Here is a 139,982-nt window from a genome sequence, read left to right as displayed (position 1 = left end):
TCACCGCAGATAAGCAAGAAAGCAGGACCCAGACTGAAACATCAGTACACAGGAAAGGCGCCCGTGAGCCCTGGGCATGTCTCGGCATCCGAGCAGCAGCTGGGGGAAGTTCCTGCTTTGGCTATGGCAGGTTCCATCTACAGAGCCATCCCGGAGGCAAGAACAGCCCCAAGTGTGGGCTTCCGGGCAGGCCGACTGGCCGAGGTAGTGTAAGGACATCTGAATGTGTGGGGTGCCCAGCGACAGTGTCAGGTGCTTTAGTGGCTGGGAGCTGCCTGGGTCCTGGGACAACAGAATGAAAGGCGGGAAGGGTTTGAGTCAGGACTCTAAGGTTGGCAGTTCCTAATCTAGACCTGGAGGGTGGTCCTCAGAAGTGAGGGACGTTGCAGAGAAAGGCAGGGAGAAACGGGGCAAGAGGGCTCTAGGATAGAGAAGAACAGAGACAAAGAAGGGGACGGGGGAAATGGAGAAGAGTGAAGGACAGAGAGGTTTGGGAGGAGCCTGTCAGCCTTTCTTCCCTTCTCCCACTGCCCCTGAACTCTGGAGCAAGGACCCACACTCTCACCCCATCTCATCTACTCACCTGAGACCACTACCAGCCAGCCCGGAAAGGATGCTAAGTCAAAGGAGCCAGGGGACTCGTGAGCCTTGCCCACTCCTCCTTTATCCTCAGGTTAAGTATGGCCCTCAGTTCATCCTTCCCTTTCCCTGGGTGCCCTGCCCCAGCCTGCCCAGCCTAGTCTCCCAGCACCTAACCCAGGGAGACTCTTCCTTGGGAATTCCTGAATTACACACTAGTAGCAACTCCAGATCCCAGGCAGGGTGGGGAGGGAGAATGGGAGAGAACAGGAGGGAAGGAAGAACGGGATCTTCGAGAACTCATCCCTAGTCAGGTCCAAGGCCAGCAATTTGGAATCTGCCCTTCAACTCTGGGACCCAAGTACAGAGAAAAACGTTTATAAAAGATGTTTAATAATGTAAATATATTTTTAAATGATTGTGCAAGTGTGCACATTATATCTTTTTTGCTTTGCTTTCAGCGTTAACTCATCATTTATAAACATAGTTAAAATTTTAAAATTGTATTAAACAGCCTACAGCAGCACCACTTAGCTAACCAGAACTGAAAGTGCTGCATTCACCTAAAAAAAATAAAAAATAAAAATGCCATTGGGAAGGGGGAGGAAGCCATTCATCAGTACTAAAAGGAGGAAGAGGAGGAAAAAGCAGGCTCTAGAAGTAGCTGTGATCTTAACATCCTAGGCTTAATGTCTACAGATGCCAGGCAGCAGTGCTCTCAAAATAAAGCTTGGTGTTTGCAGTTAGTGGGGAGTAGTGAGGACTAGAGGGCAATGCCCTGGATTAAAGTGGCTGCAGCCAAGGGGGCAATGCAAGCCCCATGTGGTGCTTTTCCTGTTCAGGAGACGGGGGAGTCTGGTAGAGTCGGCCCTTTGTATTTTCCCATGCCACGTCCACAGATTCAACTCTGAACCAAAATCCCTGAACTTATCTTCCTGTGACCAGGAAACTCCGAGAAGGAGTGTGTGTCCGCAGAGACTGACGGATGGATTGGAATTCACTACTGTGGAGAGAATGGAATTTTGTAGGTGCAGAGGTGAATTACTTTATCTTGAGCTACTTCCAGTCTCTGGAACAGCCATTCCTTGCCCCGCTCTGTATCCGAACTAACCTTGTGGTAATAAATAAAAACTTCCTAGAAACTGTAAATTTAGCAGAGTGCTAGCTTCCACCAATCCAAGAGCCAAGAATGCCGTGAAGTAGCATCTTGGGCACATAGACTAGCTCCTCCTACCTCACTCACCGCCAATGTGTTTTAGAGTCGCCTTGATTTATGATTCTCTCTCCATTCTGTAAAAAGCCTAAGGAACTGCTTCTATGTTGGAGCATGGAATTTGGGGTAACTGAAATCTGTGTTCCGAGGCCACGGTCACTCAGAAGGGCCCCACAATAGCTCTCTCTTACTCCCTTTATGACGAGAGCTGTGGTTTTTTGTCGGCACCACCACCATGGATATGTGCTGTGCAGGGAGGCCTAGGAAGGTATCTGCAATGAACATGTACTATTTTTTCCTGTCATTATTCTCTACCATGTGTAGTACAGATCATCTAGAAATTACTTAAAGTACACAGGTACTATATAAAAAGTTATGTCTTAGACAAGGGACTTGAGAGTCAAGGACTTTGGTGTCCACCAGAGTCCTTGAATTGGTACCTTATAAATACTCAGGTGTAACTATGTGGGTCTTTTTTATTTTTTTAAAGAAAGTTAAAAATGTTTAGATTTATTTTAAAAGTTATTTTATGTGTGTGGGTGTTTTGCCTGCATGTGTGTCTGAGCACCATATACATTACCAGTCCCTGCAGAGGCCAGAAGAGGGTGTCAGATCCCCTAGAACTGGAGTTACAGACCTTTATTAGCCTCTCTGTAGGTCTTGGGAATCCAACCTGGATCCTCTGGAAGATCAACAAGTGCTCTTAACTACTGAGCTATCTCTGTAGCCCTAGCTTATCTATTCCATATATAACTATACATAGTTGTGTTATTCTCATATTTTTTTGTTTGTTTTTCGAGACAGGGTTTCTCTGTGGTTTTGGAGCCTGTCCTGGAACTAGCTCTTGTAGACCAGGCTGGTCTCGAACTCACAGAGATCCGCCTGCCTCTGCCTCCTGAGTGCTGGGATTAAAGGCGTGCGCCACCACCGCCCCATAGTTGAGTTATTGAGACAGGTTCTTACAGGCAGCCCTGGCTAGCCTGGAGCTCACTATGTATACTGAGCTGCCTTCAAATTCTGAGAGATCCACCTGCCTCTGCCTGTCCAGTGCTAGCACTGAAGGTGTATGTGCTACCTCACCTGCCCCTCACGCCCCAGCATGCACGTGCACACTCCACACACACACATGCATGCACACACTCACGCATGCATGCACACAGGGTTTGCACACCACCAGGTCCTGGGCACTCACTACCTACCGGGTGTCTACTGCCAAATCTTTCAGAATCTGTGCCAATGACAGAGACAGCAAGAGTCTAACATGCCAAAACCCAGGCACTGGCACCCCAGGGTTCTACAAAGGAAACTTCAGCTGGGGTTTTGCCAGGACTCGGTGTGAATGTTTGTGGCAAAGATCTCAGGAGAAATGATTTTTTTCGACTATCAATTCATCAACACCTGAACAGATAATAAACTATTCATCTGCCATTCTGGTTAGCAAAGTTTGGGTGCAGCTGGTTTTCCTCCCCCACAGCATCAAAACAAGTTTTCTCTGCACTTGGGCAAGTGATTTGCTTCTGCCTATTGGAGAAGGACCCCGTCTCTGACCAGTGGGTGATGGAGAGGGGATAGGATGAAGGCTAAAGGAGCCCCGGTCTTTCCAGGCCACATGGTGACTCCTGCCCTGGTAGAACATGAGGCCTCCAGGTCCCCCGGTGTTTCTGACCCCAGATCCTTACTTCTGGGGTCTCCCAGGACCTAGAGAGTGGAGCAACCCTCAATGAGCTCAGGGTCCTTGGAGCTGGGGGTCGTATGCCACAGTGTCCTGAATCCCAAGGCCAGCCACTCTAAAGCCTCACTGTAAGGGCCACATGGTGGTAGAAACCGTTTAGCCCCCCTCATTCTATCCCTGAGGGGGGTCTGGAGAGCACTTCAGATCTTCCCAAGGTCACTAGCTGGTTTGCAGCAGACTCCGGGCTCAAAACCCTTGCAGGCGGAACTGGACAGAAGCCAACATTTAAGCCGATGTCAGGTGTCAGTTCGATGTACAGCAGCAACTTCAGGAAGGGTTGTGCAGAATAATCCTGAGGGAAGCAGCTGTCTCAGAGGGGAAGAAGAGTGCACATAAGGAGGACCAGGGCTTAGGGATTCTTGCATGAAGACCATGGAGAGACCTTTCAATCTGACAGATCTGCAAATACAACTGCACACCGGCCTCTGGCAAATGCTGTCTCCAAAATTCTGTCATGGTGTAGTATACAGCCCGAGGGGTCTCTCTGAGAAGCCTGGTTTATGTTCAGGGGAAGGGAAAAATTCCTAAATCTGGATTCTTGGATCACCCCAGACCCACAAAACCAGTGTGCCTAATGTTGATGCTTCCCCTGGCATAAATCCCTTTTCTGCCCCCTAAATCAGAGAGGAATAGGGACATTTGGCTTGGCTGGGACATCCTGCAGGCAGCTCCTACCTAGTCTTGACCAGACCCCTAGGAAGTACTCCCCTAGAAGTGAGTGGCCTCTGAGGATGAGGGAAGACACAGTACCTGTCTCCGGGGAACTTCACTTCCCAGTGAACTGGCCTGGTCTGGCTTTCTCTAGCTTCTTGCGCCTCTCTGGGGGAATCTCCTGCAGGCTGATGCCATGGTTGCTGGCCCTACAGGGAGGAGACTGCAGCCTCAGCAAAGAGAAATAGGGGTGAGGGATGTCAGGACTTGTTATTGCTGCTTGGGATGAGGACCAGACTTGGTGTGGGAGGCAGGAAGAGAGGGCAAAGGCACAAAGCCCCCCCCCCCCCCCCCCCCATGGCTGGCGCCACTGAGTCTCCAGCCATCCAGCTGTGACCCAGCAGGTTCAAGTCAGCCACTCACCCTGGCTGCAGATCCGGTGGTTTGGGGATGGGCTTGTTGAAACCCAGTCTGCCCACAAGCCAGTACGTGTCCTCAGCACCCTTGCCCTGGGAAAACACAAAAGAGGGGGGGCTTAGGCAGACCAGGGTGAGGGATGGAGAATCTTTAGGTCTAGGTGAAACGGGGAGACCCGATATCTGTAGGGTCCCCTACAAAGCAGCAGCGTGTGGGCCACGCACCTTCAGCTCTGTGCGGCCTCGACACTCCATCTGGAAGCCCTGGTCCAGGGCACAAAGAATCCGAACAGTGCTCATGTTCACGTGGATGCGGTAAGCTGAGGCAGTGAGGGACACCATGATCTCAAAATTCACCTCCCATTTCCCCATCCTGGGCCATTTCCCCTGTCCGGGCTTTCTCCACCTCCCCCAGCTCTCCTGGTCTGTTACACTCACGCAGACCGGTGGACTCCATTCGTGAGGCTGTGTTGACTGTGTCCCCAAACAGGCAGTACCGAGGCATGGTGAGGCCCACCACACCAGCCACGCACGGGCCTGGGGAGATACGCCAGGTCAGAGGACAGGCGGGCAGAGAATGGGTCAAAGCTGGCGGTGCCCTGCAGCTAGGCTGCACAAAGGGCCTGGAGAGACCTTATCACCCACCCTCTCTATTAGCTCCCCCAATAAAAACACCCTTGTGTATTTACTTCAAGGCAAGCCCCCTCCCCAGCCCACCCCCCGGCAAGCGTTGCCTCCTATCGCTGAAATCTGGCACCCAGAAGCTGGGAGGGGCTGAGTATTTACCTGAGTGCAGACCAATGCGAATGCGCACTGGTACCTCAGGCATATGGCGCATGCGGAAAGAGCCTACGGCGCTGAGGATGTCTAGCGACATATTGGCAATCTCTGCAGCATGCCGCTGCCCATTCCTTTGTGGCAGCCCGGAGGCCACCATATAGGCATCTCCAATTGTTTCCACCTGGGGGAAAGGGTTGTGTCTGCTCAGTTCTGAGCACCCCTCCCCTAATACTTAAATCAGTGTCACTTGTCTGGAGGTCTAAACGGGTCAGGGCAGACATCCTGGAAAGCCACGCTGTGAGCTAGGAGTTGCACTGGGGCCTGAAGGAAGAGATTCGTGATAGGAGGGCTGAGGAAAACTAGCTGGTGTCTGGAGGCAGGTGGAACTGCTTCATTTAAACTGATAGAGCCAGGCAATGCCTTAAAACCAGCAGTCGGGAGGCAGAGGCAGGAGGGTTGCTACAAGTCTGAAGCCAGCCTGCTCTAAACAGCAAGTTCTAACCCACAGAGGTATACACAGAAAACAAGACTGAAGGGCAGGAGGTTTTGTCTCTGCGCACTCCACCTTGTAGACATCGTGGGCACCAATGATGGCATCGAAGAGGGTATAGAGGTCATTAAGCAAGTCCACCACCTCGATGGGCTCACTCATGGCCGAAATGGTGGTGAAGCCCACAATGTCACTGAAGTAGAGTGTCACCTCCTCAAAGTACTCAGGCTCCACAGGTGTCCCCATCTTCAGGGCCTCAGCCACAGATCTAGGAATGGCAAGCAGCAAGGTCACCTGAAGGCTGCCCCCATCTTCCCACCCTCTCCCCACACTCCACATGGGCACCCACGGAGGCAGCATCTGTGTGAGCAGCCTGTCTGTCTTCTGCTTCTCCTGTTCTAACTCCTCTGTGCGCTCTCGAATCAGGTCCTCCAGGTTACTGGAGTATTGCTCCAGCATCCGGAGCATCGAGTCGATGATGTTCATCTTCCGGCCCTTGTTGATGCTCTTGAACTAGGAGAGGAGAAAGCTAGTAAGTCGTTGGCTGCCATGGCCCTCTCTGTACTCTCTCATGGGGCTATATATACACCTGAGATCCTGCCCACTCCTACGTTTTTGGATATTACTAGCAGGTATGTGGAAAATGAGGGCTCCCTCAGACAGTTGCTCTGAGCTGGAATTGACAAGGCACTGAACTCAGGCTAAAGGTTTTCCTGTCTCAATAAACAAAGCACATAATCTGACTCTTATTCAATGTTATTGATTTGAATTAAGTATTTCTCCCACCCAGAGTTCTCTTTCCCACTCCAAAGGCCTCCACAAACCCTCGTTGACCTTCTAAACCTTCCCTACCAAATTTGTAGTCCTTAGGTTAACCCTAAGGAAAGAGCCTAAAAGGTCAAGCTCCTGCCAGCCTGCTTGTCCATCTGGGACCCCAGGACCCAGCCCAGTCCCCGTGCAGTCCCAGCTCCTGACCAGGTCAAAGGTGTGGTCCATGGAGGGCCGAAGCTCTGGCTGCTCTGCCCAGCACTGTGCCATCAGCCGGATGCACTCCATGGGTGCCTGGTCCATTGACACCAAGGGCCGACACAGTGGAGGAGGGTTCTGCACCCTCTGTATCACCTCTAGAGGCAAGAAGAGACTGTGAGAAGTGGGTGACCCCAGAGAAAACCCACCTCTGACTCTAGCCTAAGATGGGGGCACTCATGATTCCATGCTGGTCTCCAGCTCGCTGTGTAGCAGAGGACCACAGGCTTGTACCACCATGCCCAGTTTATAAGATGCTGGGGATTGAGCTCGGGACTTCGTGCACACGAGGCAAGTCTCGGCCAACTGAGCTTCTTCCCAGAGGGAGAGGATTGTTTGTCTGTTTGTTTGTTTATTTGTTTTATCGAGACAAGGTTTTTCTGTGTAGCTTTGGTTGTCCTGGAATTCACTCTGTAGATCAGGCTGGTCTCGAACTCACAGAGATCCACCTCCCCAGTGCTGGGATTAAAGGCCCTCCTGGATAGGATTTTTTTTTTTTTAATTAACACTTCCAAGCCTTAGGAGATGGCCCAGTCAGTAAGTGAGGCTGGACAACAGTGCAAGCACAAGCAAGCGCATGCAAACTCACGGTGAGTAAGCACAATTGGCCAAGACAACCTGTCAGGGGATCAAAAGCACAGTCACTAATAACACGCGCTGCTAGCTAATCGCAACACACCAGCAGTGACCGCCAGAGCCAGTTTTCAAAGGCCCAACCAGAACCGTTCCTGTGGCAGCTTAATTTTCCTAACCCCATAAAACCCCTAACCTGTTTACAGGAAAGAGCTTCTGTATGGGAATCTCCTGGAGTCTGTGCGTTGACTTCTCATCTCCCCGCCCCCCCCCTCCCCGGGAAACAGGGACTGCACACAGGCAGCAGCCACAAGCCAGCAAAAACTACAGGTAAGTGCCTGGCATGCAAGACCCAACCTCAGCGTGGGTCTCCGGCAGCCACATTCAGATAACTTTTAAAAAGCCAGGAAGAGTGGAGTACACCTGTAACCCTAGAGCCAGGAAGGCAGACACAGAGGCCTCCCAGCACTTGCTGGCTACCCAGCATAGTTAACTGGTGAGTTCTGGGTTCAGTGAGAGACTCTGTCTCAAAGAACAAAGGAGAGAACCACCAAGGAAGACATCTGACATTGACCTTTGGCCTGCGTTTGCGCGCACACACAACTGTCTGCACACGTAAACACACACATACTCTATACACCAATAAGTAAGTAAATAAAGGCTTTAGTTGGTGGGGGAGTGTGATGTGGGATCTCTAGGCGTAACCAGAGGGCCCTGAAATCTGAGTGGGAGGTGATGGAGACAAACAAACATTTCTGAGCATAAGACAAGTAAGGGCTGGGGTGAAAATCCTACAGATGATGAGTGGTTTGGATTTGGATCCTCTCACCCCTCTGTTTCTCCCCCTCAGCTTTCCTAGGATCTCTGAGAATCTGTCTGTGTGGTGGAAGAGCAGGGTGGGTTCAGGGTCAGGACAGAAGCTGTTAAGGTCTGTGCCCTGGAACACCACCTCATGCTTTGCTTTCCCACTACTGTCTTCAGACCCCAGCTTTAAGAAAAGAGCTTCACCTTATTAAAGAGCCACGCTGGGTCTGGCCTGGCTGTTTTAAGTGCAGGGTGCCTACCCGGCCCCAAGGCACCTTACCCTCGGGTGTTAGCTCCAGCATGGCATAGGGGGTGCTGCGGCACACGACCTCCTGCATGATGATGCCCAGGCTAAAGACATCGCCAGCTAGTGTTCCCCGTCGCTCCAGGGCAGGGTCCCGAAGCAGCTCTGGGGCTGTCCAAAGTTGATCTAGGAGCGAGAAAGAGGGGCGTGGCTGCGAGAGAGGCTGCGGTGACGTCGAGGTCCAGACCCTCATTCTCACTGGTACTAATTAACCCTATAGCCTCTCAAATATCTCAGAGCAGAGACTATTTGAGATTCAAAGCCTTTCAGGAAAAAAAAAACCTCCTGCCCTCACGAAGGCGGTGCCTAAGGAAGACTCTACCTCCGGAGCCAGCCTTCAGCAAAGCCCCGCTTATCCGCATCCCCAGAGCTCAGGCTCTCCCTAGCAAACTCCACGTCCCCAGCTAGATGAACAGTGCAAGGAGGGGATGGAGGGAAAAGCACTTGCAGCTATGCGGATCCTAGGGATGCTCCGGGGCCAGGGAGGCAGCTGGGGACGCCTACCCTCCGCACTGGGAGGCTCAGGCAACACCCTTTGCGCTTCCAGCAGTCGCCCGTGGCCATGATCTGTCACCTTGAGCACGAACCTCCCGTCCACCACGCAGTTCCGAGACTTAAGCCTCCCGTGGGCCACACCGCGATGGTGCAGGTATCTCATTCCCTTGGAAGGAGTAGAGGAAGAGGCAACCTCAGTTCTCTTGACTCCTCCTCCGCCAGCACATCTCTACGTCCTGCAAACACACACACACACACACACACACACACACACACACACACACACACACACACACCTTGATGAGGTCCAGCAGGAGGGAAGACTTGAACATCCAGTCCAGCTTTATTTCTCTCTGGGCCAAGAGGTCATGGAGGGAGCCCCGAGTACAGTGCTCTGAGACCACAGCCAAGATGCCCTCCCCAGGGGTGGCAGGGCTGTCTGCTGTCCCTGCCAGGAAGAGCCCCAGGTAGAGGGCCACATTCTCATGCCGGAGCTCCCGCAGCTGAAAGGCAGAAACCGACTGGCATTTTTTCCCCCCCAGGAAGCAATGCACGGAACACCAGTTATCCCCCCCCATATTCAGTGCCTGTTTGGGGGCATCCCAACTGGGAATGTAGGACTGAATATGGTAAGTAAAATAGGGTGGAGGTGGGAGGACGTCCTTCTCCACATAGTTCTGCTCAGATTATGAATGGCTAAACGAACGAATGAAAAGACAAACACACACTGGGGATTAGGGCCCAGCCAGGTCCCACTTTGCTGAGGGACTGAATTAACTGCAGAGTTAAGTGAAGCCACAGGGGAAAGAGCAGGCGAAAGAGCCACCACCTGCTCTTCCTAACGTGGCAGTCTTTAATGAAGGACCAGAGAGACCAAATGCCATTGCTTTCCGGTTTTCCCTGGGGCCACATGCCCATTTAAGGGGCTGTTTTCATTCTAAAGACCTGGTGACTTTGCCCACACCCCAAAGGCAATCCACTCAAGTCACTGGCAGCTGTGATCACAAGCTCCCGTGGCTGCCTCCTGGAAAGAGGTCAAACCAAGGATGCTCAGCGCCGGGGGAAGAGGGACATGGAAGCTGAAGGCACCGAAATGAGTTCTTCTACTGCCAGCTGCCCACTTTGTTCTCTATGTCGGCACAGCGGGGGCATTGCGCACAGTTGTGTGTCCTCACGGAAGCGGAAACCCATTTAAATTTGTTTCCTTGAAAAAAAGGTTTGTTTGTGTGTGCGCATATCTGCATAGGTGCATTGTGTGGGCACAAATGTGCCATGGCACCCATGTGGATATCGGAGGGCAGCTTGCAGGAGTCGGCTTTTTCCTTCCATTGATGTGGGTGCTGGGGAACAAATCCAGGTGGTCAGGCTTGATCAGACACCTTGGTCCGCTGAACCATCTCGCTGCCTCCTCATTTTTACTGTTTTTTTTTTTTTTAAATCATTTCACTCAACACAAATCCACTGGCCTCCGGTATTCCAGACCTGTGCTGGGTCCTGGGAATACAGTAGCACCCTCATTCAGCAGACAGTTCACAGTGGAGACAGATAAGCCAGACTGTGGTTGAACGCACAACTTTTGTGATAAATTAGCATGTCACTTGTCACACATAAGTTGTGATAAGAACATCAAAGAGAAAAGCTAATGTCATGAGAGAGGATGGCGGGAGGGCCTCTCTGGCATGGAAGGAAAACCTGAGGATTTCCCCCATAGCCTGCTACAAAAAGAAGCCAAGAATGGGCACACTAATAGCCATCTACTCCCCATCATGGGTTACCTTGGAGAAGGCTGTCTTGGTGGCTGGGCGGATAGCCATATGGCGATCCCCTGGAAATTTCTTCAGCCAAACCCAGTCTCCCTGTAGCAGAAGGTCAAGGGATTCAGTCCTTAAAGCCTCAAGATGCAAGGTGCTCTAGGGAGCTCCCATTTCCACTGACCCAGAACACATCTGTCGTAAGACAGAATATCAGATACAAGCAGCTCAACGTATGCCCGTATGTTCCGCAGGTAGCTGGGTCAGAGCAGTGAGGAAGGTGTGAAGCCATGCGTGGTGCTCCTCACTCCCCAGATACAGCCATCAACACTCACACATATGCAGCCCACGTCACTACCCCTTGTCAGGAGAGAGCACTGTGCTAGAGCCGGCAGGGATTATTGGGAACTAGTTATGCAGGGAGCTGTCGTCCCCCTGGTCCTGGCCTCACTGTCTCTGCCTGCTTGCAGGCTCAGTCCATGCTATGCCACGGTGTGGCCACTTGCTGCTGCTGTCATCTGGAACAAGGAGCCCTTTGTTCTTAATTTGCCCTGGGCCTTGCTAAGAGATGTGAACTACAAGAGAGTCATGAGGACTTGGTGCCGATTCCTGATCGGCATTTGGATATAATGTGAAGATACTTTATAATGGTCATTAAAGACTGGGAGTTGCATTTAGTGGGCATGGCCAGAGAGAAGAAAGGCTTAGTTAGCATAGGCAGAGGGTGGGCCCATGCAAAGAACAACCTGCTTAAAATAACAGTAACGTGTCTGAGAAGCAGTCACCGTGGTCTCAGGTGACACAGTAAGAACTTTTGCTTTCTCTCCAGGAGCTTGGGCCTCTCCACACTCCTCTTGCTGAGTTGAGTTCTCCGGTCCTCCTCTCAGTATCCCGAGACACACACGCACGTCCTGTGCCACACTTGCATGACCTGCGCCACATTTGCATGCCCCATGGCACACTCACAAGTCCCGTGGCTCACAAGTCTCGTGGCTCACAAGTCCCGTGGCTCACAAGTCCCGTGGCACTAGCACATGTTGTTAGTGTTCTCTGACATTCCTTCCCTGAAGTAAGTTTGTGAAGCTGACCAGAACTGGTTGGAAATGTTGAGGGGGTGGGGCAAGGGACTCTCAGTAGAGAAGGAATTGGCCTCACTGGCTGCACCAGCTTGCAGGCTGATCCCAGCAAACTCCACAGCACCCCCAGCCTCCAGCTTTTGGGTTTTGGGAAGTCCTCACCTGGACTTGTGACAGAGAGGATTTCCAGACTGGGTTGCTAAGTCCGTGCCCAGCTTCATCTCCCTGCCTGGAGCCTGCGAGATGTGACCTGACTCCCCCCACCCCACTCCAGCTGGAGTACTTTTCCTCTGACTCTGGTCCCAGCATCTTCCTTTTCTTCCCCTCCTGAAGTACGGGTCAGGCTAACTGGGGATCAGCTCACCTCATAGAGGCCAATGTTGGTGTTCTCTGGGGCCTGGCTGGGGACACTGCGAATGTCTGATGTGCTCCAGGTAACCAGACTGGATCTACTGCCCTGGGCCATCTGAGGACAGAGGTCAAAGCAAATATCAGAATCTATTCTGGGGCTAGAGTCCTAGGGTGAGGCTGAGTTCTGTGGGTGACAGAGAAGAGAAAAAGAAATCTACAGGCCAGGTGGAAAGGGCACCCAGTGCACCACACTCTACAGTTTACAAAACAGATATGCAGTTTCTAGCTGGACCTTCACACCAGCCCAAGACCGACTGTCACCCCTATTGTCTAGAAGAGGTCTCTGATTCCCAAGGACAAAGCTGGGGCAGGAGCTAAGTTTCTCACGCGGGAGCTGGTGGGCGGGGGGAGGGGGGGGGTTGGGGATGGGGAGAGGCTCAGGGAAGGGTCCTATGGATCCTAGCTCCCTGCTTTCCTGACCTTCCGAGAGCTGCCCCCCTGTGGGTGGAGCAAGGTAACATCTTCCAGAGTCAGGATGATCTTGTTGGGGCCCGAGACCATTTGTATATGTAGGAGTCGGTGTCTGGTGCGGGGAGGTGGGCATCCCCATGAGGTCCATAAGAGGCCAGCAGGGGATAGAGCAGAGGGGTGACATTAGTTCAGGGAGGTGGACTGGGATGTAGCTATTCCCCAAATATGCCCTGGAACTCTGCCAACTCCCTGGATCTTTGTGTCCCTCCCCAAGACAACTCTCCCTGTCTTGTGGACCTCACCTGGTGTCTTTGTGGCACAGTTTTACTTCCCCTTCTCACCTCAAGTAATGAGCCAGGAGAGCTCCAGTCAGTCCCATCCCTATCACCAGGAGGAAGCCAACAAAGACCAGGCCTGGCTCCACTCCTGAAGGGACAAAGAGAGGACACTTGAGTGCCTTAAGAGAAGGAGGCGTTCAATCAGTCATGCCAAATCTAAGAAATGGGCTTGGGAGCTGGGTGAAAGATCACAGATTCCTCAAAGGGGGAGTCTGGAGATGCCACAAGGGTCCTCAGGGGTTCTGGAAATCCTTGAGAGGGGTCCTGAGTAAGCCGTGGGCTAAAGGAGAACCTGAGAGAAAAACGGGAATTCCCTCTGTCCCACAGCTTTGTGACTTGTCCATGCTGACTCTTAGTAGGAGCCTGAGGGTGCTCCCAGAGGGTGCTCCTCTCACCTCCATTGCAGATCACATCTGGATTGAACCAGCAGGAAGGATCTGGCCCGGGTGCAGGTCCACCTCTCGGGAAGTGCACCGGGGGCCCAGCAGAGCGCAGGGAGCCTCGGATGGGATCCAGCAGGTGTGTGGTGAAGAGCCGGTCTCCTGATGCATCGGTGTCCAGCAGCACAAAGGAGGGCTCCTCTGTTCTTCCCAGGTCCCCGCAAAAGCCAGAGACTTGGACTTCCTGAACTTGGCGGGCCACAGATGTGCCTGACACCCAGCCACCACCCACAGCTGCTCTGGCTCTTGTCACTCCTCCAGCCAATAGGAAGACAGCGTCGTAGATGGTTCCGAACAGTGGAGAGACCTAGAGGAGAGCAGAGAGTGAGGACTTAGAGCCCATAAATGGGTGAGAATTCACTGGCCTGCCTGTCCCTTTATTAGCTCCACTGATTCTGAGGGTTCCTATCTCCATCCACCCCAGTGTCTGTTGGTGTAGACTGCAGCTCCTTTTAGGAACTGAGTTCTCCTCTCATCACGACTGTGACTCGCCATAGCCTAGACCTTCCCATCTAGGTTTTTGCCTGGCTTATACTTTTAACGCCGTCACCTGCCATTCATCTAAAGCCCCCCCCATTCTTTCTTATACTTTTAACGCCGTCACCTGCCATTCATCTAAAGCCCCCCCCATTCTTTCTTATACTTTTAACGCCGTCACCTGCCATTCATCTAAAGCCCCCCCCATTCTTTCTTATACTTTTAACGCCGTCACCTGCCATTCATCTAAAGCCCCCCCATTCTTTGCTTATGCTCATGTCTTCCTGTTGTTGTGTATCTAATTTATTGAGTCATGGTCTTTCTACATTGCTGAGATTGACCTTAACCTCATTCTGTAGCCTAGGCAGATGTTGGATCTACCCTTATTCCCGCCTTCCTTCTTTCCTCCTCTCTCTCTCTCTCTCTCTCTCTCTCTCTCTCTCTCTCACACACACACACACACACACACAGAGGCCTGGAACTTCTGATCCTCCTGTTTCTAGGTGGGAACTCGGCAGACAGTGGTACATCCCCAGATGTTGAAGTTTTGATCCTCCTGCTTCAGCCTTTTAAGTAGCAAGGATTATTTGCCCACATCACCAGGCCTGGCTTGGTTATCGGTGTTTCTTCCATGCCAACCCCAAAGAGGCGCTCCCATTGGTACCTCTCCTCACCACTATTCCCAATTCTTATTTCTTGGGATGGTGGACACCATGGAACACCAGTGACACCGCACTGTGTGTGAGAGTCCTCTGCCATGAGCGAAGTTTCCTTCCATTTAGGGGGAGAGACAAGAAGGTTAAGGAAGTGCAATAGTGAAGGGGTGGGAAGTGGGAGGGACAAGAAGGAGGGAGGAAGAGGTGGAAGGTTCCGGGAGTAGTGACCCTCCCCCAGGTCACGAATCAGAATTATCTAGGGGAGAATGGAGCAGAAGAAAAACTGAGAGGACGCATTCAGGGAACCTAAAGTGGCTTAGTCTGGCCAAAGCTCAAGGAAGGTGTGAGAGAAATGGAGACTCAAGTCCTGCTAGGCCATGTGAGGAGCCCTCCGTCTAGACAGGACAATGGAGGAACCCAACTCAGGGTGCAGGAAGCCATCCAGAAACAATCAGGAGGCTCTGAAGCACGGCTGGAAAATGTAGAGCGCACCCCATTTCTGAAGCCGGATCTCGCTGGTGATGGGGAGAAGCTGGGTCACACGAGAGATGGGAGATCCCAGATTTGGGCTCAGAAATGCTGCAGCCGGAGTCTGGGCAGTATCAGCGAGGGAGGAGAGTATGAAGGGACTCTAAAGACCTTCAGGAAGAAAAAGTAACCGGGCTTCATGCCTGGGCTTGTGGGGAACAAGGGGGAGACTGGGTCTCCAGCGTGGACAGCTGGCAGCACTGCGTACTGACAACTTATGAAAGCATCTTTGCCCTCATCTTTCCCTCTCCTTCCACTGACGGACAGATTCCCCCATCCCATCTCACTCTTTATCGATTATTTCCGTTCTTTCTTCCTTTCTATCCCAAATGTCTCCGTGGAGAAGTCTAGAGGCATTGGTGGGGAAGAGTTCAGCATGCTTGCCTCTGCACCCCACTCCCCACCTTAGCCTTCTTTCAGGGGGGTCCCTTTTGAGAATGGTTATGGATGTTTATTCATTTGGGAAAAATTGATCCTAAGGTCACACACTATTCCGGCAAGCATCCTTCACTGTGCTGTCTGATCGTCTCTTGTTTTTGAGACAGGCCCCTCAGTGGACCGGACCCACCTTGAATTTACTCCACAGCTCAGAAAGGCCCTGCTCTTTCTGTCCTCCTTCCTCAATCTTCCGAGTGTCTGAGACTGCAAACCCACGTCACGATGCCCGGCTGAGTACAACCTTCTTGATTGCTAATTTTCTTCCTACTGATATCTAGCTTCCCTTCAGCCTCACCAGTTTCTAGATTTCCTGTGTGACTGGGGCGGAATTAGATGATCTGAATTGGGATCCGGGAGACCAAGGAATTCTGATTACTTGGGTGTTGGAAACTGCCTTTGGATCTGATTCTAGAGTCCCAACCCCATGTAGTTAAGAGCACCGGTGCGACCAGAGAACAAAGTCAAGACCCCAGAACTCTGGGGTCAAGCCCAGTCTCTGGGCTAGGGTGAATCTGTATCTCCTGCCGTTCCCAGAACACCAGCTGCTTGTTATGGAAGTTTTTGAGGTACTGGGTTAAGCCTGCTGTGAAGAAAACTAAAAATGACGTGGCCGTTTAGGATTTACTCCTTGGAGGTGGATTTGAGAGGTCTCATTACCTACTCTCGGGGGTAATCATAGTAATGAATGCCCTAAGCAAGACCAGAACTTCTACAGCACCCAGACAACTCCAGATCAGCGTGGCTACTGACTATTGGCTCCACCCCCACTTTCCCACTGGTTCCACCCTCCCCTTTCCCACCGTCTTCACCTCCCCTTTCCCATTGACTCCAACCTCCTTATTCCCACAGTCTCCTCCCTTCCCTTTCCCATTGGCTCCACTCTCCTCCCTTTCCCACTGTCTTCACCTCCCCTTTCCCATTGGCTCCACCCTCCTTATTCCCACAGTCTCCTCCCTTCCCTTTCCCATTGGCTCCACTCTCCTCCCTTTCCCACTGTCTTCACCTCCCCTTTCCCATTGACTCCAACCTCCTTATTCCCACAGTCTCCTCCCTTCCCTTTCCCATTGGCTCCACTCTCCTCCCTTTCCCACTGTCTTCACCTCCCCTTTCCCATTGGCTCCACCCTCCTTATTCCCACAGTCTCCTCCCTTCCCTTTCCCATTGGCTCCACTCTCCTCCCTTTCCCACTGTCTTCACCTCCCCTTTCCCATTGGCTCCACCCTCCTTATTCCCACAGTCTCCACCCTTCCCTTTCCCATTGGCTCCACCCTCCTTATTCCCACAGTCTCCACCCTTCCCTTTCCCATTGGCTCTACCGTCCTCCCCTTTCCCACTGGTGACTACACCTCTCCTTTCCTGTGGTCTCCACCCTCCCCTTTCCCATTTCCCACTCTCCTCTTCCGGCTGGTTCCATCCTTCTCTCCTTGTCCGTTTTCGCTCACTTCCCTGGCTCTCCTCCCACATCTCTATTCATTAGTCCATCTACCTGCTGCAGGTTGAGGTCAGCGGGCAGCTCCTGGTGCTCTTGGGCCCTGCGCAGGCTGTCCTGCACGCTGCCTCCCGGAGGACAGTGGCGCGTGAGTGTGAGCACAGCATCGTGTGCCCTGCGAAGCTGGGAGCTGTTGACAAGTGGAGCCAGAGTCTCCGGGCCTGGAGACAACGCGTAGTGAAGAGTGTCGAAGGGCAGGAAGACCAAAGAGCCATCAGCTAGGCCCAGCTCTTCTGCGGCTTCCAGTAGGTAGCGCTGCTCCTCGCCGCCCAGCAGCACCGAGTGCATCACCATGATCACTACTGCAGACACAGAGACTAAGTTCCCCCGCTACACGCAGGACCCGCCCATCTCCCCTCACTCTACGTGGGAGCCTACCTCTAACTCTAGGCCCATCCCGGATCCTCCTGAGAGCCTCCCGAGCTCCAGACAGGTCTGAGGGCTCCATGGAGGTCACTAGGGCAACTGGCAAGCCCCGGGCCCTGAGTGCTGTGGACAGAGCACGTCCAGCCTCCACCCACAGGTCCTGGGGCGCAGTGATGAGGGCCACGCGCGCCCAGCGGAATGCTCGAAGGAGGACATAGAGAGCATCTGCAGCTGGGGTCACTGCCGGGGCTGTAGTACCCGCTGCCCGCGTGCCTGGGCAGCCCCAGGGCACCAGCGCTACTCCAGCCTCCTGGGCTAGTAGTTCGGCTGGCCGGCAGGCTGCGGGGTTCACTGGACCCACCAGACCAGAGACTCGAGACAGCGCAGAGGACACAGCCCCTAGAGAGCCCGGGGTCAGGCAGGGCTCTGGCAGCAACGCAACCTCGAACCGGGGGCCGCCGTCTAGGGCAAGGTCACGATTCAGGCGGTCAGCGGCCAGACGCGCAGCCAGATCGGGGCGGGCCCGGGCAAAGATGGGGTCACAAACCCAGGGGCCCAGGACCCCCACTTTGAACACGGCCGAGAGGGCAGCAGGCGGCGGGAGCAGTAACAGGAGCAGGAGTCCGGGCAGCCGAGAACCTGACCAGCACAGGACCCGAGAAAGACTGGACGAGGACTGCCACACAGGGACGCAGGACCCGGCCTCGGGAAGCCCACTCGCTGGCAGGAGCCACTCGGTCATTGCCTTCTTCTGTGAAGAAGGGGAGAGTTGAGATTCCCCAGCGCTCCCTTAGGGTTCTCCGCTCCAGCCGGTTTTTCAAATCCCTCCCAACCCTAAGGATGTCTAGGCTTCCACACACTTGGACCCTAGCTGGGGGCAGGGCACCGTCCCAAGGTCTCTTTGGCTTGGCCTGGCCTGCTCGTCCCGGCTTGTTTATCTTCCCTCCCCAGTCACTATCCTCAGGTTTGGAGAGGATACTCCCACGCCCTCACACAGGACCCGAGTCCACCTAGTGGGTCATTTCCTACTTACCGGGTAGTCCCGGGCTGGGGCCTGGCTAAGGGGTCACAGGGTCGATGCCCCTTCGGTCTCCCCTGGCAGCCCAGCCCAGGGCGGGGGTGTGGGAACAGCCTGTTGAAGCCCTTAATCTCCTCAAGCCGATTTGGATCTTTTAATCAAGCATAGAGGGGCGGGCTGATGGAGGCTGAGAGTCCCTTCTGTGCCTCTCTCGTGTGGGATCTGCGCTGCTTCCAGACAGCCAGGGCTGCTTAGCTAAACACTCAGGGAGGAAAAGTAACAGAATCAGGTCTGTACCGCGTGCAAACTTATTATCAAGTTTTAGACTTACCCGTGAAAATCAGAAGTTTATATTTTTTCAGTTGTCTCTGCAAAAATTGTATCAGCTAAGAATCATCCCTGGAACCTGGAGTGTTGGAGCACACCTTGAATCCCAGCACTCTGGAGGCAGAGGCAGTCGGATCTTGGAATTCAAGGCCTGCCTGGTCTAAAGAGCGAGTTCCAGGACAGCTAGGGCTACACAGAGAAACCCTGTCTCGAAAAACCAAAAAGAATAAAAAATTAAAAAAGAATCATCCGTGGATACTAAAACTAGGTGGGAAATATGAAGACCGTCAGGATGTTTTGTTTCCCATGGTTATAAACTCCATTGGAAGACAGCAGGCAAAAAATTGTTGCAATTTTAATTGTAAAAAAAAAACTATCTATAGTGGGTGTTGTGGCCTTTAATCCCAGCACAAGGGAAGCAGAGGCAGGTGGATCTCTGTGAGTTTGAAGTCAGTCTGGTCTACCTAAAAAGTTCCAGGACAACCAGGACTACTACAGATCCTGTCTCAAAAGTTACTTTATTTCATATGTATGTATGTATGTATGTATGTATGCCTGAGTACATGTATGTGTTCCACATGTGTGCAGGAGCTGATGGGGGTCAGAAGAGGCATCAGAACCCCTGGGACCAGAATTACACATGGTTGTGAGCCACCATGTGGGTGCTGGGGACGGACCAATGTAAGGGTTTGCACTGCTGAATGGTCTTTCCAGGCTTGTAACTGCTGCAACCCTCCCCGCCCCACCCCTGGGCTGGTGGTTTCCAGTCTACAGGGACAGGACAGTTATCTGCCCCTTCACTGGCTAGTGTAGATTAGAATGTCCTATTTAATCCCTTACATGATTACTTTCTCTCCCTGCTGCCCTCACTCCTTCCAGCTCATACACCACCTTTGGGGAAAAACTTTAAACCAGTAAAGATATAAAAATGCTACAAGGAGCCAGACTGTGGTGGTGCATGCCTTTAATCCCAACACCTGGGAGGCAGAGGCAGGCGGAGTTTCAGGCCAGCCTGGTTTACAGAGTGAGTTCCAGGATAGCCAGGGCTGTTACACAGAGAAACACAGACATACACATACTTTAGAAAATAAAATCTTTAGCTGGGCATGATGGTACATGTCTTTAGTCCCAGCAGCCAGGAGGCAGAGGCAGGTGGATCTCTATGAGTTCGATGCCAGCCTGGTCTAGAGAGTGAGTTCCAGGCCAGCCAGAGCTACATAGAGAAACCCTGTCTCAAAAATAAATAAATAAATAAATAAATAAATAAATAAACAAATAAATAAACAAATAAACAAAAAGTTATTGGATTTCTTCTGTGTGTTAAGCACTATTTTAGGCTCTGGAAACACAGCAGTGAATTAAGACTTTAAAGTTTCTGTCTTACATTCTACTGAGAGCAGAAGACAATGTTTATTACACTATTATTTACAAGTTCAAAGGGTGGAAAACATAGCACGCCCAGAAAAACATGAAAATCTGTTATATTTCGGTTGGAGATAATTATTTCTTATTTGCTGCACCCTGCAGGAGTTGGTCCAAGGAACCTGAGTGAGGTGACATGGGATACAGAAACCACAGACACACGTACAGCAAGCCTGCAGTTGGGGAGCCCAGGCTCTCTGGGATAACAGGGCACCTAGTACTAACCCAGGAAACCGAACTGGGGCAGGAGTTCTTTGTATACAGCTGAATAAGGAGGCGGGTTTTCGATCCGCAGCCAGAAAAGGATGCAAGGTCCAGCTCATCTTGGTATGAAGTCTCAGTAGGGATCATGCTAGGCTGTAAACAACGGGAGGAGGAAGCTGGGGTGAACACTTTCTCTACACTCTGTCAACATTAGGGTACCTACCAGAGGACATCTTCACTATTCCCCCCCCCCCCATGCAGTTGAAATATCTCATATAGGTAAAATCCTATTGGTGTGGGACCGTGGTCTGTATTCTGTCTGTTATATTTTAAATAAATGCTTATTGGCAGGAAGTATAGGCAGGACAACCAGATAGGAAGTAGAGGAGGGTCAAGGAGAATAGGAGAATTCTGGGAAGAGGACAGAGTCCGGGCCCAGACGCAGAAGAAGCAAGATGTGACTGCCTCGCTGAAAAAGGTACCAAGCCATGTGGCTAACATATACTAGAATAATGGGCTAATATAAGTTATAAGAGTTAATAAGAAGCCTGAGCTAATGGGCCAATCAGTTTATTACTAATGTAGACCTCTGTGTGATCTCTTTGAGACTTAATGATTGTGGGAACCAGGCAGGACAGAAACCCCGACAACACCCTATAATATTTGTCCCTTTTAACTTGTTTATTTGTGTGTGTGTGCACACAAGAGTGTGATGCACCCACGCCACGGCACACTTGCAGTAGTCAGAGGACAGCTTGTTGGAGCCGGTTCTCACCTTCTACCCTGGGGGACCCAGGGTCAAGCTCAGGTCACTATGCTTGGGAACAGTTGTCTTTACCGGCTGAGCCCTCTAGCGGAGCCTGTCCTTTTTTATATGGCTTATTTCACCCGTTGTAATGTTTATATGACCGTCCCACATAGCAGCATGCGTGTTTCATTTCGATGAAAAGTATTTCATTGAAAATATTTCCGTTAATTCTTTGAGAATGCCATGCAGGCACACAGTATATTTTGATTGTGTTCAATCCTCCCACGAAATCCTTTCAGATCCAATCCTACCTCATCTCCCCCCCCCCAACTTCATACTTCTTTTATTTATTTTTAACCCGCAGAGTCTAATTTGTGCTGCTCACATACTCCTGGGTGTGGCACCATCACTGGAGTGTGGTGGACCTAGCGGGACCACATCCTTGGAGAAAACTCCCCACACCCAGAAGCCGTCAACTGTCACTAGTTCCTCAGCTTCGGGGAGCAGGTTCTTTTTAAGGCTGAAAAGCGTTCCCCTGGGCACACGTACCACACTTTGTAGATCTGTCCATTTGTCCATCCACTCTTAAGTTGCTTCCACCTTGTCTGCTCCAAAGCACAAAGACCTGAGCTTGGCCCTGGGTCCCCCAAGGTGGAAGGTGAGAACCGGCTCCAACAAGCTGACCACTCCATGTGTGTCGTGGCGTGAATGCTTCACACTCGTGTAGAGAGCAAAGCCACTGTGCTCTTAACAACAAATCCATTCTCTGGAGCTTAGAACCAGAGGCAAAATTTGTGGGTTGTACAGGGATTCTATTTTTAATTGATTGAAGAGATGGTGTGGTGAGTTTTAATTTCATTTAATTTCTACTCACTGCACTATTTTATAATCAGGTGGTAGAATATTTAAACCTGTCCTCGTCCTCATTCCAAGATGACATAGGCAGCTGTGTAGCCGCCACACTGACCCACCTTGTTTAGGTTCCTTTTCTGTAGTCTGCTGATTTGTGTTCAATCTGTAAAACACAGAGACAAAACCGCTTCTTCTATAGGAAGGGTGGGGCCGAAGCTTAAAGCAGCAGCCAGCCAAGTTACCAGAGGGCAGAATTATAATTAAATCCAAAGCCTATAAATAACCTTCACTGCCCCAGGAGGCGCAGAGGGGCTGGGGTTTTCTTTCTATAGGAGGAAAGGGAAAAGGTCTTTCTTCCTGCTTCTGAGCCCCTCTCTGGCTCCCTCCGAGACATGGAGGAGTTCACAGGAGGAATTCTTTTCTATTTGTGGAATCACTGTGGCAGCAGATAAGAAAAAAAAATAGTCTTTGAAAGAGGCAAAACAATGTGTGTGTGTGTGTGTGTGTGTTGGGGATTAAGCCCAGGGCTTTGCATACAAACACTCTAGTACTGAGCTACAACCCCCAAGCCCCAAACAACTTTTGAAAGAAAGAAACAAACTTATCTTGAATTTCAGAGTAGCAGACCTGAGATGGAGGCAATAAGACCTGATATTAAATACTAAATGAAGGGTTCAGCCTGAGTCAGAAAAACCACTGAACAGAGGAGAGTAGAAGCAGGACTCCATTACACTACAGTTTATAGTGGCTACAAAACAGCAAAGGAGGAACAAAGAAATAGATATCATGTCCTTTTCAATGAAACACGCAAGCGAACCACACACACACATAAAAACAGAGGCATGGGCACAGCGCAATAGTAGAAAACATGAGGCCCTGGGTTCTGCTATGTCCTGGAAACCTGAGAGGGACAACGAGGGAATGAGGACGTGACAGACGCTCTTACAGAATAGCTGTGCTCTCTGATGGAGGGCACCTACTACAATACAGCCTGGGTGAGTTCACTACACAGGGCACAGGGAGGAGTTAGCCAGCTGGCCTGGGGAGGAGTCTCTGTAGAGGAGCAGCAGTCTCAGGCCACACACATCTGGGAGGGCGAAGCTGCAGTCTTTGCTTTCTGTGCGCTCTGTCAGCTGTCTAACATGGATCAGAGGAAGGCCTTGCCAATTCCCGTGAGTCTGGGGTCCTTATCAATAATACACACACAGCAATAATACACATTACTCAGGGTTTCCAACCCTCGGCCTCTATCAATCAATCAGTAAGTAATTTAAAATTATCTGTGCTCTCTGATTACAGAAACAATGTGTATTTCTCATACAAATCAAAGTATGCAAAAATTAAAAACAAAAAAGCCTTTTCCGGGTGGCTACCATCAACAGCTTGTGTGTGTGTGTTCAGTGGTGTCTATGTGCATGTGTTTGGGTATGTGTGTATTTAGGGGTACCTGTGTGTGTATTTGTGTGTTTGTTCAGGGATGCCTTGTGTGTATGTTTGCATTCAGTCATACTTGTGTGTGTGTGTATGTTTAGGGGTGCCTAAGTGTGTGTGTTCAGGGGTTCCTATGTGTATTTGTGTGTTTGTTCAGGGGTGCCTGTCTGTGTGTTTGTGTGTGTGTGTTCAGGGTTGCCTGTGTGTGTACTTGTGTGTTTGTTCAGGGGTGCCTTGTGTGTGCGTTCAGTCATACTTGTGTGTGTGTGTATGTTCAGGGGTGCCTGAGTGTGTGTGTTCAGGGGTTCCTATGTGTTTTTGTGTATATGTTCAGGGGTGCCTGTCTGTGTGTTTGTGTGTGTGTTCAGGGGTACCTGTGTGTGTGTTCAGGGGTACGTGTGTGTGTGTGTGTGTGTGTGTGTGTGTTCAGGCATGCTTGTGTGGAAGTTGGAAGTTAATCTCAAGTTTCATTCATCAGATGCAGTATATCTTATTTAATTTTTTTTCTTAACAATTAAGACTTTTGTATTAATTCTTAGGGATTTTTCTTTAGAATATTTGAGGTGGGAAGACCCATTCCAATGGATACTGAAGATCGGCTGAGACATCCAGTGATGGAGGAAGGTCATTGGCTAATAAAGGAACTGCCCTGGCCCATTTTATTGGTTAGAGGATAGGTGGGAGGAGTAAACAGAACAGAACGCTGGGAGGAAGAGGAAGTGAGCGCAGAGACTCCACAGCTCTCTCGGGAGCGGACGCCTGAGAGAGACGCCATGCCCCGCTCCAGCATGAAGCTCCGACCCAGGATGGTCTAGGCTAGAATCTTCCCGGTAAGACCGGTTCTCACAGATTATTAGAGATGGGTTGATCGGGATGTGAGAATTAGCCTGTAAGTGCTAGAGCTAAAGGGCCAAGCAGTGCTTAAGAGAATACAGTGTCTGTGTAATTATTTTGGGGCATAAGCTAGCTGAGCAGGCGGCCGGGGTGCTGGGAACGCAGCCCCGCCGCCTCCCTTATTACTTCAATCCAGCCTTGTGCACCAAACCATGGACTATTGGGTTCTTGGGCTGTTGGACTGTTGGACTAGCTGAACCACAGCCTGTAAGTTACTCTAATAAATCCTACATGCATTTATTTATTCTACCAGCTTTGGTTCTCTAGAGAACACTGACTAATGCGGGGTGTGGTATAGAAGCCCGTTTAGTGTTATAAGCTCAGCAGTCTCTACTGAGCTATCTCCCCAACAGGTCAATGTCTATTACAATTCATACACAAGGAAATAGATAATTTTTATGTTCTGCCTTTGTATGCAATGCTGGGAATTAAAACCAGGGCTAGAACACAGCTTATCAACACAGTTCTTGTTTGCATATATAAAATTTAGATAGTTCGATGCCCAGGACTAGGTGTGTGTACAGAGGTGTGTGTTTGGATGGAAGCCTCACCCCAGCCCCTGGCATCCATACCCAAAGAGTCTGGATGGTTTGGATTAAAGCTTCATCCCAAACCCTGGCATCCATATATCCAAAGAATCTGGGATGTTCAGGCGGAAGTTCCATCCAAGCCTCCTCCCCTGGGAGTTGCCTGAGAGCAGTCCAGACCCCACTACTGAAAAAGTCCACCAAACGACTCCTCCCCAGAGATACTCAAGACCACTCCCAAAGGGCATTTAAACTGCCCCCCCCAAGAGAACAAACACATGATTTTCTGGTCTTCCTTCCCTATCTCCTCTCTGGGGAGCTGAAAAGCCATTTGGGAGTGTTGGTACCCATTAAACCTGGGCTTTTTCTAATTCCTTTTGATTTGGTGTGATTAGGATTAGTGCACTGGTAGAGAAGCTTATTGGCAGACAGAAACTTTCCGTATGTTTTATGAAAAACAAAATAAACAAATTAATATACAGTGCAAAGTTTCCCTCCCTGACCCATTCCCTGTCATCTCAACTGGGCCAAGAGGGTCTATATAACCTCTGCAGGCCTTTCTAAAGAAAAGATTTTCAACATTTTATTCATTCATTTGTTCATTTATATGCATATCTCTGTGAGTGTGTGTGCACACGTGTACAGGTGCGCATACCTCTATGCACAGAGACCAGAAGAAGGTGTGAGATTGTTCCAGGTGGAATTGCAAGCATTTTCCTACATGTCTGCCTTATTATATGGTGCTGACATTTAAAGACCGTCTCTCCTGGCTCTGCACTGCAAGCATTGTAGGCCACTATGCATTGTAGGCCACAGAGCACTGTATGCCATGGAGCACTTTAGGTCATGGAGCACTGTATGCCACTGAGCACTGTAGGCCAGGGAGCACTGTAGGCCATGGAGCACTATACACCACCGAGCACTGTATGCCATGTAGCACTGTAGGCCAGGGAGCACTGTAGACCACTGATCACTGTAGGCCACTGATCACTATAGGCCAGGGAGCACTGTAGACCACTGATCACTGGAGGCCAGGGAGCACTGTAGACCACTGATCACTGTAGGCCAGGGAGCACTGTAGACCACTGATCACTGTAGGCCAGGGAGCACTGTAGACCAGGGAGCATTGTAGACCACTGATCACTAGAGGCCAGGGAGCACTGTAGACCAATGATCACTGTAGGCCATGGAGCACTGTTACTGTCTCTTTAACTGGCACTCTGGAGACGGTGGCTGAGCATAGCTTGTTGGGATGTCAAAGATCATATCTTGACCCTAAGAAGTCGTATAAAAATGGGATTTAGGAAAAATCAGTTTAATGTGCTTTCTGTTTGCTCTAATGTGTGCATGTTTGTTAATCATGTTAACAGATATTGTGGGACAATGTCTTTTATCCTGTTATTTGTATTATTTTTAATAAAACGCTGATTGGTCAGTAGCCAGGCAGGCAGTATAGGCAGGGCAACCAGGCAGGAAGTAGAGGCCGGGGAACAGGAGAATTCTGGGAAGAAGAAAGCTCAGTCTGCTGTCATGACCCAGCCACAGAGGAAGCAAGATGTGACTGCCTCACTGAAAAAGGTACCAAGCCACATGGCTAACACAGACAAGAAATATGGGCTAATATAAGTTATAAGAGTTAATAAGAAGCCTGAGCTAATAGGCCAATTGGTTTATAATTAATGTAGACCTCTGTGTGTTTATTTGGGACTGAATGACTGCAGGACAGGGTGGGACAGATAGATGCACACTTTTTTGGGGGGCGGGTAGGGTGAATTTTTGAAACAAGGTCTTGCTATGTAACTCTGTCCTGAAGCTCACTATGTAGACCCGGCTGGCCTTGAGCTCACAGAGATCTGCCTGCCTCTGTCTCCCGGGTGTGTGCCACCATGGCCCTTTATCTTGGTGTGAGGCATCAAGTGAGCTTCCGGCTTTGCTTCCCTCTGGCTGGTGCCTGATCACCCTATTGAATAATTCACTTTCCCCCTCGTTTTCATCATAAGAACATCCCTGAGTGCGTCTGCATGTATTCCTGGATTTTTTTCTTCTGTTCTGTTGGTTTTTCCATCTAATCTGGCAGATCTCTGAATTTGAGGTCAGAATGGTCTACAGAGTGAGTTCTAGGACAGCCAGGGCTACACAGGTAAACCCTGTCTTGAAAAACCAAAAGCAAAAAACAGAGAAACAAACAAAAGCCAGTAACACACTGTTTTCATTAGAACAAAGAATGTTCCTAGCTAGCTAGTACAATTACCCTCTCCCTCTGTCTCATTGGATCTCTTCTCCAAAAATTTCCTTTTTGAAAATAGAAAATTACTATTTTAAAAGCTAAATATTAAAAATATTTTAAATTAATTTTTATTTATCGATAACTTCATACTTACATACTATGTGTCTTAATCAAGTCCACTCACACTTCCCCTCTCTCCCCAACCTCGAAACACATTCCCTTCCCCCTCCTTCATGTCTTTTTAATAATTCACTGATTCAATCTCATGCATGGGTGTGGGGCTATCCAGCGGAGGAGCGTGACAGGGGCCACAACCCCAAAGAAATTGAATCTCCCTTCCTCAGCAGCCACCAGCTGCCACCAGCTCCTCAGTTAGGGGCAGGACCTTGAAAGTCCCCCCACTCCGAGCTGGAATTTTGACTGATTTGATTTTGTTTTGGAAACTGTATAAATGGCCATGTCATATCTAGACGGGAGCATTTGGAAGCACTCCCCCACATCCTCTGACTCCTGCGCTCTTTCTATTTCTTCTTTGGGGATGTTCCCTGAGCCCTGGGGGTGGGAGGTGGATACGGCTGTCCCATCTAGGGACCTCTGAGTGTCTCATGAGCACCCTGTTCGCTTATTAGCAGCCCTCTGACTGCCATGAGTAAGTGCTGTCCACGCAGACAGACCCTGCTGCAACAAGACAGAGAACCGCACAGGTCTGTGGGTACAAACGCAAATATCTGAAAGGCAATTTGACAACATGAGCATCAGCCAACAGCATTAGTAAATCTTCTCCCTAAGGACTGTGGCCTCTTTAGTCTTGGGCTTTTGACCATGTGTTCACTACCTAGTATGAATTCCCTCCTGGGAGGAGACCTCAAATCCAACGGAAAACAGCTGGATCACCTGAAAAAGGAGACTTAATTGAGTAATTATGGTTTTGTTGTTGTTTTTTGATTTTGTTTGTTTGTTTGTTGAGACAAGGTTTCTTTGTATAGCTCACACTGTCCTGGAACTCAGAGATCCACCCGCCTCTGTCTCCTGAGTGCTGGGATTAAAAGGGTATGCTACCACCACCCCAAGAGGGAGAGATTATCTTGATTTTTTTGGTTGACTTAGTTAATGTAGAAGGTCCAGTCCACCATGGACAGTGCCGTGTCCTGGGTAAGCGGTCCTGGGCTGCTAAGAGCTAGCTAAGCATCACCCAGAGTCAGCAAGCATGGAGTCAGAAAGCTACTAAGCAGCCTGCTACCACAGCTCCTGCCTGGCTTCCCTCAATGACAGTCTGTGGCTAGGAAATGGAAGCCAAATAAGCCTTGTCTCCTCCCTAAGTTGGCACAGTTGGAGTGTTTGTGCCGAAGCAACAGAATGCAATTCAAACAGTTTGTCTGTGGGCATGTATATATGATGTGAATCTGTGGTGTGTATATACAATGTGTGTCTGTGGGTGTGTATATAATGTGTGTCTGTGGGTGTGTGTATACAATGTGTGTCTGTGGTGTGTATATAATGTGTGTCTGTGGGTGTGTATATACAATGTGTGTCTGTGGGTGTGTATATATGATGTGAATCTGTGGTGTGTATATACAATGTGTGTCTGTGGGTGTGTGTATACAATGTGTGTCTGTGGGTGTGTATATATGATGTGAATCTGTGGTGTGTATATACAATGTGTGTCTGTGGGTGTGTGTATACAATGTGTGTCTGTGGGTGTGTATATAATGTGTGTCTGTGGGTGTGTGTATACAATGTGTGTCTGTGGGTGTGTATATAATGTGTGTCTGTGGGTGTGTATATACGATGTGTGTCTGTGTATGTATATATGTACGATGTGTGTCTGTGGGTGTGTATATGCGATTTGTGTCTGTGGGTGTGTATATACGATGTGTGTCTGTGGTGTGTATATACAATGTGTGTCTGTGGGTGTGTATATAATGTGTGTCTGTGGGTGTGTGTATACAATGTGTATCTGTGGGTGTGTATATAATGTGTGTCTGTGGGTGTGTGTATAATGTGTGTCTGTGGGTGTGTATATACAATGTGTCTGTGGGTGTGTATATACGATTTGTGTCTGTGGGTGTATATATATAATGTGTGTCTGTGGTGTGTATATACAATGTGTATCTGTGGTGTGTATATACAATGTGTGTCTGTGGGTGTGTATATACAATGTGTGTCTGTGGGTGTGTATATAATGTGTGTCTGTGGGTGTGTGTATACAATGTGTGTCTGTGTGTGTGTATATAATGTGTGTCTGTGGGTGTGTATATACAATATGTGTCTGTGGGTGTGTGTATACGATGTATGTCTGTAAGTGTGTTTAAGAGAGTTTTTTCTCAACACTTCAATGTCCTATGTCATAAATAGTTTAAGTAATGGCAAAGATAAGCATTGCTGTACGCTTTCTAAGATGGCAAGTTGGTTGGTTCTCTGAAAGGGCCAGTGAGTAAGCCCTCCACGTAATTGGAGGGGGTGGCTGATACTGAAAACTCGAAAGTTGCCAGGCATGGTCAAGCACTCAGGAGGCAGAGGCAGGAGGATGTCTGTGAGTTTGAGGCCAGCCTGGTTTACATAGGACAGCCAGGGCTACACAGAGAAACCCTATCTCAAAAAAAAAAAAAAAACCTTTAAAGTCAGCTTGGAATTTGGCTCTGGGGTTTGGAAGTTGGCTGTTCTAAAGCTAAGAAGCCTGAAGAGGGAGGCTGCACCTTTGGGGATGACGTCCAAGTCCTTGGAAGCAGCTCGTACCGCGGCAGCCGGAGGACCAGGCTACACTCAGTTTATGTTGACAGAGCCTGTCTTTCTCAGTTGGGCAGATTCTCCACACCCATGTAGTCCCAGGAATGCAGAAGCTATTCCAGGTATGTTGTCAGGCTGTAAAGATGCTACCCAAATTTCAGGGCGAGCTCTTGACCACCCCACAAGCTGGGCAGATCTCACTTAGAAGTATTTTATTGTATTTATCTGTTTATCTGGAGAGGCAGCAGCCTGGCATGCTTGTGGAAGTCAGAGGACAACTGGCAGGAGCTGGCTCTCTCCTACTGGTGATGGTGGTTGCTGGCTGCTCTTTTCGCCCACCGGGTCATCTTGCCAGCCCTAGAGCTCATTTCTAAGTGGGAGCAGGCGCTCCGGGGTTTTGAAAGGTTGGTGAACCGCACGTGTGAAACCTCATCTTCTCTGGGCCTGATTTGGTTGCTGAAATCCTAGACTCCAAGTCGAAGCCGGGGTGGCCTAAATTTTGCATTTTCCTGTGGGAGGGATGTGGCCAGAGGGTGGATTTTTCTATAGATGGTCCCAACCGCACTCCTCACGTCCCACAGTGTGATTCTGACGCTTCTCCATGAGTATCTGCATCCCCTGCTTTTGGATCTGGGTGGGCTTGTGGTAATGACAGAAGCCATGTTTTGTGGTTTCACAGGCTAGACCGTAAATCTCAACAGACATGAGGTACCCATGCTGAGAGGAAGCCCAAGCAGGCCGCTCATGCAGAACTGAGGGAGTGACGGGGAGAGAGAGTGCACTCCACAACTACAGGATTTTTTCTTTAAAATAAATTATTAAGGTATAATTTATAAGCTATAAATATACACAGATTAATCAAAAGAGTCTCCGTTCTAGTATTTTAGCCAGAACATCTTGTTTTATTCTTTTAATATTTATTTTAGTTTTAAAATTTGAGGCTAGGTCTTACTCTGTAGTCCTAGCTGGACTAGGATTCACTATATAGCCCAGGCTAGTCTCAAACTTTCAATTCTCCTGCCTCAGCTGCCTAAGTGTTGAGGATTATAGGCATACGTCACTGGTTACACACCGTGGAAGAGAGAGGTTAAGTCAGGTCTCTCCTTCCACCATGTGTGGGTCCTGGGGATCAAACTCAGGTCCCAGGCTTTGCAGCAAATATCTTCACCCTCTGAGCCACCACGCTGGCTCCTGCGCTCCAGAAATTAAGCTCTCTTATTTAAATTTTCACACATGCAGTTAGGACTCAACCACGTGACTCACTGGCTCCTTTCCCAGCGCGGTTCCTTGTTTTCCCTCTCTGCTGTGCCCTTCACGTAGTGGGGCTATAAATGTGCGCAGTGTACCCAGATATCCCTGCTGGGGAGACTCTATGCCTGTGACCAATCTCTTTTTTCCTTCCATTGGCAGAGAGAGAAAGGACATTATCTTGAGAGTTATTGGAAGTTCTGTCTCCTTCAGAGATGTTGTCTTTGGAGTAAATAGACCCTCATTTTAAAGTTTGTCTTCTCCACGGGACCTCCCTTATTTTCCCATCGGTTTTCTGAGTAGCATCTGAGCCAGGTAAAGGCGGTGACTGCGCTAGCCCCTCCCCCTTCTCTGTCCTGGTCCTAAACCCTGTTGGGTACAGCTCCCCAGGCTTCTCCTGGTTTGAAGCCCACCTTTGCTTACATCCACAAGCTCTGACATCTGACCACTCCCACCGTTACAGAAATACCCAAGCACATACTACTCTTGCAGAGAATCTGAGATTGGTTCCCAGCACCCAGGTCTGGCAGCTCACCACCACCTTTAACTCCACCTTCAGGAAGTAAATCTTAAGAAAAAGGAGTAGCGCTCCTGGAGACTCTTTGAGAAACCCACACCCATACTCTCAGGCAGGCGTGGCTTTCTTTCCCCTCATTTTAGTTTACAGAATTTAATTTGTTTCACGATTTATTTTTTGTATGCATGCTTGTCAATGTACCATGTGTGTAGTACCCACAGGGGCCAGAAGAGGGCATCAGACCCTTTGGAACTGGAGCTAATTGCGAACTGACTTGCCAGAGCTAGCAATTGAACCCCGGGGTCTCTGGAAGAGCAGCCAGCGCTCTTAACTGCTCAGTCATCTCTCCAGCCCCCCTTTTCCCTTAACCTTCAAGCTTACGCCCGTTATTGTGAGTGACTGTCCTCAGAGCCAAGCAGCTACTATACTGAGTAGCTCAGCTGTGCCCTCTTGCAAAAGGAAGGGGCGAGTGTATGTGGGAGGGGAGTGAAGAGACACTGCATCTCTGAAGCCACGGGGGAGGTCCTCATCCATGCAGGGGGAAAGTTGTTCAGGTTCAGAATGTTGGGGGAGGAGCAGCCACACCCCTGTGTTCTGTAGAGCAGCACAGAAAGCTCACTGGTCCCCCGGGGTGAACATTAGTGGGACTGTGCCTCAGTTTGTCTCCGGGACTTTGGGAGGAGGGGTAGGTGTTGTTTACTTTCCCTTCTTAGAGGGAATTTTAGCAACATCTATATTAAATATTTTTAATAACCTCCAATTCTGCTCATTAAAAAAAAATAAGCCATGCTCTTAAGAGGTATGGCGACTCGTGACTGTAATCCTAGAATTTGGGAAGCTGAGGCAGAAGGATTGCAGTGAGTTGCAGGCCAGCCTGGGCTACAGAGTGAGCTCACATCTAAGATAAATGGGGGGTGCAAAGGAACACTAGAGAGAAGACTCAGCACTTACTCTTTTGCCTGGGACAGGGATGATCCCAGGACCTGTGTGAGGAGGTCCGCAGCCACCTGTCACCCAGCCCCAAGGGACCTGACCTCTGGTTCCCACAGCCAGCGGCACCCATGGCTCTACCCCCACCTCCTAGTTAAAAAAAATGTCAGGCTCTTCCTCTGTCTCATCTCCCTAGGTCTCACCTTTATTCCTGTTAAGGCTCCCATGCTTGCCCTCACCTTGTTATATCGTTGTTATTATGAATTTGATATATTAATATGTGTGCGCACACATGTGAGGTCAGGGGACAGCGTGTGGAGCCAGGTCTCTTGCCTGATGAGCATTCTCGGGATTGGTCTCAGAGCAACAGCCTGTGTGACAAGTGCCTGTACCCACCGAACATCTCGACGGCCCACGGACTCTTTTAACATTGTGGATTAAACACTGTACTTCAGAGTTTGTGCCTGATCTCCTCCTCTTCTTTTTCTTCTTCCTCCTCCTCCTCCTTCTTCTTCAGACCACAGACTTGTTTGAAAATAGAACTGACTAAAGATGGAAATAATTATAAATCCAAATAGAGTTCTCAGGTTTTTTTCTAAGCTGGCTCCTTGGCTGTCTTTCTGAGTCATGCTGATTTTTAAAGCAGCCCATCCCATGATTCCCTGCTCCCATTTAGTTTTCCATTTTTGCCATTATGTTCTAAACTTCCAAGAATTCTTTGTTCTCTGGTTGCTCCTTTTAATCCAACAAATAGTTTTTGTTAGCTTTTAACTATATAATACACGTAAACATTTCCATTTGAACCGTTTGTAAGTGTATACAGCTTGGTGGCAGGTAAGCAAGTGACATGTGTGTGACCACTACCACTGTAGATACCATCTATAGCTATTATCTATCATCTATCTATCTATCTATCTATCTATCATCTATCTATCCTATCTACACTATCCGCCGCTCCATTTTCTAGGAGTCTGTTCCAGGTATCTCACGCACTACAGCGCACAGTCCTCTTTGGTCTGTTTCCCCAGGTTATTCTCAGGGCTCCTCCGCGTCGCTGCATACACTGAACCCCCTTCCTCTTGCTGCATTGTGTGGATACATATTTAGTACCAAGCTGTTTGTTACAATTCAGGTTTCCGCCTTTAATGGGGGTGGGGGTCATTTTGCATATCTCCCAATGGAGAACTGGGATTGTTCTCCCTTACCCACTTCCAGGACACTGTCACTGATGGGTCTTTAGCTTGGGAGCGGAGGTGTGGGCAGATGCGATGGAGACAACGAGGGGACTATGTGGATTCCTCCAACACGTGCACAGATCATCTTTAACTTCCTCCGATGGGCCATCGCCTCCCCTCAGTACCACCCGAGTACAGAGTAGGGCACCCGGCACTGGATGAGAGCGGGAGCCCCAGGCCCTTTCATATCAGGCCCAGGACTGGATCACTCACTAAGGGCATCCCCAAGAGTAAGGCGAGGGCACCTCGGGCTTGAGCGGTCAGGGAGACCGTGTGCCTGGGGCTCCTTTGCCCACTGCTCTGTGTAGGACATGATGATGAGTCGCTCTCTCCGGGGCTCAGCCCCTCTGATGGGAGCAGACAGCAGAGAGGTGCGTGGCAGCGACTGGGTTGCGGTGGCAGTTGGGATTTGCTGAGGGCTGCACCTGCCTCTTGAGGCTTCTCAGCAAGCTTCCTTCCTTCTCTTGATCTGCCTCCTAGGCTGCAGCAGAGCTCGGATACTCCGGATATCCCGCTCTCACTGTAAACCCACTGCTCGACCAAGCTTCCTGGAGCCTCCTTTGAGATCAGCCTAGGATAGCTCGGCTCTCTACGGAAAAACAACCCTTCTTCCTGTTTTCTCCGGATGTATTTTCTCCGGTTTTGAATTTGCTTGAAGTGATCATCTTTGTTGCTGCTGAATTATTGCCTGTCTCTCTTTGCTCATTTCCGTGAGATCTGGGGAGTGAAACCTGAGCTCAGTGAACTCATGGGGTTGGACAGTTCGACTGCCTTACACTTTTCGGTGCCGTTTCTCTTCCGCCACATTTTTTTTTCTCTCTCTCTCTCTCTCTTTTTTTTTTTTTTTTTTTTTTTTTTTTATGGTTATGGCAGTTGATTCCTGATGTTCTGGCCCATTCTAAACTAACTGCACACTTTAGAGATATGCCTTCTTTGGGATCGTGCTTTCGAGCTCCGAAGGACTGTGGGAATGCTCTGTGATCAGGACTATGAGTAGCAGCAATTACATGCTTTTCGAATTAGGAGAAATGTTTTAAATTGACCTAGATGCACTATAGGCAGACTACTGGGCCATGGGGTGGATGGAGTGAAATAAAGGCCTAAGAGCTAAAAACAGTTATCCACCAGGGGGCGCTGTAGACCACGTTTGAAGTTTTTTTTTTTTTCCTTTTCTGGTTTTGGTTTTGTGAGGTGGTTTTGTTTTCAGAGAATTGCTGCTTTGTGTCTCTCTTGAGCCACTTTAGAGCATGGCTCTCTGGGCAGCGGGTTAGTGAGGCCACAAGAACATCCTGGGTAAGGCAGGGGGCCAAGCTACAGTCGTCTGGTTCCAGGGAGACAACTCCGGGGTTATGAGGTTTCCCCTGTGACTGGCTTTGTTGACCACGAGGCTTTCCTTTCTTTTTAAAATTTACTTTTTTGACAACTTCATACACGAATATAATACATTCTGGCCCCACACACCCAGTTTCTCTTAGCCCCTCCCGCACAAGCCCCCTCCCATCATCGTCTTTTACTTGAATTTTGTTCTGTGACCCACTGGGTTTAACCAGCACCACCTGCGTGAGCACGGACACCTCACTAGTGGCTTCGTCACTCAGGACAATGACTCCCTTTCCCCCAGCAGCCATGAGCTGCCCATAGCCTCTTCCCCATCCATGTCTGGATGCTGGCCGGGAGGTCTTGTGCAGCTGGTGTGAGTGCCGCGTGCTGTGAGTGCAATAACCATCCCAGGCCCAGAACACGGCCCTTCCCAGCTCTCTCTGGCTCTCACCTTCTTCCGTGGGGATGGTCTGAGGTCCTGTTGAGAATCAAGCACTTGAATGGCAATTGCTTACACTCAGCACTTTGACCAGCCATGAGAGTCTCTGCGTTAGTCAGCAGTCACTGAAACAAGAACCTTCTCTGACAGGGCAAAGAGCAGCACCGGTCTAGGAGTATAAACATATATATTTAGGAGCTAGTCTGACAATATGTCCATTCAGAAAACAGAAGCAGTGTGTTCACCCCTCGACTTCAGACCTCCCCAGCTATGGGCCTTGAACCAGGTACACAGTATGAATGCCCTCCAGTGGTACAGCAAGCTTTCTTGTTGGACTATCTTTGGGCCACCAGCCTGCAAATAATGACATGGAGACTTATTACTAATTATGAAAGCTCAGCCTCAGCTTAGGCTTGTCTCACTAGCTCTTATAACTTAAACTTACCCATCTTTTCATGAATCTATATCTACCATGTGGCTTTTACCCCTCTCCCATTTTGTGTGTCTGACTTGTTCTGCATCTCAGTGGTGTCTCTTCTTCCTCTCTCTGCCAGGAAGTCCCACCTATCCTGCCTAGCTATTGGCTATACAACTCTTTATCACACCAATCACAGCAGCGCATCCTCACAGTGTACAAATACCCCACAGCACTGTGGGGCAGGCCTATTAGACCCACTTGATCACCCCGTAACAGTTACACCGCTATTGCTTCAGCGGGCACGTCTTGCCTGGCAGGTTGGCATGGCAACATGCAAAGGAGGCTCTTCTTTCATAGCGGCAGAAGTGAAGGCCTCCCAGCCTTCCAAGCTTAAAACAGCTCTGCTTGCCTAACAGCCTCAACAAAAGCCTAAAAATTCAGCTTTTGATGCAGAATGTATCCCTAGAAATCTAATCTCCATCAGCTTCCCACCTATGCACCGGAATTGCTTGCATGAGCCACCACAATAGAAATCCATCTAGCTTTGGTCACGCGTCCACCTGGAACCTATCTCTGTCACCAGGTGATGTGATGGATCATCCTGGGTTTCCTGGGGCTAAGGATGGAGCTAACATGACCGAGGTGACAAGAACTCAGAGCTCCACAGAAAAACCCAGCTCTGTCCACTGGGGCTGAGTGGGAGGGAGCTCACACTACGCTGTCCTCAGACAGCAGGCTGGAAGGGGAGGGTGGACAAGACACAAAACACATAGAGGGGTTTCCTGTCTTGGAGAATGTCTTAGTTTGCTTTTTAGTGCTTTGATAAACACTATCCCCAAAATTAACCGGGGGAGGGAAGGGTTTATTTCCGGCTTTCAGTTGTCCGTAGTGAAGCGAAGTCAGGACAGTAGCCTGGAGGCAGGAATTGAAGCAGAGGGCATGAAGGAACTCTGTGTTCTGGCTTCCTCTCGTGACTAACTCAGCCAGCTTTCTTACACCACCCGGGGCCACTTGTCCAGGGATGGCACCGCCCATAGTGGGCTCCGCCTACCCCGCTGCAATCATTAATGTCCTACGGCCTTGTCTATAGGCCATCTGATGGAGACATCTTCCCAACTAAGGTTCTTCTACCCAGGTGACTGGCTTGTGTCATGTTGGTAAAATTAGCCAGGACAGGTGAGCAGGCAGGGGTTTATCAGCTGTTTTATCTTTCGTCTTCCCAAACCACATGTTTGGGTAAATTAGCATCACTTGCCTGACTATAGAATTAATCTTAAAAGTCTGTATACTTTGGATCTGAAAGTCCCCTTCAGGCTCACACTTTGGAGCATTGGTTCCTCCCTGGTGGAGTCGTTTCTCAGGCTGTAGGACCAGTTTTAGGAGGTAGGGCCCAGATGGCAGAAGTAGGTCAAAGAAGGTGGTTTTCTTTTGTGGGGTGGGTGTTGAGATAGGGTCTCTCTACATAGCTCTGGCTGTCCTGGAACTCACAGAGATCCCCCTGCCTCTGTCTCCCCGGTGCTGAGATTAAAGCCCTACACCACCATGCCTGGTGAGGGTGGGCTTTTGAAATCCACAACAAATCCTCAAAAAGTGGTTTAGATTCTGTAAAATGTGGAATTTGCCATCATGCAGCCAGTCGGGGTCTCTTGCCTTACACCCCTGGCTCCATGAACCTTCTCAGGCTGACTAGGACCGAGAGGATGGATCTTGTCACCTAGGCATACAGCCAGCTAATAAGGGCTATCCTCTGTCCATACCGGTACTGAACGACCAAGATGATGGAGCTAAGTCCGGTTCAGAGCCAGTTCCCCTGTAGCTGTGGGGCGATCAGCTGTCTAGAGAAGCCGCCGCTCTGATTGGCCGTTACCCATCCAGAAAAGAGGTCACTCTCCTTGTGCAATGGCCTCGATGACTGTTTTCACACTGTGACCCATGGGTCCTTGGGTAAGTGGATTCGTGGATTCTCCCTTCATGTCTCACTCTCTGGAACTGTGTGGAAAGTAAACAATTCTAATAACCACAGAACTGGGCTGGAGAGATGGCTTAGTGGTTAAAAGCATGGACTATTCATCCAGAAGACCAGGGTTCTGTTACTAACACCCACCCACAACCGTCTGTAACTACAGTCCCAGGGGATCTGATGCCATCTTCTGGTCTCCCTGAGCACCAGACACATGTGTGGTGCACGGATATACATACAAAGAACACATGCATAACTTTAAACACTTAAATACAGAACAGTGGGCTTGTGTTGTCAGTGGCCGAGCACGACCTAGCATGTGAGCCAGCCCAGGCTCAGCCTAGCTCCCATAAAACAAACCGAGGTACTGCTAACTGGTTGTTACGGTGGCTTCCCTGACGCTGCTGAGTTCTGGGCTCCCAGCTCTGAGAGGGGCTTTCTGGAAATGCCTGCTGCCTTGGGACTTCCTTGTTCTCCCACTTCCCAAAGGACAAGTTCAACTCCACTCTGCTCTGCCGACCATCTCTCTGTCTCAGGAAAATTAAAAATAAAAATAGATGTATATCTTTAAAAATCGCAGTGCCTTGGGAGGCAGAGGCAGGTGGATGTCTGTGAGTTCGAGGCCAGCCTGGTCTACAGAGTGAGTTCCAGGACAGCCACGGCTACACAGAGAAACCCTGTCTCGAAGAAACAAAAACAAACAGAAAGAACCACAGTAGTATAAAAAGCCGTTGTGGAAAAACAGTTCTTTCCTTGCCTCCTTCTCTCCCCTCTTCCAGTAAAGGTGACATTTCCCGCAAATGTGTGTTCCTGTCCCTCCTTTCTTTCAAAGAGGCAGCAAGCACTCTCTCTGTTTGGACCTGCTTCAGTTAGTGGTGGCAGATCAGGAACTCAAATCAGTACCCAGAACTCTCCCTTCTCCCTCCCCGCAGTTCCTGTTATGTTTAGCACATCACGTGACTCGCACGTACGCGGTCTCCCAGTATCGGGCATTTGGGTTACTTCCACACTGCGGCTGTGACTGTCTCTTCTGCAGAGACGCCTGCATTCCTTACAGCGTGTCCTTGTGCTGTTGTGGTGGTGGTGGTGGGGGGGGGGGGGGGCGAGGCTATCGGCTTCTCGAAAACTTGCCGGCAGAGTCTGTTGTCCAGCTTTGGGCTTGTGGAGCCCCACCAGTCTGTAAAGGAGCCGAAAAATGGCTTACTTTTAGCTTACATTTCTCTTTGGGTTTGTATTTCACTTCTGTTCATGTGTTTAATTAACCTTTTAATATTTACTTATTTATTTATTCCGCTGAGCGCCCCCCCCCCCCCCGTGTGAGTGTGTGTTTCAGAGGGGAACTTTCATGTGTTAGTGTTTTCTCCCACGGTGTGGGTCCTAGAGATTGAACTCAGGTCATCAGGCATGTCCTTACTCACTGAACCATCCCACTGGCCTTCATTATTATTATTATTATTATTATTAATTACTATTGATAGGGTCTCTCTATGTAGCCCAGGCTGGCCTTGAACTCACAGAGCTTCACCTGCCTCTGCTTCCTGAATACTATGATTAAAGTCATGCGCCACCACACTGTGCAAAAACTTGTTTTTTCTAAATATTTATTTATTATGCATACAATATTCTGTCTGTGTATATGCCTGCAGGCCAGAAGAGGGGACCAGACCTCATTACAGTTGGTTGTGAGCCACCATGTGGTTGCTGGGAATTGAACTCAGGACCTTTGGAACAGCAGGCAATGCTCTTAACCTCTGAGCCATCACTCCAGCCCCAAAAACTTGTTTTTTATGTAATGGATTTAGTCATTTTATTTATGGTTTCTGGATTTCTTTCTTTTTTTTTTTTTTCTAACTTACAAACATGCCTTTGCAAACATCTATGTGACCACTAGAGGGGGAACGACTCCGAGTTTAACAGAGTAAAACATCTCCCAACCGCGCCCTTTTCCTTTGGAAGAGTTTAGACTTCTCTTCAGCGCACTGTCTGTGTCTGGTATGGTTTCTCCCACACAGACTGCACACACTGGGGCTGACGGTCCCTCCTGGGCCCTGATGGTCTTTCCCATGAGCCCCCGGGAGTAAGCCATCATAAGTGGCAACTAAGCTACTAGAGGTGGTAGGTTTCTTTGCAGTTCCCTGTCTGGACTCTTGGCTTGGACTCTCGGGGGTCAGCTCTAGCCTCTAGGAGCCTCTTCCTGCGACCACGTCTATCTTTTCTCACGGCGGATTCAGGGGCTTTGAAGTCAAACTCATCCCCAGGCAGCTATCGACCGCCTGTCATGTCTGCTGCTTAAGCCACAGTTAGCCAGCTTCCTACACTTGACCCTGTAATTGAATTTCCTTGGGAACTCAGTGACAAGATTGATTCCTCCTAATTGAGTCAGAGATGGACTCCGGGCGCCATTCATACTGTCCTTGTTTGCCTGGGGCTCTCTGGGCTGAGGCCCCAGACTTTCACAGAGTTTACTTCAGCTGTCAAGACCCTTTAACTTTAAATGATGCTGCAGACGTTTTGGGGGGAGGCAGGCCTTAGTGAGCAGAGGACAAGGGAAATGCCTGTAAGTTTGCTTTGCGTTCTCATTCAAGTGCAATTCTAAGAAAAGAAACGAACCAGAACAGAACGAAAGTCCAGCCTTGTTCAACAGCGAGTTTGGAAATGAGTGCAAAGTCGGCCGGCTTCTCGCGAGTCAGCAACTTAACCGTTTCTCCTTCTGCCGGGCCCCCGATATGACTCAGTAAGAAAGCACCGGCCAGGGGAGAGGTGGGGCTGGCTGATCCTTGGAGACTAAGTTCCAGTAAGGCGGCTGTGAGCCACTCTGGCTGTGTGGTGGGTGCTTAGACAATAACAACACAGGAATATTCCAATAGGCTAGAAGAAAGGAGCTGGGGTGTTTCCAGCTTCAGTAAGGTTATTTGGCTTAAGGTTAAAAATTATTAGAAAAAAAATTGCTGAAAAAAAGTCTTGAACTGTGTGTCAAATCTTTGTCATAAGCGCCCCTTACACACTTCTTTCAAAAGATAGGTGGGAGACCTGATTGACAGCGGCTGGGCCTTCCCAAGGCCCAGCTGAAGCTACAGTTAACAAGGACAAACCAAGCACCGACCCAGAACTGCAGAGAGGTAGGCTGAATCAGGGTCTCCAGCTGTTGCCGCCACAGTTCCCAAGTCCGCCATATTGCCCCTGCGACTGAAGGGCTTGCGGCCATTCCCACAGAGGCTGTGGGAGCTGCCAATCCAGTAGCCTCGGTTATTTATTTATCCAGCCTTTATCAGGACCATCACTGACAGTTTTTAGACCCTCGCAGCTACCTGCAGGAGCCAGTTGCTGAACTGACGCAGCTGTCTTGACCACAACCCTAAAGCTGAGCTGTGTGGGAGCCTCTGCCAAGGCCGTGGCAACTTCAGGTGATGCTCAGAGGACAACGTCCACTGAGTCTTCCCATGTCCCTGCCCACACGCGCTTCAGCCTTCATGATGACAAACTTAAGTGAATGAGGAAGACGTTGACAGTGAGTGCAAAGGACTGGCTGAGTGAAGGGGGCTTGGCTGGCATTCTGGGGACTTGGCTAGCATTCTGGGGGCTTGGCTAGCATTCTGGGGCCCCGCTGGCATTCTGGGGACTCAGTTGGGATTCTAGGGGTTCCGCTGGCATTCTGGGGACTTGGCTAGCATTCTGGGGGCTCTGCTAGCATTCTGGGGGCTTGGCTAGCATTCTGAGGGCTCCACTGGCATTCTGGGGGCTCAGCTGGGATCCTAGGGGTTCCGCTGGCATTCTGGGGACTTGGCTAGCGTTCTGGGGGCTCCGCTGGCATTCTGGGGACTTGGCTAGCATTCTAGGGGCTCCGCTGGCATTCTGGGGGCTCAGTTGGGATTCTAGGGGTTCCGCTGGCATTCTGAGGACTTGGCTAGCATTCTGGGGGCTCTGCTGGCATTCTGGGGACTTGGCTAGCATTCTGAGGGCTCCGCTGGCATTCTGGGGGCTCAGTTGGGATTCTAGGGGTTCCGCTGGCATTCTGGGGACTTGGCTAGCATTCTGGGGGCTCTGCTGGCATTCTAGGGCTCCTCTAGCATTCTAGGGGCTCCTCTAGCATTCTGGGCGCTCCGCTGGCATTCTGGGGCCCTCCTTGCTATAAACTGTCTCTGTATTTTTTTTAAATCACAGATGGAGTTTTATCTAGCTGTCTTTTGTCTTTTATCACAGGTAGAGTAGACTAAACTAGTTGTGTGCAGGAGCTGCTAATCCCAGACACACAAGCCACCCATAGTGGGGGACAAAGGAGTCCAGTGAACAACTGTGAGCAGAGACTTTGGGCAGCTGAAGCTGGGAAGAACTGCTGGGGTGCAGCAAAGGAGAGCGATGTCGGTGATTAGAGACTTCAGAAGACAGAAGGCTGTAAAGGGCCGAGAATAAAGTTGAGAGACTACTGATGGCCAGCGGTAAACCTTCAAAGGTCCTGACAGCTGCCCAGAGCTGTAACACCAGGGTGTCCTAACAAAACTAGAGCTATGTCGCTGGCTGCTGGGTCACTGACACCCCCAGCTTAGAGCTGCCTGCTTACTGCTCCACAATTTGAATGAAAGCCATTGTCTCCAAAGGTGACACTTCCAGCCCTGAACACCAGGGGGCGTGCGAGATGCTGGTTTCCTTTACCGGATAAACCAATTCTCCAAAGGACCAGTTGGGTGTCGTCTAATCCAGTCTTCTAATTCAGCTTGTAGATAGCATCAGATTCCACAGGCTAAGCCTCAGTCCCCAAAACTGACCCACCATTCAGCACAGCCGAGGCTCCAGAAGAAACTGGGTGGGATGGCGCATGCTCAAAACTCTAATACTGAAGACATTCACACAAGCATCCAAATATGACGTCAGCATGAGTTTCCTGAGAAGATTCTATCAAAGAAAGAGGTGGGGGAGACAGAGAGGAGGGAGGAGGAGACAGAGAGAGAGAGAGAGAGAGAGAGAGAGAGAGAGAGAGAAATGGGACTAGCCATGCAGATCGAAAAATACGTTCCTACCTGTCTTAAACAGGACTTTAATGCTATGTTCACGTGACACACGTCTGATCTCTGTAGATAGTGACTGACTGTAAATAGCTGGTGTTTATAAGTGATTGAAAACAAAAACAATTGTAAATAGTGTTTTTATGCTATGTTATATGTTAATAAGGATATATGGGCAACAGAGGAAGGGGGAACAACATCCCAAGTCAACACCACATGCTAGCCAACAAAGTCTCCATTACCAGGAATATTTACCTTTTTGAGTTGTTGGTCAATGGGATCCAACAGACCCCCACGAATTATAAACTATTGCCAATACACTCATTAACCCTCCAAAACATGGCAGTAAGACCCCATTGAACAAATACATTGTATGAAATCTTCAAAAAAAAATATGGGGCTGGGGGGATGTCTTAGTGGTTAAGAGGACTTGTAGCTCTTGCAGAAGACCTGGGTTCAATTCCCAGCATCTACATGGTGGCTCACAACCTTCTGGAACTTCAGTTCCAGGGGACCTGACACCCCCTTTGGTCCTCCACAGGCACCAGGTGCACATGGTACACCTGTGTGTGCAGGGGAACACGTTTTTTTTTTTTTTTAAAAAAAAGACATGTAAAGGACTTAGCAGTAAAATCATGGCGGCTCCCTAAAGGCAGCAGAGGGGAGGGTGGTGAGCTGCTGGGGAGATGAACCTGGGGTCATTTGAGCCGCACCCTGGGTCTCTCAGGCTTCGACTGTCTCTGGAAATTGTGGGGCGTGAAAGCTTGCTTTCTCCCTTTTCTTTGATTGTCTCGTTCTTCCTCCCTCCCCACTCCAGAAGCTTTGTTAGAATTTTTAGACCCAAGTTAAATAGGAGTGATTGTCCTTGTCTTGGCCCTGTTTTAAGGAGGAATAATTCATGTTTCCCCATTAAGTGTAATTTTGACTTTTGGTTTTAAATAGTCTTTTTGTCATGTTAAAGAGACAACCTTTTATTGCTTGGAGGGAGCATGTCAATGGAGAACCCCCCTTGGGTATTTATAGAAATAACCATATGTATTTTTACAATGCTTCCCAGGAGTATCATTGGTTATGCTAACGCTTGCGCTTTTAGGAGTGGAAAAAGTTAGAAATAGTAATAAGTATGCTCCTTTTAAAGTTATATCAAAGGGAGCTGAACTAGGATGCAGTGGTATAAGGGGCTGAAGGGGAGTAATGGAACAGGAAGGGTTAAATGGGGTGGGAGGACAGGGGAGAGGGGGACAGGGGAGGGAGCTAACACTACAGGCCTTTTGAAAAGCAGCAGGAAAAGCCTAGTACTGCAGAAAAACCCTAAAGTGGATACAGATGCAGAAGTAAAGGAGTCTAAAGGCAGCTGCCCTGTAACAGGGTGGCTGCCCTGTTAGACACCGCAGACTAAAAGCCAAATGACAGGAGTGGGTTTCTTCTTTTGGAGTTGTTGGCTAGTAAGGTCCCAAGAATTACAAGCTATTGCCAATGCTTTTGGTTACCCAACAGTAATCCCCATTGCTGACAATACCATGTACCAGAGTCATAGAACACAGGCAAACGGACCTGATTCTCACCTGGAAATGTTATCCCTTCTAGTTAGCTTTCTTAGTGCCAGAAGGTTCTACATCCACGACCAGAGGAATTGCCAGTCTTATCCAACTGGGGACCCTCCAAGCGAAAGCAATGAGTAGCCCTGGCAAGACATGACATCGAGGACAATAGTGGCACAAAGGTCAAGGGAGTAAGCAACCACTTTCTGATTTGCTTTGTGTTCTGTGCCTCACATATGGCATTGATACCAGGGCCCCAAACCTGCGGCTAGACAGACCCCAGGCCCTAAAGGAGAAGCCGCTACTGTTACTTGATAAATGAACATAGTATTAAACTGACTCCTAAAAACCTGTCATTATACCCGCAGGTAAGCGCATCGCTCAGCCCTCATCAGAGAAGCTTCATGCAGGGGATGGAAATTAACACAGAGACCCACAACTGCTCAAGGTGCAGAGAACAAGAGGCTACAGAATGCTCGACCCTAAGGGGACATCTCTATCACACATCTTCCCACCCAAGGCGTGGGGATTATTGTGGGAGAAGGGCCGGAAAGGGGATAGGTGGTGGATGGACCTAAAGAAATGGCGTTTCCCCCACAGCAAGGCATCAGCGCATGTGAATTCACGGCAGTGTGGGCAGTGTGACGGTGTTGTCTAAGCTCAAACCAGACCGAATCCAGGAGCGGGAGGGAGGTGCGCACAAAAGCTCACCCCTAGCTAAGGAACTGCTGGCTGCTGGGAGACAGGGAGTCCGTGTTCTTTAAGGGCGAGGCCCCTGGTAGGTTGACCATGTTCCATTGGAAGCCACACATCCAAGAGTCCATGGCAGCCCCAACCGTATTTGACAGGTTAAAAAGGAAAAAAAAAGGAAGGTACAAAGTCGGGTGGGTAGGGAAGTAGGGTGGATGAGGAAGAGTGGCAGGGGGTGAATATGACCAAAATACACTATGAACTTCTCAAAGAACTAACAGAAAAGAAGAAAAGAATTACAGCATATTGTGACTGCTAAAACTTCGTATAAACCTCATTTTGCGTATCTATCCATTCATGAGAAGACCACACACACATCTTTGTCTATTTTGGCTTTTTTTGAGAAAGAGCTAAACATAGTCCTGGTTAACCCGAGTTTATTGTGTGCACCAGGCTGGCCTTGAGTTTAACGTAATCCTCCTGCCTCTGCCTCTTGCGTCCTGAGTGCTAGGATTACAGACTTGTACTACCACAGCTAAACTAATTTTTAATATTATCTTGTGAAATGTGATTGGCAATCAAAATGCACTTCTCGTTATGTGCTGGGGATGAGCTCAGCTGGTCAACTGCTTGCCCAGTGTGCACGAAGCCCTGAGTCCACCCTCAGCACCGCACAAGCCAAGCATCCTGGCTGTCCTAGCACCCAGGAGGTAGAGGCTGGAGGATCAGGAGTTCAGGGTCATCCTTGGCTACAAATTCAAAGCCAGCCTGGGCTATAGGAGTCATTTTCTCCAAAAAGAAAAAAAAACCTGATTTATAAAAGGAAATGGAACAACCTGTCTAAAGTTGATATAAAGAGTAGAAAGATCAGGCTGGAGAGATGGCTCAGCGGTTGAGAGCACTGCCTGCTCTTCCAAAGGTCCTGAGTTCAGTTCCCAGCAACCACATGGTGGCTCACAACCATCTGTGATGAGATCTGGTGCCTTCTTCTGGCCTGTAGACAGAATACTGAGAATACTGTATACATAATAAATAAATAAATTTAAAAAAAAGAGTAGAAAGATCTTTAATTCAGCCTCTCTAGGGGGGTTAAAAAGGCCGTAATGAAATACCAAAATTGATGTTTCAAAATAATCTCAGTTCAAAAAAAATAATTTTTTTTCATGCACGGTGGGAATATAAATCAGTAAAACTTTCAACTTGTCCATACAGGGCTGGAGAGATGACTCACTGACTGCTCTTCCAAAGGACCCAGGTTCGATTCCCAGCACCTACATGGCAGCTCACAACTATCTATAACTCCAGGGGATCTGACACCCTCATACAGACATACATGCAGGGAAAACCCCAATGTACATTAAATAAATAAATTAATTTTAAAAATGCTGTCCATGCATACCACAAATCCCATAAAGCTGGGGGCTGGAGAAAGGGCTCAGCCTTAGTGGCTATGGGTCACAACCAATCAAGTTGGGAGGTAGTAAAGTAAGATGGTTTTTAGTTTCTTATTTCTTTTTAAAATTTCTTTTAGATTTATTCATTTTCTTTTCTATGTGAATACTCACTGGTTCCCATAGAGACCAGAAGAGGACATTGCGTGATGATTAATTCCTGTATCATTTCTGCCCTCAGCTTCTGGATATAAAAACTGTTGATGAGCAGGTCTGCACCCTGAGATTCAGAGTGGAACTGACTGGTTGTTTTTCATGTAAAAAGCTTTAGGTTTGTGATTACTTTAAGATTTCTTATAAGATTATCTTTTGAGATAAGTAATAAAGTGATTGATCCTTTCTTTGTAACCGCAAAAATGCAGCCTGCCAGTAAAAGAACTGGCTGAGAAAAACACCTTGCTTGCTTACACTCTGTTAATCTATAGCAAGCTGCTTGGGTACAATGTATGTGGGTTCTTGGGACAACTTGTTTTTCACCTGGAATTTGTCAGATGTTCAGTCATGTAAGGGAAATAGAAAACATGCTGTTTTTTACTTGTGTTCATTGTAATCTTTCGCTTAAAAAGTATATTGTAGCCACTTAAAAGAGTTTGCTGGGGTATGTAAGCTGTAAGGGAAAAAAATAAAGTTAGCTAGAAGGAAAGTAAAAGCATAGACACAAGGGAAACATCGGGGTAGACGGACAGAACAGAAAAAGAATAGAGTGGAACAAGCAGAAAGAATAATGAAAGGAGGAATAGAGCTTTGGCCCTCAGAAACATCCTAGTGTGTCTGTTTGTCTGTCCAGTAGTTCACCTGGACAGTAGTAGTGCATCCCCTCTTTAGTTTCTCTGACCCGCTGAAGGCCTGCCATTCATCAGCACCCTCAGTGAGATCCTGACATGTTGGAAGTGTGTGTGTGTGTGTGTGTGTGTGTGTGTGTGTGTGTGTGTGTGTGTGTTGTGTGTGCGCGCGCGCAAGTGTATGTTGTGAGAATTCGGTCCGATAAGTCAATGGTATTGGAGTGACTAAGCCCTATGGGCGTGGTCTTCTCTGGGTATACGTGAAGTAAGAACTGAGGACCAAGTAGAGAGCTCTCTCTGGGGCAGTGTGGGACTGGCAGAGCTACAGCTTGGAGTTCCGTTTGGCCCTCTGGGAAGCCAAGAGGTTAGCGCAAACAGTGGAGAGCTGTTCCCCTGGTGGGATGTCGGAGCAGCTGGAAACATGACCCGATTCCTCCTCCTGTCTTGTAGCCATTGTGTGTGGATTTGATTCTAAAAAAGGTAAAACGGTCCCCAGATTTCCCACTTTATGTGTGTTTGTGTGTGTGTGTTTCCCTTTTTTCACTGACCACGGAGAATTAAGTTATACTCCCTCAGATAGTAGAGTGCTTAGTTTGTCAACTCGTGGCTCCCCCTCAGCCCCTGAACTGCTGAAGGCTGGTCCTCGCAGTAGAAATAATTTTTTTTTTAATTGCTAGATGGTGGTTGTAGGGGAAAGGGGCCAGCAAAAGAAACACACCCTGGTTCTGAGACCAGAGTCAGTATAATAAATCTTTAACCCCGAACCCAGAACCAAAGACCTGACCCTGAAACCAGTGCCAAAAAAAAACACACTTTGGTCATAGAATCAGAGCCAGTGAAGGAAATATCCCTGGCCTGAAATTAGAGCCAAAAGGTTAAAATTAATAAATAAATAATAAATAAAAGGCCAGTGAAAGAAACCGTTTGGCTCTAAAATCAGCCATCTCTGCCCCTGACCAACTAAACCAAGCAATCTCTGAGCACGGAAAAACTAACCAATCCCTCGTCTCCCTGGGAAAGCTATGCCCCTAAGAAGCCCTCTATAAACCCTGCACCTGCTGCTCCCTTTGTGGCTGCTCTTCTTCCACCCCAGAAGAGGCACCCACTCTCCTTGATTCTTCCCTTCCAATATATCTCCTGAAAGAGGTTTGGGTGAAGACTGTCTTTCTCCCTAACAGAAGAGGTTTGGGTGAAGACTGACTTTCTCCCTAACAGAGACGGAGTGAAGCAGGGATGTAACACCTTTACTGGGGGATCCTTCCCCTCACAGCACCCAGTCGTTACATCTTCACTGGGGAAGCTAGAGATACAGGATCAGAGCAGACCAGGGCTGGGGAAACATTCCCTTAGAGTTGCTACACTCCTGAGCATCTGAGTCGAGCGGTAACAGCTTCACCAGGGAAGCCCTCTCCTGCTGGAGCAGAGCTGATACACTGGGGAAACCTTTTCCTAGTTCAGGGCTGTAAGCTGCTGTGCTTACCACAGCCTGTGCTATTCCCTGATTCCCAACTGCTAGAACATTCTTCCATCCAAGCTGTAGCACTTAGTATTCCTTGGCTTCCAATTGCCAGGATCCCTTTCCCTCCAAGTAGCAATGCTTATAGTGATGACCCCATGACTTTAATCCCATCACTTAGGAAGTGTAGGCAGGTGTATCTCTGAGAATTTGAGGGAAGCCTGGTCTATAAAGCAAGTTCCAGGACAGCCAAGGCTACACACAGAGAAACCTTGCCTCAAAAAAAAATTAAAATTAATAGCACTACTTATCTACCAGAGTAGCTGAAATGAAAAGTCGCAATGATGCCAACTATGAATTAGGATGGGGAACAACTGGTACCTCTCACACATGACTGGAAGGCGTAGGAGTTAGGTCACCCGCTTTGGAAAGTTTGACAGTTACTAAAGCTAACCTAGATTCACCAGCAACTTCATTACCATCTATACACCCTACAGAAATAGAAAATAAGTGCACACACCCACCAAAAACTTGCATGAGAATTTAACATTTCTTATTGCAGTCTTATTGAGAATATTCTCAAACTAGATATAACTCAAATGCCTAGTAAAGGAGAGAGATCAGGTCATTTTGGTGCATTAACAGCAGACTGTAGCTGGGCAGTGATGGTGCACACATTTAATCCCAGCACTCGGGAGGCTGAGGCAGGCGGATCTCCATGAGTTGGAGGCCAGTCTGGTCTACAAAGTGAGTTCCAGGATAGCTGGAGCTACACAGAGGAAAAAAAAATCTCAAAAATAAATAAATAAATAAATAAATACAAAAAAAACAAACAAAAATCCAGCAGACTGTAAACCGAAAGGATCAGTTATTAGTGTGTGGAACAGTATGAATGAATCTCACAGATACTGTGTTGTGACAAAGAAACCAGACACAAGACTATATACTAACAATTCAGTTTATGTGAAGTTTAATAACAGGCAAACATATTTACTGAAGGGTAAAGTGCTTGTGTGTGTTCAATACCCAGAAGCCACAGTGCAAGGAGAAAACTGACTCCCGAAAGTTGTCCTGTGACCTAACATGCAAGTCACAATGAGCTTACAAGCATGAATATGCACACATATGCGCACACACACACAAATTTGATTTATTAAAAAACATTCATGGCGATAGTAGTAGTGATCATGTGGAGTGTGTGAACCTTAGCCAAGAGGGGACACTTGTGAGTTTTCTGAGTGCTAGAGAGGGAAGCATGTGTTTAGCTTGGGCCGCAGCTACTTGGGCATTCACATATGCAAACCTTCGTCAAGATTTGGATTTGTGGGGGGCTCAAGAGATGGCTCAGTGGTTAAGAGCACTGGTTCAATTCCCAGCACCCACATGCATGATCTCACACTCTCACACAGAATACACAGGCAAAACACCAGAGCACATTAAACAAATCTTTTTTAAAAAATTAGGATTTGTGCACATGTGCTGGGTGCATGACTCAGAGACACAGCATTTTTTCATCTAGCATGTGTAAGGCCCTAGGTTCTATCACCAGCCTTTAAAAAACGAAAACAAGAGACTAAAAACAAGAGACCACTTGAGCATGGTCTCTTACACTATAAATGCAGCTGTAAAGTGTGTACTCACTCTCTTGCTTCCAGCTCTTGCTTCCTGCTGCTAGATTCGGTTCCTGATCCCTGTTCCTACAGAGGACTGTGGTCTGTGAGTCTACCCCTAAATAAATAACCCTTTATTATACGTAATTTTGAACTAGTGTGGGATTATTTTATAACTTCTGTCATCATGGGAACCAGTCCATACTTTTTGGGATCTGTCTGCCAGCCACGTGGCACATTGGGCACTGACTGTGGTTCTAGGTGGCCCTCAGATGCAGCAGGCTGCTGCTCAGCACTCCTTCATGCTGCCTCTTAGTGCATTATACACCAGCCCACACACTGCTGCGTGCGATCCCTGCAGTACATAGAGTCTGCAGCTCACGCTGATGGAAAAACCTTGGGTTTTCTCATTATCCTGGGCCCCAACTCTCAGAATCATTTGATTGCCTTAATAACTGCTTTTAATTTGTTAAACAAAGCATATTTTTCAGTACCTAAATAAGTAACATGTGCTGTTCACTGCTGCTAGTGTCTCTTGGTCCGTGGCTACAACTGTGACACCTGATAGCCAATAACGATTATTACCCCTACTCTAATTCATTGTAATTGCCTTACAACAGGTAAGATCTGAAAAACTACAAGAACTGACTGATAACATCTGGGAGTTCAATAATTATTTTTCTTATACTTGTCATTCAGACTGGCCTCTTCAGGAGGCAAATATTCAATTCCTATGAATTGGAACCCTATCTCAAGTGAAACAAAGCATGAGATGGGTTGAATGCATAGGGCCAGAGGACAGAAAGGAAGGCTGAGGCCATATATAGCTAATATTGCAGTAAATTTATGGGGCTGTGACCTATTGCAGAAATGGAATACCCAGGTTAACATTCTTGCGGTCCTCAAAACTCATGTTTCTGGGAAGGATATTATAAGATATTATAAACAAAGGTCACCAGTCATTCAGGTTATACAAGAAAATAAGCAACTAGCAAACCTTCAGAGGTACCAACGGCCTTTAAAATGGTTAACTGAGAAACCCAAATGGGTTAAACAATGGCCTTTAATGAAAGACAAACTGCAGGCTTTAGAACAGCTGGTACAGGAGCAACTAAATGCTCACCATAGTAAAGAATCATCCAACCCTTGGAATTCTCCTGTGTTTGTTGTTAAAAAGAAATCTGGAAAATGGAGAATGATGACAGATCTAAGAGCTGTCAACAAAGTTATCCAACCTATGGGCCCTTTACAACCTAGAATTCCTCTGCCTTCTCTATTACCAAAAGGATGACCTCTTATAGTTATTGATTTAAAGAATTGTTTCTTCACTATACCTTTACAAGAAAAGGATCAAGAAAATTTGCTTTCATAGTGCCTACTTATAATAATTCTCAGTTTACTAGGAGATGCCAGTAGACCGCCCTCCCACAGGGAATGCTCAATAGCCCCACCCTGTTCTAATACTTTGTAAGTCAACCACTAGAAACAATATGCAATTTCCTAAGTCTATAATTTACCATTACATGAATGGCATTTTGTTATCTGACTCAAATGCAGATACTTTAGAAAGAATGTTTGAAGAAGCAAAGAAATTTTTGCCTAAATGGGGTTTACAAATTTCTCCTGAAAAAATAAAAAGAGAGATTCTGTCAATTACCTAGGTTACAAAATAGGTTTACAGAAAATCAGAACACAAATCTAAATCTAAATTAGAACACAAAAGGCACAAATTAGGAGAGACCAATTGTGGGCTCTTAATGGCTTTCAAAGATTGTTAGGAGATATTTCCAGTCTACAACCAGCTGTTGGGATAACACCTGACCTAATAATTCATTTAAACAAAACCTTAGATGGTGACAAAGTCCCAGAGAATTAACGGCTGAAGCTTTAGAATGGATCTTTTTACCACATAAAACAAATAAAAAAATTAAAACTTATGTGGAGAAAGTCTCTGAATTAATTATAAAAGGAAAATCAAGACTTTGTCAACTAGCAGGAATAGATCCAGCAGAGATTATAGTGCATTTTACAGCTGATGAAATTTAAAAATTATGGAAAAACAATGAACCATGGCAAAGAGTTTGTGCTAATTTTTTAGGAGAAATTAGTAGCAATTATCCCAAAAGTGATAGACTTAATCTTTTTTTAACATTTCTTTTTTTTTAAAATTGAGATACACATTTTTCTCTGTTTCCCTCCATTTGCCCTTCCCTTCTACTCTTTCCAATTATCCCCATGCTCCCAATTTACTCAGATGATCTTGTCTTTTTCTACTTTCCATGTAGATTAGATTCACATATTTCTCTCTTAGGGTCCTCTTTGCTATCTAGGTCCTCTGTGATTGTGAATTGTAGGCTGTTTGTTGTTTGCCTTATTCTATAGACTTAATCTTATAAAGAGAACTACTTGGATTCTTCCCCAAACTGTACATGACATACCAATAATTGGAGTCTGTACTTTTTATACTAATAATAATAAATCAGGGAAGGCAGGTTACAAATCAGAAGAATTAAGTAAGAAAGAACAAAGCCCTTATAATTCTGTCCAAAAGGCAGAATTATATGCTATTCTCATGGTACTAAGAGATTTTAAAGAACCTCTCAATATAGTTATTGATTCACAATATGCAGAAAGCGTTGTCTTGCATATTGAAACTGCTGAATTTATACCAGATTATACAGAATTGACTTCATTATACATACAGGTTCAAGATATAATCAGGAATAGGCTTTGTCCCATATACATAACACACATCTGATCCCATATGGGTTTGCCAGGTCCTTAGCACAAGGTAATATAGAAATTGATCAAATTATTGATTGGAAGTGTGCTGAAGGCTTCAGAATTTCATAAGAAACATCATGTCAATAGCAAAGGTTTAAAGAGTTTTCTATTATGTGGCAACAAGCTAAGGAGATTATAAAGAGATGTCCTACTTGCTCTTTCTATAACCAAACACTCTTGCCTGCAGGGAGTAACCCAAAGGGTACTCAAAGAATGAGATCTGGCAGATGGATGTGTTCCACTTTACAGAATTTGGAAAATTAAAATATGTACACTACATCATTGACACTTATTCAGGTTTTCAATGGGCAACTGCCTTGAGCTCAGAAAAGGCCGATTCAGTAACCATGCATTTATTAGAAGTCATGGCCATCATGGGTATACCTGTACAAATAAAGACAGACAATGGTCCAGCATATGTATCTAAACATGAAACAGTTTTTTGCTTATTTTAATATAAAGAAAATTATGGGTATAACAAACAATCCTATAGGTCAGGCATTTATAGAAAGATCAAATCACACTATAAAGGATATGTAAAACAAACAGAAAGGGATAGAAAATGCCCCGAGAAATAGATTACATAATGTTTTATTAACCTTGAATTTTCTTAGTGCTGATGAGAAAGGAACAATGGCAGCAGAGAGACATTGGACAATAGAAAAAAACTTTTGAATTAAATCAGCTGGTATATTTCAAGGATATGCTACCTCACAATAGAAACCAGGAGATGTGCTACATTGGGGAAAGGGTTTTGCTCTTGTTCCCACAGGAGAAGAAAAGCTGTGGATACCATCAAAATTAATAAAGATTCAGTTTGAAAAAGGAAAGCCTCTTGAGAGAGAGAAATGACAGACATCCACAGAGGTGACAACCATACAAATGGTAAGAAAACCTCATAAGCGTTGGGCCAGTCTGTTCTTGTCTTTGCAGGAAAATATTCATCTTCAAAGAGCTGAGAGACTTTGGACCTCTACATGCTTAAAGATGAAAAGATAGCTATCCAGAAAGAATCAACAAACAAAGAAAAATCTGACTTATGATCTGCATGGTAAAATTTGATTCTCTGGATATGTATACATCTCTACTTAAAAATAAGAGCTGGCTTTGGAGTTGGACAATGGCTATCCTTTTCTAAATCTAAGCCTGTTGTTAAAAGAAAAATTCAGAATTTCTGACTCATGTCAGGAGCCATCTGGTATAAGATAGAAAGAAGATAAATTTTAAGGAAATATTTTACTTTTCTCCATGCCCATTTTGTCTACATCATATCTTTTATTGAATATGTCTATATGAATAATGCTTGGGTTTTCACAATGAACAGTAGATTTTCCTGCAGCAATCTTTGAAGCTTCCAGGAAGAGGATGGGGCCCTATAACAACTCCACCTGGCTGATATGACGTCATGATGCTGATAGTGCTACTATGAGACTGGTTTTTGGGTACCAGCTACAGAAATGGTGCACCTTCTTACAAGTTCTAGCCAGAACTTCAAAGAAGAACTTCAACAAACAAACCAACAAAAAACCCTGTTTACTACTCAGAAGCCATTTGCAATTATACAAAACGGCAATCTTGAAACTTGACCATCATTTTACTTTTTCAGAATCCCATAGAAAAAACATCACCCCCATGACAGCAGGAAGCAATTCTAGAAGAGGACAATCCCTCTCCCAACAAAGTTTGTCCTCGGGGTTAGAGGCACCATTTTGGGGTCGATTATTACTCGCATTTGGTTGAGGGTTGGGGTGGAAATTATGTAGGCCTAGAGATCTCAAAAAAAAAAGAAGGAAAACTGAATGGGATAATAGGTAGATTAGTGTGAACTTATTCACACGAATAGTAATAGAGTTAATACTTGTGAGCTATTATTTATATACAATTTGCATTGATATAGATTTTTGCATATTGATACAAATTCAAATTATATTTGTTATATTGAATATACTTCTATTTCTGTTTACAATATTTGTACACCTATACATGTCAGATTGTATGTATGCATGTTTCTACCTCTGTTTAAGACATTTTGTATACTGATACAACTTTAGGATATATTTATCATATAGCATTATATACTTCTACCTCTGAATAAGATATTTATACATTTTTTACATTTTGATGTCATTGTCCTCCTTTATTGTACAGTTGTACTTCCCACTTTCTCTTCTATAAGGTTCAGTGTAGCTGGCTTTATGTTGAGGTCTTTAATCCATTTGGACTTCAGTTTTGTGCATGGTGATAGATATGGGTCTGGTTTCATTTTTCTATATGTTGATATCCAGTTATGCCTGCACCAGTTGTTAAATATGCTTTCTTTTTTCCATTTGATATTTTTTGCTTCCTTGTCAAAGATCAGGTGTTCAAAGATGTGTGGATTGATATCCGGGTCTTCTATTTGGTTCCATTGGTCCTCCTGTCTGTTCTTATGCCAACACCAGGCTGTTTTCAGTACTGCAGCTCTGTAGTAGAGTTTGAAGTCAGGGATTGTGATGCCTCCAGAAGTTCTTTTATTGCAAAGGATTGTTTTGGCTATCCTGGGTTTTTTGCTTTTCCATATGAAGTTGAGTACCATTCCTTCGAGGTCTTTGAAGAATTTTGCTGGGATTTTGATGGGCATTGCGTTGAACCTGTAGATTGCTTTTAGTAAGATTACCAAAAATTAAATAATTTTTTTTAAAAACAAAAACATTTGGGGGCGAGAAAGATGACTCAAAGATTAAGAGCACTGGCTGCCCTTCCAGAGGACCCCAGGTTCAACTCCCAGCACCCACATGGCGGCGGCTCACAACTAATTGTCCATAACTCCAATTCCAGGAGATCTGACCCCTCACACAGACATACATGCAAGCAAAATACCAATGTACATAAAATACAAGTAAATAAATTATTTTAAAAATAAATAAATAAAAATAAATATTTATGGGGCCCAAGGAGGCAGCTGAGTCAGTAAAGTGCTTGCTGTGTCGTTGGCCCTGGAAACACAAGGCATTTGTGCAAAGGCTTTGCACTCCTGTTCGTTCCAAGTGTTGGAAGTGAGAGCTGCCTGGAGCTGGCATCATAGCCTCTGAAACCCCAGGGTTCCTTGCGATGAGCTTTCTTGGGCTCAAGCCAACAAACTCGTTAGGATGTTTAACAGAAATTCCCAGACCTCCGTGGGGGTAGGATTAGGATCTCCCCATAGGAACAGGGGAAGAAGAGTCAACCTGGCGCTGTGTCTGCAAGGAAACCATTTCCTCCAGGACTCTTACACGCTCCTCTGGGAGCTGCGAACAAAGCTGATGCGGGACAGAGAACAGACAAAGCTCTTCTCTTCCACCTGCAGCCCAGGCCCTTCACTGCAGGTGGGGACTTACAGACCTGGCTAGGGGGCTGGAGAGAAGGCTCGGCTGTAAGAGTATTGGCAGCTCTCGCAGAGGACCCGGATTTGGGTCCCAGCACCCACAAGGCAGCTCACAGCTGTCCTAACTCCAGTTCCAGGGCACCTGACGCCCTCTTCTGACCTCCCTGGGTGCTGCATGCAGACGGTGTGCAGGAAAAACACGGGTATACATAAAATACCAAGAAGTAAACTTTAAAGGCCTAATTTAACAGGAAGTATCTGTGGGAAGAACAAATGAATTTCTCTGTCCACAGCAATTAGCCTCTCGTGGGAGAACAGACAGGGTTTGTTTGCGCAGGGGTCAGTAGTCCGGAGTGGGGCTGCTGGTGGATCACTCTCCTCTCCTTCATGGATGTGAAGTCACCACAAAGAGGGGTTTGCAGCTCTTTTCACGCCCGGAAGTATCTGCTGTGAGACAGAGCAGGTGGAGTGGAGTGGACCTCTTCGCAATGGCTGCTTCTCAAATGTCTCCGCTCAGAACTGTACGCCACCGTATGATAATTTGTGCTGTCCTTTTACTCCCACAGAAAGGCAATATTCTGAAGTTTCATCAGCTCATGCCCTCCCCCTGTTTTTCCAGTAGACCTCTTTCTCTTCACTCATGCTGGTTTGGACTTTTGTTTAATTTTTTAGAGAATATCTATGCAACCCAGGCTGCCTCAAATTCACTAGTAGGTAAGGATGACCTTGAAAGTCTGATCCTCCTGCCTCCACTTCCCAAGTGCTGGGGTTGCAGGCGTGAGTCACACTTCTCTCCAGGGAGCAGAGGACACATCTGACTGCCTAAAAAAAGAATGGAATGAGACGAACCAACAACTTTTAAATTTCCAAAGTCTGTGCCCTGCGGAAAATAGTCTGGCCAATGAGGTGTGAGCGAGGACAGGTCCCCAGAACTGGTAGAGGGAGGAGGGAGGAAGTCTTCAAGTCAACACCCAAGGTCAGGGACAGAATCAGAAATCCCGGAGACAGAGCTGGTTTGGGGCAAAACGCAAGATGGAAAACGATCCCAGAGTAGAAACAGCTGGACGATGAGCTCAGATCTGGGGCTCTGAGGCAGATCCCAAAGAGGTGCTGGTAGTTCAGCCTGCAAAAGAGTCTCAAAGGCCTAGGGAGCCCCTCCCCCTCCTCACCACGTGCAGCCATCTGGGATCTCAGGGGATGTGGCAGTTCCCAGGGGTGTCACAGGCCCTGAGATCCCAGTGGGATGAGAATCCAGGGCTCAGCAGGGACACTCAGGTGACTGGATGTGATGTGATGAAGGCGAGGAGGGACACGAAGCTATAGACTATGGGACTCTAGCTTTACAAGGTCTTATCAAGTAGAATGCACGAAGAGAGCTGGGAAGGAAGGTCTGGGCAGACCAGAAGCCCAGAGAGGCTCCAGAGGAATCACTGACAGAATCTGGTGACTGCTATGGCCCCCTTCGGCTTAGGTTTGGAAAGCTGTGGGGACTTTAGGAGGCAGAGCCTGACTGACTTGAGGTTGACGAAGCAGTACTCCGAAGCTTGTACCTGCTCACCAGTTCCATCTCGCCCGGTGTGTAGGGAGAGAAGCTCCCAAGCATCCCTGGGAGCTGCTCCTCCCCCCCACCCGCTGTGCCCTCCCTGCCATAGTGCACTGAAGTTCTGACAGCGTGAGCCCCATATGCCATTTTCCCCATCAATTATTTCCCTCGAGCATTTTGTTCATAACAGGACAGAAGGAACAAATGCAGAAACAAACCGCACAGGAATAGTAACAGAGAGGGGGCTGGAATTAGAGCGTGGGCGGGACCCCTGAGAGCCAGAAAAATAAAAATGAACAGCCATGTGGCTGAGCGGTGTCTGTGAATAGACACAAACTTGACCATATCTCCCTGCAGCATCCAACTCCTCAATAACCTCCCCGAGACCTTGAAGGAAAGGCAAGGAGCCACCACACGGTCTAATTCCTGCCAAACGCTTCTAAGAGATCCCACCACACCAGCCACATGGCCGTCCCTTTCTCAGTATCCTGTCTGTCTTTAGAATCCCACCAATGGCCAGTGAAAGTCTAAGTTGTCACACATGGGAGACAAAGAAACGAAAATCATATAAAAAGCTTTGTTTCATGGCACTGAGCCTGTCTGTGATAGATGTTTCTCAGATGTTCCCCAGGACAGCTGGGGCTACTCAGAGAAATCCTGTCTTGGAAGAAAGAAAGGAAGAGAGAGAGAGAGAGAGAGAGAGAGAGAGAGGAAAATGTACAACGGAAGGAAATGAATAAAACCATCCAAGACCTGAAAGTGGAAATAGAATCAATAAAGAAAACTCAAACAGAGGGAAATCTGGAAATGAAAAATTTAGGAACTCAAGCAGGCACCACAGAGGCCAAAGGCAGACTTCACCAACAAAATACAAGAGATGGAAGAGAGAATCTCTGGCATTAAGACATGATAAAAGAAGTAGATATCTCAGTCAAAAAAAATGCTAAATCTAAAAAACTCCTGCACAAAACATTCAGGAAATCTGAGACACCATGAAAAGACAAAATCTAAGAACACTAGGAATAGAGGAAGGAAAGAAACACAAGTCAGAGACAAAGAAAATATTTTCAACAAAATCACAGAAGAAAATTCCCCTAACCTAAAGAAAGAGGTGCCTATCAAAGGATAAGAAGCATACAGAACACCAAATAGACTGGACCAGAAAAGAAAATCCCCTTGGTATAAAATAACCAAAATACTAAAGGCATAGAGTAAAGAAAAAAATATTAAAAGCTGCAAGGAGAAAAAGCTAAGCAACACATAAAGGCAGATATACTAAAGTTATGCCTGACTTCTCAATGGATACTAAAAGCCAGAAGGCCTGGACAGATGTGCTGCAGACTCTAAGAGACCACAAATGCCAGCTCAGACTACTATACCCAGAAAAACTTTCAATTACCATGGATGAAGAAAACAAGACATTTCATGATAAAACCAAATTTAAGCAATATCTGTAAGTCCAACCCTACAGAAGGTGCTAAAAGGTAAACTCCAATCTAACTACATCCAAGATGTACTTGGTTAACTACATCCAAGAAAACATAGGTAATAAATAATCCTAGACCAGCTAAATCAAAAGAAGGAAAATACACATGTGCACGCATGCACACGAGCACGAACGCACGCGTGCACACACGTATACATACACATAACATCACAATCACCACCACCACCACCAACAAAATAACAGGAATTAACAATCATTGGTCATTGATCTCTCACAACACCTACAGTTTCAATTCCCTAATAAAAAGACACAGACTAGCAGAATGGGTGTGAAAGCAGGACCCATCCTTCTTCAGCATCCAAGAAACATCCCTCAACATCAAGAATAGACATTCCCTCAGGTGTGGGGGACCAGCCTCGACAAAAATACATCTTTCCAAGGTAGAGGTGTGTGGATTTAGAAATATAATATAAAGAATATGAAGGCATGAATGAAAATAATAATATGGAGAAACATATAAGATAGTATCGGAGGGAATTCCAGTGAGTACTGAAATTCACCTGCATTTAATTTCCAACTGCTGAAAATACCCCGACCCCAAAAGCTAGAAGACAAAAGACTGCATTAACATGATGCAAGGAAATAAACATACCAATTGAAGGTTACATTCATAGTTAAACACTCTATTGCTTTAACAAAACAAGTCATGCTCACACCAAAACATTGTGTAGGCAAAACACTCCCTGAGTGGAATACTAAGTTATCTTCATAAAGGGAACTGGAACTTAGTTGGATCCTTAGACTTTTGTTTGAGGAGGACATATCTACTTCTTTATTCCTTGAGTACAAGGTCTGGCTATTAGCTACACCTGTTGACAAGAACCTTGAGTAGCAGAACTCTCTGGTCTACATCTAGGTGGAACCTTTGTTTGAGGCAGAAGCACAGTAACCTTGAAGGACTAGAGGTAAGTTCCAACTCTCTGACCTTTGGTCAATGTGGAAATAGGCTCACATTTTCGGGCCTCCACACTCAGGGCAAAGGGTTGGAAAAAAATATTCCAAGCAAAAGAACCTAAGAAGCAAGGTGGTATAGCCATCTTAATATCTGACAAAATAGGCTTCAAACCAAACTAATCAGAAGAGATAGGGAAGAACAATATATACTTATCAAAGGAAACATCTGCCAAGAGGACATTGCAATTCTCAATATCTATGCTGTCATGATCTGCTGGCCTGGTCTGGGTACACTGAGTCACCTGGGTACACTGTCCCTTTAAGAGATAAGCCCTGCCCTCTCCCAACCCCTCCACTTCCACCAAGGGAAGTGGATATCCTGCCTCCTCCAGCTTCTGCTCTCTCTCTTTCTGTCTCTCTCCCAAAAAGGTAACTTCTGTTCTCTCTCTCTCTCTCTCTCTCTCTCTCTCTCCCTCTCTCCCCCACTCCCTTTCTCTCTCCCCATCTCCCAACTTTCCCCCTCTCTATCTCTCTCTGCCTCTCTCACTTCTTCCCTCTTCTCCGCTTCCCCCTTTTCTTTTCCTTCATAACCCACTAAATAAACTCTATGCCCAAACTCTCTTCTCTACATGGCATCTGTCTGTCTCTCACCCAACACAGTCTCCCACTCACCAAGGTGACCTGCCAAGGCCTCAGGGGACTTACCAAGGCCTGGGGGATCCACTAAGGCCTTGGATCATCTGCCATGACCCCTCGTGGGACCAGCTGCCCCTCGTGGGACCGGCCTCCCACCATTATATCTTTAAAAAAGAATAACAAAGACACCAGGTTTGTAAAAGAAACAGTACCATAGCTTAAATCACATATTGACGTCACACATTGATAGTGGGAGACCTCAACATCCCCTCTCACCAATGGACAAGTCATCCAGAGGAAAAGTAAGCAGAGAAATACTGGAGCTAGCAATGGACCTAACAGAGAGTTACAGAGCATTTCACCCAAACTCAAAAAAATACACCTTTTTCTCAGTACCTCATGGAACTTTCTTCAAAACTGACCACATAGTTGGACAGGAAGAAAGTCTCAACAGATACAAGAAAATCAAAGTAACACCCTGCATCCTATCAAACCACCACAGATCACAGCCAAATATCAACAACAGAAACAGCAAAAAGTTACTAACTCGTGGAAACTGAATAACTCTCTACTGAATGAAAAATAGGTCAGACAGAAATTAAGAAACTAAAGACTTCCTAGAACTGAAGAAAATGAGTGCACACCATCAAACTCATGGGACACAGTGAAAGCCGTTCTAAGAGGTAAGTTCATAACTCTAACTGCCTACATTAAAAAAAAATGGAAGTTGGGCAGTGGTGGTGCACATCTTTAGACCCAGCACTCAGGAGGCAGAGGCAGGCAGATCTGGAACTCTGAGTTCGAGACCAGCCTGGTCTACAGAGCTAGTTCCAGGACAAGTTCCGAAGGCACAACAGAACCCTGTCCCGAAACAAAGCAAAAATGGAGAGACCTCGTACTAGCCACTTAACAGCACACCCGAAAGCTCTAGAACAAAAGAAGAAATCACACCCCCAAAAATAGTAAACAGCAAGAAATGATCAAACTCAGGGCTGAAATCAATGAAATAGAAACAAACAAAATCAATAAAACAGAGAGTTGGTTCTTTAAGAAAACCAATAAGATTGACAAACCTTTACTCAAATTAACTAAAAGGAAGAGAAAGAATAGTCAAAAACAAAACAAAACAAATTCAGAAATGAAAATGGAGACATAACAATAGATACCAAGATATCCAGAGAATCATAAGAACGTACTTAGAAAATCTACGCTCCACAAAATTAGAAAATCTAAAAGAAAAAAAAAGGATGTTTTCCTTGATACAAACGGTAATGGTCTGTCCACTGAGGCAAGCTGATCTTTAGCTTCCAGCCTGAGTCTCTCTCTTTTCCATCTCCCTCTTGAAGAGGCAACTTCTGTCTCTCCCCTCTGTCTCTCTGTCTCTGTCTCTCTCTGCCTCTCTGCTCTTCTCTCCTTCTTCCTTTCCCCTCCATAACCTACTAAATATCCAACCTCACCCTGCATGGCGTGCCTGTCTGTCTCTTACCCGCCACGTGGTTCCCTGCCTGGGACCAGCTGCCTTCAGAGACCTGCGGCATGGTCTCTTGTGCCATCCCTGCCTGGGACTGGCTGCTCTCGGGACCCGCTACCCACTGCCGCCTCTTGACTTGCAGTGTTTCAGCAGCTGCAGCCACTTGGGGATCCGCAGCATGTTTTTTTGTTTGTTTTGTTTTCGAGACAGGGTTTCTCCGTAGCTTTTTGGTTCCTGTCCTGGAACTAGCTCTTGTAGACCAGGCTGGCCTTGAACTCACAGAGCTCCGCCTGCCTCTGCCTCCTGAGTGCTGGGATTAAAGGCGTGCGCCACCACCGCCCGCAGCATTTTTAATTAATCCATTACGTCGGTGCCGTGTGAGATAGGACAGACCATTACACCTAGTGAAGACTCGCTGAACATAGAGGACAATGAGGACTGCTGAAAAGTCAAGAACAATGGCACTGGGTTTTGATCCTACTGCACATACTGGCTTTGTGGGAGCCTAGGCTGTTTGGATGCTCACCTTACTAGACCAGGAAGGAGGTGGGAGGTCCTTGGACTTCCCACAGGGAAGAGAACCCTGACTGCTCTTCTGGCTGATGAGGGAGGGGGAGTTGATTGGGGAAGGGGGAGGGAAATGGGAGGCGGTGGTGGGGAGGAGGCAGAAATCATAAATAAATAAATAAATAAATAAATAAATAAATAAATACATAGAAATGGTCATTAAAAGTCTTCCAGCCAAAAGAAGTCCAGGGTTAGATGGTTTTAGCACAGAATTCTACCAGACCTTCAAAGAAAAATTAATGCCAGTACTCCTAAAATTATTTCACAAAGCAGAAACAGAAGGGACATTGCCCAATTCGTTTTATGAGGCCACAGTCACCCTGATACCCAAACCACAAAAAGACCCAACAAAGAAAGAGAATTACAAACCAATCTCACTTATGGGCATAGATGCAAAAAAAAAAAAAAACCCTCAATAAAACACTTGCAAACCGAATTCAAGAACACATCAAAACGATCATCCACCATGATCAAGTAGGCTCCACCCTAGGGATGCAGGGATGGGCCAACATATGTAAATCAATAAATGTAATCCACCCTACAAGCAAACTGAAAGACAAATCACAGGATCACCGTATTAGATGCAGAAAAGATCTTTAACAAAATCAAACACCTTTTCATGATAAAAGTCCTGGAGAGATTAGGGATACAAGGTACATACCTCAACATAAGACAGTTTACAGCTAGCCCATAGGCAACATTATCTTAAATGGAGAGAAACTCAAAACAATTCCACTAAAATCGGGGACAAGCAAGGATTCCCCTCTTTCCCTACCTAATTAATATAGTGCCAGAAGTCAAATGGAAAAAGAAAATGGAAGGAGATCGAAGGGATACATACTGGGAGGGAAGAAGTCAAAGTATCTTTATTTACAGATGATGTGATAGTACATAAATGACCCAAAAAATTCAACCAGGAAACTGCTATGGCTGATAAACATCTTTAGTGAATTGACTAGATACAAAATTAACTCAAAAATCAGTAGCCCTCCTATACACAAATGACAAAAGAGCATCTTTCATAATAGCCTCAAATCATATAAAATATCTTGGGGTATTTCTAATGAAGCAAGTGAAAGATTCGTATGATAAAAACTTCAAGTCACTGAAGAAAGAAATTGAAGACATCAGAAGATAAAAAGATCTCCCATGCTCATGGATCGGTAGGATAAACATAGTAAAAATGACCATCCTACCAAAAGCAATCTACAGATTGAAAGCAATCCCATCAAAATTCCAACACTGTTCTTCATACATCTTAAAGGGACAATTTTCAGCTTAATATGGAAACACAAAAAGCCCAGAATAACTAAAACAATCCTGAATTGTTAAAGAACTGCAGGGGGGTCTCACCATTCTCTATTTCAAGCTGTACTACAGAGCTATAGTAATAAAAACAGCATGGTATTGATCGAAGGAGTTAAACTGAAGAGCCAAACATAAATCTACACACCTATGGACACCTGAGTTTTATAAAGAGACCAGAAATCCACACTGGAAAAAAGACAGCATCTTCAACAAACGGTGCTGGTCAAACCAGATGACTTCAGGTTAAAAAAAAAAAAAAAAAAAAAAAAAAAAAACAACAACAAAAAAAAACAAGATCCATATTTATCACCTTGCCCAAAACTCAAGAACACTGGCTGCTCTTCCAGGGGCCCAGGTTTGATTTCCAGCACACAAAGCAGCTCACAACTGTCTTTAACTCCAGTTCCAGAGATTTACCGCCCTCTTCTGACTGCCACAGGCACTGCATGCATATGGTACACATACATACTTCACAGGCAGACTACCTATACATATAAAAATAAATACATTTTAAAAATAAAAATAGGGGCTGCAAAAATGATTCAGTGGTTAAGAGAGCTTGCTGCTCTTCCAGAGGACCCAGTATCAGTTCCCAGCCCCCATGTGGGGGCTCACAACTGTCTGTCACTCCAGTTCCAGAGGATCTGATGCCCTCTTTTGGCAATCATCAGACACGGACACGTGCATGCAGACAAAAACCCTCATAACATGACCTGTGGTCCCAGCTGAAACAGGAGGGTCATTTGAGTCCAGGACTTCAGGCCCACCTGATGGCACAGTGAGCCCCATTTGTAAACAACAATAGCACGCTCACACGGTTTACTGGTGGAGTCCTCCATTCATGTGGTCAGACTGCAGTGGACACCCCAAACTATAGAAAGTCAGCAGCAGCTGGCTGTGAACACCCCAAACTCCAGAAAGCCAAACTGCTTATAAATGGGTGTATTTAGAAATTGTTCTGAAGAATGTTAAAATGAAATCATAATGGATTGATTAGGCTGACCCTAAATCCAGTAAGTATAATGTCCTTATAAAAAGACCAGGGAAGTACAGGGACACAGGCAGAATGTTGTGACGATGAAAGAGGCAGAAATGACATTCTGCATGTCAAGGAACTTCACGGGCTGTTGGCAGGACTGGCGGAACCCACGGAGACAGAGGAGACCCTCCTCACAGCCTTCAGAGAGCGTGGTCCTGCCCCCACCTTGGTTCAGATCTACGGCCTCCAGAATAGTAAGAGAGTAATGTCTGCCCCGTAGAGCCACCCAGTTTACGGCCATTCAGTATAGCAGTCTTGGGCAAGAAACACACTGCAGACAGACTTACACAGCTTGCATTCACGTGTGCCTCCATGTTTACCTCCACGTATTGAATACACCACGCATCCAATCTATTGCAGTAGCAGAACTGGCTCCTTTCCTCTTCTCCAAGAGCTTGGCGCCCATTATTCGGTCACCTCCTCCCGAAAAAGTAGCCGTTTCTGCCATACGCTCCCCTCGGTCACCGTCTCGCCGGGAGCTGCTCTGACTCCCTTGTCCTTCCTTTCTGGCAGACAGACACACGCCTCACTTCCAACCCCCTGAGCCAGGTGAGTCCCTGTGCTGGTTCCTTCTCAGCCACCGCTGCCTCTCGTAGCACGTGCTGGCCCGGGCTGCTCCGCATGGATTTTAACATTACGTAAGCAGTATGTGTTGCCCGTTTCCTCACGCGATCTGCATCCTCACTCAGCGCCGTGTTTATGAACTTCACTCAGACAGATAGATGCCTGTAAGGCTAGCTCACCCATCTGAGCTGCTGGGTCCTATTTCCTGATGTGAATTGCCTCGGTGGAAGGACGTTTGGTTGTCTGCTTCGTTTTGTTTTTTTTTTTGTTGTTGTTTTGTTTTGTTTTGTTTTCTTTCTGTGGCAGGTATGGACTTGCCTCCTGGTGCAGAGCAGTTTTTCCAGGGCAGGTCCCCAGGGGTGGCTTCACCGCATCATCAGGCGAGCATCACCACGTCAGGCACTGCCAAATGTTTCCCTAAATACTCTATTTGTCCCTCCTGGTTCTCGAACCCGCAGAACAACTGCTGTTGGCCCATAGCTCAATGCCGATGCATTCAGATCTTTAAAATGCTGCCTGTCTGGTGGGGCAAAAGAACATTGTCTCACAGTTGGTCGCTACTATTGGCTTGGGCCATCTTCCTGGTGAAACGTTTCCAATTTCCTTTTAAAATTATTTTTATTTTTGGTTTTGTTTGTTTGTTTGAGGCAAGGTCTCACCACGTGGCCCTGGCTGATCTGGAACTCTCTGTAGACCAGGCTGGCCTCTAGCTCACAGATCTGCCTGTCTCTGCCTCCCACCGGTTAGTTTTCAGGGCCAGTCTTCTGTAAGGCGACTGCTAGGCCGACCAAGATCCACGACCCCCCCCACCCCCACCCACCCATCACCGTCACACAGCAACTGCTGCACGCCCGGCAGCCCCGTTAGGCTACCTGAGACCTCTGCAGCCTGATGTAGCCAATGGCGACCACCTTGCCGATGAAACAGCGGCAAAAGCTGGCGCATCGTATTTCCAGCTGTGTCTCAGGACAATGGAACCCTACAGATCTTCCTCTTGCTTCACCTGTGTGAAAGGTGCCAGGGCAGAGCAGCAGAACAGCCGGCCCCAGGCCCCAGAGAACACGCGACTCACACTCCAGAGCCCCCTAAGCCCCTCCAGCCCATGCCCCTGAATGTTCTGAGATGAAAATCTCGTTATCAGCACCCCATCCACACCAGGTGCCTGAGCATGGAGGTTTTCTTCAACTCTTTCGGTTTTTTTTTTTTTTTTTTTTTTTTTTTGTCTGTTTCCCTTCTCAGTATTTTCCCAAGATAGTCATGGAGGATGGAGGTGTTGGGTAGGAGTTGGGGAGTTGGCCTTGATTTCCTCCTCCCACCTAACTTCCTTCAGTGACAAAGTGGACATAAAAATCAAAGCTGTCCTGCCAGGATGACCTCCCAGAGTGGTTAAGTCGGCGCTGTGCCCTTTCTCTCTGTGAGCTCTTTTAGGGACATAACCTCCAGCCTGCACGTCAAGAAAAATGTAGGGCACGCTGGCTGACGGAGGCAGGCTGGAGTCTGGGGATAATGAGATATGAACTGAACGTTCATTTTGCCAATATTTTTAAAAAGTGTCAAACCAACTCTTATTTATTTAGTTCAACCAACAGATCAGTTTGGTTGAACTAAACATTCCTAAAGGTGGGGCTAAAGAAAAGCCCCTGAGCCCGCTGCTGTCCCTGTAGCCATTTGCCTCTTATTTCCTTGCTTGTACACATCAGAAGTCCTGAGCCAAGCTGCGGACCCAGTAGCCTAGATGGCAATGAGCAGGGCCACACAACTGCCTAGTCATCTGCTCCCATCCCCTGCCCCTTGAGAAGCCCAGGTGCCAGGGGACAGAACAAATGTAACACTACTCACCGTGTGAAGCTATCCGCTGGCATGGCTATGCTGGAGGACATCAAATAACTCAGGGTCAAAGAGGGGCTGGTCTGCCCCTCAGAAGCCAGCGCACTGTTCCTTGAGCGCCCCAGTGGCCGGTCTGCCCCTGCATCTCCACTGTGCAGGGCTACAGAGCACGGCAGGCAGGCCTTAGAGCATTCTTTCAGTCTGACCCCAACTGCCTGCTTTCTACTCTGTTTAACTCTGGGCTTCCCCCCCAAGACTGGTGCCTCAACTAAGAAGTTACATTCTGCTAGTTTTTGAGGTGATTCTCATTCTGTAGTCCAGGCTGGCCTGGAACTAGGTAACCCAGGTTGGATTCAAAGGTGGCAATCCTCCTGCCTAAACCTCCTGAGTGTTAAAATACAGGCACAGGTCACTTCAGTCCCTAACCGCTTCTCCTTGTTCATTTTGGTGAGCACGAGGATAGAAGGTTTTGAAAACGACTGTTACTTTCTTGTCAGAATTTATTTAAACATTTTATTTATTTATTTATTTATTTAGGTTTTTTAAAGACAGGGTTTCTTTGTGTAGTCCTGGCTGTCTTGGAACTTGCTCTGTAGACCAGGCTGAGCTCAAACTCAAGAGATCCTCTTGACCTCTGCCTCCTCAGTGCTGGGATTAAAGGTGTGTGCCACCACTGCCTGGCTTATTTCTGTGTTTTAGAGCTGTTGAGTTTACTGTCCAAACAAGTCTATTGGCTGGACAGGGCCTGTGAATCTGAATCCCCAGTGCCACCCAAAAGACTCATATGATCTTAGAAAGCAGAAATGCCATGCACACTGGCATATGCTTGTAACCCAACAGGTATGCAGCTGGGGGGGGGGGGGCTATAAATTTGCAGGTAGCCTGAGCTACAAGGAGAAAAACCTAGTCTCGAAAACAGAAAACAATTAAATTTCACATAAAAACAATCTAAAACGTTTTAAAAGACAAAACTTTCTCCCCAGCATAAAAAGGTCTTCTCAAACATTTTATACAATAATTTACTTTTATTAAGTTTATAAGTTTTTGATTACCCAAGTAATACATACTTATTTTAGAATACAAAATGTATATATATAAAAAGAGCCACTCATAATTTTGCTACTATCGGTTAACTGCTGCAAGCAGATACTGAGCCCGGCCCACTCATCCTTCTGGTCACACATCAAAGATTCCATACATTTTCTCATAGGAAATAACAAAGATACTTTTTAAAAAATACTCCAACAGTATTTTTAAAGGTTTCTTTACAAAGTAGCTTCCTACAAATTCTCCATTTTCCCAGTTCCTCTGATACAGACAGAGACTATGGGGCATTTATGAACATGAACGGTTAAAGAGGGAGAACAAAGCGGGGAGAAAGGCGGGCTCATCTCCAGATGCCTCCCCTACTCCTCATGCTGCTAGGGGCAGGGTGCCCACTTTTCTTCCGTGCAGGCTTTTCAGACTTAGGGGCTGAAGCCAGGCGTCGAGGGACAGCCTGGGAGGGGATCTGAGAATCGAGGGGAAAGAAGAAAAGTCATCGTTATATACCCTCACTTCCCCCACAGAAGGGCCCCAGCCAGTGAGCCCAGGGAAGGAGATGCATGTTCTAGCCAGTGGGGAGTGTGAGTGGAGGAGCTAGGTGGGGTAGCAGGCCAGTCAGGGAGTGTGGAGCGCTGAGGACCAGTCAGACAAGAGCCTTGCTCTCCCCTGGTCCCTGCTGACTTTCCCTCACCTCTTTCCTGGGGATCTCACCCAAGCGGGAGTCTGTATTTCTTCTGGAGACAAGCTCCCCTTGGCCATCAGTCCTGACATACAGAACAGATCAAGGGTGTGAGGGAGGACCATAGCATAGCTCTGTATGGTCTCTTAAGAGTATGAGTCTCAGACGGAAGAGTGTTCAACCTGCCAACATGAGGCCTAAGGCTCAATCATCAGTCACAAAAAGAGAAATTGAGAATGGAATGGAACTGGACACTGTGCGGGATGAGACTTGGTAGGACCTAATGAGTTACTCTGGACCCAAGTTTCAAGCTTCTCTCTCTCTCTCTCTCTCTTTGTTTTCCAAGATAGGATTTCTCTGGAATAGCTTTTGTAGACCAGGCTGGCCTCGAACTCATAGAGATCCGCTTGCCTCTGCCTCCCGAGTGCTAGAATTAAAGGCGTGCGCCACCACTGCTTGGCTGGGCCCAAGTTACTTAAACTGAGGTGCAACTAGATATGAAGGTGAAGAACTGGAAAAGGAAAAGGTTTCTGAATAAGGCACAATCAAACTTTAATTCAAAATCAAGCCCCAAATGAGGACAAAGTGCTTCTGGATGCAGCTGTGTTGTGAGACTTCACTCACCCTGGTGCTAAGCACACAGCACACATGCTTTACACCGTGCACTTCCTGGAACAGCTGGCTCTAACTCGGTCCTACTGCACATTGTAATCACAGTGTTCTTACTGTACAGAGGAGTGTTCTGCTCTCATGGGCACAACGGTTTAATTACAGAAAACAAGGACTGTGTTTCTGTATGTGTGTACCAGGTGCACACATATGTGCGCATGCATGTGGAGGCTAGAGGACAGACAGCCTCCTCATGTTGCTCCTCAGGAGTTGTCCATCTTAATTCTTCTTGAAACAGGGTCTCCCCATGTGGCTGGCCTCAAACTCACAGAAATCCACCTGCCTCAGCCGCCCAAGGATTAAAGGTGTGTGCACCACCACTGCTTGGCTACCTTAGTTTTTGAGTCAGGGTCTTTTATTGGCCTGGGGCTCAGTGATTTGGCTAAGCTGGCTGCAGGCCAGTGAGCCCCAGGGTCTTTTCTGTGCGTTCTGGGGTCACATGCAGCTCTTGTGTTACCAGCACTTCACAGGGGCTGTCTCCCCAACACTGCCATTCCCCATCATCTACCAGATTAGCATATCTTTGGGTTGCATTCACACGTCTGATTTGAAAAACTGTTGTCTGAGTTGCTAACTTCAAGTTTCATTTTAAAAAAAAATCAAGGCAGGCATGTTCACACATGTCCCTTTAGTCCCAGCACTTGGAAGGCACAGGCAGGCAGCTCTCTGAGTCTGATGCCAGTCTTACCTATACAGTGAGTTCCAGGCTAGCCAAGGTGGCACAGTGAGATCTTGTCTCAAAAATATATAATAAATAAACAAATAAGCAAATTTCCTTATGATTTACTATGAATTAATGTTTGATTTGTTTAAAAAAAGATTTTCTCAGGTAAAAAGGGTCATGTGGAAAAAGTTTTAGAAGATCTTCAATAAATAAAAAACCTCCTAGGATTCTGAGTTTTGAGCTTCTGGGTAGAGAGGAAAGAAAACTGGGGTACAGATACGTGGGTGGGAGTTTAAGAAGAAAAATCAGTAGAAATGGAAGCAAACAGATTGTGAGTTTACATTTCATCCCTCATCCCTCTTGTCCCCACCCCCACAAGGACAAAAGCCTGCACTCAGTGGATACACTGGGCCTGATCACTTCCCAATCCAAATTCCTCCCATCCCAGGCTCATACCCGCCATGCTCCAGCCTCTTCAGGTACAGCAGCAGGTCCTCGGCAGGCAGAGCACCCCAACCCCGAGCCTGGTACAGTCGTAACAACTCGGACACTTCCATCTGCTGCCTCGGGGAGTTGAGGCCCTCTGGACCTGAGAGGCAAGTGGACACCATTACTCGAGGCTCCTCTCCCAGCCTTCATCCATTTCCCTAGGAAGGGTCTGAAGGAAATGGTCTGGAGCATTTCCTTTTCTTTTCCTGGCAAACCCTGGCCTGCTTACCTCTCTCTGGGGAGCCAGTGCTGAGACCACTGCCTTGTAAATGGGATGAGGGAAGCTCGTGGGCCCTGAAAAGACTAGACGCCATGGCTATGGGAACTTTGGTCTTATGGACAGGAGGTGGAAGGCGTGGCACTTGAGGGGCTTCCTCCCAAGATGAGATGGTCCGAGAGCCTAGCAGTAGGACAGATGTAAGAATGAACGTGGGCACAGCTCACAGAAAGCAGCTCAGAGGCCTGGGTTCAGTCCCCGGCACAAATATAACGGCATGGAGGCCCACATCCACACTCTCAGTGCCTGGGAAGTAAAGGCAAGGTGATCGGGGTCCCCAGTCACCTCGGACTGCGTGAGATCCTGTCTCAGAAAGAAAATGGCAATCCTTTCTTCCAGTCAAATTTTTCTTTTTTTTTTTTTTTAATATTTATTTGTTATGTATACAATATTCTGTCTGTATGCCTGAAGGCCAGAAGAGGGCGCCAGACCTCTTTACAGATGGTTGTGAGCCACCATGTGGATGCTGGGAATTGAACTCAGGACCTTTGGAAGGGCAGGCAATGCTCTTAACCACTGAGCCATCTCTCCAGCCCCCAATCACATTTTTCTATGTCCTGGGTTTTATGTAATAAAAGAATAGTAAGTATGACATCCAGTGATCACCATGTATTATAGTGTCTGGACATTTAAGTGAGCCCTTTTAAATTTAGCTATATTAGTTTAGCAGTTATTAATATATTGCAAAGTACCAGAAGTTACTGTTTCTAACAATACCAGGTAAAATATAAATTCATTTAGAAATGGAACACAAATTCAAGCCGGGCACTATGACTCAGGCCTGTAAACCCGGTGTCTGGGGGCCAGGGAAGGCTACTGCTGTGAGTTTAATCTGAGTAACAGCAAGTCTGAGGCCGGTCTGGACTACAGAATGAATCCTGTCCCAAAAAAAACATTCAAACAACAACAACAACAGAAGAAATGGAATCCAAATTCAAATAAATGTATATAAAATCTCTCTACAGAAAACGACTGTGACCTTGTGTCTAATTCAGATTTGTTTTCTATGCTAAGACAGGTAAAGCAGAGTCAAGTCCTACCTCCTACTTCATCCTAGATTGTCAATTCCCAGCCCTGATCTTCTTCACAGTTGGGACTCACCAGACTTAGAGGACAACAGGTCAACAGAGGGGTTTTCATTGCTCTGAGGTGCTGTCTCCAGCAGCTGAGGAAATAAGACAGGATGTTCCCCTAGAAAACTGGTAGAAAGAAACCTAGGGTCCAAGGGAACAGGGAGTCTAGGGTAGAGGCCTAAATTCCAGAGGAGAACCATGGGCTAAGAATGAGATAAACTAACAGTTAAGATAAATAACTGGTCCTAAAAATAAAAAGGCAGGGCTGGAGAGATGGCTCAGTGGTTAAGAGCATTGCCTGCTCTTCCAAAGGTCCTGAGTTCAATTCCCAGCAACCACATGGTGGCTCACAACCATCTGTAATGAGGTCTGGTGCCCTCTTCTGGCCTGCAGACATACAGACAGAATATTGTATACATAATAAATAAATATTTAAAAAAAAATAAAAAATAAAAAAAATAAAATAAAAAGGCAAAGAAAGGGCTGGGGAGATGGTTCAGTGATTAAAATTCATATTGAGCAAGCATGGGGACCTGAGTTCAACACCCACATAAAAGCCAGGCACAACTAACAATGGTGGCACATGTCTTTAGTCGAAGCACTGGAGCCAGGAGGATCTATGTGAGTTTGAGGCCACCCTGGACTACATAGTGAGTCACAGGTCAGCCGGGGTTATATAGTAACGCCCTGGTTTTTGTTCTTTTTCTGAGACAGGGTCTCTCTGTGTAGCCTTGTCTGTCCTGGATCTCACTTTGTAAACCAGAATGACCTTGAATTCACAGAGATCAACCTGCTTCAGCCTCCCAAGTGCTGGGATTAAAGGTGTGTGCCACCACAACCAGGCTGAGGCCCTGTCTTTAAAAAAAAAAAAAGCCAGGTATGTTGTAGGATGGAATCATTTTGCAGCCTCAGCACTTAGGAGGGAGGGAAGAGGAAGCCAGGCTAGTCCTGAGGGCTTGTGGTCGGTCACTCCAGCCAAGCAGTCAACTCAGGGTCCAGTCAGAGACACTGTCCCAAAAAGGGGAGGGGGACCTATAGGATAAAACAGCTGACACTGACTTCTGGGTCACACACTTCACAAGCATGCATTGTGTGCACACACATACACAAGCACAAGCACAGATACACCACACACAGGCACACACATACAGACAAAGGCAAGGACTCCGTCAGGCACAGTGACAACCCTGTGATTCCTGTTCTTGGGAGGCAGAGGCAGGAGGGACACAGATCTGGACTGGATGCTAATCCAGAACAAATGAGTCAGCAGGTAAGAAAAATGGAGTTCTAGGTAGAATTGCTCTTACCTGCTGCAAAAAATTCTTAAGGCCTTCAAGCTGAGAAGCAGGAGGCAACCCTGGTTTTAGAGAGCCATCACCGTCAGATCCAGGGTCTTCCTCCAGAAATGGTCGCTCTGCCATGTGGTCCACAGTGAAGGCCTCCAATGCAGAGAAGGGCCCGGCTGTAAAATGAGACAGGTGCCTTGGCATGCATGTGTGCTGTACATGGGAGAAGTCTCTCCAGACGTGAACCTGCCAAATGCTCCCAAAGAAAAGGCCATAGATGGGTGGGGGCTGGAAGTTAGCTCAGTGGCTAAAAGTTCTTCCAGAGGACCTGAGTTTAATTCCTAGCACCCACATGCTCTCAAACATCTTAAGTCCAGTTTTGGGAATCCAGAGCCCTCTTCTGGGCTTCACAGACACTGCATACATGTAGTCCACAGACATAGAGGCAGGGAAAAGATCCACATTTTTAAAAATCTTTTAAACAAATTAATAAATGTAAGAGGGACACCACAGCTAGGAGATGACCCAAGAGGTTTTAAAAGCTGAAGAGGAGGAAAGGACTTGTCTGGAATATCACACAGCTGAATTTTAAGACAGAAATACAGACAGAAGCAGAAAGTTGTGGCACTTAAACTCTACACAAGTTTACCATAAACTCCTTAAAGAACACAACAAAAGACACGCTCTGAGGACTGGGAAGTGGCTAACGGAGTGCTCACCTAGCAAACACGAAGCACTGACTGGATGTGGCAGCACCCCTGTAATCCCAGCATTTGAGAGTCAGAGTTCAAGGTCACACACTTGGATGTGATAGTGAATCCAAGACAATTCCCACCTTCTTTTTTTTGGTGAGCTTGCAAGATGGCTCAGCCAATAAAGGGACTTGCTGCCAAACCTGATGCCCTGAGTTTGATTCCTGGACCCCACATGATATAAAAAACAAACCAACTCCCATAGCTCCACATAAATACCAAGGTATGGATGTGCCTGTAACACACAGACAAGTAAATAATGTAAAAAAATTACAGTTTATGTGTACAGTGTACAGAGGCCAGAGGACATAGATCCCCTTTACTGAACCAACCTGGAATTGTAAGCCCTAGTCGTCCCCAACCCTGTAGTGGTTTAAATGAAGACGGCATCCACAGACCCATAGAAGTGTGGCTTTATTAGAGGAAGTGCATCACTAGTGGTGGGCTTTGAGTCTCAGATGCTCAAGCTAAGCCCGGTGTCTCTCACTCTCTTCCTACTTCAAAGGTCCGGACTACAAGTGGATTCACCCACTTCAAACCAAGCAGAAAATCTCTCACAGGTGTGCCCGCCATTCCTGGATTTTAGTTCATTCCGGGTAGAGTCAAGTTGGCAACCAAGAGTAACCATCACAGACCACGCCCCCCCAAAGGCTGAGGTTATCAGTGATGATCACACACTAACTTTCACACGGGTGCTAAGGTCTGAACTCAGGCCCTAGTGCATATAGAGCGAGGGCTCTTACTCCAGCCAAGCCCGCACTTCCCTCTTCTGCTGCACTAGGGACTGATTCTAGAGCCTCATATGAGAGGCAAACATTCTGCCACGGAGTTAACAGTCTCAGCCAAGGCCTGAGACTCTTTTATCCTCCTGCCTCTACCTCCAAAGTGCTGGGATCACAGGAATGTGCCACTATTCCTGGATCTACTATTTTTTTCCTTTTCTGATAGGGTTTCATGTATCCCAGGCTGGCTTCAAATTCACTATGTAGGGCTAAAGAGATGTTAAAGAGTGGTTAAGAGCACTTGTTGTTCTTAAATAGAACGTGGCTTCAGGTCCCAGTACTAGCATGGTGACTCACAATCATCTTTAACTCCAGGCTCAGGGGATTCAATGCCCTCTCTGGTCTCCACAGGCACTAGGCATGCATGTGGAGCACATATATGCATGTAGGCAAAACACTCACACACATAAAATAATAAAAACAATTTTAAAACCACCTTACTACACAGCTAAGGATGACCTTGAACTTCTGATCTTTTTGTCTCCACCCATTGAGAGCTGGAGACAGAAAACGACCCAGCAGGTGGTTTCTGTGATGCTGAGGGTTGAACCCAGGATGTCACACGTGCTAGGCAAGCACTCTACTGACAGCTAAGCTGCCAACCTCAGCACTCTTCATTCTAAAGTCACAATTGATCAACATGCTTGAACCACAAAGAAACCCTATTCATCAAGTCACAGCTCACTACACCAGGGACGGCCACCCTTCGGAACAGCCCATCAATAGGTAAGTACTACCTATCGTCTGGATTCTTTAAACTGGACCTAAGAAACTATTAAGTGTCAAGAGCCTGGGTTAGAGTGAGTGTCAGGACTGGTCAAGTCCACACATAAGCCAAGGTTATAAGGAAGGAGAGCCACTAGTGTGAGAGATCAGAGGGAATGGTAGCCTTTTACAGAAAGAAGCAAGGGTATAGAACGAGGCAGGCAGGAGAAATATATTCCCAGAGAGGTAACACGGCCACTACTGCCATCACCCGCTTATGACTCCAGTCCTCAGAAGTCCATGTACTCCTATGACATCCTCTTCCCTTTACAGAAGGAGCTTCTGCTAAGACATCAGAAGGAAGCTAAAGAAGCCATTCATGCATGGAAGAACACCAGTGGCTTCCGCCCTCGGTTACCTGCGGGTGGAGCCATGTCAGGTTTGGGCTCCAGGGGCTGGAAGGAGTTCTGGTTCTGGAAAGGGGGTCCCAGCAGGAGGCTAAGATCTGGGGAGGTGTTACAGAGAACAGAAGGTACTCCAGGCAGATTATCCCTCACTTCTCGGCTTTGCTGCAACACAGGTTTCAGGGCCACAGCCATTGGAGGCACGGCCCAGGTCCTCTTCTCCCCCTTCTCTGGCTCCAGAGGCCCAGGGCTAGAGGGCTCAGCGGGAGGAGCCTGGCCAGGAGAGAGAAAGAAAGCAAGATCACAGCCCGGTGGGCTCAAAGTCTTACTACAGGCATTTGAATATGATTACAAGCTACTCCAATTTCTTTCAAGGAGACTGGGTAGCATTGAATTTCCATCAAATTTTAAACTGATTGTTTTTCGTATTACAATTCTATTTCCAGAAATTTTATAGTCAAATTATATAATTACATGCATTTTAATATTTATTGTAACACTATAAATATAAAATACAGAAAACTACTTCGGTATCCAGGAATATGTGCTTAGGCTTATATAAAGCTATACAGCCACAGGCAGAGGGTGCAGCTGGTGACAGAGTTGAGGGAGCTCATGCTGCCTCTGGGGAAGGGACCTGGAAACAGAGGCTGGGTCCTAGGGTAGGATAGAGGTCACTTTTTACTCTACACTTTTTTTTATTGTTTAGACTTTTTTGTTTTTTACCACATACATATTACTAACTCTAAAACATTCTAGCCAATAATCACATCACAAATAAAAAAAAAAAGTAAGAGATGCCAACATAAGAAAGACTAGGAGTGAGGGCCCCTACCTTACTCTAGGACAGGACTTAGCAACAGTGTGTGTGTGTGTGTGTGTGTGTGCGCGCGCGCGCACGCGCACGCACGTGTATGTGTGAAGGCCAGATGTTGTCAACCTTGAGTGCAGTTCTCAAGCAGTTACTTCGGTTTTGTTTTGTTTGTTGGGTTGTTTGTATGTTTGCTGTGTTTGCTCTTCCTTTGAGACAGGCCCTCATGCAGCCTAGGCTTATCTTGAGTTTACTGTAAAGCTGGAGGATAACTTGGAGCTTCAGACCTTCTGCCTCCACCTCCCCACATGCAATTATGCCCAGCTATGGGTTTTAACATTGGTTTTAGTGAAGTTTAGTCAGCTCCTCATGCTTGCAAAGCAAGTTCTCTCCCTAGCCTTAGCAACAACTTACTGCCATAATTAATTCAGCCACTATTACACCAAACTAGTATCACATATTCATTCATTCATCATTCATGTCTTAATACTGGAATCACAGAACTATGTCCAATAGACTGGGGCTAGTATGGTGAGCTACAGTCATGGAAAAACAGTTTACTTGGGCAGGACAGATGTTCTCTGGGGCAATGTCTACCTGAGGGTTGGGAGGCAGGAGCGTGGTACTTAGCAGCTGGTTGGCCTCATCCCAGTGGGCCTGCAGCATGGCTTGAATCCTTTCTACCAGCTCCACCCGCTGTTCCTCCAGCTGCTGGTTGCCACTCTTCAGGTCACGCACTCGAGCTTGCTCCCTTGCCAGTCTGAGGAAAAGAGAACAGCTGGAGAGATGGCTCAGTTCATAGCCTGTCTGCTGCAGAAGGCCGAGGACCAGAGTTAGGATCCCCAGTAAGGGCAGGGTGTGGCAGCACACATAGGGAACCCCAGTGCTGGGTGAGCCTAGGGATCCCAAGAGCCTAACAGCTAGACAGTCTAGCCAAACTGATGAGTTCCAAGTTCAGTGTCTCAAAAAATAAGGTGTAGGAGACATCTGATCTGACACTGACCTCTGGCCTACACATGGCCCAAAGGAACATATACATACTCCCCATACACACACTAAAGAGGTGACTTAGGGATTTTAAGGAAACAGAGCTTAGAGGACACGAGCCAGGACACCCTACCAGACCTCTGAAGTTATTATTAGGGGAGGCCCTATCTTCTGAAAGGCCATTCTTTGTCATCCCCAATCTGGGCGTTACCCACTGCAAGAGGAACCCAAGTCCAGTACCTGAGCTCATAGTCCTGAGCCACCTGCTGCTGCCGCTCCTCCCGTTCTGCCATTTCTACCTTGAACTGAGCCAGCTGCGTGGCCAGCTCCTGTTGGTGCTGTCCACTGAGTTCCTGTAGCTGCTTCCTAGGAAGGCCCGGGGGAAAAAGACAGACGACAGATGGGTGATGCCACCAGGGGGCTGGAAAGGGGCTCAGGGTTTAAGAGTGTGCCACGTGCTGTTCTTGCAGAGGACCTAAGCCTGGTTCCTAGCACCCACATCAGGCCGCTAACAACGGCTGTGACTCCAGGCCCCTGTAACTCCACAGGCATCTGCACCCACACGCACACACCTAAACACAGACACGTGTGCTGTAAGGAGGCCGCTTGCTGGTTCCCAGCTGCTCAGCCCCAAAACAATCACACAGAGACTATATTATTTAAATCACTGCTTGGACCATGATGGATGGAGACAGAGACAGAGACCCACACTGGAGCACTGGACTGAGCTCCCAAGGTCCCAATGAGGAGCAGAAGGAGGGAGAACATGAGCAAAGAAGTCGGGACCACGAGGCGTGCACCCACCCACTGAGACAGTGGAGCTGATCTACTGGGAGCTCACCAAGGCCAGCTGGACTGTGACCCAAAAAGCATGGGATAAAACCGGACTCTCTGAACATGGCGAACAATGAGGGCTGATGAGACGCCAAGGACAATAGCTCTAGCTTCTTATTGGCTACCTCTTACATCTTAATTTAACCCATCTCCATTAATCTGTGCATCACCATGAGGTTGTGGCCTACCAGCAAAGTTTCAGCATGTCTGTCTCAGGTGGCAGCTCCATGGCTTCCCTGACTCCGCCTCCTTTCTCCCATCACTCAGTTTAGTCCCCCCCCCCCAGCTCTGTTCTACCCTATCAGGCCAAGCCAGTTTCTTTATTAACCAATGGTAATCACAGCATACAGAGGGGAATCCCACATCACATGTGTGTATCTACATAATTAAAAATAAAGTCATTGTTAAACAGAAAGATGTGATCAATGAAATAAAGATGGAATGTGTGTAGGTAAGGGGAGATGTGGGGAGCCTGACCAACTAAGACTTTCTCAGAGGCCCAATGAAAGGGCAAAGGGAGCTTTAGTCCTTGTCCTTGTGGACTTGGCGAGGCCAGTCTAGGTTTGGAGCCAGTGTCTCTTCAGACAGTCAAGAGTCAAGGTTGTAGGTTCTGAGGACCTGACTTTTCCCCCTTGGCTGTGGTTATCAGTCCCCAGGTATCAGCTGTGTCTGAGGTAGCCTATGTTCTCTTTGCCAATATTGTCTGACTTAGCTCGCAGTTGACCTTAGCCACACCCCCACAAACAGTATATAAGATGTTGTATTTCTTCTTCTTCGTCTTTTTTTTTTTTTGGACAGGGTTTCTTTGTGTAGCCCCAGCTGTCCTGGAACTTACTCTGTAGACCAGGTTGGCTTCAAATTCAGAGATCCACCTGCCTCTGCTTCCTGAGTGCTGAGATTAAAGGCGTGTGCCACCCCCACCCAGAGATACTGTACGTCTTAATAAACTTGCTTGGACTAAGTCATCAACTTAGGCGAGACCTGCTGGTCCCAGCTGCTGCTTCTTTTTTCATTTTTCATCCCTCGTCCTCCCACTCAACTCTGCACCTTTAGGGACCCTTATTCCTGTGGGTTCAGGTGAGGGAGACAGCTGCAATCAACTGGCCCAGTCACAGAAAAGGGACAGGTAAGAACAAAGCTGACACTACAGAATGTCTTCCCAGGAGCAACGCTGCAGTAGGGATTTATGGGAAATCAATAGATCAGCTAATCAGTTTGGTTTGGTTTGTTTGAGACAGAATCTCACTATGTAGCTGAGGCTCATCTCAAATTTGCAATCCTCCTGCCTCAGCCACCCAAACTGGGATTACAGGACTGTAATCCATGCCTAATTGAAAATGACATACTAGAACGCATTTCCAACTAGTGCTGTGTCACACGCCTCTAATCCCAGCACTCAGGAGAAGGCAGACTTCTGTGAATTCATGGCCAGTATGATCTACATAGTAAGGCCCTGTGTCAAAAACAAACAATACAAACAGAAAGAAGCTCTTCTAGAGCACATGGATAAGGGCTGGGGTGAGAGGAGGCTGGGATGGGAAGGAGGCTCATCACATGCCGCTGTGGACAACACACTTCAGCACTGTCCTGTCCCCAGTGCCAGCTAAGGGCTATGCCTTATGGGAGAAATCCTGTAAGCCTCTCCGTAAGCACTTCATGGAACTCTCCCAAGAGGGACTAAGATCTTAGAGGCGGTACTCAAAGTATGCTGGGAGTCACACTGGATGAGGGTAAAAGGCTCTGAGCACATGGGCAGGAAGCTAATAACATTTGCTGCTGCCAGAGAAACACTTCTCTCCTAAGTTCAAGTACCTGTGATGGTCCCTTAGGGAGGCGGCCTGCCGCAGGCTGCTCTCATGAGCCTCTGCCAGGCGCTCGGTCACCCGCTGCTCCAGCTGTACAGCCAGCTCTGACTCCATCTGGATCCGCTGGCTCTCATACCGGGCCTGGGAGTAAAAGAAGAGGGGACTGTCAGCTCAATTCTGTTTGAGCTTACTCCTCTAAGCGGTGGAAAATTAAGCAAAACTAGCACCAACAACCCTGCGTCCATCATAAGGATGAAAAACAGGAAATCTGCCTCAGAGGGTAACACAGGTTCCCTTTCTTTCTTTCTTTTTTATTTGTTTATTTATTTATTTATTTATTTTGGTTTTTCGAGGCAGGGTTTCTCTGTAGCTTTGGAACCTCTCCTGGAACTAGCTCTTGTAGACCAGGTTGGCCTTGAACTCACAAAGATCCACAAGCCTCTGCCTCCCAAGTGCTGGGATTAAAGGTGTGAGCCACAACCGCCCGGAGTCCCTTTCTTTATTGAACCATAAGACACATCAAATATACACACAAAAGTGAAAATGGCTTTGGACAGAAAAAAAATAGATATATTAACACAATGAAATGTTAGGGCAATCTGCATATGTGTCTGTGCTAATACATGTATTACCTCTATCTGAACCTCAGAAGCAATCAGTCTACAACTGCTGGCTCCATTTTCTCCCCTCTCTCTCCTCCAGCTACTGGCATCCGACGGCTACTTCACTCGCAAAGAGCTCAGTTCTAATCCCACACTGGCTATTTCAGCATCTGTGTCTTTTATGATGTCACTGCAACTCCTGACCCCTAGGCCAAAGCTCTGCTAAACGGTTTTTCCTCTGCAGGACCTCTCTGCTCCCATTCTGAGTCTTGGCTGACTGCTCTGCCTCCGACTGCTTTGGTCCCACCCTTCCATCTCCCTTCTATCTGCTAACATTCAAGACAGATTATTCTAAGTGTTAATAATAAGTTTTTGCCTCTAGGCATGGTTTTTACTACTTTTGTTATTGTGTTTTTGTTTGTTCATTTGTTTGTTTGCTTTTTGAGACAGGGTTTCTCTGTATAGCTTTGGAGCCTGTCCTCGAATTCACTTTGTAGACTACGCTGGCCTCGAACTCATCGAGACCCACCTGCCTCTGTCTCCTGAGTGCTGGGATTAAAGGCGTGCGTCACCAATGCCCAGCATTTATTACATTTCTTAATGCCCAAATCTTTCATCTTATCTTCTTTCCAAGCTGTAAACCCATATACCCAAACCAGGTATGTGGCTCATGCCTCAATTCCAGCACTTGGGTGTCTGAGGCACAGGATAAGGCCAGCCAACCTCTACATAGCAAGACCCTGTCTAAAAAAATAAAAACAAAATAACTCATGTACCCCAAAACTTCACCCCAACAGAGGTATACACACTAGATTCCCCACCTCGGTGGCACCTCTCCCTGATGGACACACCTAAGCCCATTCTTGTTTGTTTGCTTCCTCTGACTGGTCATTAATTCTATTTTTTTTTTTTTTGGTTTTTCGAGACAGGGTTTCTCTGTGGTTTTGGAGCCTGTCCTGGAACTAGCTCTTGTAGACCAGGCTGGTCTCAAACTCACAGAGATCTGCCTGCCTCTGCCTCCCGAGTGCTGGGATTAAAGGCGTGCACCACCACCGCCCGGCCCATTAATTCTATTTTTTAACTTGCTCTCAGAACTCAACCATTGTCCCTTGGCACCCATTTTACACATTAATACAGAGGCCCACAGTGGTCCTCCAGAGTCCTTCAATGTCGTGTTTCCCCATGACGGAGACACACTTCTCTCCAAGCGTTTCCACCATTCCAGGGATCGGCGAACTCAATTAGTCCCCACTGCGTGCTTCCTGTAATGAAGTCTGACCAGGAGATAGCCATACCCACCTACTCAGGTGCTATCGCTGCAGTGTGTTATAGTGGTAGAGCAGGTACAACTGAGATCACACTAGCCACAGAGTCAAAATACCTACTCCCTGGTCCTTGGCAGAAGGCTAGCCATGCCCCAAGGTCAGAGTCTCACTAAAGAGAACCTAAGATTCCAGCACTAGTTAGGCAAGGGTCTTTTTTTTTTTTTGGTTTTTCGAGACAGGGTTTCTCTGTGGTTTTGGAGCCTGTCCTGGAACTAGCTCTTGTAGACCAGGCTGGTCTCGAACTCACAGAGATCCGCCTGCCTCTGCCTCCCGAGTGCTGGGATTAAAGGCGTGCGCCACCACCGCCCGGCAGGCAAGGGTCTTTTTGAATGTGTAATGATTTGCCTGCAGATATGTCTGTGTACCGTGCTGGAGCCTGGTCCACAAAGAGACCACAAAAGGGTGTTGGATCCCTTAGAACTGGAATTACAGATAGCTGTCAGCTGTCACGAGAGTGCTGAAAGTCAAGCCTGGGTTTCTTTGAAAAGTAGCCAGTGCTCTTAAATGCCCAGCCATCTCTCCAGCCCCAGAAAGGATTTTGGCTGTTGTTTTAACCAGTACTGGGTGGAGTTGAACCCAGGGCCTCATACATGCTGAGTATATGCTCTACCACCAAGCTATGTCCTAGCCAACCTTTTACTTTTGGAGACAGGATTTCATAAGTTGTCTAGGCCATCCTTGAATTCACATTAACACTGTAACCCAGGCTGGGCTAGACCTTGAGATGCTCCTGCCTCAGCCTTCTAATTAGCTGGAATTACTGAAAACTGTTTTCAATCTAGTTGTACCTGACAGTTTTTGGTACTATTTTGTGACATGTTATGAGCTATTACTGGAATTTCCCAACTCAGAGGTGTTGGTAGAATCTACTGGGCTGGTTAGATGGCTTAGTAGATAAAAGATATTTAGCATATAACCCTAAAAACCTACCAAAAACTCAAAGGAAGGAAAAAGTTGTTCTCTGACCTCTACACATGTGCATACTTACCCCCCCACCACCACATATACCACATCTATAATGATAAATAAAAATTTTAAAAGATAAAAAGTAGGAGTTAGAGAGATGGTTCAGTGGTTGAGAGCACTGGTTGCTTTCCAGGGGACCGGGGTTCAATTCCCAGCACCCACAGAGCAGCTCACACCTGTCTGTAGCTGCAGTTCTAGGGCTTCTGACACCCTCACACAGTCATACACGCAGGTAAAATACTAATGAACAAAAAAATAAAAACAAATTATATATTTTAAAAAGATAAACAAAGGAATGATAAATACAAAGCAGACCATTACCAACTGGAGTCAGGTCTGACCAAAGCTTCCAACTGCTCAGTCAGCGCACACAGCAGGTGAGTCTCTATCATCTCTTTAAGGGCAGTGTAAGGGGAGGCTGCGGTCAGGGTGGACTATATAACAACAGTATAAGGTATCCCAGATTTAAACCAGGGTGGTCTAAAAGTAACAGTAAGCTAGCCCACACTGTGGGAAACTGTCCTTCAGTCAAACAGTAGAGTCTAAGACAGTATTACCAGACTAACCATGGTAAGTCCCAAATACCTGCGATGGGCAAGTCTTCCACAATTCCCAGAAGTCGCGGTATGTGCTCAGACCTGCTTTTCCAACTACAGAAACCCCCTAAGAACCTGCTGCTCACCTGGACCAAGCTCATCTCCAGCTGCAGTGCGTCTCTCTCTCTCCGGACTGTGTCCAGCTCCCCTTCCAGCCGCCGCACCTCAGACTGCAGCTGGACCAACTGCTGCTGAGCCTCCCGAGCTGCCTGGGCCTCCCTCTGGCTGTTCCCCTAAGAAGGAAATCCAGTCTCAGGGCGTGCCTCACCTCCCAATTTCGGGCTATGGATCCCAAGTCACACTCCATCTCTCGCTCCTCCCATCTGTCCTGTTTCCCCATCCCTGTTTATTGTCACTCTTTGGCCTGCCATGTACCTGTTGCCCCCAGACCTTCCCACTGGTCCTCAACTTCCACACAAAACTCTTGATGCTCTGTCCTTGTTCCCTGTTAACCTCCATATTCTGTCATCTCATCCTAGTTAGTAATTTTCCCCAACCCATGCTTCCACTTCCCTACTCTTCCAATAGCCACTTCTACCTTCTCTCTTTCCAGCTGAGTCTGGCCTTCCTCTTGCAGAGCCCGAAGGTGTTCCTTCAGCTTGTGCTCCTGCTGGGTCCAGGCCTGCCTTTCTTCTTCTAGAGCAACTTGAAGGGCCTCCAGCTTGCAGCGCTCATTGAGCTGCCCAGCCCGAGCCTCATCCCGCTCCTCCTGGAGGGCCCGGCACTGCTGCTGCTCCACCTCCAACCTCAGAGTCAGGGCTTGCCTTTCTTCTTCCTAAGGCCCCAGGAGAAAAGCCAATTTCTTTAGCATGTCCTCAAAGACCAGCAACCTGGCAAACCATCCCCATACAATGTGAGTGTCAAGAATTACGGTCACTAAAAACGTAACAGCTGACTCATTCACAGGATTATAATACAGTGGGTAAGAAATCCATGCCACTGCTCCACAGGAGTGAGTGCACACCTGATACTGTAAACCTAGCAGAAATCCAAAGCTTGACGAATATGGGGGTGCGGGGGGGGGGGGGCGGGTAGCTACTACTACTGTCTTGTTAAATGAACATGATGTCAAAATGTCCTCTAAATATTTATGTTGAAGGGTTGGAGAGACAGCTTAGTGGCTAAGAGCATCAGCTGCTCTTCCAGAGAATCCAGGTTCAATTACCAGGATTCACAAGGTGGCTCACAATTGTCTGTAACTCCAATTCCAAGGGGACTGAAGCCCTCTTCTGGCCTCTGTGAGTACCAGGCATGCACATAGTGCACAGACATATATGCAGACAAAACAACCACACACATAAAAATAAAAATTTTAAATTCATGTTCAAACACACAGATTTGTGGAGCTCTCAACCTTGGTCAGAGAAGGTTCACTCACTCTGCTATGGGAAGCACTCAATTCGGAAACTCAACTGGCAACACTATTGCAAACAAGTGACTACTAAGGGCTCAGCCCTAAATGGAGGCATCTCTATCTTTATCAACCCCCTCCCAAGACTCAGGAAATGTCAGGAAGAATGCATGGAATGGCAATTGCACTCATGAGCACAGCAGTTATGGTTACCTGCAGAAGATCTGTGGGTAATCAAGCCAATGAGATCAGGCAACAGCTGAAAAGGTAGCGCCAAATGGACTAAGTGGGTTATCCCCAAAGAAAAGGAGAACATGAAGGAGACATACTGAAGGCCCTCTTGGGGAGCGTGAGGATTTGAGGTGCATTTATCAAGACATTGTTTATATGTGCAAGACTGGTAAAGAATAAATGAAAGATATTCTACTTTAAAAGCAGACACACCTTGCCTTTACCAAGTGAGGGTGCTATTAGAAGTTACCTGCTCACAGCCAGAAACAGCCTGCCGAGCACATTGCTCCTGGCGTGTAGCCTCACAGCTTGAGAGAAACTTACATAAGGCCCCAGTCAGCAGCTTTCCACCCAGAGAGACTGAGTACACTAATGCAGGTGTGTGTGGAAGGAGCTGGAAGACCTCATGCGGCTTGTAAAGGGAACACAAGGCTAAGAGAAGACAATGTGTTGTGGGCTGTGAGTGTGTGATACAAACACCCTGCTTCTTATGAAATCTTCAATACAATTTTGATTTTCTTTTCAGGCAGAATTTTATTATGTAGCTCTAGATGTCCTGGAAGCAGGTAGACCAGGCTAGTCTTAAACCCACAGAGATATGTCTGCCTCTGCCTCCCAAGTGCTGGGATTAAAGGTGTGTGCCTGGCTGACATTTTTTTAGATAAAAATAATAAGTATATTAGGTAGACCTGGGTTCAAATCTCAGCCTGAATCCTACTTTTCATGTGTGTTTACTATGTGGTTTTTGAGTCAGTTTGGCTACGTAGCCAGGCTGAGTTTAAACTCGCGACCCTCTTGCCTTAGCCTCCCAGATGTGCTGTTGTGATTACAGGTGTATCCCACCATGCCCAGTATACTGTGTGTCCTCAGATACACACCATTATCTGTAAAAGGAAGATAAGCACATTGTCTTGTGAGGACTAGAGTAAAAAGTGTATATAAAGCATTTAGCAGTGTCTGGCACCTAGCAAGTACTTAATGAACACCTATCACTGTCATTATCAAAAAAACCAAAACAGTCCAGCCTCCTCAGAAGCTGGCCGAGGGGCTCCACCATCCACACTGTCAGACGTAGTTGGTAAGAACACAAGTACCCATCTGCATGTAGCAAGCATGTGTCATGAAAGCAACACGTTCCAAGGCTGGCTACTAACTCACACAGGTATTCACGTGACCCCTCCAGCTCTAGGAGTCCCGAATGAGTCTCATCCTACATTGTTTTAGGCTATGTAACCTAGATCAGAGTTCCATACCTGACTGAACAAAATCACCTAGAAAATTCCTGAAACCCACAACGTATCTGTTGAGTCTCAGGGGTAAGAAACTGAGGTGTAGCTCAGCAGTAGAACTTTTGTCTACCATGTGTAAGGCTCTAAGACTCCAGGGTCCTCTAGCTATTAAAAGTGGGGGGAATGGGGCTGGAGAGATGGCTCAGCAGTTAAGAACACTGGTTGATCTTTCAGAGGACTGGGGTTCAATTCCCAGCATGACAGTCCACAACTGTTTATAACTCCAGTTCCAGGGATTCTGACACACTCATTCATACCAATGCACATAAAATAAATTTTTTTTTTTTTGATTTTTCGAGACAGGGTTTCGCCGTAGCTTTTGGTTCCTGTCCTGGAACTAGCTCTTGTAGACCAGGCTGGCCTCGAACTCACAGAGATCCACCTGCCTCTGCCTCCCGAGTGCTGGGATTAAAGGCGTGCGCCACCACCGCCCGGCAAAATAAATTATTTTTAAAAAGTGGGGGAAGTGTTCTAGGGAATGTGTGTGTGTGTGTGTGTGTGTGTGTATGTGTGTCAGAGAGAGAGAGAGAGAGAGAGAGTGTGTGTGTGTGTGTGTGTGTGTATTTGGAGATAGGGTTTCACTATATAGTCCTGGCTGGCCTGGAATTCTCTATATAGACCAGGCTGGCCTCAGACTCATAGAGATCCATCTGCCTCTCTCTACCTCCAGAGTGCTAAGATTAAAGACCTGAGACACCACACCCAGGTCCTCAGATGGGTTTACTGTTTTAGTAAGGATATAATTTTCAGTCTCTCCAATTGGCCTGGCGGCAGGGCTGCTTTCGGTAGACTATCTAGCGGATGCCAGCAGAACTGTGTTCTGAGGATGCACCTGAGCAGCACTGCCCAGGGCTACTCAACTGTACATTCCTCTAGATCGCCCAGACAACCCATAGGCCCCTAGACACGATCACCTCCTCCACTGCAACCAGCCAGCTGCCTTCTCACCAGTGCCTCTCTTTCCCTCTGCTGCAGTCTAGTGCCCTCCTGCTCACGATTCAGGGCTTCCATGGCCTCAGACAGGCTTTGTTCCAGCCGGGCTACTGTCTTTCAGGAGAGAAAAAGAGAACAATGAAAATGAGGAAAATGCCTCTACTTCAGAAATAACAAGCAATGTAAACTTGAAGCCGCAGTGTTAACTAACCAAAGAGAAGATGGTATGAGGTAGGGAAACCGGGAGGCCACCTCTAATGTAAATCTGACAGTGTATGCAGTAATAGAGGAAAGGGGGAGAAGGGGAAGATCGGCAACCACAATCAGAGGCCAGACTTTTGGGAACCCTAATACCAAAACCATTTCTCCCCATCTAGACATCTAAGACCTAGGCTCTAGTGCCACATGAGCCAGTTACGCACCTCCTGCTGCTTGCTTCTGGTGAGTTCTGCTACCTGGCGCTCCTCCTGAAGTCCCCGCAGCACCTCTGTCCGCTCAGCCTCATGCCGATTCCAGCCCTCGACCACTCGAGCCAGGGTCTCAAGAAAGGCAAGTAAAATGGAATTTCAGAATTGTCTTTTGCCCTCTTTTCTATAAGTCATTAGCCACATCCTTCTCCCAAGTCAGAAAACCTGCCCATCTCTCCCTGCTGTTAGCATGCACACTCAGTGGTTAAGCAGAGTATGATAGTTCATACCTGTAATCCCAGCACTTGGGAGGCTGAGCGGGGATGGCCACTAAAAGCTCAAAGGAAGACTATATAACGAGATCCCACCACCCCATTTATACCTCCACAGTGCCCTCCATGGGGAGACCCACCGATGCTCGCTACCCTGTCACCTTATCTAGTTGTTCAATCATGATATCTTTCTTTCGGTCAGCAGCCACAGCCACCGCTAGCTGTTGTTGCAACTCTAGCACGCGAGACTGCAGGCCCTGGATGTGGCGCTCACAATGCTGGAAAGAAACATGAGATCTGTGGGTGCTGCTCGTTCTTATTCTGACACAGCACCAGACAGTTCAGATCTGTAAGGAGCAATGGGCTAGAGGCAGGAAGCTTGGATCCCCAAAACAGAACTGTCTGAAAAGAAAGAATCAGGAACCTTAAGAACCAAGACCTCCAAACACTTTCTTCTACTAGCTCAGGAAATGGTTGTTAACTTCCACGCTCTTCCCTTTCCTGAATTTCCTTTAAACCATTTGGCAGAGGTGCAGCAGCAGCCTACACTGTAAAGTGTGGGACGTTACTCTTGCTCTAAGGAGCTCACCGATCACAAAGCAGAAAGCCTTTCATTCATAGCTCAGCATTTAAAATGATGGGGAGAGTTCCAAAACTGACAACCAGTGACTCTGTCTTTTCTTCATTGCTGTTCATCTCTCTGTCCCCCCAGACATGAAGGCGGACAGCCATGGAGGGAAGAGCACCACGGCATAGCTCTAGAGCTCTGTGTAAGCCAATGACGTTCCTGACCATTCAACAAACAGGGGGTTTCTCTCTGTGTTAGGCGTATTCTAGGCCTTAGAGAGCCAGTGCTGAATAGGACAAGTACTGACCTTTGAAGAGCTCAGGTTTAAAGGGAAGAACCAACAAGATGTGTATGAGTGATAAGCTGATGGAGGGAGTCAGGGATCTGATGATTCCCTACAGGGAAGGTGGCACACACTACACAGGACAGTCACTGAGGGCCTTACTGAAGACCCAGCCTTCAGGTTTACAAACCCTCATGCCCACTTTTCCACTCAAGGCTCCTAATTTCTAGAGAAGGAAGCCTTTGCTTCTCACCTTGCGGCGTGTAAGTTCTGAGTCCAGCGCATCTCTCAGTCCCTGAAAATCTGGGGGGTTGGTGGGGGGCCCTGGTCGAAGGCTGGTATAGCGGGGAAACAGCTCTTCCAGTGCCTGGGCTGAGCTGGCTGGAGAGAGGTCTTGCAGAGGCCGGGTACTGAGCAAAACAGATAGAGAATGTCAAAACTGGGAAAACCTTTGAGACTCACTGATCCTACTGTGGTATTTGATACATCAGGACTTGCCCAAAAACATAAAGCTAAAGCTAAGTAGAGCCATCAGCAGCACAGAGGTCTGTGATCAGCTCCTGATGTTCCTTCCTCCGTATCACAGCTCCTAGAATGAGGGCTAATAACAGCAGAAACAAGAATATTCTTCATGGGGAAAATGGGCTAAGGATAGAGAGCGCTAAGTACTAGACAGCTCGGGTTCCAGAAGGAATAGGCAGAAAAAGATGAGAACTCAGGGCGAGCTTCTGGCTTCCCTAGAAAGTAAGCGGTGACAGGGAATGAGGGGTGGAACAAAGCAAGGGAGCCACAAGAACTCCAAGGCCAGGGACCCTCCAAGGAGCACTCACTTGAGCAAGGTAGCCGTGCTGTCACTGTCAAAGGAGTCCTCTTCCTGTCTCTCTGAGCCAGCTCCTGGAATGAGGGGATCCCCTGCTTGCAGCCCAAGAGACCCCAAAGTAAGGATCAAGTAGGAACAGAGGCCATTTGAAGAAAAGTGGGCCTCCACTCCCCAAACCCCTTCCCAGAGAATGGGTGCTTTCTCTTGTCTCGAGTCTTGCCTCAGAGGCCCATCTCCTGCCCCAACACCTCAGCTTTCCTCCAGTATTCTAAGGCAGGGGCCGACTTACGATAGGCAGTATCACGTGAGGTATGGAGCATGGTCTGGAGCTGACCCCGAACACTTTCCATCTCAAAGATATGTTTGGACCCATCCTAGGGGAGAAAAAGCAAAGCCCACAGAAGTCACATTTAACCTGTGTAATCTATAGTCTACACACTTCCAGGGGAGAATTTTCAAATAGGCCTTAGAAAATTGAGGAAAGCAGTTAGACACAACAAAAAAGATCTTAACCTTGAACCCAAAACCCAAACGTTTACAGAAGCCGGAAAGGAGAGCCAGTGAATAAAGCAGCTGCCAGCACACAAAGCTGGGGGGTACTGCTGTCAACTGTAGGGCAAAGGCCTTGACCGAAGGCTGGCGCAGCTTCCCTACTGGATTCCAACCCACCCTATCTGCCGATCAGGGTACCTTTCCCATTGGTGCAACTGCCTTCTCTAGAACACGCATGTTTAATGACTCGTATGCCACACACTAAATGTTTGAGCTGAGAGGACCTTTACATACTTTGCTGCTGTCCTTAAATTGCTCCGGCTCTCACCTGAGTCCAAGAAACCTAATCTCCACTTCCAGGGCACCAACTACTCTACAGTGCAGATGTCTGACCACGTAAAAACAAAACACTAGAAACCATGGCAATTTCTCAATTTGTTGTTTCATGCCATTCCCTCAAACACATCTTCTAGGAGATGAGAGCAAGAAAACCTGTATACTTAGGAGATAATTTACATCTAATAATAGATTCAAGCCACAGCAAAGCTTAACCTGAAACACCAGAGCTAATGCTCTCAAATACCCGGATCTCCAAGACATACATCTCTCACCTTTTTCTTCAGGTTGTTCTCCAGTCCAACTGACAAGCTGCGGCTCAGTTCTTGAGCCAAGCTGTCTATGCCCTCATTAGGAGGCGAGGAGGCAGAAGCTAAATAGAGCTGGGCTCGGGCTGTCGCCTCTGCCTGTCGGCTGAGATGCAAAGAGGTATAGAGCTGGGAGGTGACCTCAGAGGACACCTGGTTCAACCCGGGAGGCTCTGATGAATCGCTCAGGAGGTCCTCCGGCCGGAGAGGTGAACTGGGGCTGGGAGCTGCTGTAGCCATGTGCAGTGAAGAAACAACTGGACACAGCAGTAAACTGGGAACTCCTGACTGAACTTGTGGATAAGTTCACCGAGAAGGGAGGTTTGTAAGAAGACCCCGTGGTGGAGCCTAAGTAAATAAGGGTATCAGGGCTTTCTGGTTAGAGGAGTGTCCACTGGCTCCAGGGGCCATGGAGAGGGCAAAGACATCCCTTCTGGAAGTCGCGTAAAGCGGATGTACAGGACTTTCGAGGTGGTGGACAGAAGACCCGCTGGGCAAGGGCACCGCTAAAGTTCCTTCCTAACCGGAGTGCTGGAGGCGGCGGATCAGCTTCGGCAACAGCTAACTGGATAGTTCTTTTTCACACTCAAAATGTGCAAACACAGACCCCAAACCAAACCGGGCCCAATGTTTGTCCCTCACCTGGTTTTAGTGCGGAAAGAAGCAAGACTTATTGCCACACCACCCTCCCGCCCCTACTTCACCTGTTCCACCCAGAATCGACTCCCTTGGATTTCCCCTCCAACCCTGCCTGGAAAGAAAGCCACAGCACAGGTCCGCAAGAATTCTTCCCTAGCCTACCCTAAGACAGCTCTATAAAAGGTTCTAGAAAACACGCCGCCCCCCAACCCGCACGGCCCGCATGGGATCCTCTACCGCGACCACCCGGTTCTGACTGCTCTGAACATGTCGGCCCCTAGTTTGCCAAGATGAAGAGAGCTGTCCCCCATCCCATAACCTCGACAGAGAAAAACCAAAGACCAGCCCCCCTTCCAGCCGCAACACTCGGCTCTCAAAACCGTTGGCAACCTCCCGCCCACCGCCTACAACTCCGCCTTCCATGAGTTACGTCACGCGCCCGCGAGACCACGCTTCCCCACACCTCCCAGGGCTTCAGAGGCCTAGCCGCGCATGCGCGTGGCGTCGGTGCGCAGGGATTGGCTGCGAGAGAGAGGCGGAGTCTGGTAAGACTATCGGGGCGGAGTTAATGCTCGGCTGGTGAGGCTTGCGTCCCGTCCGGGCTGTGGAAACCGGAAGCAGCTTGTCACCCTCACTCGCAGCAATTCCGGTGAGTCCGGAGGTGGGGTTCCCACCTCACTGAAGGACCCGTTTCTGCAGAGTCGGGTGCATGCCATTGAGCGAGGCTCTTTATCTTGCAGATGACTGTCCACAATCTGTACCTATTTGACCGGAATGGAGTGTGTCTCCACTACAGCGAGTGGCACCGCAAGAAGCAAGCGGGGATCCCTAAGGAAGAGGTGATCGGACAGTTCCGGCATACCCACAAATGCACATGATCCCATCCCAGTCCCTTTTCTCCAAATCCAGGTTCCTTCCCACTCCCATCCTGTCTCCTTCCATAGCCGAGTTCTAACTCTACCCCCTTTTCCTCCAGGAGTACAAGCTGATGTATGGGATGCTCTTCTCCATTCGTTCGTTTGTCAGCAAGATGTCCCCGTTAGACATGTACGGTCCTGTTAGAGGGGGTGTTGAAGGGAGGGCTAAGTAGCCTTGGGAGTGGGAGATACTGTTTTGAAATGGAAGTGGCATGTGGCCCCAGAGAGGGGAGGGGAATATTAGAGAGAGAGAGAGGCTGAATCTGGAACAAGAGTCCTGAAGCTGGCAGGAGCGTCTGAGAGTAGGGCAGGTGAAGGCAGCAGCAACTAAGTCGAGGGATGATGGAGATGATGTTAGGTGTTTTATTCAATGAGGCTGCTACAAACTACCTGTTTATAATGAATAGGAGGGATTGACCTTGAGGGGATCACAAATATTTCTTTGGGAGCGATTCCACTCCTGTTTCAATACCTGTTTCTGCAGGAAGGATGGCTTTCTGTCTTTCCAAACTAGCCGGTACAAACTCCATTACTACGAGACGCCCACTGGAATCAAGGTTGTCATGAACACTGACTTGGGCGTGGGCCCTATCCGCGATGTGCTGCACCACATCTACAGTGCGGTCAGTGTCAGCCGGGAACCCTTCTCCCAGAGTCCTAGGAGTCCCAGCCCTTCTGTGTTCTGTCCCTATTGAACTGTTTTCTTCAGCGCCTTCAGCTCCTTTAACAGTGATAGCTTTCCTAAGGGAGAGGTTGAGTGCTCTTAACGATTTATTTTTAATTTTCATTATATGTATTGTGTAGAGGAGGTGTGTGCGTGTGAGCACAGGTATTTGTGGAGGGCCGGAGAGAGTGATAGAGTCTCTGGAGCTGGATTACAGGTAGTTGTGAGCCGCTCACCATGAGTGCTGAGCACTGGCTACCCTCTGCAAAAGCAGTGTGCCTTTTTAACTGCCCAGCCATCGCTCCAGCCCCTCCCCCTTGTGTATTCTTACATCCCTGGGGTTATACCAGGTTTGAGACTGAAAGTGAGACGTGCCCCAGACCTGGCTCACACACCCTCCTCTCCACAGCTGTACGTGGAGTTGGTCGTGAAGAACCCTCTGTGCCCGTTGGGACAGACAGTGCAAAGTGAGCTCTTTCGCTCCCGGCTAGACTCCTATGTCCGATCTTTGCCCTTCTTCTCTGCCCGAGCTGGCTGACACATCTACCTCACCCCTCAGAAGAACCTGTGACTGTCTGGACCCTTGTGACTTGTGGCACTGTGAACCCTTCCACCTCCTTGTCTCCCCCTAAGAGCTTCAACCTGAAGGCCCACCGTCCACTGCCTTCAAGTCATGAGTGAAGCCCGAAGGGGTCCTTGACAGTTTTATCCCCTGCTTGACTCCACGAGAAACAGAATAAACTTTCTGTCACCCTCTGCTGCCTGCCTGTGAGTTTCTGTAGCCCCTCCCAGTGTGACTCACACAAAGATGAGGCCTCGGGTAGCCACACATCCCCAAAGCCCATGAAGAGGTTTTCCCAGCAAATTTCACCATTCTTTTACTGCTCACATCTTACCAGCTGGATAATTCTTCGTTGCATTTTAGAATTCTAGCAGCAACCTTTGCTACCACTTGCTAGGTGTAGTACACGCATCCTGCCTCACCTCCAGTTGTCACAATCAGTGTTCCCAAACCTTGGTTTTTGAGGGACCAAAAAGCCCCTTTCGAATGCACACCACTGACCGGGAGGAATGTTGACATATTTCAAGTACAGAAAGTGAGAAGCACGTTCCTAAAACAAGACGTTCTGACCTAGGCACACTCATTGTTCAAAAGCCTTCCTCGGGCGGAGCTTATGCAGATAAGGTAGCGTGTTCGGCTGGGAGGCAGGCGGTTCCATGCAGATTAAGGGGCGGGGCCTGCATGTTGATGAGTTGGGCTCGCTGCCGACGCGGCTGGGAGCACAGCGGTCCCGCAGCGGTTCCAGCTGAAGTGGCACCCGTCTTTCGCCACCCCTTGTTCCTGGGTCTCTATCCTTGAAGACCGTCCTTGACTTTATCTTTATCCTTACCCGTTTATCCTCCTGCTCCCTGCATCACAGCCCCCGGCATCTGAATACCACTCCTGGCACCCCGCACGGTTTTCCTTTCCCGCCGCAAACCCCGCGACCTCCAGCAGCCCGCCCCCGCGGCCCCATCCCGGTTGGCTGCTTTGGCTGCAGCCTCCTCAACCTTCCCGCTCTCTCAGGGTCGCGCTACTACCACACCAGTGTCTGCCCTCGGACTTCCCGGCTCCCTCCTCCCTCCCCCAGAGCCCCCTCCCCCCGCCCTGGCCGGCCAGCCGGCATGCAGGTGTCTATCGCGTGTACCGAGCAGAACCTTCGCAGCCGGAGCAGTGAGGACCGTCTGTGTGGACCCCGGCCGGGTCCTGGGGGCGGTAACGGAGGGCCAGTGGGCGGAGGGCATGGGAACCCTCCGGGGGGTGGACCCAAGTCACGAGCTGCGCTGGTCCCCCGACCCCCAGCACCCGCTGGGGCCCTTCGAGAGAGCACCGGCCGAGGCACTGGCATGAAATACAGGTATGGGATGGCCAGGCAGCCTATCTATTCGCTTCCCTTTCGGGACCCCTGGGTTAGTCGCCATGACCCCTTCAAACTTAGCTTAAAAGGCCAGTATTCATTTCCCCTCTTCTTTCTGTCTCTGGCACTCCCTCACTCGGTCTCTGTTAGTTCCCCTAACTATGAGACCAAGTTTACTAAGATTGACAGAGTCCTGTCGGACCTAAACAGTGCTCCCGAACTGCCCTCCTTATCCGTAAAAAAAAAGGGGGGGAACCCCTGAATCTCCAGGCTGCTTCCCCCCTCATCCAATGGAGTGTCCTTGGGTTGGCGTCCTGGGGAGAGGAGGGAAGGAAACAGCAGCTCACTCTGGCCAGTTGGGGCGCCTGACCCAGATATTGCCCCCACCAGCCCTGAGGCCAGTCTCCCTCACCCTTTCTAGGGTGAGGTCAGAGCAGGAGAGGGGAAGGGGGATAGACTACATCTTTCATCCCGTGCTCAAAGGCAAGAGTTGGGTGAGAAGGGCTCGAGGGACTGCTGGCCAGAGACTCTCAGAACTCAAAATGGGGTGGGGGGGCACTTCTTGGGAATATGCTGAGGTAATTGATGTGACCTGCCTTTGTCCCAGAAGTATTCAGCCCTCCCCTGTAGCATCCCTGATTAGGAAGTAAAGGTGACTGTTCCATCTGTGCCTTGAGAGGAGTCAGGATTTTTAGTTCAAGCCTCAGAAGTCAATGAAGAGAGGAAGAGACTTTCCCATCAAATCCTCACCAATCCTCACCCACATCGGCCTTTTCTGGGGCTGAGCTCATCTCTGTGCCTAGTCAAACGACTGAACTGGAGTTGGTTTACATCTTTCTATTGTCACCCTTTTAGTGGCATTCTTTGACCGAGGGCCTATTCTCAAACTCACCACAATCAGCCACACTTTTCAAAGCCCACTACTCCACACATCCCAGAGACTGCTCAGACACAGACAGGAATGCACCCAGAAGGAACAGAAGATAGGAATGGAGGTGCCAGACAGTGGCCCTCGAGTTATAATCGATCACACTATTTGTTCACTTGTTCTTTCAATAATACCCTAGGGCCTCTGCTATGGGGGTAGCACTGCCTATCCCATCAGCCCACTGGGTCTGCTGTCTTTGGACTGGGACCCTTGAGGGCTTCTCAGTTCGGAAGGACAGGAGCTGGGGACTGATAATCCAAGTCCCCAGTGGAGGCTTCACCCCTTCCCCGCTGCTTCTGTATCCTGCAGGAACCTAGGAAAGTCTGGTCTCCGGGTGTCCTGTCTTGGCCTTGGTGAGTTAGGAGAGACATTAAAGAAAAGGGGCATTGTTTTATAGTCTGACTCCTGCAGTTCTCATGTGTCCGACTTCTGTCTTGCAGGTACCTGGGTCACATTTGGCTCTCAGATCTCAGATGAGGTATAAGTGGTGGATAGAGGTGGTTATGGGGAAGGGGTAAGAAGAGGAAGAAGTGGATCTGCTTAGGGTTTGGACAAGCTTGGGGGGTATGAGATCTGAGGCTGGACGATGGGCAAAGGAGAGAAAGTCGGGGAACCAGGACTGAAGTGCTGGGTTAGGGTGCAGGGAGGGAAGTAACTGGGGGCAGCCGTTCATCTGTGATGTTTTCTCACCTCCCTAGACAGCAGAAGATGTGCTGACAGCAGCCTATGAACACGGTGTAAACCTGTTTGACACTGCTGAAGTGTACGCGGCGGGAAAGTAAGAACCAGGGTGAAAGAGTCAAGTTAGAGATCTGGGAATTCTGGGAACACTAAAGTGCAACTTTCAGGCTCATAACACCCCCCCCCCCGTGTATTATGGGAGTTGTAGTTCGTAGTTCTCACAACACTTCCCTCTCTAGAGGTCAGCAGACATACTGTGCAGCCACATTAACATAAAGCCAACGATTCTATCCTTAAGATCACAAAGCTGTATTTTCAAACACACAGCATCACATCACGCCTATGACTTGACTTTGGGAGTAGCCAGAATCCAGGGTGACCTACTCTGCCTCTTTATTTGAGAAACATTCTTCTTCAAGATTTAACTCAAATGTCAAATCATCCGAGAAGCATTTCCCCAGCTGCCCAGAGTCATAACCTTCTGTAAGCATCCGTGACACTCTGTCCTATCTTCTGACATAAAGGGAACGACCGCTTTACACAACATTTGCTGCTCAACCCAGAGGCTTCTACCTCCACAGAAGTCATCTTCCCAAGACTCTCCAGAGAGGCCATCACCAAAGCCCTCACAGTTTCAGGGAAGAGGTCAACATAACCTTAAAAAGGATTCAGCCTAAGTGATTAGACGAACAAGGGGCACGCGAGAGCCCCAACACTGCAGAATGTTTCAATACTTTAAGACTTGCCCCAAGTTGGGCCGTAATTGTGTTCTAACGGAACTGTGTCGGCTGGCCATCATGGCACACACCTGCAGTTCCAACGTTGGATGGCTAGGGGAAGAGGGTTGAGAATTTGAGGCCAACATGGGCTACAAACTGAGACCCTCTTTCCCAAAGGGGGAGGGAAGAGGCTATGGAAGCTGGTGAGAAGGATTCACCATAGCCTGGCATTCACTGGCAGAATCAGAGCTGGACTTAGGAAGATACCTGCTGTCTTACAGAGGCAGAGGAAGGGGAGAACAGCCCAGATGATGGGAACCAGAAAAGGCAGTGTCTCCCTGACTCAAGTCCATTTCTCTCACCCCATTATAGCCTACCCCGTAAGCACCCACAATAGGGATTGGTACATAGTTGATAGACAACATGGATGAATGCATAAAAAATTATATGGCTACACTGCTAGCTCAGAAGCCCCTTTCCTTTGTCCAAGACGAATCTGAGACTCCAAATTGGCTCCTGTTTCCCCACTCCCCTTTCTCTCTATTAGAGGGAACAAGCTGGGAGAAGGGGAAGGAGTCGGTCTGTCCTGCAGAGATCAATGTCCTTACCTTGTCTTTGTTTCAGGGCTGAAAGAACCCTAGGGAACATCCTCAAGAGCAAAGGCTGGAGGTGAGACTGGTTTTGTGGGTTACTGGAGATATGATCAACCAAGTATTCCTGCTGGCACTCTCATTCTGTCTTCTCCAGGAGATCAAGCTATGTTATCACCACTAAGATCTTTTGGGGAGGACAGTAAGTAATTGGGGAGAAGGCTTACAAAGAATATGTGGTATATGGGATAGGAGTAGGGGTTGCTCTCCCACGTCATCCCCTGCCCCCCCCCATTCTGCCCGTGAGGATTCATGCCATCCCAGTTTCTCGTAGCTCCAGATAACCCTCATCCTTGACAGTAGCCTTTCTACAGGGCAGAAACTGAGCGAGGCTTGAGTCGCAAACACATCATTGAAGGTGAGGATTGGTGGCTGGCTAGCCGAGGTGGGTGGGCACGGAAGCCAGAGAAGTTGACCATAACCAGGAGGTATGGTCTGAATTTTTAGCAAGTTGAAGGGGAGATATTTACCTTCCCCCTCCCTCCACCTCTAGGCTTGCAAGGATCCCTGGACCGCCTTCAGCTGGAATACGTTGACATAGTCTTCGCCAATCGTTCAGACCCTAACAGTCCTATGGAGGGTAAAACCAGAATCCATAAACCTGACAGCCCTTCAAAACTGGGCACTTTCTCAAACTGGCATCGGGAAGCCAGCCTCCCCCACTCAAAAGTCCCCCAATCTCCATAGCAGAGGCTCAGCTAGGACCTAAACAAGGAAGGAGGTGAAGAAGAGAGATGACTACAGACCTGCCCGGGTCTTGGTGGGGTGGACAGAGTCTAGAGTTCCACGGATCAGACATTGAGGCCTTTTCTCTCCTGTGCACCTAGAAATTGTGAGAGCCATGACCTATGTCATCAACCAGGGCCTGGCCCTATACTGGGGGACATCCAGATGGAGTGCTGCAGAGATCATGGTATGTGACTCTGACTCCCCACCCGACACCCGCTTCCCTTTTCTCGGGACCAGTCCAAACCTCACTGTGCTGAGAAGGAAGACAATGGAAAGGTCGCTCTGACCCTGTCTCCTTTCCACACCAACCCAGGAGGCCTATTCCATGGCCAGACAGTTCAACCTGATCCCGCCTGTGTGCGAGCAAGCGGACAACCACTTCTTTCAGAGGGAGAAGGTGGAGATGCAGCTGCCCGAGCTCTACCACAAGATTGGTGTGCAGACCCCCATCCCCACCTTTCCCGTTTCACTCATGACATAGGTCCCTGTCCCACACCAAATCCTCTTGCTCTTAGGTGTTGGCTCGGTTACTTGGTCTCCCCTGGCGTGTGGCCTCATTACTAGCAAGTACGATGGTCGAGTTCCAGATACTTGCAAGGCCACTGTCAAGGTGAGATTTGGTGGCTCAGGGAGGCAGGTCTGGGCTGCCTAGGCTGCTGTGTGGTCAAGAAGGGAGTCGGGCCTTGACTGAGTCTCCTTGGTCTCCAGGGGTACCAGTGGCTCAAGGAAAAAGTGCAGAGTGAGGATGGCAAGAAGCAACAAGCCAGAGTCATGGACCTTCTCCCCATCGCTCACCAGTTAGACTGCACTGTGGCCCAGCTTGCGATAGGTGAGACCCTGCAGGGGCCTGCCTCCCTGCGAGACTTCCTACACCTATCTCTAGTGGAGGGCGTCCCAGGACAGGACCCTCTTCAGACACTTCTGGACTCCGAGTGCCCAAGCTGATCCACATCAGTTTCTTTTCTTTTTCCTCCTCTGGTTCCAGCCTGGTGTCTCCGAAGTGAGGGTGTCAGCTCAGTCTTACTGGGGGTGTCCAGTGCAGAGCAGCTGATGGAACATCTGGGCTCCCTACAGGTGAGTTGGCGATTCAGACTCCCCTCACCTGAGAGTCAAAGCCATACTGTCTATCCCTGAATGGACTGAAGTGATCACAGAGCTGTCCCTGCAAAGTCCAGGGAGACAGGGCCAAACCTCTGAAAACTTTCTTATTGGGTCCCACTGTGGCCTTCATCATGCCCTTCCTCAGTGTCCCAGCAAAAACTGTCCTTTTCATTGCCCATTCTCAAGGTGCTGAGTCAGCTGACGCCGCAAACGGTGATGGAAATAGATGCGCTCTTGGGGAACAAGTCGCATTCCAAGAAATAGTTCTTTGGGGGCGCGGGGACCCAACGCGGAGTGATTGCACCTGCCGGAAAACCTCTTTCGAGCAATGGGCCCTCTAGTGCCGGATCTCTCCTCCCAGCCCCCAACCCTGCTCCCACGCAGCGGCAGAATCAGGGTAGCCCCGCCCACCAACGAGTCCCGGCTTCGAGTAGCGATTCGCATGAACAAAGCCATATCCTTTCGCCTTGGGGCTTGAGAGAGAAAGTAGATCTCCCACCCACCCTCTACGCCCCTGCTGTGTGTCCTAGGGCTAGGCCTTCTCGCTAATCCCGGGCATGAGCCGTCTTCTCTCAGACATTTGGCCTCGCTCGTTTCTTTTCCTTATTGCCAAAACCCAGAAAACGTCCAGAAAAAAAAAAAAAAAGAAACATTGAGAGTACCTCAAAAATGGGCCTTGAAATGTAATCAAGGTGGCAAGAACCTAGTGAGTTATTGTGTTAACTGGAACACGGGAAACGGGCCATACTTAGTAGTATTTGTTCAATAGAAGCCGGGCTGGTCCTGGCAGAAAGTAAATGATAATCTTTGGGAAAACCAGAATCCTGCCTCCTGCCTGGAAGTGGAGGACTTAAATCTAGAACTAGGGCCACACTTTGTGCTTGCAGAGAGGGGATAAAGGTGGGGAAGACAATGTTGCCAAAGGCAGAAAGAAATCTGATGGCTGTATCCCAGAAATGGCAAGGTGATCCTTAGAAAACAAAGTGATTAGGGGGATATAGAAACGTGAGGTTGTCAAGGTCTGGGGGCAAACCCAGGCTTGAACTGGATTTAGTATGCAGCGTCAGAGGACTACAGTCTTCTTCCTGGCAATAAACCTAAAGCAATAAAGACGGCCCCTCTGCTGTAAGACTTCCCAGGGAACTGTAAATAAAGTCTCAGCTTGATCCTCACTGTGTTTCAGATTGCCTGGCTGAGGGTGGGGCTTTCGGGGCACCAGCTCAGGTAACCTTTCCTCTTTGTTAGAAGGCTCTCAAGGCTGGTTTCCTCTCCACTCGTGTGTGGTTCAGGCATCAGACCCCTAGTTATGGTTCTCTTGGAAGATCTAAGCACCAGGTACCCCTGGCACAGGCCCTTTCCCCTTCTTTAGAACCTGGTGCTGCGCCTTCTTTTCTTCCCAATGAAAGCTGTCCTTGATAACACCTTTCACCTTTCTTTACCTTTTTTGTTTTTTTGTTTTTTTTTTTTATTTCTTATTGGAGGTAGGGTTTCTCTGTGTAGCCTTGGCTGTCCTAGAACTCACTCTGTAGACCAGGCTAGCCTCAAACTCAACAGAGATCCAGCTGCCTCTGCCTCCCGAGTGCTGGGATTAAGGGTGTGTGTGTGTGTGTGTGTGTGTGTATACACATTGCCACAGTGCTCTTGCGGAGGTCAGAGGACAACGTTTGGTTCTCTCCCTCCACTGTGTGGGTTCTAGGGGTCAAACTCAGGTTGCCATTGGTGGCAGCAGTCTTCACCTGTTTAGCCATCTTAGCCTGCCCACCCTTTAGTTTTTATTTTATGTGTGTGGGTGCTTTGCCTGTGTGTATAGTTTATGCACCGCTTGCATCCTAATGGCCACAGAGGCCAGAAAAGGCCTTGGATTCCCAGGGACCAGAGTTAAAGAGTTGCAAGCTGCTCTGTGGGTGCTGGGAACTGAACCCATGTCCTCTGCAAGAATAGCCACCTCTCCACCACCGCCTCCACCTAATTTTGGTTTGTTTATTTATTTATTTATTGAGACAGGGTTTCTCTCTGTAACAGTCGTGGCTGTCCTGGAACTAGCTCTGTAGACCAGGCTGGCCTCGAACTCACAGAGATCCGCCTGCCTCTGCCTCTCAAGTGCTGGGATTTTTATTTTTTTAAGAGGTTTTATGTGTATGAGCATTTTACTTTCATTTGTATCTGCACACCACATATGTGCATGTGCCTAAAGAGGACAGAGAGGATGTCAGATCCCCTGAAACTTAAGTTATAGAGGACTGTGAGGCACTTGTAGATGCTGGTAACCAAGTCCAGGTCCTTTGCAAAAGTAGCCAGTGCTCTTGACCACTGAGACACACACACACACACTTCTGGTCTTTCCCTCATCTTGCATCTTCAGGTGCCCAGAAGTGAAGCAGTTTTGTTGTGGCTGGATGGGAAAGGTCCCAGGGGGTGTGGTTTTGAGATGTGATAGGGTAAGAAAAGAGGGAAACCGAGAGGAAAGGAGTCAGAACTTGCAAGGGAAAGCAGGGAAAGGTTCCATGGGAAGGCAGCAGAAACAGAGTCCATTGACGCCCCTGTCTCCTTCCTCTATGGACTGATTTCTTGGAGGGAAGGAAGTGGGCGGAAAGTCACAACCTGCAGGGATCACAAGGGCAAGGGAGATGACTTCTGCCACCTTAAATATAACCTCAGCGGCTCCCTTCTTCCCTGCTCCTCCTGCCTCCACCCTAAGCTGGGAGTGCAGAGTGGAACCCATTTCCCGGAGACTGAGCAGCCTGCCTTTACTGACTGGATTAGCAACCATCAGGATCCACTAATGAGCACTTACAGCCGCCCCTTTAGTCTCCCACTCATTCTGGAAGACGGCAGACCAAGGGGAAGTGTATGACTAAGCTATGATTAGTTCTTCTGTGACAAACATACAAGAATTTATCAATTTAGAGCAGTACTCTCCTTAAATAGTTCCCGCGGAGAGCAGTGTGCTCCTCCTGGTGCTGCCTCCCTAATGCTCAACGGTTTTGTTTCTTCTTTTCCTTCTTCTGTTCCACACATTTTAAAACCTCCCCTTAGAATTACCTCGAGGCAGTTTAGAAGTCCCTTGTAAACAGAACCTTTATTGTCACACATCCTTGTCTGTAAACATTTGCTATATTTCTCAACCACCTTATTGATAAATTCAATGAGTATTCTGGGCATCAGTCCTTCTGTGGTGGGCACAGGGATATGGAGCTGCCTTCGTGGAGTTTGCTGCTGAGAGAGACAATCACATGGCCACTGCTCCGGTGCAAACTGCTGTTGTCCAATGTCCAGAGGGAAGCACACGGGGTTAGCAGCGTCTGGAGTGGGCATGTGACATGGGAGGCAGCCCGGAGAGGAGGTATTGACAGCAAGAGTGAGGGGAGTGAGGGCCTAGCAGAACAAGGGAACATGCGCACTGTATCAGACAGCTTTCTGTGCGGAGACAAAATTCCTGAGGTAAACAAGCAAAAAGGGAAAGTTTATTCCAGCTTAGGGGTTGTTTGCAGCACACGGTTGCTCGGCACATTTGCTTTTAAACCTGTGGCAGACCATCATGGTGGATAAGATGCTCACTTTATAGCAGCTGGGAAGCAGAGACCCTTTCAAGACCACACCCTGTAACCTAAATTCTAACAGTTCCATCCCCTCTCCAGTGTACCATCACCTGGGAAGCAAGCCTTCGACACATGGCTTTGCATCCACACCATAACAGAACCCAACAGTCTCTGAAGCCCGAGTGTCCACAGAGAAAACGAGTAAAATGTGGGGCACACTGAGGTCAGGGCACACAAGGCCTTCTGGGTAGTATCTGTTTCGATTACTTGTTGATAAACACACAAATCATCCCAAAGTCTAGTGACTTGAAACAGCTTTTAAAAGTGAATTTGAGGTGAGGAGAGCTAAAGCGATGACTGAACAGTTAAGGTGCACAGTGCTCTTGCAGAGGACCCACGTCTTTTGTGGCTCCTCAGGTGTCACACCCCCAAAACTCTAGCCCCGGGGTAGCATCTGACACCCTCTTTTGTCTCAGCAGGCACCTGCATGAACACACACACACACACACACACACACACACACACGGAGGGAGGGGAATTAAAAATAATTAAAAACAAATGCGTAACCAACTTACACATTTTTTCATGGTTCTGTGGGCTGATTGGGAGTCCCTCTGCTGTTTCACTTGGCCTCCTTCATGTGGCTGTATTTGCTAAGCAGGCTAACTAGGCAGGAATATTCCAAATGGCTTCACTAGCTTGTCAGGCAATCAGCACTAGCCATTGCCTGGAGTGCATCCATTTCCCTCCACAGGGCCTCACCTCCAGTGCTTAGGTCTAACCCTACTGCCTTCTATGGTGGTTTGAGGGCAGCCTTCCAGCAGACAGAAGGTGCAGTGGTGTGGAAGACTAGGCTCCAGAACACACACATGATTTCTGCCTCGTGCTATTAACTGGTCAAGGCTGGTCACAAAGCCATCCTCCTCTGCAGAGATAAGGAAGTAGATTGCTTTTGTTTGGAAACAGCCTCACTATGTAGTCCAGGTTGTCCTCAAACTCAAAAACAGTCTCGGCCTCCTCAGTGCTGAGGTTACAGTTATGGCCACCATGTTTAGTGTAGGCCCTGACTGATGATGCAGTTGCAAAGGATCTGGATGTCATTCAATACTCACTACCTTAAAAGATTTTAAATGGGAGCAGAAGCAGCGTTGGGCCGAATGTGATTGGTTTGAGATTGGAGAGCTTTCTGTAAATAACATGCAGGGGAGGCCTGCAGAAGGCCTATGTGTTTGTGTTCATTGGATAGGGAGGTGAGAGATGACAACAGCTTGGACCAGGAGGATGAGCAAGAAGTGGAGATGAGTAGGTGGATTAGCTATTAAAGGGAGAAATGACCTTGGATAATAAAGGAAGGTGAAGGGAAGGAGAAATTAAGAATATTACCCAGGGTTATGAGCTAGCCAAGAAAGGGAAGGAAAAACTGGAAGATAGTCTGGCCTAGAAATGGGAGCTCATCAGTTTGGGTTCTTGGTGATAAGGCTGTGGAGCAGGTGACAGGATAGTATAAATCATGGCTTAGAGGGACCCTTGGCAGTGACACACTCCAGACTCCTTTTATTCTACCTTCGATGATTAAGATTTGGGTTGGGGAGATGACTCGCTGGGTCAGGCGCTTGAAGGCAAGTGTGGGAACCTAAGTGCACATCCACAGACCTCACATAAACTGAGTGTAATGATGCAAGTGTCTGTAATCACATTTCCACCGCAGTGGGTGGGAAGTGCATACAGGAGAAGCCTTCGAATCCCAGACGCTTGTGGGCCGGCTATCTTGGCATACAAATCTGTGAAATTCTGTCTTTAGCAAGGTAAAGAGTTAGTTAGGCTGGGCATGGTGGCACACACTTTTAATCCTAGCACTCTGAGGCAGAGGCAGACAGATCTCTTTGAGTTTGAGGCCAGCCTGGTCTACAGAGTTCCAGGCCAGTGGGGCTACACAGTAAGACTCCACCTCCAGAAGGGACACACCCACTACACAGTAACAACAGGAAAAGCCAAGCAAGGTGAGTGTGAGGGAACCTGAGGTCATCCTCTGATCTTCACACATTGCCATAGCGTGAATTACACACAAGAACCCACACACATTCTTACATCGACATACATACAAGCACACAGACTACAATTTACCATCATTTGAAGTTTGTTTTATGTGTATTGTACATGTATGTGTATGATTTCCAGGTGTGTGCAGGTGCCTGAGGACTCTAGAAAGGATCTAGATCTGAAACTAGGGTTACAGGCAATTGTGAACTGCCCAACATAGGCGCTGGGAACTGAACTCAGGTCCTCTGGAAGAGCAGCAGGTGTTCTTAAGCACTGAGCCACCTTGCCAGCCCCCTAAAGATATTTTACTTTTTATTTATTTATTTTTGGTTTTTCAAAATACTCTGTGTAGCAGTCCTGGCTGTCCTGGAATTCACTTTGTAGATCAGTCTGGCCTCGGACTCAGAGATCTGCCTGCTTCTGCCTCAGAGTGCTAGGATTAGAAGTGTGTGCCACTATGCCCAGCCTAACTAACCCCTTACCTGGGATTAAAGGTCCTGGAAGCTGAGGTAGGAGGACTGCCATGAGTCTGAGACCAGCCTAAGCTACACAGTGAAGTCCCAATTAGACCGGAATAAAAATTACTTTGCTAGGCACAGTTCTGAATGCCTTTAATCCCAGCACTTGGGAGGCTGAGGCAGCCAGACCTCTTGTGAGTTTGAAGCCATCCGGAACTACACACAGAGCTCCAGACCAGCCTAGGGCTACGTAGTTAGACCCAGTCTCAAAAACAAAACAAAATAAAGATTATCCTCTAGGTTAACCTTACAAAACAAAACAAGCTCGACCTTACCTGTGATGAACCAGAAAATGCTATGCAGATAGAGAAACCCATCTTGGACTAACCAAGAGATGGTGTATGTGAAATACTGGGTACCCCAGAAGTTCAGTGAAGACAAAGCAGGCTTGGAGCCAAGGACGATCAGGACAGTGACTGCTGTTGCTTGTCTGGTGTTTACAGTGTCCCAGGCGTCATTTAAACACCTTATAAACACAAGCTCTTTCGAGCCTTACTATTATTATCCAGATTTTGTAGATGAGGAAATCAAGGCCCAGAGAAGTTTAGTAACTTGCCTGTGATGTCACAACTAGGCTCTGTATTGCAGCCAGCTGTGTCAAGACTGTGTTATTATCCTCCGCAACAGAACCTGGGCTCCAAGTGCAAGAGAAGTTGAGAAGGCAGCTTGGGTGTGGGTGCTAACATCGGGAGGGAATGTGGGTTGTGAGCACCATGTCCTGTTTACCTGTGCAAGAAGTCAGACCCCTGAGTCAGAAGTCATGCAGGGCTGCTTTGCTTCAACCATCATCCCGTGTGGGTGTCCAAGCCTGGATACTCTGGAAGGAAAAGATTCCCAGCATTCCTAAGGCCATGCTCCTGGAACCTAAGTCCCTCCTTAGGCTGAGATGTTAGCTGGAATCAACTCTCTGAGGGAGGATGAAATTTAGGGAGCCTTAGGAGAACCCAAGAGGTCATGTATAAAAAAGGGAGGTGAGAGCCGCATCAATTACGGCTGGGCAGAATCCAAACATCCAGAGAACCAATTAAAACTGGGCAGAACCAACAGTAAACCTGGCATATGTAGCCTGTTTGTGGGGGGTTGAGAAAGAGTGTGAGCACGTGACAGATGGGCTACTTGAGACTTGGGCCAGCGACTGTGTGCAAGAGGGGACCTGAGGATCTGCTCCATTTTAACGATGGCACTGGTGTTTTGCTGTGGGTGAGAAGTTTGCCAAGGGGGCAGTGGGTGGAGCGTGTCCCCCTTTCCCTGGGGCAGTTGTGGCATCGTGTGGGCATTCACCTCACTGTGTCCCCACTCGCATTCCCAGCCACACGCCTCCACCGCCCCAGACGCGTGCCACGGAAGGGAGCGGCTGATCTGTGCGTGACGCATCCAGGGTGGGGCCTCACTATTAAAAGGGGACAGAGGCGGCGGCGCCGGCCCCAGGCCCAGCCTAGGCCCAAGGAGGGCCGCTTGTTCAGTCTCCCAGCCGCCGAGGGATTGACGTCGTTGGGTCACAGCGGCCAGGATGCAGCTCCTGATGAGGGTGCCTTCTCTTCCCGAGCGGGGTGAGCTGGACTGCAACATCTGCTACCGACCCTTCAACCTTGGGGCCCGCGCTCCCCGCCGCCTGCCCGGCACGGCGCGCGCCCGCTGCGGCCACACACTGTGCACCGCTTGCCTGCGCGAGCTGGCGGCGCGGGGCGACGGTAGCCGCCCGGCCGCGCGCGTGGTGCGCCTGCGCCGCGCTGTCACGTGCCCGTTCTGCCGCGCGCCTTCCCCGCTCCCGCGCGGCGGCGTCTCGGAGATCGCGCTAGACCCCGACTTGTGGTCACGGCTGGAGGAAAAAGCGCGGGCTGAGCGGGAACGAGACCCGATGGGGAGCCCGGCTAAGAAAAGCGGAGACAACGGAGAGGACGACGACGACGGGGAAGACGAGAGCGCGAAGGGGGCGGGACCTACAAGTGCGGGTTGGCGCGCGCTTCGCCGGATCGTGGACAGGGTCCTGGCGCCAGCGCGCCGCTTGCGGCGTCCGTTGCCTAGCAATGGTGAGGGGCCGCTTAGGGAGGATGCTGGGCACAGAGCGCCGAAGAATGCTGGGTCAGGTTGCATCCTCCTGTTGCCACTAACCCTTCTTCTTTCCTCCAGTGCTCTACTGTCCAGAGGTCAAGGACATTGCCCACATGACCCGTTGCACGCTGTAACCGAAGAACCTGGGAGCTGTGGCAGAAGGCTGGTGGGAGTTGCATCTTCGGGCATGCTCTCATACAAAGGGTTGATGTCAAGACTACCCTCTCTGATGCTGGAATTGGTACGTTCGTGATGGAGTTGAACGGAAAGTACCCTAGGTGGCGTGAATTTTGAGCGGCGGAGGCTCCTAGACTGTGCCGGCTTTACATTGTATTCAGGATGGAAGTGGCCAAAGGATAATAATACAAAGCATACCATAATGTGGGAAGAAAACATACAAAAGCTTTGGCGTTTGTTCAGGGAGGCTGTGGTGTAAGATCCCATTTTAGCAGTGGTCAGTGGTTGGAAATGTTTACTTAAAAAAAAAAAAGACAGGATAGGGGACAAGCTAATTATCATGCGAATCTCGCCTATCTGGTTATGTGTGTATGCTGGCATGCCATCTTCCCACTCTTGGTTCCTTGTTCCAGAAATTACTGAGTTGCCTCCCTGATTATGATTGGAAGCCTTGCTTCAGCTTGATAAGGCAGGTATGAAAATGTCCAAGGAGTGTTTATATGAGGCCTTAATTAAGGCTTATCAAGGATGGGTGAGCCATTTGATAAAGGAATCAGAATTTAACCTTATCTGTTATCTTTAAAGACTCTGTAGCAATATTAAAAAAATAAGATGTTCACATAATTTTAAGTTTGTGTCCCATGATAGGACATTGCTTATTTTATGTGATTCGTTCTATTTTAAAGTCCTGTAAATATCTTACCATAGACTTAAAATCAAGGCCAACAGTGTTGGTCTCACAGCTTGCTAGAAGTGCAGAATTTCAGGACCTCAGTCCACATTCCCTGACTCCATTTTCAGAATCCCAGGTGATCTCTGTGTATATAAGTTAAGAAGCACTGGTTTAGATCTTCGTCACTCTGGGATGTCATCATCATCTGTGGGTGGAACATTTAACACACTATGACACACTGCCTTAAAGTTCTGAAGTGACATTCTATTGTGGAAGGAAACTTTTTCTGAGCTAAAAATGTGAATTGACAAGAGGCCTCAGTTTTCAGAGGTCTTTAAGAGCTTTTTACTGACAAATAATAATGTATCTAGTTGTAGAGTGTAAACCTGTTTTAGGAATGTCTTGTCATTTGCCTGTTCTTAATGTCAGCTTAAGTGTTCCCTTTTGGAGGCCAGCGCGCATCTGCTGTGATGGGCCTTTTTGTTACATTTCTGTATGTGTGCTGTCAGAGTGAATGCTACATTAATCTTCTAATGTTTTGTTTTGAGTGTTTCCAGAGTGTAAACGCCAAATGACTATCTCCAGAGCCAACAGCAGTGTTAATGTATATGTACTCAAAAAATGTTTGCTGAATTTACCCATTTTTATTGTAATAGTTTGGAGAATAAAGTATCTGTGCTTACTCAACCTGTGGAAGGCTCTTACTGAATTGTATTGTCTCGCAGTTTAAATCCTTCACAGATGACACCAGACTGACCTGAACCTTTCTGCTTCACAGTGGAATTGAACCTGTGGAGCAGTAGTGACCTCTACTGACTCTGTGGGGAAGCAGTGACTTGGAGGTGGAAAACAGTTTCAGTGTTAGGCACCTCTCCCTCTCTGCCTGCCACTTAGCATTGTGGCCTTAGGGATCCTGCTGCTCACCAGCTCCACATTGAGCTCGTGATGTGGTTGGTACTGGGAAGGTCTTCCACACTCGGAAGGCAGAGGCAGGTGGATGTGAGTTCCAGCCAGGGATACACAGAGGGACCCTGCCAGTGGCAATGGGGGTGTATGTGGCTGCTCCTTTGATTCTTGAATGGTTCAAGAGATCAAAGCCAGCCTTGGCTACAAAAGAAGTTCCAAGACAGCCAGGGCTAGAGAGAAACCCTGTCTCAAAATCCAAAATAAAGGGGGGGGGGTTATTAAGATGAAACAGTACAAAGCAATAATCTTACTTTCCCTCCATACAAGAAAATCCCCCTCCGCAGGCAAAAATGACAGCACACAGAAAGGAAAGTATAATTTATATGTACAACTGATAACCTGATACAGAAGAGGGGATTGGGATAGCCCAGGAGTGGGAGCGAAGAGACTGGGACAGGGGCAGCAAGGAGGAAGTGGGGGTTCCCCATGCAAACTGCCGCTCCCTGGCCCCTCCGTGGAGGGAATGTGCCCATATCTCCCTAGCCTGTTAGCCACTATGTTGCTCTGGTCCCACAGGCAAGGTAGTCTCCTGACTAGGCACCTGGCCTGACCTACTCAAATTTAGTCTGTATCCAGGCCTTGAGGAGGGAGGATTTAAGTCCCCCAGAAACCTGAGCCCCAGAGTGGGGGTCTTCCCCCATGTGTGGCCCTCTGTATTCTCTCCCACCCTTTCTAGGGTTCCTAGAACAGGTTGGGAAGCTCCTCTTTGGCTTGGGGGATTATTACCCAATCGTTACTCTTGGGGGTGGGGGTCCGTGGTCCTTGGTCCCTAGGGAGGAGAAAGGTTCCTAACGCAAGATGCTGGTACACACAAGGTGACTGAGCCACTAAACAGCGCCTTTATTCTGAGGCTGAACAGCAGTCAGCTCCCTCTCTTGCAGCTGCACCCTCCATGTAGAAGAGGCAGCCACCTCTCCTCTCCCCTTCTTTCTCCCGGTGCTATTTCCATCCCTCTGTAATGAAGTCCCCTCCTTTCTGTTGTTCTTCTCACAAAGCTCCTATGGGCCAGACAAGGCTAATCCCCCACTTTGGCAGGAGGTGGAGGTGGTACTGCAGGAAAGGACTGGAGAGGTGCCACCTCTTCCCTCCCGACAATCATTTAGTGGGAAGCTGTGTATTTGGTGTGGGGAGTAAGGGTACTGGAAGACCCCGCTAACCATCTCCCACCCAGACCTCTTCACACCAGCACAGTCTTCAAGGTTTGGTGGGAAAGGTGTGTGGAGGTGGAGAGAGATAAGGGTCCTTCTTGAAGGGAGAAGTTATAGAGGGGCAAAAGGGCTCCTAGCCCAGCGGTGGCCCAAGGGGTGGGGAGGGTGGAGGGTTGGCAGCAGGCCCCAAGGCCTGAGATGTGGGTCGGCTCCGGGGCCGAGGCCTAGGTGAAGGGTAGGCCTGAGAGCCAGTCAGTCGTCTATACAGATCACCTCCCCTGCTCGGGGCTCCTTCCGATCCAGCCCGTCTGACACCAGCGCCCCCATCATTTCCTTCTCTTTCTTCACCAGCACTGGAGGGCCGTTGGTGGCTGTTTGGGGAGACAAATTAGGAAAGGTCAGCCATGTCACTTCCTGTCACTCTGACAGGACCCTCCTCCTCAGATTCCTCTTGTGCCAGCACGCGGCCAGGTCTGACTCCCCAGCCTTTCTGAGTTCACATTCACTCTCCTTAAGGAAACCAGGTAGAGGGAGTTCGAGTGGGTTAGGCTTTGGGTTTCTCAGTTTTGTTTTGTTTGAGAAAGAGTCTCTCCACATAGCCCTTGCTGTCCTGGAACTCAGAGATATCCCAAGTGCTGGGATTAAATGCATGTGCCACCACACCAGGATGCTTTCCCACACAGCCCAGGCTGGCCTGAGGACTCTCAGGAATCCTGCCTCGGCCTCCTGACTGCTGGAGAGTTTTGTCACGGGGATACAAGGAATGGCTGTAACAAGCCCAGAACTACTCTTCCATAAAACAGTAGACACTTACAAGGAAGAGAGATGGGTTTAAAGCAGGACAAGGGAGTCAAGCAGGGACGAAGTTTGGCAAAAGTGAGGGAGAAGCAAGGAGTCAGAACCACATCTAACCTGTGATGAAGGACCCTGCAGGCATCTGGCTGTAATTGGCGCCTGCGGCGGCCAGGGCCCCTACGGGTGCAGCGCTGAAGGCTGCCCCGTATCCCGGTGGAGTGGCGTAAGGACCCGGGGGAAAGGCCTGGAATAGAGAGCAAGCTGAGGTTAGTTAGTCCATAGTCTAGAGGAGAGGAATCACGCTCCAGAATGACTAGAGGTTGTGGTGCAGGCAGGGAGACTCAAGGTGAAGCCTACTGTAACAGGTTGTTTCTCCACATATGTAGGATTCTGATGGAGTGTGTGTGTGTGTGTGTAAGGGGCACTGACAGGGTAACAAGTTTGGGAAAGAGGGTTACCGGTGTGGGGTGAGGCTCTGTGCCCTTGCTGGCCAGCCGGCTGAGGATGCTGCGCTCGGACATCTGAAGGCGGGCTGCGATGGGGGGTATTCGGGACAGCGTGGCTGGCAGGCGGGTCACATCTGCCTTCATGTCGCTCAGCAACTCCTCCAGCTGGTTCAGAACTGGGGCCCGGGCCACAGAGAAAGAAGAGCAAGAGAAAGATGGAAAGAGAGAGATGGAGCCAGAAAAAGTGACAGTCAGATGGACAAGTACAGTCAGAAAGAGAGGACACAGACATGAAAGGACCACAGACCAAGTGACAAAAATGACAGGAAGTAGACAGAAAAAGAGTGATTCAGAGGAGGAAAGTTTCAGGCCAGATACCACATAGGACAGATGGAAACAAAGAAGAGAAAGGAATATGGAAAAGAGGAAGGGAAAGACATTGGAAGACATGGGGTCGGGGGTTGTCAGAACATCCCATATGGGAAAAGGGAGGCTTAGGGGTTGGGGATCGTGGGGAGGAAACAGGAGGCATGGGGTAGTATGATTTAAGGAATCGGTTTTAATACATAATAGGGGAGAGAAGTTAAGGGTCAGTGTTACATAGAAGGACCTAAGGCAGACATGTTCTGTTAGGTGGTTAAGATGGCTCTGGGACTTAAGCTACAATTATCAAGGTAGAAGGATATGGGAGAAGAGGTTGAGGGTTAAGGAAAGTTTTATGGGGTACGGTCAAGGGTGGATGGGCAGGAATTTTTACTTCATGGGATAAATGAGGTGCTAAGATAGTGATCTGTGGTATCAAAGCTAAGAACATTTGTGTATAAACACACAAACAAAAACTATCAGGATTGTGGCAGGCACACTCCCAGGGATGAGGTCTCACTGAATAAGGTGACTGGTACCTACTGGTCACTGATGTGAACCCTATCTATCAGGTAGGGAGAATGGGCTTGGACAAGGAATAAAGGTTAAAACCCAAAAGGATGCCAGCTGGGTCAGAGGTGGGGTTAGAGGTCAGAGGGGAGTGGTTCAGAGGGTAGAGGGGTAAGGGGGCAAGGGGTGTGGGTAGATTTTGAGGGGTGCGGGGTGAAGACTTACGCAGCGTTGTGGGCCCTCCCCCGCGCGGGGCCACCGCGGCCCTTACCCTTGTGCAGGACGGCGTTGGCTGGCTTGTTCCCTGCCAGCGACTCCTTGGAGAGGTGCTGGTGGCTCTCGGCTAGGCACTCGGCCTCGGCAAAGCGGGCGTGGAGGGCCATGGCGGGGTGCGCCGGCTCCTGTGACAGGTTCAGGTAGGCTGCCCGCCGCAGCTGCTCCTCAATCACCAGCGCCTGCTCCAGGAGCTAAGGGCACAGGATAGAGGTGAACACAGAGGTGAGCAGAGGGACAGGACACAGCATTAGAGAGCTACTCTGTCCCCACTCTTGGCCCAGGAAATGCCACATGCACTCCAATGCAGACCACAGTTTCCATCACTTGGGTCTTAGCCAACTCTCAAGATGCTGACGCTCCCTTTGGATGACTTCTGACCCAAGGCCTTTCTCACCCTACTTCTTTCCTCTTTATCCCCACCTTGAACCTCCGGGCCAGGAATTTATTTTTCATCTCCAGGAAGTTCCCCTTATTGGCTTCAGTTTTGAATGGTTCATTGATAATGGCGAACTGAGCATCGTTCTGGATGTCTTGCCACCGGGCATAGCCATGACTGCCAGCAGAGGAAAAGGAACTATCAAGGAATTTAACTGGATGGTCTTGACTGTGAACATTTCTTCTTATTGGCCAGATTTCCCCAGACTGGGGTACAAGTCTCTGCCCTAAGTGCAGGCCCTTCTTCAACCCGTAGCTCCCCTCTGTCCTGGCTAGTTTTTCTCATTAGAGTTATATGGGGAGTGGAACCTCAATAGAGAAAATGCCAAAATAAGGTCTGGTTGCAGGCAAATCTATAGGGCATTTTCTTAATTAATGATTGATGTGGGAAGACCCTGCCCATTGTGAGTGATGCCACCCCTAGACAGGTGGTTCAGGATGCTATAAGAAAGCAGGCTGAAAAGCAGCCTACAATTCACAATTCCAGAGAACCTAGACAGCAATGAGGACCCTAAGAGAGACATACATGGATCTACTCTACATGGGGAGTAGAAAAAGACAAGATCTCCTGAGTAAACTGGGAGTGTGGGGATCATGGGAAAGGGTAGAAGAGAAGGGGGAGGAAGGAAAGGAGTGGAGAAAAATACACAGCTCAATAAAAACAACTAAAAAAAAGAAAGAAAGAAAAGAAAGCAAGCCGAGCAAGCCGTAAAGGGCAAGCCAGTAATCACTCCTCCATGGCCCCTGAATCAATTCCTGCCTCCAGGTTCCTACCTTGAGTTCCTGCCTCAAGTTCTTGCCCTGACTTCCCTGGAAGACACATTTTAAGTTGTCAGATGAAATAAACCCTTTCCTCCTGAAGCTGCTTTTGGTCATGTTGTTTATCTCAGAAACATGACCAAGACACCTTCTCTCCCAGCTGAGAGACCTTTCTTAATCGTACATGTGTACAAGGATACAGGACGATCCCAGCCAGGAGCCAATAGTCATGTCTTCGGTGCCAGATTTCGTTGAGCTTCCCCGAGGAAATAGCTGCCCTCTCTTCATTCTGCCACAGTGTGTGAAGCTCTGCGAAGAGAGAAGCATCAGAGGCTTGTGACCCGCATCTACCCCAGTAGGCATGTATGGATGGAAAGCTGAGTGAGGGCAGAATGCTAAATGCTCCCTAGGAACTGAGTAGGGTGTGGGTAAGAGAGGTGGCTCAGTGGTTAAGAGCACTTGGTGTTTATACAGAGAACCAGAGTTCAGTTCACGGCACCCACACGGTAACTCACAACCATCTATAACTACAGTTACAGGGATTCAGCACCCTCTTCTGACCTCTAACGGTTTATACACACGTGGTGCATACACATACATGCAGGCAAACACACAGACACATAAAACTAAAAAAAATTCAAAAAGTGGGAAAACATTATGTTAGGCAGTAAGAAATAAAGTTAATTAAAAACAGGCTCACAAGCCGGGCGGTGGTGGCGCACGCCTTTAATCCCAGCACTCGGGAGGCAGAGGCAGGCGGATCTTTGTGAGTTCGAGACCAGCCTGGGTCTACAAGAGCTAGTTCCAGGACAGGCTCCAAAACCACAGAGAAACCCTGTCTCGAAAAACCAAAAAAAAAAAAAAAAACAAAACAAAAAAAACCAGGCTCACATTAGGGTTAAAACAAAAAATCGTATTAGAGATGAGAGGGAAGGCCCATTGTCAGCATACACCATCTCACTGAAGGACTTGGAATTCAATGGAGCAGGCAGCCTCAGGCACAATGAGAAAGCCCAGAATGGACAGTGAGGAGCAGGTAACGGACGACAATTCGCACCTGTAAAACCACCATCAGCAATATTGAACATGAACCTCGGCTTCTCCACTTTCTCCTCACGGCGCCCATTGGACCGTGGCTCATCTCGAGGAGGCCCAAGTCGGAGCTCCCGCTCAGCTTTGACATCCTCTGCTAAGCCAAAGAGGGCAAAGCTCACACCTCAGGACAGCCTCTACTAAGTCCCAGGACTACTTAATACATAAACAACTACCCACCCAAGGCTCAGGCATTTGGTTTCCCAAGATTCCACCTCCCCTGGTTCCCTTAGGGACTCAGGTATCCAGTCCTTCCTCCCATTACCTCTCTTGCCCAAATCCCCTGTTTCCCCCTCCGGCCTCTCCCTGTGTTCCTGTACATCCAACGGTTTCTCCTCCCCCCTTTCTGCTGGTGTTGGCTCTGAGGCTGTGGAAAGAGTCAAGAGATAGGACGGGAGGATGTTACTCTCATCCCAACTCCAGAAGATGGAACTCTGAAACTCCGGAGCACTGGGATAATCACCCACCGGACTTCTCTCTGTCTCCTCGATACCCAGGTTCAGGCTCCACCTCTCCAGTCACCCCTGGTACTTCATCCTCTAAGAGAATCTTCCTTGGTTCTAGCCGTTCTCCAAGTGATGGGGCTGGGCTGGGAGAATCAACCTGGTGAAGGACAGTGGAGTCAAGATGAGCTAAAGGTAGCTAGTTACCAAGACCCCTCCAGATCTTCCACTCCACCTCCTCAGAGAGATCCAGGTGTCCACACACCTCTGTCTCCGTCTTTTCCCCCATCCTGCTATTCTTCTCTGGCTTCTCTTCTGGGTTTTCAGTGTCATCCTTCTCCAGAGGTGTCCGTATCCCTTCTCCTTTCTCACTCGGAGCGGGAGTAGCTGTGGTGAAGGCAGAGGGCTATGGTTTGGATATGGCTTAAGTGTTCTCCAAGAGTTGGTTCATGTGCTGACATTTAATGCCCAGTGTGAAGTACTAAAACGGTAGATACTAAATCTAAGGACAGTATTTACAGGTGGGTTTTGGAGGAAATAATCAGGATTGGGTAAGGTCAGGGGTGAAGCCCCCCACAACTGAATCCTGTTGACTCTTCAGAAGACGGAGAGGGAAGAATCTACACGCATGCTCTCTGCATTTCAGCATGCGATATCCTGTGTGACCTTGGGATTCTGCAAGCAAGAAAGTGATCACCAGATGCAGCTGTTGACCTCAAACCTCTAAAACCATGAGCCCAAATAAACGTATTCCCTGTATAAAGTTGTTCATCTTCATGTATCTCATTACAATCACACAAACAGCCTAATTCGGGGAACCAGGAGGGGAAGCGGGTCTTCCACCCTGACATCTGACTGCACTTCTTCCCCCACCATCCTGACTCCCAATTACCAGGTTTAGAGGTACAAGGACTGTTGGTTGTAGACGCCTCGGGGGTGGTGGGAGATGTTTTGGTTGGGGAGGAAGCCCTGGAAGAGCGCTTGGAGTCAGCACTAGGATCAGGCATGAGCTCCGGCATTGACCAGCGTCCATTGATGTGCTCAAACTCTTGCACCTGGGGAAGGAAGTGAGCAGGCACAAGGGTCAGTTACTGGTGCTGGTGTGCAGGAAGCCCTAGTCCCTCTGTAGCACACCAGCCGGACCTAGAAGGAAGAGATGAGAGACAGAGGAAGGACAGAGACCAAGCAGCTGCCCAGACGCTTGAGTGAGGAAAGACTGATACCTTCTTCTTGACGAGAGACATGACTCCAATGCGGGTCAACACCTGCTGGCGACTCAGCCCCTCCCGAGGGACCCCATCGGCAAAGGTTTCTGAGCCGTCTGCTCCAGGTTCACAGAGATGGCGCATGAACAAAGACACATAGGCCCTGAAGAGCGTGGGGGTAGAAGGAAGATTGCAAGGTCTTAGGGGGTGTTCAGGAAATGAGGGAGATGCAGAGATCACTGACCTCCTGAACTTTAACTCCCCATAGGCCTCTCACTTGTGTCTCCCTCCATGTCCTAACTCATCCATGGACCTTCCCAATCAGCCCAGCCCCCCACTGCATCTCCTGGGACTTGGCCCCATCAGTCAGTTTTTCATCCTGTTCACCAGCTCCTCCTGCCAAGTTATCATGGCCAAGTAAATGTGAGGCCAGGCTAGCCTGGGTGAGGCTCCTTCCTCAAACACCCTTCCCATGAGGGAGAGGCTTGGCCCCTTTACTCTAGGCTCTGTTGAGGGGAAGTGGGGTAGGCTGAGCCCACATCCCAGGAAATCGAGCCTGGACGTGTTTATAAGGTAGGAGGTGGCGCTCAGCTGAGTAAGGTCACATCATATGGTAGCCAAGACAAGAGAGGAATACCCAGAGCTCTGAGCCCCACTGAATCCAACCCCACTCACTTAAACTCTTTCTCGGTCTTGCCCCTCAGGTCCCGCACTAGCCACTGTGTGGTGAAAGCGTCCTGTGGCGGCATCCCCCAGCGCATCACAGCGTTAAGGAATGCCTTCCGCTGTCGGGTATTGAATCCCAGTACCTGAAGGTGGGGAGGGGCAGGGCCAGGATTGATTGATTAGAAGTCTGAAGTCCTTTCTACCCCCGGTGGCCCAGTCCTCAATCCTAATCCACTCTCCACCTCCCACTGCCACCATTTTCTCCTTAGAGATCATGCAGGGGCCTGGGCCAGAGTCTCACCTCAATGTTTCCCCCAACTCGAGCCAGCAATGGAGGCAACGGCTTGTCCTTTTCATTTCGGAGCTGCCTCTTTGACTGTCGACGCCCTAAGGGGAAGGGTGGCACTGGTCAGTGGTCACCACCTCCCCTAAGGCCGCAGTCTTCCTCTGCACCCATCCCCGTAATACATAAAACCCGGGGCTAGCCTGTGTCATGTTTCTCTCTAATTCTCTTCCAGGCATGTTGCCAGCAATACTACCTAGCGAAGCTCAAAGAAGTCTTATTCAAAAATTAGTAACAAAGATCTGAGAGACAATGTTACTCATGGGAAAGTAAAATAACAATCTTCCTGTTTAGTTTTGGCATATGTGTGTTTGTGCTTTCAGATGAGGTCTGTGTTGCCCAGGCCTCCAACTCCTGAACTTGAGCGATCCCGTCTAAGCCTCCTAGTATCTGGGCCTGCAGGTACGCATCAGCAGGCTTCACTACCTCTCTTGTGAAAGCATCTGATAGCACAGGGCTGGATGCTCCAAATGTGACACAAAAAGAAAAAAAATAGTGGGCTTAGAGAAAGCTAGGAAGTGAAACTGAAAGACTGAAACAGGAAGTCAAGACAAGAGGCCACCTTCAGGACGCTCATCGAAGTCCTCATCCTCCTCCTCCGACCCCACTGAGTATTCTGACTGGTTATCTGTGAGGACAGAGGGGTCCACGGTCAGCGGTTACCATACTGAGGTCCTCCTGGCCATTTCTCCACCTCCACCCAGGCCTTGGTCCTGCTGGAGATGCTGGGTTGCATCCTTTAGCCCTATGTCCATAGCCATCTTTAGTCTCTGGGTACCTCCTATTTACCAGAGGACTTCCGTCAAAGTTACTCTAAGACTACTGTGAAGTCCCAGGGTCTTCACAGCCTTCCTCCTATAGTCACTAAATAGTGAAATCCCCACAAATCCATCTGGTTTAAAAAAGTTCCTCTCGACCCTTCCAGATCGCTGGCCTCTTGCCTGCTCTATAGCCCTGGCCTCCATCAAAAGTTCCATCAAAGCTCTCTCCATCACATCTTCCCTTCCCATCTCTGGTCAGGGGCAGCCCTCACCTTGATCCTCCTGAGCGGCATCATTGTAGTTAACCTGCTTTCGAACCCGCTTGCCCTTGCCTAGGTTTCGGGCAAGGTCTTCTTGCTGCTGCTCATAGTGATGCCTCAGCAGCTTCTCCCAGTAGTCGGGATCCACATTCTCCTCCTGCTTGATGATCTCTCGCTCGATCTCCTCAATCTGAAAGGCAGCAGAGTCAAGGCTGGCGCCTCCCTCTCACTTTGGCTGCATCAAACTCCTTCTCTCTTCTACATAGGCCAAATCCTGCTCAACGCTGCCTGACCTGTCTTCGGGTCTGCATCCAGCTTCTGGACACTGTACCTTTTCTCACATCACCTCTTCCTTGCAATGTGCTGGCTCTGCTAAATCTCTCCTCCACTTCCCCTTGCTTCCTCCCACAGACTCTAGTAGCTCTGTGACTACCAGAACTTTCTGTGTCCATGTCTCTCTCCAAAGTCCAGTCTCATCTATCGGAGTGAGAAATTGTTTGAGGTCTACTGCTGCTTTTTGCTGGGGGCCAGGATAAGGGAATAATCCAAAACTAAGAGTGCAGAAAATTTCACTGCCCTTCAGAGATGGCCTTGGAGAGACAGGGTGTGGCCCCAAAGCCTCTTACCTTGTCTTCTTCACGCACAACATACTGTGCCACCTTGAAGGAGCTGAGATACTCATTCATGTTCTGCACATCAGTATCCTCGGTTGCATCCTGGTTCCGGTCCAGCAGTCGAGCGATGGCTTCGTTGTCATAGTGGATCACACTGCTATCTTCCTCCTTATTCTCTCCTGGCAGAGACATGGACAGAAAAGACTTGAGGCTCTAGCCAGAAGATCAGGTAGCTTAGGATGGGTGAGCTGCTTCACTCTTCTTCCTCACTGGGCCCTGGAGAGAACCGTTCCCATGACGTGGGAATGCATGTCAAGGGTTCTTTGCTTTGTTTCCTTAGGTGGCCAGCCCTTCTCTCAGGACTACTAGAAAGGGTTTTTTTTTTTTTTTTCCTCACAGGCTGAGAGAAGTGGTTTTTTTGTTTATTTGTCTGTCTGTTTGCTGTCTGTTTGCTTCAGAATGTACTTTTCCTCAGAGGAGAACAGGGACTACCTTTAGGGAGCTGTAGAAAAAGCTCTCACCCTCATTTTCATCCTTGAATAGCTCCTCAGTGCCAAATTTGAGGATGTCATCCAGCTCCTGCTTAGACATGGAACCGGCCTTGGAGCCCAGGCCTGGCCGCACCACCAGATGCGTCAGCATCATTTTCCTCTTTGCCACCTGTGTGATCCGTTCTTCCACAGACGCTCGGGTCACAAAACGGTAAATCATCACCTTGTTGGCCTGGCCAATCCGATGGGCTCTACTGAAGGCCTACAGCGGCAGGAGAGGATGGGGGTCAGCCAGGTGAGTGGCACAGGGAAGCTGGCACACGGTCAGAAAAGGAGGCCGGTAGGGAAAGGCCTTCTCCTCTTTCCTCAAACCCACACCTGAGCAGGACAGCCTCCTCCATGAACCCATATCAACCTGCTGAATGTTAAGAGGGGATTTAGGGTGCAGGTTCCCACCTGGATGTCATTATGGGGGTTCCAATCAGAATCGAAGATGATAACAGTGTCAGCTGTGGCCAAGTTGATGCCCAGGCCCCCAGCTCGGGTGGACAGGAGGAAGCAGAATTGTTGGGCACCAGGAGCTAGGAGGTGAGAATTAGGCCAAGTTTACCACCAGCTGCTAGATGCTCTAACTATAAATCATTATATCCCAACTCCAAAGTCTAAGTTTCCACCATCCCCCATCCCAGGGACATGGCTGAAGTTCTCAGGCCTTCCATATCCACAGGGACCAAAGCATTCATCCTCACCATTAAACCGATCAATGGCCTCCTGCCTAAGGGCGCCAGTGATGCCGCCATCAATGCGTTCGTACTTGTAGCCTTCATAGTCTAGGAAGTCCTCCAGAAGGTCTAACATCTTGGTCATCTAAAACACAGGACAGTAGGAGTCCAAAGGTCATGACAGTAGCTTGGGTTTCAATTCCTACCCTTCCAAGGTCAGAACCTGGGCCCAACAACCAGCTCCACCCCTCTGCTCAACACAGACCCTCCCAGAGAAGCAGCCATGCGCTCAGCTCCCTGCTCGTAATGTTACCATGGCAGCCACAGGGAAGAGGTACGGGTGGTTGCAGCACTTCTTAAGGTCCATCCCCAAGTCTTGTACTGAAACCTACCCCGCCTCAAGCTCCCAGGAAACTCATACCACCTCCCAAGTTCTCACTGTTCTACTCAAACTCTTGATTTATGACCATTTCTTATCACCATGAAAAGGTTTCTGAGAAACCTATAAATATTTTGAAAAACTCATAAAACTGGCCTGTAGCTTTCTCCAAAGTGGAGGGATTCTTTCATCAACACCCTAACGGGCCAGCATTCCCTACCGGTATTTTCTCACAAGGCTGACGACTATACTAGTCTTAGAACAGGGATCAGATGCAAGGATGAGCCAGGCATGTCAGGCCTTTTGTTTTGTGTTTACAGATGAGGATTTGCTGTGTCGGCCTGGCTGAGAGGCATGCACCACCTCAGCCGACCCAGACCTTCTTCATTTCATCTTATTTGTTTTCCAGAGCTAGAGATCAATCATAGCCTCCTATAAGCTAGCAAAGGCTCTCCCAATGAAGCTTCTCCAGCCACTTGTCCTCCCTTTTCATTATTTGAATACAGGGTGTCTCTATGTTTAGACTGGCTTCGGCCTCAGTATCCCAACTTCAGGGATTGCAGGCATGTGTTGCTTTGCCTGCCTGAGTCAAGACATGCTTATGAGCAGGATCTCAGTCTTTCATATTAGAGCAGCCACAGGAATGAGGACAGGGCTGGCCAATGGCAGCGGAGGACAGGCACCTGTGAGAAGATGAGCACTCTGTGTCCTTGCTCCTTCAGCTTTCTCAGCATCTTCTGTAGCAGCATAAGCTTCCCTGATGACTTAATGAGTGCCCCACCCTCATAAGCCCCGCTGGGCAGTTTTGGAGACTCCTGAAAAGTGGGGGAATGGAGAAGAGGGTCAGGAAACATATTCCTTACTCCTGCTACTTTGCCTAGAGAAGCCAAAAGCTTAATACAGTTTCCACACTTTTCAGTTCCTAATCCTTCCAAGGTCAGAACCTGGGCCCCACAACCCAGCTCCACCCCTCTGCTCAACACAGACCCTCCCAGAGAATCAGCCATGCGCTCAGCTCCCTGCTCGTAATGTTACCATGGCAGCCACAGGGAAGAGGTACGGGTGGTTGCAGCACTTCTTAAGGTCCATCATGATGTTAAGCAGGGACACCTGGTTCCCGCCGCCTCGTGAATTCAAGGCCTCAAAATTTCGAGTTAGGATGTACTTGTAGTATTTCCTAAAGACAAGGATAGGGATATACAAGGGATAATAAGAAAGGAACCACTTCTTTTTCGTTTTTCTTTCTTTCTTTCCTTCCTTTCTTCTTTCCTTCCTTCCTTCTTTCCTTCTTTCTTTCTTTTGAAACAGGGTTTCTCTGTGTAGCCCTGGCTATCCTGAAACTCACTATCCTGGAACTGTAGTCCAGGCTGGCCTCAAACTCAGAGATCTATCTGCTTCTGTCTCCCAAGTGCTGGGATTAAAGGCAAGGGACACCACTCCCAGCAGCAACCACTTCTAATACGCTACTTGGTCCCAACTCTTGGAAAGATACTATCACCCAAACCTCACTCCCAAGTAGAGAGAGCCTGTCCCAAGTCTCACTTCTGCATGGGGCTGAGCTCCACTCGGACAATGAGCTCCGTCTTAGCCGGCATGTTCTTAAAGACATCTGCCTTGAGTCTCCGCAGCATGTGTGGCCCCAGTAAATCATGTAGTTTCTTAATCTGGTCCTCTTTGGATATGTCAGCGAACTCCTCCAGGAAGCCCTCCAAGTTGCTAGCAGACACAGAAGTAAAACAACACACAAGATGAGAGGTCCCTGCTCTGATCTCAGGCTCTACTTCTTACGTCAGATGAATCTTCTACTGGAACTCCTGGTGTTGCCTTTCCTCCCTGCCACCACCCTTAGCGAGCCACTTACTTAAACCTCTCGGGAGTGAGGAAGTTCAAAAGGTGGAAGAGCTCCTCCAGGTTATTCTGCAGCGGGGTCCCCGTCAGCAATAGCTTATGATCTATCTTATAGCCATTGAGGACCCTGAAAAACTAGAAAGTGAGACAGGGACAGGCAGGAGAAAGGGTTATCAGTGGCAAGTGACTGCCTCACCTCACAGACATTTTCCTAGTGCCAGCTCCTGAATTCCCATTTCCCTCCAGATCAGAGACCCCCAAATCTCTAGCTTCTCCCAACACAGTCCTGTCCCCAGATAGTTCAGGAACCTTCCTTCCAGGCTACAACTCCCCCAAAGGATTTAAGGGTCAAGACACATGGGGGTGCACAGACTCCGTCTGGAACCTCACTCACCTTGGACTGGTTGTTCTTGAGTCGATGAGCTTCATCCACCACAAGACAGGCCCAGCGGATGGAGCCAAGCGCTGCCTGATCGATGGTGATCAGCTCGTATGACGTCAGGAGAACATGGAACTTCACCTGAGCCTCTCTCTGCCAACATAACCACTTCCCATTCAGCTGCCACTTAACACACACCTACCCACACCCCCATCCCCCACCTTTACACACACCTACCTACACCCCCAGCCCCCACCTTTACACACACCTACCCGCACCCCCAGCCCTCACCCTTTATACACACCTACCCACACCCCTAGTCCCCACCCTTTACACACACCTACCCACACCCCCAGCCCCCCCCCCTTTACACACACCTACCCACACCCCCAGCCCCCACCCTTTATCAAGAACCATAGCTCTCAGTTTCCACCCCCATGCCCAGTACTGACAGACTCAGGCATGCTTCCAGAGAGTCGACGATGGACTACAGAGGCACAAAGACAAGGAGAGGAATTCCTTGTTGGGACAAAGAAATGAGAGACCCGAGGATCTTGAAGCAGGAGACAGACTCACCTTCATCTTAAAAGCCTTCTTCCCGCCTTTGATGGCGTTGTCCTCAAAGGAGAACTCATTCTCTCGGATAATGGCCCGGCTGTCCTTGTCCCCCGTGTATGTGACCACATAGAACTTGGGTGCCCACATTTGGAACTCTCGCTCCCAGTTGATGATGGTGGAGAGTGGAGCACTCACCAGGAAGGGACCTTTGGTGTGGCCCTGGGAGTCAAGGGTGAAATCCCGTTAATCCTGGCTCTAGGACTACACACCAGATGCCTGCTACCTGCTAAAGCCTTCCATCCTCCATGCCAGACTAGGCTAGGACTCACACCCTCGGGGCCTAGACTCCATCACACACCTCCTTGTAGAGTGAGTAGAGAAAAACAATGGTTTGGATGGTCTTGCCCAGGCCCATCTCATCAGCCAGAATGGTGTCGGTGCCTTGGGCCCATGAGAAGCGCAGCCAGTTCAGCCCCTCCAGCTGGTACATGTGCAGCGTGCCTCCTGTGGCTGTGATGAACCGCGGCTGGGTCTCATATTTCACTGTAGGCTGAGGAGTGAAGACATCACAAGGTTCAAGGGAGCAGCTCAGGGTTCTTCCACTCTGTCCCAAGCTGGATTACAATTTCCTAAGCTACAGCCTGAGTTGAGTTGTAATCTTCAGACTTCCCCGCTTGGCCCCTAAAGCAAACCCAGCACTAGGAAGGGCTAGCTCAGAAGGGAACTGGGCTCCACTTCTGGAAGCACTCCAGCTCCCACAGCAAGTCCCTAAGCCCTCTGAAGAGGGCAAGAGTGCACAATGGAGAACAGCAACTGCTCAGAGCCACAGATGGCTTCGGGGAACTCAGTCCCACGGCTGTAGCGACCGGAGAGAGAACTTACATCATTAGTAGGTGAGCTGGGAGGCCCGTCTCCCTGCAGCTCCTTCTTCTTCTTCTTATACTTTCGAGGCTGTGCAGGGTCCTCTCCCATAATTAGCTCACTGAGGAAAGAGTGGGTGTCTGAGCAAGGCCTGGTCCTCGGGAGCCCTACAACTTTCCTAAATCTATTCCAGATCTGCCTCCCTCTGCCCAAAACCTCTGCTCAAATTCTCTCAGTTTCTTTCTCCGAGGATTTTTTTTAAATCTAATTACATGTAAATTTTGTGTGTGCAGGCACATGTCAGGGCCTACATGCAGAGGTCAGAGGACAACTTGTGAAAATTGATTCTCTCACTCCACCATGTGGATTCTAGGGGATGAAACTCAGGCTGTCAGGCGGAATGGCAAGTACCTTTACCCACTAAGCCATCCTGTGGCCTTCTCCCAAGCCTTCTCCCCTCACTATACCTTGAGAGTCAATCCTTCTTCTCCAGGTAACCTCTTACTCATTTCTCAGACCAGATCCCATTTCCTCTTCTCATGTTTTTATATTTAGTTTATTTTTATTTATGTCTGTGTGATTTTTATGCACATGTCTGTGTGCTGGGTACCCTTAGAGGCCAGAAGGAGTCTGATTCCCTGGATCTGGAGTTACAGAAGGTTGTAAGCCTCCAGATGTGGATGCCGAACTCAGATCCTCTGCAAGAGCCCTTAGCTGCTGGGTCATCTTTCCAGGCCCGGCCAGATCTTACTGCTCTTCCTCAGACTACTGCTACCAAAGCCATCAAAGGCTGAGCCCAGGCTGCCACTGCCCTGGCCTGGGTCTGCGTAAAACTGCATTTGCAGCCTAATTTTCAGGTTCTATGTACTGGCTCCCTCACCGATGTCTCCAGTAGCTTTGTTTATGGTCTTCATATTCAGGGATGTTCATCTCATCCTCCTCCCATGTAGACTGGTCATAAGGCAAATCCTTCCATTTCACAAGATAATGGTAATTCCCCTTTTTATCCATACTGTTGGGCAGGAGGCCAAGAGGAGGAGCAAGAGAGAAAAACAGTATGGTCACATTGCACAGCGTCCTAGTAAATAAAGTGCCAACAAGCACAGCATCTGCCACCTTAGCCTTCTCAAGATGGTATGTAAAAGTCAGCCATCAAAGCACATCCCAGAGAGCCCTATCACTCACTGACCCAGACAGGATTTCTGAGTGTCTAATATGACACTCATGGGTAGAGGCACAAGCGAGTGAACCGACAAATACCCCATCTGATCACTCGCGCTCTGGCATAAATGAGCTAGTGCTAGGCAGAAGTAGAACCTACACTGCGAACACTCACAGTTGGCTTTCCTGTCCCATCCCCGGCCCTATGCTACTAGAAACAAATAAAGAATCCTGGGCTGGGCTTTCCTCCTGGCTTCTCAAGTGCCCCAGAAGAACAAGGCCAGAAGGACTGGAACTGCAGAAACAGTTCTTGACGTTACCAAACGTCAAGTGGTCATTTGGTGTATGTAGGGCCATCGCCAGAGTAAGAACATGTCATGGTCCAGGTGGGCCTTTCCAGGGACCAAGTCTCACCTGTGGTTGATGATTCGGTGGACGGTCATCCACTCTGGCTTGATGCCAAACCGGTAGTACTTCTCCTCCATCTCAGCATAGTGAGGGTCCTTCACCTTGCGCTTGTCACTCTTCCCGTCATCCTCACCAGAGCCATAGTCCAGGGGTGGCGGCTCATCCATGTCATTTTTCCGTTGGTAGTTGCGATACATTACCAAGTGGAAGATTTCCAGCTGAGAGAGCAGAGAGGGAGGGAGAAGAGACAGTGTCCAAATTCAAAACGACAAACGGCAGCAGGGAAGAGGCTAGCAATGTGAGCTGTAGAGAAGGGATCTTTGAAAGCAAGTGGATAAAAAACAAAGAGTAATAAAAGCAATAGTGAAAAATAAATAAAACTGATAGGACAGAGTTAGAAGACCAGGCCTGGGGGAGCAGTTAAGAGGCAAGACAAGGGGGATTAAGACAGCAAAGATGGATAAGAAATAAAAAAGTAAGAAGGAGATGGCAGTGAGGAAAGGGGTGAGAACTACAGAGATGAAACGCGACCAAAAGAACCAGAGAAAGAGTGTGAGGCCTGAGGCCTAAGCCGAGGGGGAAGGAGATGGAAACCCAGAGGAGAGGGGAGGAGCGAGCTAGTGACTGACAGCAGAATCCTGAGGGTAGGACAAGCAATAGCCTTTGTACCTGAAGCTCCTTGGCCCAGGAGCAGTGCCAGTAGGACAATCCCACCCATTTGACAAAGAACTCTCGCTCTGATCTGCCTTGAAGAGGACGAGGGGGTGGGACGTCTGGATTCCCGTCTGTTTGCTGGGGTGCTGGCATTGCAACAGGCGGCTCCCCCCATCGCCAATGCAAGATCTTCTGAACACGGCCCTTTAGCACAGGACACTTCAGGATGGACACATGAGAGAAAAAGGAAGGAAAAAGGCAAGGAGAGCCTCTTGTTAGGTAGGACAAAGGTACAACAAAGGGTGGGGCTAAGAAAGGAAAAGCTCAGTGTTTGGGACCCAGGAATGGGTGAAAGTTGGGGCTCAATGGTGAGGTTAAGGACAGAGTCCCACTTACTGTACATCGTGGACACAGCCATTCACCGTTGGGGATGTCAGGCAGCGGGGGGTTCAGACAGTGGATGTGGTAGGAGGAGATGCAAGCATCGCAGCACAGCAGCTCCCCACCGTCCTTGCACACTCGGCAATACTCCATGTGATCGTCCTCTTCCTCCTTCTCTCCTTCCTCCCCCTCCTCTTCATACTCTTCCTCCTCCTCCTTGGCCTCCCATTGTACCCCTTCCTTCTCCTGGGAATCAAGAGCAAAGAGAGAGAAAGAGAGAGAGAGATGATAAGGAGAGACTGGAAAATTGAGGCAAAACCAAGATGACTGAGTCCCAGAAGTGCACAGAAGTCTCGTGGGCCCTACCAAACAGGTTATCCCCATTTTCCAAAAACACTGGCTCTGCCGAAATAGGGTTTGATGAAAGGACCCAATCAGGATTCCAGAATCTTGTTTACCTATTACCAAGAAGCCCAGAAGACCATAACAGAAAGCAAGAAGAAAAGAGATAGGTGGGACCCTGAGGGCACCAGGTACTCACACAGTGGGGACAGCTCCATTTGCCCTCAGGAGCCCGGTCAAGCTCAGGGTCAAGGCAGACGAGGTGGTAGGCACGAGGGCAGGTGTCGCACAGAATAATTTCCCCACCCTGCTGGCACACCTCACAGTAATCCTGGTGATCCGTCTCGTAGCCATCAACCTCCTCCTCCCCGGCCACTGCGGGACAGCCCAGGACTGTCATATACCCCAGTCAAGTCAAAGGGAACAGAAAAAGAAAGAAAGGGATTCAGGGGAGACAGAGAGAAGGGTTGAATAGAGAAGTCAAAATCTGAAGTAAGAAAGACAGCAAAGGAAGAAGAGGGTGGACAGAGGGGCTCACACAGTGACAGCCCTTACCCTTCTTCTTCTTCCTTCCTGGCCGGCCTCGCTTCAGTTTCTTGGCACGGACAGGGCCATCAGGCCGGCCTGAGGCACTATGGATGCTACCACTGTCCAAGTCTGACTCCTCAGCTTCTGGATCCGGGCCCTCATCGCTCTGGAAAGCATACTGCCCATAGCCCCGCTGCCATCAGTGAGGCATGTTGGGTTCTGCTCACCACCTCCACCACCCCTAGACTGTGGGTTCCCCGCTCAGCTTCCCTCATGGACTACCCATGGATCTCAGCCCTTGACACCAGGATGTTTAGCAGACAGGGAAGAGCCACTCACCGAGCCTGCCTTCTTCCTCTTGCCACCCAGCAGCCCCAGCTTGATTTTGAGTGGTGCCATCTTCTTCCCTCGAAGCTTCTTGCGTCCATCAGGTACTCGGGGGTTCTTATTCCGCCTCTTGTGGCCTGGACCTGAATGAGAATAGGGAGGAAAGGAGAAAACCCATAGGCCATGACACATCCTGGAAGAACAAAAGTCACGGGAACTCTGGACTGCGCCTTGGGCTACGGCTTTCCTCATGTCCCCTTCACAGGCAGCAACCCCCTATCCCCCCAGCAATCAAGGCTGGGAAGACTTGAGCTAGTCATGAAGCCATGCAGTTTGGAAAGCAGGGAAACAGAGGTTGGAAGATGAGGGTTCCTACCTTTGCCCTCTTTGGTTTTGGCTCTTCTGATAGGTGGGGGCTGGATTTCAGGAGCAGGGGGTGGTGGGAGGGCAGGGGGGGGTCCAGATGGTGCTATGGGGGTGGCTGGGGAGACAGCAGCTGACACCTGCTCGGCTACAGCTGCTGCCGCCGCTGCCGCCGCCGCCGCCACAGCAGCTGCTGACCCTTTGAAGGGGTTATTGGCGCTGAACTCTCTCCACTTGGCCCCCAGGATGGTCATCATCTTCGACATTGGGATCTTGGGATTCTTCTTAGCAATTAGGGGCCTGGAAATATAGAAGCAGAAAATCCAGACCTTTCACAGATGGTCTGGGAATACTGCCATCTTCCCATATCAACTAAGTCTGTGCTAACTATCCTGGGTGGGGGGAATACATCCTATTAAGAAAAACATTAAGTAGTAAATTAAGCAAAAAGAAAAGGGAAATAGATCCTGTTGAGCACCATCCTCACAGTGGCACAATGGCACTCTTGCTTTGATTTTTCTACATTTTACTTAATTCTATGGAACTTGAAGAAAGTTTCCTTTGGGATAGTTTTTGTGTTTGTGTGTGTGTGTGTGTGTGTGTGTGTGTGTGTGTGTGTGTGTGTGTGGTTTATCGAGACAGGGTTTCTCTGTGTAGCCCTGCTGTCCTGGAACTTGCTCTGTAGACCAGGATGGTCTCGAACTCAGAGAGATCTACCTGCTTCTGCTTCTTGAGTGCTGGGATTAAAGGCGTGCACCACCACCACCCAGCCTCCCTTGGGATAGTTTGAAAGAGACAGACATTGCATCTTCTTCAAAGGTGTGTGTGTGTGAAAATCCTATGAGGACACCTGCGATGCTCAGTGCTGGGAAGCAGGCTGTCTCTAGCAGGGGTGTAAGCAAGACATCACTAAGGACAGCTACCAATTAGCATCTCTTGAGTCTAGGTACCAAAGGTTTTGAGTCTAGGTGCAAAAGGCTTTGCATTCAACTTCCCACCAAATCCACACAGGCTCCTACAAAGTATGTATCATTTCTAGTTTACAGATAAGGAAACTGAGCACCAAAGAAATTAAGTATCTTGCCCAAGTGGAAGCCAAGGCACTAAACTGCTGTGTTAAACCTCAGTATGGGCTTTCTCCATAGCTAAAATCCCACTGCTACCAATGCATGATGTGTTGTTACTAGGACTAAAGAAAAGGTTGTAAAGACTTGAAATAAAAACTCTCAGACAACAGTGTCACCCAGGTCTAGTCTAGAGAAGCTACAGCGAGGAAGATGGAATTACTGGAGCAGAAGACTCAATCCTTCCTGTCCTCACTACCTTCTAGTTCTGGAAAGTTCTCTAATGTGGTACTAGACTCACGACTTCTGCCCTCACAACCTTAAGGAAAGACAGACTCTTAGCTGGGACTGACAGATCCCAAACCAAGAGTAGACTGAAATTATGTGAAAATGTTGTGTGCATATGCCGTGAATTTCTCTGGAAGCATTTTCTTAGATTTTAAACAGATTCCAGAGAGGCCAAGCCCGCACCCCAATAGTAACCATTCATCTGAAAGGATTCCTAGTTCCACTGTACCTCATGAACTGACTGAAGGCTTTATAGTTGGTAAGTGTGTGGTAGTCCTCCTCGGAGAACACATGCTCCACATCCTCCAAGCCCCAGGTCAGAAGCAGCGCAGCTGATGACTTCTGTTCCACCTGCTGATGGGGACAGCGGGTGGGGGGGGTAAGGTGGGGCTGCTTAGCCCCTCTCCTCTCATCCATCAATGTCTCACTCAGTCTCCACCAACTTCCTGACCCCTCTGCAGCCCAGGCCCCGTGCTTTACCAACCCCAGTTCTGGCCGCACCCCTCTTCGCCTGCACCTCTGATGCAGACCCCTCACTCTTCCTAACTGTACTCACCTTTTGCCCCCCATCTCCTTCTCCCCTTTTCCTCCTCTTTGTCTTTTTCTCTTTTTTTTCTCGGTGCTTCCTTCTTCGTTTCCGACCTGGTCCAGTTCCATATTCGCTGCCTCCACTCTCTGACTTCTCCCGGTATTCATCTCGCTCTGAGCCAAATTCCTCTTCACTGTCCTAAGGAAGAGAAACAAAAATAACATCTATTAATTCTTGCCATGTGCCAAGAACTGTTCTTAGCACAAAACATATTTTATCTCTTTCCATCTTTACAACTATCCCATGAAACAGTAATTGATCTATAGTTATTCGCTTTTTTACAGAGGAAATTGAGGCACAGGGAGCTAACTAAACTGCCCAGGAAGACAGAGGACTTCTAGGCTCTGAATTCACGCAATCTTCTTCCAAGACTGTGGTTTTCTTCTTCCCTCTGTATTGGGAATTAAACCCGAGACTTAAGCATGTAAGGCAAGTTCTGTACCACTGAGCTGTCCCTCGGCAAGCCAGCGAGCTCTCAACTGTTTCTTTCAGATTGCAGGGCAAGTTACAGTGACAACTGGATGTTTTACCAGCTTGGAGCATGTGAGGTTAGGGTTCCAGGTCCAAGAGATGCAGATGAAATAAAGGAGGGAGGGAATGGAGTCTTTTGACTTTAACAACACCTTTGCTCAGGCAACCAGGGCCAGAGAAGATGTCGTCTCTGGGAAGGGGACCCCACCTTGTTACAGCATTAGGGACCCTTGGTACTCACGAGCTTCTTGCGTTTCCGGGGTTTGCCTGGCTTGTTTTCTTTCTGCTTTTTGGGTCCTCGCTTTCTCTTCTTCACACCCAATGCTGAAGGCAGCAGCCGGATATCATCCTTATCTTTAAAGAGAAGAGCACCAGAAAACCTAAACTTGAAGCATCCCAATCTCTGAGGTTCTTTATTGTCCCCTTTCTTGCCGACTCAGTCACACTCTCTAGGAACCCAGGCATTAATTCCTCTAAATTTCACTGCCCTCCAACGGATGCAAACAGAGTGTTTCTAGTACTCTGGGATCCTCTGGTTCTGAATGGGAGGTCAAGGGTCAGAAAGGAAGAGCAGCCAAGCCACTCCCTTTTCTCCCCTCCTACTAACAAGGGACCAGACTCTAGGCCACCGGCTCAGACTGTGGCAGGTCCTTTCAGTCCTCGCCAGGGCTCCTCCTGCCTTCCCCCTCACTTTGCCAGCTGGCAGCTTGCCCAGGAACCGGGGAAGCCATGCCCAGCTGCTGGCCTGGCCTGACCCCAGCACTTGGAGTAGGGAGACACAAGCTGGCAGCTCCCTAAGCCAGATGCTGAGAAGGGAGAGCCAAAGGTGGACACCCGGGTTCTCACACTAACACCCTGGGGCTCTGACATCCTTTTTGCCAAGAGGGAGGCCTCTATTTACATTTTCTTGGATAATCACCCCAACACAGCACTGGAGAAAAAGAAATTCTCAGCTAGTCATTCTACCCTCTTGCCCACGGGACCAGTACCTGCCTCCTTCATACCCTAACTCAGCAAAACGAAGTCTGCGCAATTCCCTAAACAGTCCTTCTCCCAGAGGACTGGAGTCTGCCTCTAAATCTCTTCCCAGAGACTGTGCCCTTTATCCATGGCTTTACCTTTCACTTCTGTATTTTTCTCAGACATACATACACACACACACGCTCACACATACACACACACACACATTACAGGGACACAAACAAGGATATAATCACAGACAGACACATGTGACGTGCAGTCTCAAATTCATTTACACACACACGTGCACACACACACACACACGGACGCACACGCACACACACACCTGTACCTGCTTCAGCATAGCTATGTCCCTGGCTCTCTCCCCAGAAGGTTCTGACAGAGGGCTCAGGACGGGTCCTTCCCTGATATCCCACCACCCCATTCTCCCTGACCCCTGCCAGTCTGCTGAAGCTTGGGGACCAGAGTGGTTTCTTGCAGAACAAGCCCTAATGCCCCACAAATGGATGTCACACAGAAACGGTGCTCTAGTTCACCTACCACCCCCACAAATCACTAGACTAACCAGCCAGACCTGTCTTGTCCAAGGAAAGGCAGCTGCAGCCTGAGGGGAAAGCCAGGGCTTGGCCCAGGCTCTTGCTCTAGGACACACAATCCTCCTCTCAACAGCCAAGGAAAATTAGCCACAATTAACACCCCAGGCCTGGATTTCCGATCTGATGCTACCTTTCCTTCTACCTCCACCATCCCGTGTCCCTGTGAGCTAAGACACTCTAAGATGGGGATGTGGGTATGCAAAGAGGCTGCCTGCCGAGAGGCCGTGTGTGAGAACTGATCCAGGGCTGTAACAGGACGTCAGACGTCATGCCCAGCAGCTGGCTTCCCTTAACTCTAGGGACTTGGGTTAACACGAACATGGAAATGAAGACCGCGGGGCAAGTGGCAAGGGCAGGCCAGGCTACGCCAACTGGCTAAGGATCAGGGAAGTGGCCCGCCGGGTCACCCTGGGTGTGTGGGGCGAGTAAGCCAGTGAACTCCACTTCCCACCCAGTCCAGCAGGAGGTTCTTGGTTTTAGGCCGACGTCGGTGGCCAGCAGAGGGGAAGAAAGGCGAGGAGAGTCAAGGGAGAGTAATAAAGCAAATCTAAGCCCCAACCTCTGTCTCAGCAGCCTCTCAATGCTGGCCGCGAGCCCAGACTCTCCCACATCCCGGCTCAGATCTCGGGAAGGTGGGGAGGGCGAGGGCGGAGTCTGGCGGGAGGGCCTGTGGGAGGAGCCTGGGTGAGAGCGTTCCTCCCGCCCCTCTCTCCTAATCTCGCCATCAATCTCTCACACTTATATTTATTTTTTTCTCAAATTCCCCTCCCTCCCCCACAACGAACCTCCATAATAGGTCTGCCGCACATGCGTACTGAATGCAGGAGGTGGGTTTGTATGTTCAGACCTTTTGCAAAGAAACTACCAGAATTTTCCGCACCACCCACAATCATTTCCCCACCCCCATCCCCACCCCCCAAGGAATCACATCTATATATTATGTTATATTATTTCTCTAGACTTGCCAGAAGGGGGAGGGGGAAGAAATGAGGTTTTTTTTCTTTAGCTTCCTGCTCCCTTCCCCCACCAACACGAATGCTATTATTTTAAACGTTTAACAATGTAAGGAGACTGGAGCGAGGGGGGAAGGGATAAAAATTGGTCTTGGGTAAGAATGTAAAACAAAATGGTGAGAATCAAAGCAGTCGCAATGAAAAACAATGGAAGGCTCTCAAGAGTACAAATTCATATTCCAGCAAGAGACGAGGGCGGGCAGCCTGAACAGGGCTCCTTAGAGGAGACTTACTTTCCCCACACTTAGGTAGACGGATAATGAGTACGCTAAAAATATTTTTTCGAAAGTTTTGCCTCAGAAAGTCATCTGAGGGGGTGTATCTGGGTCACTTATTTCACTTGGAGGGCTGGAATGGGGGATGAACTTGCCCCGAGAGACAGAGGAGGTGAGGTTTTATTTCAAATATAAAAATGTAAAAGCATTTGACGTTTCTCAAGGGTTCAGAAAGCAAAGAAGGGGGAGGGAGGACGCCACACAAAGACCCATGTCGACCTTAGACTCGTTCATTCTCCTCTCTTACAGGCACACGGTTCCTGGGATCAAAACCAGACCCGAGTTCCAAAGAGTCAGGCGAGAGTTACCGGTCCCTTGACTCACCTGACGAGCCTCTTTCCCCTCTTTTTCACACCTTGCCGCAGGCAGCCCTGCGGGCAACCCTCTCCCCAGATTCTTTTATTCCTCCCCCTACCCTCCGCCCTCCAAGCGAATTCTGCGGCCTCCGTGGAATAACTTTTTTTCTAAACTTTTCCCCCTTTTCGGGTAAGCCTAGCAGGGGTAACGGCCTTTTCCCAGAAAAGCATTAAACACATTTTTACCCCCTCTCCAAAGGCTATCTCAACATGTGCGACACAAAGTCACACTGGCCAATATGATAGTTCACAAATAACGATTGGAAGTTTGGTGCATTTGTGCTGCTCGGCCGCCAGAGACTTGGGGGTGTGGATGTCCCCAGTCAGAGATTACAGACACCTATCCTAAAGAAGACAGAAATCGCTCCACCGGGGGAGGGGGGGCTGCTGGACGTCTGTCCCCAGCACAGCTGGACGTGCTGCTCAGAGTACCCGATGACTTGTCATCTCGAAGAAGGGTGCTGAGTGACGGTCAAGCAAAGAGCAGCTGGGTGGGCAGTTCACGCCCCCCAACGTGGTCAGGGTGTGTGGGTGGGTGGTTTCATCAAAAGAGTGACAGTGAATGGCAGCCACGTGAGAGTCACAGCTGGGCAGTTCGGCCACCCCAGACTGACGGGGTCACGGGGGATAGGGGCCTGCACTTGACACAAAAGAGCCTGGGGCAGAGATGCCGAGGGTGGGGCCAGAGGCATCAGGCTCCCCAGACACTCTCCTGTCTCCCTTAATCTGAAGTGACCTGAGATCTCCACGGCCCGCTGGGGGTAGTGGAGGGAGGGTAGGTCTAAGTCTTACTCCAGGAAGTGGTCTGCATGGAGTGTGGTCACCACCTGCCCCTAGTCATCAGCCGCCACAAACATTCACACGCCCCCTCCCCCGCGTGCCACCGCACGCCCCTGAGTTGGCGGGCACCAAAGTCCCTGCAGGTGGAGGGGCTGGTCCGCCGGCCACCGTCCCACCTCTGCCTGCCCAAGTCCCGTGCGGAGGACGTCGGGTGGCCGTCGGCGCCACCCACGGAACCCCACTCAGCTTCAGTGCGACCCCACCGGGGCCGAGCCCGAGGGGCGCTCACGCGGCCGCCCCTCCCCCACGCGCCCCTCCCCCCACGCCGCCGTCCGGTCGCCGGGGTCTCCGCGGTCCCTCGCTCGGCCTGGGAGGGGGCCCCGGCTTCGCCGCGGCCGTTTCCTGCCTACCCCCTCCCCGCCGAGGGTGAAAAAAAAAAAAAGATCTCCTCCCCCGAAAGCCGCGACCAGTGGCCCGGTCCGCGCGCGCAGCTCGCTCCCAGCGCTCTCCAGCCCGGGCGGCGGCGGCGACCGCGGTAGCGGCGGGGGAGGGGTGCGGCGGGGGAGGGGAGGAGGCCTGGCCCCGAGGCCGCCGCCGCCCGGACCGCGGGGCCCGTCTGGACCGGCCAGGCGCCCGGGACTCGCCTCGGCTCCGCCGCACTGTAGGTGCCCGGCTCGGCGGCTCCGCTCGGGCCCGGGGAGTCTGGCGGACGCTTACCTGGCGGCGGGGGCGGCGGTGGCGGTGGCGGCGGCGGCGGCGGCGGCGGCGGCGGGAAGAGGTGGCAGCTGGGGGGGCTGTGGCGGTCGCGGCCCCGGTCGTGGCCCGGCCCGCGCCCGAGTACTCCCTCTTCGTCCTCCTCCTCATCGTCCTCGTCGGCCGCCTCCACCTCCTCCTCCTCCTCGTCGCCCTCTTCTTCCTCCTCTTCTTCCTCCTCCGACACCACCATCTCCTCCTCCTCCTCCTCCTCGTCCCTCAGAGGGGAAGCCATCCTGTGGCTCTGGCCCCCCCACCACCCCCCCACCCACCGCCCGCCCGCCTCCCCCACCGCTACCACCACCACCTCCTCCTCCTCCTCGGCGGCGGCGTCCTCCTCCTCCTCACCGCCTCCCCCAGCCCCCCAAGCCCCCGGGCCACCCCCCTCCAGAACACCCACCCCGGGGGCCGGCGTCTGAGGAGGGGGGCCGCACCACCCCAAAAAATGTTCTTGGAAAAATTTAAGGACTTTTTCCCCCTTCTCTCTTTGCTCCCAAGAGAACAAGAAAGGGAGATCGTTTTTTAAAAAAATTATATATATGTATATAAAAGTTTTCGACTTCTCTCTACCCCCCTCGGTTGCTTTAAATATATTTAAATTCTGAGGGGGGCGCTCAGAAATATTTCTCAGAGCTGAGGCACTAAGATGGCCGCCTTGAAATTATTTTTAAAACAACCCCCCCTCCAGCACCGCCACCCCCTCTATAAAGAAAGAGAGAGGGGGGTAAAATCCCCTTTTAAAACAAAATGGCTGGCTTAATATTTCATTTTTCATACACCCCCCCTTCTCCCTGTTACATCCCATCTCCAAGCTTCTACTCAGAAGCCCACTAATTTCTCCTTTTTCATAACTGATTAGTGCACAGATTAATACATTTTCCTTGTGTATTGAGGGAGAGAGAGAGAGAGAGAGAGAGAGTGTGTGTGTGTGTGTGTGTGTGTGTGTGTTGGGGGGCATGAAGGATTTCTGCATAAAACAAAAATGGCTGCTGTGACTTAACTCCCCCCATAAAAATCTTTGGGGGGCATTAATCAGTACTCATGCTCAGTCTGACATCAGCATAAATTGTTAAAGGTTAACTAGTTAGATACTAGTCCAACTAGATTGAATTTTTCTTTTCTTTACTAGTCTTGTTCCTCCCCCCACCTCCCTTCTCTAAAGAAAAGGTTTTTTTTTTTTTTTCTGAATACTTCAGAAGGGAGTGGTTTGATGTGAAGGGTTTTTTTTTCCCTTCAGGCATTGAAAAGGAAAAAGATGAAATATATGTTTATATATAACTCTCTACATACCTCATTGAAGTCAAAATGCATTTAATTGTGTATGTAGCTTTTAAATGAGAAGCAGTACTAGATTTTTTTTTCTTCTTTCTTAAAAAAAAGTGACAGAAATCCTAGTGACTTTTGGGGGAGAGAGATGAATAGATATGATGACTGAGTTTTTTCAAGGGAGTCCATGTTTGATTCTCTCCTTCGCCAAGCCTTTTCAGGGTTTTATAATTGTTGTAAATTTTATCTCTACTCTTTCTCCCTCCCCTCCCCTGGTTGGCAGCTTGTAAAATCGTCTGACTTGAGAAATTAATTTAGGGGTAAATAGGACAGATTTTTAGGAGAAAAAAGGAGTCAAATCTGGAGATTGTGAAATTCTTTTCTCTTTCTCCTGTTTCAGTGTACAGCTCTTCCTCCATGATCTTCATCACTGATAAAGCAGAAGAAACTGAGGCACGGGGAGAAAGTAGCTGACTGGGAAAAGCAGAGGTAGGAGAGCAGCCAGGCCCTTGCGTTAAACTGGCTGACCCATAATTTCCAACTGGATCCCAGTGTTCATCTTAAAGTTGTACCAAGGGTCAGATGGAGAGTTGACAAGGAGTCCAGAAGTAAGTTTTGCCCACAGAGATTTGACAGAGCCTAGACTAAAACTCGCCAAGAAGCAAAGGAGGAAGGGCAGACAGTTGGGGTCCACCTTTTTGGTCTCTGCTCTTTTCTTCCTCTACCCTCCTCCCATCCTTTTGATCTGTCATGTTGCTTCCCATCCCTGGCCTGGGGAAATCATCTCCTGGGTCATTTCTCTATAGTCCCTCAGCTTCACAGTGTTCACAAGGACCCCAGAAGAAGATAGGCAACAACCGAGAAAGTATTGGTGACTAAGGAATAGTCTACAAATTTTTGTTTACAATGCTAAAATATTTATGACGTTCTACTCCCTGTCCCTGCTGCACACACTAGCACTTTATTGAACTTTGGTTTCTGGTTTTTTCTTTCTTTCTCTTTCTTTCTTTTCTTTTAAATGTGGAATTCTGTTGCCTATAGTCCCATACTGTCCCAAGTCCATCCTCCCTCAGTCTCGTTACTGGTCTGGGCAGGTATCCTCTTTCTATGTATGGGCTCCTTCCTCTGTACGTGTGTTTTATTCCTCACTGAGACGGAGGGCTTCATCATCTCTGTGACTTTCCATCTCTGTGCCTCTCT

General features: G+C 48.7%; 6 protein-coding genes and 1 non-coding gene across 21 annotated transcripts; 3 read left to right on the top strand and 4 right to left on the bottom strand.

Annotated features, from left to right (window-relative positions):
* Window positions 1-4,290: 4,290 nt before the first annotated feature.
* Gucy2d (guanylate cyclase 2D, retinal) lies at window positions 4,291-18,186 on the bottom strand. The gene is made up of 18 exons (XM_041665489.1): window positions 17,457-18,186; window positions 17,076-17,380; window positions 13,446-13,797; window positions 13,054-13,138; window positions 12,722-12,824; window positions 12,255-12,356; window positions 10,839-10,919; window positions 9,360-9,566; window positions 9,073-9,229; window positions 8,545-8,694; window positions 6,837-6,985; window positions 6,211-6,374; window positions 5,937-6,129; window positions 5,378-5,552; window positions 5,030-5,128; window positions 4,817-4,911; window positions 4,599-4,684; window positions 4,291-4,384 (listed from the first exon to the last, which is right to left on the bottom strand). The coding sequence occupies exons 1-18, from the start codon at window positions 18,184-18,186 to the stop codon at window positions 4,291-4,293; spliced, it is 3,327 nt and encodes a 1,108-aa protein (XP_041521423.1).
* Window positions 18,187-68,919: 50,733 nt separating this feature from the next.
* Window positions 68,920-92,971, bottom strand: Cntrob (centrobin, centriole duplication and spindle assembly protein). 9 transcript variants are annotated; one of them, XM_041665808.1, is made up of 19 exons: window positions 91,900-92,971; window positions 91,095-91,179; window positions 90,816-90,897; window positions 90,239-90,395; window positions 89,296-89,412; window positions 88,878-88,994; window positions 88,471-88,569; window positions 85,190-85,426; window positions 84,738-84,884; window positions 81,170-81,303; window positions 78,764-78,889; window positions 78,134-78,296; window positions 76,740-76,998; window positions 74,104-74,258; window positions 72,825-72,888; window positions 71,676-71,846; window positions 71,414-71,546; window positions 69,637-69,709; window positions 68,920-69,411 (listed from the first exon to the last, which is right to left on the bottom strand). In XM_041665808.1, the coding sequence occupies exons 1-19, from the start codon at window positions 92,179-92,181 to the stop codon at window positions 69,289-69,291; spliced, it is 2,724 nt and encodes a 907-aa protein (XP_041521742.1). In that variant the 5' UTR covers window positions 92,182-92,971; the 3' UTR covers window positions 68,920-69,288. The 9 variants fall into 9 exon arrangements, 8 of the variants coding, with proteins under 8 accessions (XP_041521742.1, XP_041521746.1, XP_041521744.1 ...); XM_041665812.1 differs by having other exon boundaries at window positions 69,657-69,709; XM_041665810.1 differs by having other exon boundaries at window positions 90,816-90,879.
* Window positions 92,972-93,101: 130 nt separating this feature from the next.
* Window positions 93,102-94,917, top strand: Trappc1 (trafficking protein particle complex subunit 1). Its single transcript, XM_041665299.1, has 5 exons — window positions 93,102-93,229; window positions 93,321-93,419; window positions 93,557-93,627; window positions 93,982-94,120; window positions 94,571-94,917. Exons 2-5 carry the CDS (start codon window positions 93,321-93,323, stop codon window positions 94,697-94,699), a joined length of 438 nt encoding a protein of 145 aa, XP_041521233.1. The 5' UTR covers window positions 93,102-93,229; the 3' UTR covers window positions 94,700-94,917.
* Window positions 94,918-95,423: 506 nt separating this feature from the next.
* On the top strand, window positions 95,424-102,057 carry Kcnab3 (potassium voltage-gated channel subfamily A regulatory beta subunit 3). The gene is made up of 14 exons (XM_041665806.1): window positions 95,424-96,059; window positions 97,297-97,340; window positions 97,428-97,465; window positions 97,686-97,765; window positions 99,012-99,056; window positions 99,135-99,179; window positions 99,352-99,395; window positions 99,531-99,617; window positions 99,865-99,950; window positions 100,080-100,200; window positions 100,282-100,376; window positions 100,475-100,595; window positions 100,752-100,840; window positions 101,054-102,057. Exons 1-14 carry the CDS (start codon window positions 95,827-95,829, stop codon window positions 101,129-101,131), a joined length of 1,206 nt encoding a protein of 401 aa, XP_041521740.1. The 5' UTR covers window positions 95,424-95,826; the 3' UTR covers window positions 101,132-102,057.
* A 6,216-nt stretch (window positions 102,058-108,273) lies between these two features.
* On the top strand, window positions 108,274-110,553 carry Rnf227 (ring finger protein 227). The gene is made up of 2 exons (XM_041664806.1): window positions 108,274-108,994; window positions 109,095-110,553. Exons 1-2 carry the CDS (start codon window positions 108,475-108,477, stop codon window positions 109,148-109,150), a joined length of 576 nt encoding a protein of 191 aa, XP_041520740.1. The 5' UTR covers window positions 108,274-108,474; the 3' UTR covers window positions 109,151-110,553.
* Window positions 110,554-111,135: 582 nt separating this feature from the next.
* Chd3 (chromodomain helicase DNA binding protein 3) lies at window positions 111,136-137,779 on the bottom strand. 7 transcript variants are annotated; one of them, XM_041664120.1, is made up of 40 exons: window positions 137,481-137,779; window positions 133,004-133,116; window positions 132,259-132,429; window positions 131,932-132,056; window positions 130,364-130,650; window positions 130,000-130,130; window positions 129,688-129,838; window positions 129,332-129,525; window positions 128,806-129,036; window positions 128,425-128,628; window positions 127,762-127,973; window positions 127,067-127,198; window positions 126,208-126,307; window positions 125,684-125,875; window positions 125,344-125,544; window positions 124,783-124,920; window positions 124,402-124,523; window positions 124,083-124,256; window positions 123,576-123,717; window positions 123,224-123,355; window positions 122,189-122,306; window positions 121,896-122,020; window positions 121,470-121,701; window positions 120,961-121,127; window positions 120,347-120,524; window positions 119,876-119,941; window positions 119,272-119,357; window positions 118,980-119,113; window positions 118,323-118,467; window positions 117,992-118,154; window positions 117,365-117,486; window positions 117,124-117,259; window positions 116,922-117,023; window positions 116,622-116,753; window positions 115,765-115,873; window positions 114,791-114,923; window positions 114,320-114,561; window positions 113,234-113,397; window positions 112,893-113,019; window positions 111,136-112,351 (listed from the first exon to the last, which is right to left on the bottom strand). In XM_041664120.1, the coding sequence occupies exons 1-40, from the start codon at window positions 137,749-137,751 to the stop codon at window positions 112,114-112,116; spliced, it is 6,342 nt and encodes a 2,113-aa protein (XP_041520054.1). In that variant the 5' UTR covers window positions 137,752-137,779; the 3' UTR covers window positions 111,136-112,113. The 7 variants fall into 7 exon arrangements, with proteins under 7 accessions (XP_041520054.1, XP_041520058.1, XP_041520055.1 ...); XM_041664124.1 differs by having other exon boundaries at window positions 114,366-114,561; XM_041664121.1 differs by having other exon boundaries at window positions 116,622-116,750.
* Window positions 118,724-118,862, bottom strand: LOC121457213. The gene has a single exon (XR_005975712.1).
* Window positions 137,780-139,982: the final 2,203 nt, after the last annotated feature.

The sequence above is a fragment of the Microtus oregoni genome, unplaced genomic scaffold (genome assembly GCF_018167655.1).
Source record: "Microtus oregoni isolate MIOR12 unplaced genomic scaffold, Mior012 000015F_ref0000493, whole genome shotgun sequence".
NCBI lineage: Eukaryota > Metazoa > Chordata > Mammalia > Rodentia > Cricetidae > Microtus > Microtus oregoni.
Note: the sequence above shows the minus strand (reverse complement) of the source record. Positions and strands in the feature narration are given on the sequence as shown.

Coding starts and splice junctions, on each gene's coding strand:
- Gucy2d (XM_041665489.1), bottom strand. CDS start 18,186: ATGACCGAGTGGCTCCTGCCAGCGAGTGGGCTTCCCGAGGCCGGGTCC. Junction 17,381..17,456: donor GGATGGGCCTAGAGTTAGAG/GTAGGCTCCCAC, acceptor CTGTGTCTGCAG/TAGTGATCATGGTGATGCAC. Junction 9,567..10,838: donor CCAAGACAGCCTTCTCCAAG/GTAACCCATGAT, acceptor TCTGCCTTTCAG/CTGCGGGAGCTCCGGCATGA.
- Cntrob (XM_041665808.1), bottom strand. CDS start 92,181: ATGGCTACAGCAGCTCCCAGCCCCAGTTCACCTCTCCGGCCGGAGGAC. Junction 85,427..88,470: donor AGAGGGAAAGAGAGGCACTG/GTGAGAAGGCAG, acceptor CTGGGGCCTTAG/GAAGAAGAAAGGCAAGCCCT. Junction 81,304..84,737: donor TGGAGATGAGCTTGGTCCAG/GTGAGCAGCAGG, acceptor TTTTACTCCCAG/GCCCGGTATGAGAGCCAGCG.
- Trappc1 (XM_041665299.1), top strand. CDS start 93,321: ATGACTGTCCACAATCTGTACCTATTTGACCGGAATGGAGTGTGTCTC. Junction 93,628..93,981: donor AAGATGTCCCCGTTAGACAT/GTACGGTCCTGT, acceptor CTGTTTCTGCAG/GAAGGATGGCTTTCTGTCTT. Junction 94,121..94,570: donor TGCACCACATCTACAGTGCG/GTCAGTGTCAGC, acceptor TCCTCTCCACAG/CTGTACGTGGAGTTGGTCGT.
- Rnf227 (XM_041664806.1), top strand. CDS start 108,475: ATGCAGCTCCTGATGAGGGTGCCTTCTCTTCCCGAGCGGGGTGAGCTG. Junction 108,995..109,094: donor GCGTCCGTTGCCTAGCAATG/GTGAGGGGCCGC, acceptor TCTTTCCTCCAG/TGCTCTACTGTCCAGAGGTC.
- Kcnab3 (XM_041665806.1), top strand. CDS start 95,827: ATGCAGGTGTCTATCGCGTGTACCGAGCAGAACCTTCGCAGCCGGAGC. Junction 100,377..100,474: donor CTTGCAAGGCCACTGTCAAG/GTGAGATTTGGT, acceptor CTTGGTCTCCAG/GGGTACCAGTGGCTCAAGGA. Junction 100,841..101,053: donor AACATCTGGGCTCCCTACAG/GTGAGTTGGCGA, acceptor CCCATTCTCAAG/GTGCTGAGTCAGCTGACGCC.
- Chd3 (XM_041664120.1), bottom strand. CDS start 137,751: ATGGCTTCCCCTCTGAGGGACGAGGAGGAGGAGGAGGAGGAGATGGTG. Junction 130,651..131,931: donor GCCTTCAGTCAGTTCATGAG/GTACAGTGGAAC, acceptor CTATATTTCCAG/GCCCCTAATTGCTAAGAAGA. Junction 125,876..126,207: donor CCAGCTCACCTACTAATGAT/GTAAGTTCTCTC, acceptor TTCACTCCTCAG/CCTACAGTGAAATATGAGAC.